The sequence below is a fragment of the Colius striatus genome, chromosome Z, assembly GCF_028858725.1.
Source record: "Colius striatus isolate bColStr4 chromosome Z, bColStr4.1.hap1, whole genome shotgun sequence".
NCBI lineage: Eukaryota > Metazoa > Chordata > Aves > Coliiformes > Coliidae > Colius > Colius striatus.
The window spans coordinates 2,957,729-3,091,322 of record NC_084790.1 but is presented as its reverse complement, the minus strand read 5'-3'; the positions used below and the strand labels follow the sequence as shown (position 1 = coordinate 3,091,322).

Below are 133,594 nucleotides of genomic sequence, written 5' to 3'. Positions count from 1 at the left end.
ACCCCTCCCTGTCCCAGGATACCAGATCCAGCCCCCCCTGCTCACCCCCTTGCCCTAGGCAGAAGGGAACATGGACCCCAACCCTCTGCGTGGCCCCAGAGCACAACACCGTGTCATGCAGAGCTGGGGGGGACACAGGGCCATGTAGCCCGAGGGCTCCCCTCCACCCCCCTCCTTTACCTGCCCCCTCCCCAAGACACACGTGAAACGCAGAGCTTTTGTGTTACAAAAATATTCCGTGCTTTATTTACTCTGTGGTAGAAAAATAACACGGCCAGGACCCCAGAGCTTCCCTGGCCAGGGCGAGGGAAGGGGCAGAGGGCTCCACTCCCTCCAGACCAACCCAATGCCCCACGGCCCTCGCTGGTTCCCCCATCCCCACCCGGTCTCCACCCTGCACCGGCTCCAGTGGGGAACACAGAGGCCAGGAACCTCCTCCCTGGGGGGCTGTGGAGTGAAACCCCAGCTGACACGTGTGTCCCATCCCCCCCACCCCCCATCCCCATGCCCAGACCCCGGTGTGACCCCCCCCAACCCCTCCCTCCCCTATCCCCCGGGGACAGAGCCACAGGGCAGAACAAGAAGGCGACACACGTACATTCTTAGTGACCACTGCGAAAGCGAAACCTGAGGCTGAAGCCCCGGCCCCGAGCAGCCCCGAGGGGGCAGGGGGGAGCAAGGGGGAGGGGGGGGAGGCTGCGGGGCTGGTGCTCGCAGAAGCGGAAAAGCCGAAGCTGGGCCTCTTAAAAGGAACATACAGCAAAAAACCATGCGACGAATCCGCTGCTGTTTATACAAGGGGCATAAACACCAAGAGCCGGACGCCAGCCTGCGTTTCGGGGCAGCACAGAGCAAAAACCTCCAGGGCAGCGCCCTTCCCACCACCACCCCCCCCCCTCCCCCCCCAGTACAGAGACACGAACACAGCACAGTCCCCACAGGGCTGGGGGGAAGGGGGGGTCAGGCGCCCACCCTCCCATCACGACTGGGCGTGGGGGATCCACTGACTGTCCATGGGACGGCGCAGCAGCTCCTCCACGTGTCTCGCCACATCGATGGTGTCGTCCAGGTCGAAGTCACCCTCGGGGTCCAGCACGGTGTCAGGGCTGTGGGAAGCGAGGGGTGAGAGGCTGGGGAGGGAGGGGTGGCCACACGGCAGGATGGGGATGGGGGAGGTGACACCTACTTCTGGGTGTACACGTTGTAATGGGGCTGGGAGCAGACAGCGGGCGAGGGAGCCTGGTCCATGTAGGTGGCCCCTCCGGGGGCTGAATCGCCTGATGCGTTGACAAACCTGGGGGGGCAAGAGGGACTCTTGAGTGCTGGCACGGCACAGGATGGGGTCCCCAGGGGTGAAGTCACCTTGCAGGAATTCCCACCACCTCCAAATGGCATCTCCAAAGGCTCGCAGAGGACTCAACCCCCTCACCCAGAGACAGTGAGTCCCCACGCTGAAGGGGGCATCCACGTTCCCAGGGAATGCACAGCCCTGCCCCAGCTCCTTGGCCAGCTCAGCACCCACAGGGTGATGCCACAGCCTGAGAGCAGAAGTGTCCTGGGCTGCTCCCCAGGGATGACCCCACCAAGAGTCTGCCTTTGGGGTCAGACTTACTCTGGTACCACTTGCTTGATCTGTGGCTTCACGTATCCATCCACGGCTTTAGCTAGAGGAAAGAAGGCAGCGCTGAGGCCCCGAGCTGCTGGTGTGTGTCACGAGCCTGCCTCGGGGCTGGGAGCTCATGCAGGGCCAACTGCAGAGGCCCCGTGGAGCTGGATGTGGCCCCGGGGAGCGGGGGATGCCGAGAGCCCCAGCTCCAAGCCCGGGGGCGTGCAGGGAGGAGAGAGGCGTGTGTGGGGTGAAGGGTCAGAGCTACCTGGCGTGGACTCACAGAGAACCGGCGTGTAGTACTTGGAGAAAACCTCGTCCTTGGGCCGGTCAGGGAACACGTAGATGAGGTAACTGAGGTCCCCGAGGCGGTCGGCCAAGGAGCGGATGGAAAAGTCCCTGGTAGTGAAAGGCATCAGGTTCCAGAACATCCTCTCAGCTGGAAGAGAAGAGCGAGGAGCGTGGTGATGCCCAGAGCTGCTGGCAGCTCCCAGCCCCGCGCCAGACACGGGCTGTGGGATCACAGCCAACGTCAGGTGGGAGTTCTTGCTAAGGACAAAACACAGGTCACCAGCAAACAGGATTAGGCAGGAGGCACAGCCAGCTCGAGGCAGCTCTGGACCCCTCCCCACCGGCTGTGGGGGGCTCCTCAGCCTCACAACCCTCCAGACGATGCTCTCACAAGGGACAGGCGCAAACAGGGAAGCACCACGGAGTCACTGCCTTTCCTACAGCCCCACTACAGGCCCCACCAGGTGGGCTGGATGACTTAGCCCAGTCCCTCCTCCCTGCCAAGGCCAAGGCTTGGGCTGGATGCGGCCACAGCTGCGGCTCCCCGGAGGGCAGCCACGGCATCCTGGCACACTCTCCCGTTGCTCTCTGGAAGGCTCCCACGTGCCCAGCCACAGCAGCACCAGTGCTCAGACAAGACAGGAGGTACCAGAGCAGCAGCACCATCCTCATGGACACAAAACAGCCAAGCCCCAGGCTGGGGCCAGGGACAGTGGGGCTGGGGGGAGATGGCAGCTCCTGGCCGCAAACTCACAGGAGTCAAACTTCCAGGCGATGGTGATGCCGCCGATCTCCGAGTCGCTGAAGCGCAGGAGGAAGGTCCCATCGGGCTTGTTGATGAGCAGGTCGTGTGCCTGCTGCTTGTTGACGAAGCCCAGGATGGCCCTAGGCAGAGCATGGTGTCAGGGCCAGGGAGCTCAGGCCAGGAAGCGAGGGGGCAGGGCAGCTCTTACCCGTCATTCCAGTGCGGCTTCAGATGCTTCTTCAGCACTTCCATGACCCCATCAAACCACTGCCAGAAGGTGTAATTCCTCCCAGGCAGGTTTTCCTGTTGAAATCCCCACAAAATGAGCCCTCCTGGTTCCACTGTTGCTAAAACTGCACAAGCATTTGGCACAGCAGCAGAGACTTGGGGGCCTGGACTGGGGGATGGCTGCCAGCACTGCCAAACCAGGTGTGGGGCAGAGCCAACAGAGCCTCCTCAAGGCTGTACACCACATGTGTGGGCCGTACGGCACCCCATGTCCCTCCAAACGAGGAAGATGACTCTGGCCACCCCGCTGCAGCTGACAGCCCTCTTGTTTATTTGCATCACAGGGCTCTGCAGAACTCGCAGCCCGCTCACCCTGTTGAACTGGGACCAGGACACCGTGGTGCTGCTGTAGTCCTCCAGATGGGAGCTGGTGCTGTTGAAGAGCTTCTGCGCCAGGAACACCAAGTTCTCCTTGGTCAGCCCGCGGCTGCTCTGAACCTCTGCCTTGAACTTCATGTTGAGCGCCTCGCAGAGCTGCGGCCACTGCACCTTGTCAGGCACGGCGAAGGGCACACGGCCCTGATGGGGGGAAACACACAGCAAGGTCGAACTCTGCCTGATGCCTCCAGGCACAGCCTCCCTAGGAGACTGAGCCCAGTTCCTGCAGCTCCCAGGGTCAGATGGGGCCTGTCCTGCTCCCCATGGCACTCACAGGCTCGGCAAAGGCGTTGTCCCAGAGCACAGTGGCCGTGGCGTTGTTGTCCTGACTCCCGTGCACGATTACCACCACAGGCAGGGACAGCGTCTGCAGGGAGGAAGGAGACCAGGATGGGCTGTGAGGAACCACGGGAGCATCACCCATGGGCACCCTGTGGCCCCAGCCCAGCCCCGGACCTGCAGGCACGGTGCTGGCCCAGACCCTGCAGAGGGAACGTGGCTGGTGGGTTTACCTTCACTTGGAAGACCAGCTCGTTGCCACCAACGCTGAACTGTGACTCGAAGAGGATGGTGAACTTCTCCTCTGTCACCGACTCGGCCCCACGGCGGTCTGAGCGCTTGATGCGCTTCAGGGACTGCAGGGACGGGAGAAGTGAGCATGAGGGGACGGATGGGGACACGAGGGGACACAGGGGTGTGTGTCCCAACACAGGAGGGAAGTAACACAGATGGGGACATGGAGGGGTGAAAACAGAGGGGACACATGGGGACAGGAGTGGGGCTGGGGGGGGACACAGAGGGGAACACAGGAGGGATGTGCCACAGATGAGGACACGGAGGTGAATGCAGGAGGGATGTAACACAGATGCAGGCACAGGAGAGGGGACACAGGAGGACATAAGGTGTGAAAACAACAGGGGGACACAAAGGGACTGATGGGGGTATGAGGGGAACACAGGAGGGATGCAGCACAGATGAGGACATGGGGATACACGGAGGTGACTGCAGGAGGGATGCAACACAGATGTGGATACAGGGGGCAAACGCAGGAAGATGTGAGGGGATGAACACAGGGGGGCTGCGAGGGGTCAACACGGGGGGCACACAGGAGGGTGGGTGCGAGCGGCACCCACCATGTTGCGGAAGTGAGCGCTGAGCGTGCCCGTGGCCTGGTGATACTCCATCACACAGCAGTTGTTGAGGATCTCCCCGCTGCTCTCGCTGTCACAGGAACGCACAGGGTCAGGGGGACCACGGGGGCCGTGTAAGGTGTGTGTGTGTGTCCCCCCCGTGCCCCCAGCTCCATGTCCTGCCCCTCTCCCCCCACAGCACAGTCCCTCCACGTCCCTCCCGGCATTACTTGCGGGTGCTCTCATTCTTCAGCAGGGCCTTGGCTTGCTGCTCGCTGATGATGGTGGCCTTCACCTGGGGGGGGTTCATGTGCACGTTCAGCTTCCCCCCAACCAGGAGCCTCACGGTGGCTGCGAACTTGGTCTGTGTCTTCAGCACCTGCGGGGGCTGCTTCTCGATGATGAAGGTGCTGGGGAGAGGGGGGGCACGGGGATCAGGGGCAGGAAGGCACAGCAGCTCCAACCTGGCCTCTCCTACCCCGCTGGGTGCCTCAGCTGAGCTGGGCCCCCACCCCTACCTGGTGACCAGGGCAGAGATGATGTCGGTGATGGTGCCGTTCAGCTCCGACAGCATTTCCTCCACGGGCCCAGGGATCGGCAGCTGTTGGCACAAGTGCTCGGCCCGGCGGATCTGCTGCCGGTTCTGCCAGATGATCTCCGCCAGCTTCTCGCACCTGTGGGGGAACAACGGGGCTCAGCACCTTGCCAGGGCTCAGCACCCCACCCCATCTCACCGGGCACAGCCGGTGCGGGCTCCCACCAGGTCTGCAGCACATCCAAGGTGCCCTCGGCAGGGCCCCCGTTCCCTGCCAGCTGCTGACGACGCTTCCACTGGATCAGCTCGTCATCCAGGATGGTCGTTTGCTGCTTACGCAGCACTTGCAGCGTCTTCTGGTGCTTCTCAGCCAGGTCCTGGGAGGCAGGAGGGTGTTACGGGGCACGGGGATGGCGGTGCAGCCATCGCGGGGCCGGGACGGCAGCACTCACCACGCGGTACTGCTGTAGTGTCTGGGCCTCCCGGTGCAGCCAGGCCTCCAGCGATGCCTTCTTCTGCTGCAGCGTCGTCTCCCGTGACAGGCGCTCCTGAGGGCCCAGCTGGGAGAGCTGGGAGAACTGGGCTGGGGGATGGAGCACGAGGTTAGAGCCGGCACCATCAGCACCCCGGCTCCATCCACCCCCGTTCCCCCACTCACCTTGGAGACGCATGTTCTCCTGGTACTGGATGATGAAGTATTCCTGCGTCTGCTGCAGCTTCTTGAGCTCGTTCTCCGAGTCCTGTGTGATGAGCCGCAGCTCCTCGAAGGTCTGGTTGATCTGCAGGTGCTTCTGGGACATGGCATCCACCAAGGAGCCAGCCGGCGAGGGGCTCTGCATAGGCAGCATGACAAGAGACCTTCCCCATCAGCCCCGGTGCTGGGGGCAGCAGGGACCCAGAACACTGCCCACCTCAGGGCTGCTCCCACCATGCCTGTGCTGGAGCCCCTGAGCAACCCTCCAGCACTGCAGGGTCCTTTCTCTCACAGAATCACACTGAATCACAGGATCCCAAGGGTTGGAAGGGACCTGGAAAGCTCATCCAGTGCAACCCCCCTGCCAGAGCAGCACCACCCAGAGGGGGTCACACAAGAACTCATCCAGATGGGTTTGGGATGGCTCCAGAGAAGGAGACTCCACAGCCCATCTGGGCAGCCCCTGCCAGTGCTCCCTCAGCTCAACAGGGAACAAATTCTGCCTTGTGTTGCTTTGGAACCTCTTCTGTTGCAGCTTGTCCCCATTGCCCCTTGTCCTGTCACTGGCCATCCCTGAGCACAGCCTGGCTCCAGCCTCCTGACACCCTGCCCCAGGGCACAGACCCCCACTGTGGCCCCCACTCACATTGTTGGCCTCCCGCACCAGTCGCTGCTCGTGGTAGAGGATGTGCCGGATGCAGCGCACCAGCTCCATGGGGCACCGGTCGTACGTGTTCTGCGGGGAGAGCGCAGCCTGAGCCAGGCACAGGGCAAGGACACCCCCTCACAACCCCCAAGCCCACGGCCCCCCACTCACCTGCAGCTGCGTGGCGTAGTGCCCCAGCTTGATCTTCAGCAGGAAGCCATCTTCACCCACTTGGTGATCTGCCTTCTTCTGCAGCTCCTGGATCAGCCCCTCCAGCAGCTGCGTCGCCTTCACGTTCTCCTGGGGGTTGTCGAGGTCGATGGAGTCCCTGCGTGCATGGAGCAGTGACAGCATCAGGGCAGCCCAAGGCCCTGCATGGTGGGGGTGCTCCTCGACGCCCACTGGCACCATGGGGTGGGTGCTGCCCAACCCAACGCCCCCCGCTGACCTACCATGCCTGGCTCTCGATCCACTGCGACAGGTAGTGCCGCACCTCGATGGGAAAGTGCTGCCCGTAGAGAGCCTGCATCTGCCGCAGGGCTTCGCCCTGGAGCTGCTGCGCCTGGATCCACACCGCCATGGCTCACCACCTGCCACGGAGACGGGCTCATCAGGGCCTTGGCCACCGCTAACAGCCCTTGGCAGGAGCCTCCAAGTGCCTGAAGCCCCTTTTGCAGCAGCCACCGGTGCCGCCAGAGCCGCCTCTGGCTGCTGAAGGAAGGGGTAGGCGCAGGCAGAGGACCCCAGCTCTGAGTCACCCCGGCTATGTGGGGGCAGAAGACCCCAGCTCTGAGGAAAAGCCCTGGGAGGGGTGGGTCTGGGGCCATGAAGGTGCCTCTGAGTTGCCTCTCCACATGGCAATCGTTTCCCTCCACTGCACGGTGGCATCACGGCCACCGCTGACCATGCAGATGAGGAAATGGGGCCAAGGGGACAGCTGGCGAGAAACCTGGGGTGACACAGAGCAGAAGACCCTCCTGCGCTCACCTGAGCCCCTGCCCACACCCTGGCAGCCATGGGGAGACGCTGAATGGAGCATAAACCTTCCCAAAGCAAGTTCTGGGGCAGCTCTGGCTCTGCACCCACCACACAGCTGCAGTGCCCCAGCTCACACGGGGCAGCCATAGCAGGGGAAAAGGACAGCTGAGGATGGCACCTACAGAAAGCCAGAGTGTTCCCCATCCACAGCATGGTGGGGCCTGGAAAAACAACCTGGCAGTTGTGTCTTTGAGGCGAGTGATGAGGGAGGGCCTGAGGGGCTCATGGGTGCAGCAATAAATAACATTTACATACACTTGCACCCAAACCACCTGGGATTCGGCTGTGCAGAGGTGCCAGGCAGTGGCACGAGGCCTTGGGCTGCATGCCAAAGCCAGGGTGAGTGGGATGGGATCCACTTACTGCCTTGCCTGGTGACAAACAGAGGGAGCCAAGATGGAACTGGTGGGGGCTTCACCTCCCTCCCTCTCTCCCCAAAGGGCTCCAGAAGCAGCCAGTGCCATCCTGCAGGCAGAGGCTCACGCCAGGGGATGGCAGCAGTGTGTCCAAGCAGAGGCATCATGGCTGGAGCCCCCAAGCCCTGCACACTCACCCCCTAACACAGGAAGGGGAACAATAACTGAGAGTTGGCTAAAAATGCCTTTTCCCCCCCTCCTACAAAAGTGACGAGGAACGTTTCCACGTTCACAGAAATCACGGAGCTGGAAATTCTGCTGGTAAGGAGGGGCCTGGGGAGGCAGAGAAACGCAGGCAAAGGAGGGGAAGGGAAGGAGGGATGGCCGACAGCAGGACGTGTGCTGGCGGTTGGAAATTGTGGCTGCTCGATAAGGGGCATCGGCGAGAGCAGAGGAGAGAGGCCACAACGCCACAGACACCCCGAGTGCCTGGGGGAGCAGGGGACGTCCTCATGGGCACAGAGCAAACAAACACTGCCCTGCCTCTTGAGAAAATGGTGATCTCTTCCCATCTCGTGGCGACAAAACACTTCCTATTCCACTCCAGAGTGTTGTTAAGCAACGGATCTCGGGCTGGTGCTGCGGTGAGCCGGCAGACACCGCGCTCAAGGCGGTGCCAGGCTGCCTGGGGAAAGCTGAACCAGCCTCACATCAGCCTTCACACGGGGACTGTGGCAGCGTGGCCCAGCCAGGGCCATGCCCAAGGCCCCACTGCCTCAGTGGGAGGATAAACAGGCCTCAAAACTCCCACTCTTGCCAGGCTCAGACGTGACCTCCATGGGTGTCAGCAGTGTCACAGTGGATGGTCTCTCCAAGCGCCTCGTTTCTGTGTCCTGCATCTCACCCATGGACTGACAGACTGTGCCCAGCACCACGCTCCTCAGTGCACCAGCAGCTGCCCTGGGTGAGAGCTCACAGAGACTCCCTTGGAGCTTTCAATCAGAGAGTCATTTTGGTTGGAAAAGACCTTGAAGATCATGGACTCTCACCCTGCCCAGCTCACCGCTCACCCACAGCCCTCAGCAGCTCAGCTCCACGGCTTTGGGATCCCTCCAGGGCTGGGCACTGCCCCAGCTCCCCGGGCAGCCTGGCACAGGGGTGACACCCCTCTCAGGGAAACAGTTCTGCCTCAGCTCCAACCTCAACCTGCCCTGGGGCAACTTGAGGCTGTTTCCTCATGCCCTGTCACTCATTACTTGCTATAAGAGATGGACCCCCAGCTCACTGCAGTCTCCTGTCAGAGAGTTGCAGAGAGTGCTCCTGTCTCCCCTCAGCCTCCTCTTCTCCAGGCTCAACACCCCCATTCCCTCAGCTGCTCCCCGTCAGACTTGTGCTCCAGCCCCTTCCCCAGCTTCATTGCCCATTTGGCACAGCTTCACTCCATGAAAAGAGACCAGCTTCCCCCTCACACTCCCCCACCCATCTCAGAAAGCCTCTTCCTCCCTGACTCAGGGTGCACAGGCATCCCCAGCCCCCCAGCCATGGCCCTCACTGCAGCACCCATGCCCTGGCAGGGCTGGGGACGTCGGCACGGGCCAGCCAGGCTGCAGCCACCGGCCACACACGCACGCAAACAACTGTAAGAGACAGATAATTGCAGTGGTTTAAGCTACTTTGCATTTACTTGCTGGCAGCGAGCTATAACCCAGCCATTACTGCAGCTTGGTTAACCAGCAGCACTCAACAAGCCACAGCAACGCGCTCACCGGTGACTTCTCGCCTGCAGCACCTTCCCTGGGGCAGGACAAATGCCATGGGGAGGGATCTCAGCCCTGCAAGGGAGGTGGTCATTGCTTCTGCACCCAACAGCCCCGATGCAATGAGGAGGCACCATCGAAACGGATGCAAAGCGGGGGAAACCCGCCCAAAAAGGGGCTCTCAGAGGGTCAGAGGCAGCGGTGGGGGTGGGCAAGGGGAGGCTGGCAGCATGGCTGGGGCTGGGGGTGGGCAGGGGGCCCGATGTGAGGCCACTGGGCAACGGCAGCAGGCTGGCAGCAGCGCTGGGTCACGAGCTGCTGAAAGCCAGAGCGTGTCTGTAGCAGACAAAAGGAGGGAAATGCCTCACAGGGCGAGGCCGGCAGTGCCAGCTCCCCACGGCAGTGCCAGCTCCCCACGTGCTGCAGGCACAGCAGAGCACAGTCACTGCTGTGGGATGCTCAGAGCACGCAGCCACCCTGGGGACACCCCTGCCCTGGCGCCGGCACAGCCCCTGACTGCAGCCCCTTGCACGCCTGTGCTCGTAGGGACGGGCAATGGCCATGAGGCAAAGCCCTGGGGGGCCACGGCGAAGGGGTCTGGCTGTAAACACCCCCTGCTCCTGCACTGCCCTTTGCCTGGGGGTCTCCAGAGCAGGCTCCTCCCCGGGACAGGGGCTGAGTGGTTGCCCCAGCGCTGGGCTCAGGGAAGCAGCAGCCCTGTGCCCGCCGCGCTGCCTCCTCCCGCCGCAGTAAACACTCGACACGTGGTTTCTCGGCAGCTCTGGGAGCCCACGATCGCTTCCAGGTCAGAGCTGCCCTCGCTCGTGGCTGCAGGGCTCGACCCTGCACACTCTATGCCTGCTGATGCTGGGAAGGGGTCTGGTTGTGGCCCACACAGTGCTGCTCCTGCCCCTCAGCAGCTCCTGTAGGAAGGTATCCTGTGCCCCCCCCCAAGAAAAGCAGCACCAAGTTGGCTCCCTCCAGGCAGGATCCGGCCCCCAGCCAGGCCCTGGGAATGGTGGTGCTGGTAGCCCAGAGCAGCTGCTTGGCACAGAGGACGACTCCAATGCTCCTGACACAGACAACCCCCTTGCCCACACCAGCTTACCCCAGGGAACCCACTGGAGCCCCTGGGCAGCCCAGCGACCCCGCTCAGACAGACCCCCACCGCAGGCTCCGTCCTCTCAGCCCCTCTCACGCGTGGGCTTGCGTGCTCCCGGCAGCAAGCACTGCTGAGCATCACATCCTGCCCCACAGCTAAGGGGGGCACAGAGGGCTCCGCACCCACCCAACGAGCCCCCCAGCCAGCGGGTACCCCACGCATGGGCTTGGCATGGGCCAGCAGAGCCCCAGGGCTCAGCACAGTTCCCATCTCCTCAGGGCACAGAAACCACAGCCCCAGCTCCCTGTGGGGTGCCCCATCCCACCGTCACACTCACCTGGGGCGCAGCCCCGCTCTGCCCCACGCACGGCTCCGGCTCCGGCGTCGCGGCCCCGGGGCAGCCCGGCAGCAGCTCCAGGCAGGCAGTGCCAGCACAGCCCAGCTCCCGGGGCGGCCGTTTCGCAGGCTGCCTGCTACAGGAAGGAGCAGAGAACAGCTATTTCCTTCCAAAATGTCAGCTGCCCGCACAGGGCTGCCAGCCCCCGGGGCTGCCGGCTGCTTCCTCTGCCGCTGCTGCAGCGGCGCTGCCTGTCGAGGGAGCGGGGCTGCCAACCCCTCCACGCTCCTGCCTGGTGACAGAGCCAGGCACAGCCTCTGCCCACGGCGTGTCGGTGGGGCCGAGTCCCCCCTAAGCCCCCGTGGGCGGGTGGCAGCCAGGGGTGGGACCCCAGGGACGGGCGCAGGGGTCCAGCATGAGGAGAGACTGGACAGATTCACCCGCAGCCCCCCTGGCTCTGCTCACACCCTCCTCCCCACAACACACGGCACTGGGGCGCCAGGGTGACAAGTGAGCGGCCCCCAGACCCCCTTGTCCCTGCTCAGAGGGGCTGGTGGGCACCGGGGCACGGTGGAGCCCGTTTTACACCCGGCTGTGGTTTGCAGCTCTCGGGCTGGGAGGCAGCAGTGCCTGAAGGTGAGCTCCTTCTAGAAGCTCGGTGCTTTGATGGGTTTTGTTTGTCTCCTGCAGAAGAGCAGAAGCAGCCGATGGCTTTGCATCAGGGAGGAGGAAACCGACCTCCCCGGCCCACGCTGGAAACCACCAGCGAGTGGGGCTGGGAGCCGTAGGGCTCACACAAGAGGTAGGGCTGGCTCTGGAAACGTGATGTGCCCCGGCTGAGGGGGGGAGGTGACGGGCCCTGCAGCCAGCGGGCAGAGCCAGGATTGGCAGTTCCGGGACTGGTCGGGTGTCCTGGCAACTTCGGGAGCCAAAAATGGAGAACTCGCAGGGTGACAGGAACAAGGAGAGCCCACGCACTGCCTGGGGAGAAACCAGCCCCACACACAGCTGGAGACGCCCCAGACACGGCACTGCTGCTGCCTGGGTGCCCAGCAGGGTGGCAGGGGCTGAGGGGCAGCTTGGCTCACGCCACGGGCCCGGGGCTGTACCTGCCCACTGGCATCTGTCGCCCCTGGGAACGGGTTTTTTTTCTCCCCTCTTCAGATTTTCCCTTCCAACCACAGAGGCTCAGAAACCTGCATCAAACCAAAACCACCAAAATACCCAACGAAATCCCAGCAAAATACCTTGAATCCAAGGGCTGGAACCTTGAGACAAAAACCACCCCGGGGCTGGAACCTTGAGACAAAAAACACCCTGGGGTGGTCATGGCCAGATACAGGCGCTGCCCCAGCACCTCAGGGATTCCCTCAAACGCTGAGAACGTAGTGGGACTTGCCCTGGCAGGACCCAGGTTCCCTGCAGCAAAGCAAGGAGGCCACAGGCACATTGCCACGCTGCTGGCCAAGTTGCCAAGCTTGCCACAGTGCAGGCAGGAGGGCCAGCCCAGTCCTTTGGGGTTGCCCCAGCAAGGTGAGCATGCTCCATCACCCGAGGCACCGCGTGCCCAGGACCACCCAGCCGGCCCCAGCACAAGGAGCCGGCTGTGCCAGCCCCCACGCAGGCTGTGCCGGAGGCTGCGGCTGCACGGGAACAACGAGGGCCTGTCTGTCTCCTCAGCTGGGGGCTGAGGAGAGCGGTGCAGGCAGCCAGTCCACCCTGGGGGAGGCAGGCAGGGAGTGCCGCAGCAGGAGCCAGCGTCAGCACAGCCAAGAGCCCACCTGGCCCCCACAGGCAAGAGTCCAGCGTGGATGCTGCGAGGACACCCGCTGCAGGGAGCCCAGTCCCCAGCAGCACTGGTGCTGCCCCTGTTTGTAAGCCCACAGATGGGATTGCTTTAATTACTCCTGGCTCCCTGGGGCTGAGCAGATGAACTAAGCAGCCATGGGGCTGGTGTGGCAGGGAGCTGCAGGCTCACACACTTTGGGGTCCCAAGGCTTCCCAGCACAGAGCCACTGCCTGCCTGTGGCATCCCAGCTCCAGGCAGGCACCAGCCTTTGCCCAGGAGGGAATGTGCAGCCACCGTGTGCCCAGGCACTGTGTGATGGTATTTCTCCTCCACAATAACAACAACCCAGCAGAGACAGGAGAGAAGCCCTTGCACACTCACTGCCCAGCTCATCCTCGTCCCTTGCAACAAACCAGCCAGGCAGAACTGCCACCTCCTGGGGACCCTGCAGACCCCATGGCACAGCCCTGGGCTCACTGCTAATCCCTGCACAGACCAGCACCAGCCCAGGAGGGCTGGGCTGGTTGGAAGGACCTGAGGATTAAGCTCATTTTAGCATCGACTTAGTCCTGATTGGGGTCTGGAGACACAATTTCATTTTATCTGGCACGCTCCAGCGAGCTCATACAATCACACTAATCCAGTCTCTGGACAGGCTGGATTTGCTGGACCCAGGTGGGCTCAGAGAGACATGGAGAGCACAGACACCAGTGACATCTATCCCCTTCCAGCTGACACCATGCTCGTGCTCTCCACGGGGCAGGGGAGATGGTGCAGGAGCCTCCCCCAGTGCTGGCATCAGCCTGCATGTCACACAGCATGGGTACCTGGGGGGCTGAGCCAGGACACGGAGAGGCAGAGAGACCCTGAGGGTATCCGCTGCCCTGCCTGACCACCTTGCCCAGGGAACAGGCACTGGCCATGCTGCAAGGTAGCACAGGACCCTCACACCCTCGTCCTTGGGAGAGAACACCAAGTGTGGGCTGTGAGTGCTGAGCTGCACAGGAGGGTGCTGGGGTGATGGGGGACGTTGAGTGCTGCTCTGCCACTACCAGCAGCCAGCACGGAGCCCGGGAAAGCCCTCGCAGGTACCCCAACCCAGGAGCACCCTGTCACCCCTGCCCGAGGGCAGGCTCAGACCAGTCAGATGGGAGCAGAAAAACAACACAACAATAGTTTCTGCAACCCAGTTCTCAGTCAGAGCTGGTGCAACTCCAGCCCGGCCAGGGGTTAAACCCAGTGTTCATCCCCAACACACACAAACAGGGACAGGTAGGAGAGCTGGGCTGCAGCTTTCCTCACCCCAGGACACGCAGCCCCAGGAGCAGCAGCAGCTGCCAGGACAGAGCAGAGCCCTGACCCCCTCACTGCACAGCCAGCACCCCCACTCCCAAAAGGCTGAGGTGACTAATGGGGTTACAAAGGGAGCGTGCTGCGCCGGGGCAGCTGTGCCAGCCAGAGCTGCAGCCCGAAAAGCGCCACAGCCACGTGTTAACGCCACCAAATGGGACAGAGATCATTTTACAGCTGTTTCAAGCCAGCGAGAGGGGCTTGGCTGCGCTGCCAGCGCGAGCTGCCTCTTTCCCTGCTAAAAGCTTTGCAGACAGCCGTCCAGCGAGGGGGATAAAAAGCCAGACAGAGCGTGCACGCAGCACTCAGCCGCTCGCCCGTGCCGATGCCGCCGTGCCGGCTCTTCGAGCTCTGGCCCGGCACCAGCCTTTTCCCCTCCACAATTCCCTCCCTGGCAGAGCTGCCCAATAAATCGGCATTGACATCTCCTCACAACAGGAAGACGTGAAATTGCACGAAAATGGGAGATTGCAAAACTGACCAGTAACTGTTTTAACGGGGTGGTGGGGGGACAGAGCCGCGACCACGTTACGCTCGGGCTACACCGAGAGGGGCTGCCCTGCAGCACATCGCTCCCCTGCCTGGCACAAAGCAGGAGTCGGCACGAAGGGTAACAAATTAAGGGAAAGCAAATGCCTGCCTGAGAGGAGCCAGAGCTCCCTGCCCCTCTGGTGCAGCTAGATGGGTGGATTCTGCTTTATCAGCAAGTCAGCTCAGCCCTATCGTCCAGGAAGCCGTGTTCACATGTGTGCCTCCCCCCCTAGACGTTTCCCAACGCGGCAGGAGAAGCGGCTGGGCTTGCAGCAGGCCACCTTTTTATCAGCCAGCAGATGTTGCTAGAACTGTTGCTGCATGCAGGATCCAGGCATGCCCAGCACCCGCTTGGATCCCTGCGCTGGCCACGCAGTGCCAGGGTAAACACCCCCACCCTCCCCCCGCCTCCCCCCTTCCTCCCGGGATCAAAACACTTGGGGGTTGCAAAATAGACACCCCATGAAAGGAAAGGCACGCCACAGAAACATTACAGCTGTCGAGGCTACTTCTCTCAGAGCATGCTGGAAGCCCCAGAGCCAGCACAGCCTCCCAAGGCTGGAGCTGCCTGCCTGACCGCAGAGCTGAGCCCCAATCCGACCTGCTGAGGTGGGGACTGGTGAGGTGCTGCATTCAGCCCCTCAGCTCAGGCAGAGGCTGCTCTGAGGCCAAGCACTCACACTGCACGGTGGGAAAGGCAGCAGGCACCCAGGGGATGCGGATGGAAAGGAGGGAGGGAGGTGCTGCTGCTGTGCCCAGGCTCCTGACGGCTCCCCGAGGCTACCCTCAAGCACAGCCCAGTTTACAGTAATTCCTTGCAAACCAGAAAGTCATTTCCCAGCTGACGGGGCTGCTTTACAGTACTCAGCACAGCCCAGTCACCACTTGCCGCCCACACTGTGGAGGAGTAGGAGCAGGGATTTTTCGCAAGCAGAGTATCTGGGTTTTGCTATCACTTGAGAGAGAGCTGGGAAACCCCACGGCAAAGACTTGAGAGCCGCCCTGGAGTCAGCACTTCCCCTGCAGAGAGAGGGGAAGGTCCCTCCCCAGGCTTCACGCGACCCTGCGCTGAGCATTCCCCTCCTGCAGCTTCCCAGCTCCAGCATCCCTCATCCTGCTCCAAAGCACTGGCCTGGGGACAAGAGAGACACAACAAAGCCAGTGACATGGCTCTAGTGACAACTGACGTGGGGCACACGCTCCTCAAGGGGTGTCCAAGTCAAAGCGGTGTGAAAGGCAGAGTGGGTGACAGCTGCCTGTCACACCCCGTTCCCAGCCTGAGCACCTCTCGACCTGCATCACAGCTCCTCCTCCTCACGGCTGCACATTCGGCATGGCACAGCCCTCCCCAGCCTCGGGGATGGTTATAAAACCCAGGGAGATGGTCTCCATCCTCACACTCAGCATTTTGGGCACCCAGGAGCCACGTCAGTTCAGGAGCACCAGGGCTTGTGACCCCAACACTCCCAACGCCTCCCCTCTTCCCCAGAGCCAGGCGGACACGGCAAAGCCAAGCTTGGGTGCTGGGCCCCAAAGCAAACCTCCCTCCAGCACGGGATCACTGCACCCAAGCAAACGTGTTGAAGCACGATGGCAAACCTTGGCTCAAAATCGCCACCGACAGAGCACTGCAGCGGCAGCCAGCCCTCCCATGCCAGCGCAGGGCCGTGCTCCCCGTGACGGGCGCTGAGCCTTTCTCTCAAAGACAGGGTGGCGGAAGGAAGAGGAGCAAAGCTCCCACAGCACACAGCTGGGACCACACAGACCACCACGCAGACCACCATGCACCAACGACCTCTGCAGACACCGGCTGCAGCCCTGACTATGCCTGGGGAACGCAGGGCAGGCTGCAGGCAGCCAGCGGGGTGAGTCAGTCCAGGACCGAGAACGTCCCTCTGCGACAAAGTGGCCCGTGGTGTGGTGACTTCGTGTGTCACGTCCCTGCCACGGTGAGACACGTGGTCCTGCACCACGCCACGATCCTCCCATGGCGGTGCCAAGGCCTTGCACCGCTCAGCAACGAGCCCCAGCAACCACCAACAGCCCGCTTGTTGTCCCTGCCCGTCCCTCGCCCTCTGCCATGGGGCTCCTCTAATCGCAGTGGCGTGTGCTGGCTCCTGCCAAGCCTCACCACGAGTTCACACCAGCCGACAGCCCCGGCTTTGCGGCTGACGGCGAAGACCTCGCCGCTGTCAGCGGTTCAGGTGGAGGCAGAGCTTGGGAGCCCGCAGCAGTGCCAGCACCCTCACCCCAGTGCCGACGTGAGCCACGCAGCCCCTTGGCACCGCGGTAAGGAGCTGCCGGGAGCCCGGCCTGGCGTGAGCGCGGCGGCTGCCCGGGCGCAGAGCCCTGACAGCTCCCGTATCCTGCCGGACAGGTGGCCGCTGCTCACAGGGCTCACACTCACTCGGTGTCACCCGGCCGGCGCCTGAGCTGGGCGAAAGGCCACCGGGCACTGCAGCACCCCCGGGGTGTCACCGCTCCCGCTTCGCACGGGCGGGGGAGCATTCTCCCATCCGCCTGCCGGGCGGCGTGGAGCCGTGTGTCCCACCGCCGCTGGTGACCCAGCTCCTAACGCGCGGCCCGCTGCGGTGTCGGTGGCGAGTCCCCCGCCTGCCCGGGCGCGGGGCTCGGGGTCAGCCGGCCCTGACCCCCGCGCGGCTTCGGGACGCGCCGAGCCGCCTTCCCCGGGGCCCGGCCCGGCCCGGCGCGGGGCGGCAGCGGCGGGAACCGGCCCCGCTCCGCCGCGCCACGAGCGCCCCCGCCCCGGGATGCGCCGCGGCCCCGGGACGGCCACGGGACGGCCCCGGGACGGCCCCGGCCCGCGCAGAGTCCCCACCCGCCCTCCCCCTACACCGACCCCGCTCCGGGGAGCGCCGCGCCGGGGGCGGCTCCGCTCGGCGCCCGCGGCCCTGCCCGCACCTGCGCGGCCCCTCCGCCCGCAGCCAGGCCGCGGGCCCGGCCGGCCCCGCCGCAGCGCCCCGCGCCCGGCCCCGAGTTACGAAACACCCCAAACACCGACGGGACGGCGGAGAGGCCCCGAGCCCCGGCCGCCCCCCGCCGCAGGTGCCCCCAAACCACCACCCCCCCGCCCGGTTGCCACCGCGGAAAGCGAAAGCGGCCCCGTCCCGGTTCCGGTCCCAGCCCCGGCGGCGATGGCGGCCCCGCGCTCGCCTCTACCTGCGGCCGCGGCGGCGGCTGCGGCTCCGCTGCTCCGGCGGCTCTCGGCGCTCGGCTCCGCCGCCGCTCTGCCCCCTCCGGCCGCCGCCGCCGCCGCCTGCGCCGCCCCCCGCCGCCGCCCGGCCCGGCCCGGCCCGCTCGGCACCGCCCCCCGGCACCGCCCCCGCCCGCCGCCGCCGCCACCGGGCCGAGCACCGAGCTGCTGCCGGCTTCGGCAGTACCGGAGCCTGGGCACCGCGTTGCAGGGAGGCGCAGAACAGCACCGAGCGTTGGTGCTGGGCACTGGGATGCCCGAACCGGTACCGGGCATCGGTAGGAACATGCACCGGGGATCCCGCTCCAACAGCAGCACTGGCACCGGGGTAGCCCACCGCGGCACCGGGCGCTGGCACCAGGTCCTCAGCACCAGCCGTGACCTAGACCGCCTCCACCCAGCACTGGGACCCCCGTCTGCACCTCTCCTTTCGCCCACATCCTCTCCGGTCCCTGGGTCTGTGGCTATTTCTCCCTTGCCACCATCCCTGACTACGACCACCCACCCAGCCGTGTGCCCGTCAGCCCTCCCACGGCACATCCCCGTTGGCGAAGGTGCCAACGCTGCCTGTTGCATCTATTCCTATTTCTTAATGGTTCCTTTGTGCTGTGCTGCCTGCAGGCCTTGGCTGCAGCCCGCTGGCCCTGGACCTCTCCAGGCAGAGGCTGAGTGGGCCCCCTGCACTGGGGAGGAGGAGTTTCCTGCAGGAGACATGTGGGCTCTGCTGGGGTTTTCGAGTGAGTACGAGGAGAAGAAAGGGACACGGTGTCTGGGCTGGTGGGGAAAGGTTTCCACGCTGCGGGGCCACACCTGGGAGGGAGCTCTTGGGGCCAGGAGTCATCCAAAAGGCAAGACCGGCGAGGACAAGCAGAAGCCACGAGCCACCTCCCATGTCAGAATGCCATCCATGCCTTAGTCCCTGCACGTGCTGCTCCGGCACCGCGGCCGCTCCGGCAGGCACAACCGCAGCAGGGTGCAGCAGGTTTGGGCAGAGCCGCAGCTGAGCCCAGGGGATGTCACAGGACCAGCACACCAGCCCAGCCTCATGGGCTCCGTGGGGTTCACCAGGTCATGCCAAGAACTTGCTGTGCCACATCTGGGGTCCCCACACTCTCCTGGTCAGGATTCCCCAGACCCTAGCGTCCTGTTCCCCGAGGCTGTGAGGCTGCCTGGGGCCAGCGACTGAGCCAGGCCCTCTGTGTGAAACGTGCTTGGCTTCCCTGTTTGGATCTGGATGCTTCCTCTTGCTGCAGACCACGGGTCCCCAGCGCCACTGCAGCCTGCTGCACCAACGGCATCCAAGGCAGAGGGATGGGCACCACTGCATCTCCCTCTCCCGAGCTGCCACATCCCCCAGCAGCTGTGAGGACCCTCAAGGCGCTACCTACCCCTCTGACATCCTCTAGAGAGGGAGAGGCGAGTCCTGCACAGCTGCCCACCCTCACCAAACCCCTCCTGGGCAGCACCGGCACCACGGGCGATGGGACACGGGGCACGCCGGGCAGCGCCGCGCGGCACGGGGAGAGGCGGCGGGCAGGAAGCAATACTGGGTGTGCTCGTTTCTGCCTGAGCGCTCTCGCCAGCCGCATGGGATCTCCTGGGCTTTCACTTTCGTTACCAGTTAATTTTCTGAGGCCTGAAAAAAAAAAACCCTCTGGAGGGAAGTTCAGCTGCTGCAGGGTACAATCCTGCCACGGCCTGGGAGCAGCAACCCCTGCCCAGGGCCCGCAGTGCCAGCCCTGAGGAGCTGGCAGAGATGGGTTTGGCTCTCTTTGCTCGAGTGCCAGTGCTGGGACAGGATTGTTCTTGGGACAGTTGTGGCACTGGCAATTGCAGACCGCTCAGCAATGATGTAGAAGGAGTGTTGAGTGCTCAGCTCTCCGTTTTCTTAACCTGTTGCTCTTGTATTCAAGTCCTCTTCTCTTGGAGAGCTGGCTGGTGGAGAAGCAAGCCCCAGGGACAGCGCTGGGACCCCCAAAAGCCAGGGTCACAGAATGAACACATCAGGTTGCCCAAGGACCCTTGTCTGGGTGGTAAAGCCACAGACTGCCCGGCTGTACCACAGCCCTCGGTGCTCTGCTGCCCGGACTGACGCCTCCCAACAGCCCTTCTGCAGCTCCAGCTCCTCGCCGCCCAGCCTGGCTCCACGTGTCCAAGAGATAAATATCTGTGGGCTGAGCAGGCACCACCCCAGCACCTGCTCCCATGCAAATGCCAGCCACAAACCGCTGCTTTTGGCTCACCTCCTCCCCACCGGCACTTGCTAAGTGCCCAGGGCAGCACAGGACAGCCCAGGGAGGGGGAAAAACTGACTCCAGCCTGAGCAGCTCCCACCAAACGTTTTGTATGTACTTGTATGTTTGGGAGACATCTCACGCACACGGGGCTGACACATTGCTTTTGAGCCGCTGCCAGCAGAGTCCTGGCTGCTGTTCCCAGCGCTCCCACAGTGCTCCAGACCTCACGGGGAGGTGAGTCGGGACCCTGGAGAGCTGGGTGCTCAGCGTGGCTCCAGCATCTCCCCTGCCATCTTTTTTCCTACCACTAAGACAAAGGAAAAGGGAAATCAGCTCTGAGGACTGCACTGCCTGCCCTCCCTGCCTTGGCTGGGGACACTCACGCTCCAGCGAGTTGCATCACATTAACAAAGGGCTTTCACAATTCCCCGGCCAGCATAACCCACCAGCACAGTCATCCAGGCGCTGGCTGCTCCAGCTGAGAAAATCAAGGTCACATGCAATGTCTGTGGCTGCCGGCCCCGGCTCGGGAACGGTGGGGCTGGGCAGATCCGGAGGGTGCTGGGGACGTGGTCAGACAACCCCACGGCCACAGGTGCTTGGGAGGGCTGGATGACACACACAAAATGTTTCCCCCTGGCCACCCCACACCATTCCCTCTCCTTGCCCTCCATTCTCCCTCCCGTTTTTAGGAGGAAGAGGGAAAATAAAAGGGGGAAGAAGTGAGTGGTGGCAGGGAAAATGGAGAGTGCTCCATTGCAAATGGAACTGAATCAAATCAGAGTTCTGTTTCAAACAGATGCCAAGGAAAAGTCTGGGGTGGCCACTGTGCTCCCTTTCTGCAGTAAGGAAGGGAATGGGACAATGGCAGCTGCAGCAGGACCTGATGGAGAGGCTGCCCCAGCTCTGCCCCAGCCACGCTCCAGCGGTGTCCCAGCCATGCTCCAGCAGTGTCCCAGCCATGCCCTGGCACTGTCCCAGCTCTGCCCTGGCTGCAGTGGCTGTGCTGGTCATGGCTCCTGGGGACAAAAAGGCCACATCAGACCCTCTCAGCAAGAGGCAGTCCCAAGGTCTGTCCTGGCTGGACTGATTCTGCAAACACCAGTAGAGATTCCTGGGCATGGACAGCATTCCCTGCTCTGCCATGTCAGCTGGCCCTGCTTTGTTCAGACCTTGGCACTGGGAGAGCAGGCACTGGGGCAGTGTGTTGGCATCCAGGGGATCTAATGAGCAGCACCAGTACCTCCAGGCAGAGCAGGAAAGCGGGATTTTCCAGCTGACCAAGTATGGCAAAGCCCCTGAGCCTGTTCACAACCCCGTCAAGCACTGCTGGGTTCCTGTCCTCATCAGGACCTCACTTATATTGGTCCTCAGGAAGTCTCAAAAAGCCTCTGGGAAGGTAAACAGTGTCCAGGCTGAGCTGTGGCCAAACACATTGTCATCTCAGATGAGCTCAACAGGATGCCGAGTGACGCTGAGCATTCAGGGGAGAGAGGGAGCACGGGGCTTCGTAATTGATTTCCTAGAAAATTGCCTCTGTGTTTGGAGCAGGAGCGTGAGGTACACAGGCAGAGCAGCCTTCTTCTCTAAGTGGCATCTCGAGGGTCTTAATTATTTCTCAGGACTAGAAGCATTTGTTTAGGCAGTCTCTGGAGAAGTCCTAAGGCTTTCCACAGCACTCCCCCCCCACCACCTCCCCCGGCACAGCTCTCATGCATGAGGCTCCTCTGCCTCCCTCTCTACACCCCCTGGGATGTGCAGGGCACAGGGCTAAGACAAAAGCATAGACATGATGACCACGTCACCCCCAGGCAAGGTGCAGCCTCTGCTCCATCCCCTCAGTGGGGCAAGAGGTCTGGCCGAAGACCCCGACTTCAAACCCTCCCTGCTCTGGGTCCCACGTAGTCCCAGATCCGTGCTGAGGCCAGCAAACCCCAATGTGCTAATCCTGCCCAGATAATGAAAAGCAGATGAATCCCCAAATTAGTCATAGCTTCATGTTTTCCCACTCTGTTTCAAATGCAGTGAGGGAAGCTTTGGCAGGGCTGTGCTGGCGCTGTGGCCACTGGCACGGCAGCTCTGAGCCCCTTCTGGCCCTTCTGGCACCGGGGCCAGTCCTGGGTCTCTGGCCAGTGACATCCGTGGCTCCTCAGCCCTGTCGGTGTGTTGTCCCCTGAACACTCTGCAGAGTGGAGCAGCCAGGAGTGCTTGGGCAGCAACAAAGAGCTGAGGCTGTTGCCTTGGCGTCCCGCTTCCCAGGACAGCCACGGGTCTGTCCCCGAGCCGTCTGCCCCAGGGGAAGGTGCTGTCCTGGTACCCAGGCAACATCACATCCCAGTTCCCCTGACAGGGGCCATACATGCTCCTCTGAGGAGAGAGGGCTGGACTCAGGGGCTGCCAAGGCTAGGGTGGCTCCTGGGCACAGGGAAGAGCCTGCCCATGCCACGATGGCCGCACAGTCCCTCGGGACGCTGGCGTGATGCAGAGGGGTCAGCCTGGAGCCGGATGGGCTATTTCTGCTGCAGCCGAGGGATGGGAAGGGAAATCCCACCGCAGGGACATCGCAGATGGGCCCTGTGGGGCCCTCATCCTTCCTGGAGGGGATAAAACCCCGGGGATGGCAGAGGATGGTCCCACAGGCTGCTGGCAGAGAGTGGGGCCAGCAGCCGGCCAGGGGACAGGACTGGCAGCACAGACACTGGCAGAGCCCAGCCAGCCCGTGGGCAGCACGTGGCTCTGAGGCGACAGGGAGGGGAAAGCAGAGGCATCCAGGGAGCTCGTCATCACCGGTGCAGGCACAGCCCTGTGGTGTCTCGTGCCAGTGCGAGGGGAGGATCCAAGCCAAAAAACCTGGGAAATGGCATTTTGTCCGAGGGGGAATTTCCACAGGAAACCTCTGCTTCCAGCCGCTCGGATACGGCTGGGAACAACCCCAGAGAGCGCTCGCTCTCAGCAGCCAGCGAGCATTATTGCCTGGGCAAAAAGCTCTTTGTTCCCTCACGTCATTCATCCAGCTCAGAGGGAACATCCAGGCTTCTGGAAAACACAGGGTGGTAACAGCCAGTCTGGGCTTGCGATGGGAGCTGGAGCCCCCCCAGTAGTGCAGGGGGGCACGGGGGGCACAGCCAGCACCCACAGCACAGCTGGGACCGGGGGCACAAGCATGCCATGCACAGCCCAGGCTCAGGTCTGGCTGGGGAACAGCGGGGCAGCGCTTGGTCTCCCACCCCACACCAGTTCATCCCCGTGTTTGCCGAAGCGCTCCTCTCAGCACAGCCTGGGTTGCCACAGTAACCACTGGGTCCCAGGCAGCTCCTGCCATAAACACGCTGCCATGGCCAGCCTGGTTCAGTGATGGCTGTGCCAGGGGAGGACTGCATGGTGCAGTGGCCACCCCGACAGGACTGAGGCACCACAGCACTGCTGCGGTCCCTGTGCTACGGTGCAGGATGCGGGCATGGTGCTGCACGGAGAGCTGAGCCTGGGCTGGGGCTGGGCCAGGCGGCAGGAACGGGGCTGAGGAGGAACCATGAGGGGAGCAGAAGCAGGAACCTGAAAGTGAGAGCAGCCCAGACATCCCCAGGACTGGGCACTGTTCCCAGGGCAGCTGGAGCTGGAAGGGATGGTGACTGGGTGGGTGGGAGGGGAGAGCAGTCTGCTCCATCCTGGTTGGAGCAGGGTGAGGCAGGGACTGGGGGGCTGCTGTGGGACTCTGCACAGAAGGTCTGGCTCCTGTGATCTCAGCACACACTCAGCTCTAGGGACAGTGTGGGGGAGCACGCCCTCACCATGCTGGTGGGTTTCCAGCAGAGCTGATGTGCCTGGATGAAGGCAGAGGGATGCTGAGGGCTCCTGGGGATGCAGAAGGCCTCCAACGCTGCTAACAGCAGCATGGTGCTAATTCTCAGGCCTTGTGCTGACAGGCATTGAGGAAACTGCTCTGCTGAGGCCTCATCTGGAGTCCCGTGTCCAGTTGTGGGCTCCCCAGCTGCAGAAGGACAGGGAAGTGCTGGAGAGAGGCCAGCACAGGGCCAGCAAGATGATCAGGGGACTGCAGCATCACCCTGCTGAGGAAAGGCTGTGGGATCTGGGGCTGTTTAGTCTGGAGAAGGCTGGGGGGGCTCTCATTAATATTTACAAGTATCTAAAGGGTGGGTGTCAGGAGGACGGCACGACACCTTTTTCTGTAGTGTCCAGTGAAAGGACTGGGGATAATGGACATAAACTGGAGCACAAAAAAGTTCCACTTAAACACAAGGGAAAGCTGGTTTGGTGCTGAGCTGAGGGAGCCCAGGCCCAGGCTGCCCAGGGAGGGTGTGGAGGCTCCTTCTCAGGAGGTTTCCAAACCCACCTGGACACGTTCCTGTGCCCCCTGAGCGAGAGGAACCTGCTTTAGCAGGGGGCTGGGCTGGATGAGCTCTGCAGGGCCCTTCCAACTCCCACCATGTTGTGATTCCATGATGCTAAGCTGCACCTCTGGAAAGAAAATCAAGGAAAACACCCACTTGAGGAGCTCCCTGCAGTGGGCTGGCTGCTCAGGGCACACAGGGCTCAGAAACTGGTTTTGGTGAGAGCCCACCAGCCTCTTGAACAGCTGGAAATGATGTTCATCCATGGGGATGGCCAGGAGCTGCAGTGACTCCAGCCTAGGGCTCTTTACCCACATTGGGTGAGCCCTTGGCTCCAGCGCTGGCACAGCCAAATGCCAGGCTGGGATGCACACAGAAAACCAGGCAGGCAGTGACCCTCTGGCATGGCAGCCACCAGCAGTGCTGGCAGATGGTGGCATTTGGAGAGTGTATGTTGTGCTGGAGCTCAGGGTCTGACCTCTCCCACACCTGGCAGCAGACGCTGCCACTGAGACCTTGCTTGGCTCAGCTCTGCTGCATATTAAAGTTTGAGCGTGATGCAATATTTGACTGTTGTTGTACCAGCGTTGGGAGGCAAGGATGGTGTTTGGCTTGGGCAGCGATGGCTCGTGCTCTGCAGCTCAGCTCCAAGCCGCCCTCGACGATGGCATGAGGAGGAGGAGGAGGCTTAGATGGGTGTTTGGAGCAGGGCGTCCCACCACTTGTTTCCCGTTCCACCTCGGTAGCAGCAGGAAGGACAAGGAGGAGGTCGCAGCACAGGTCTTTCCCTGGCACACTGGCAGGTACAGCGCAGGGAGCTGGCACAGGGGGATGGCAGGAGCTGGGGACAGAGCTGGGCACCGGCTCCCTGCACTGCCCAGGGCCTTTGTGCCACCCATGCACTCACCATGGCCTGGCCCCAGCCACCCAGTGGGGCTGTGGGCAAACGTTCCTGCTTGCACACAGCCCTTGGGCGGGTGGGGGCTGACCTGGCTGTGTCCCTGGCTGTCGAGGAGGTGTTGGTGCCTGTGCAATCTGAACCTGTGATGGTTTGGCAATGCCAACAGCAGCTGTAAGGGGCTGCGTGGGAGCAGCCGCACTCGGAGCCTGCACAACCCCCACACAGGGCGTGGGGAGAGGGGAGCTGGGGCCTGCCAGGGCTGGGTGATGCTGTTTCCCTGCCTCGTGGGAGCTGCTGGGGTCATTGCAACAGCAGTCAGGGAGAGGGGTGCTTGGCACAGAGTTGCTTCCCCCGCTCTGTGCCTCGACCCACGAACAGGAGCTGGGTGACCCTTGGCATTGCCGAGACCCACCGACGGACACTGCTGTGGGTCACAGACTGCACTGTGAGGCCCATACTGGCTCCCTGCAGTGCCATGGGGAGCTCAGAGCCGTGTCCCTGCAGGGAGACCCTGCACAGGGCCTGGCAGGATGGAGGAGGAGAGCCTCTGGCAGGTCCTCGGGCCAGAAGCAGCCAAGACCCAGGGGGTCTCTGCCTCCCACCTCCACTTGCAGCACTGCTACTTACAGAATCATAGAGTCACAGAATGGTGGGGGTTGGAAGGGACCTTTAGAGCTCATCCAGTCCAACCCCACTGCACAAGCAGCTCCCACCTAGATCAGGTCACACAGGAACGTGTCCAGGTGAGTCTTGAAGCCCTCCAAGGAAGGAGCCTCCACACCCTCCCTGGGCAGCCTGGGCCAGGGCTCCCTCACTGAAACACTGAGATAGTTTTGCTTTATGTTTAAATGGAACTGTTTGTGTTTCAGCTTCATCCCATCACCCCGTGTCCTGTTGCTGGATACCACAGAAAAGGAGGGATGCCCCAGCTTCCTGACTACTTCAGTCGCTTGGCCCTGGGGCTGTATTTGCAGCCGTTCCGCGGCCTCTCTTATCCCAGTCTGTGGGTTTAACCCCAAGGAACTGTCAACATTGCACAGTCTGGACCTGCCTGAGGCCGGCGGGAGGCTGGGGCTCGGCAGACAGCAGCTGGGGCCCCCTCATGAGCTGCCAGGTCACCCGTGCTGACAGCTCTGGGCTCCCTGTGCCCCCTGGCAGGTGGCTGCCCGGCCCCACAGGGCCAACCTGTCCCCGTCACGCAAGCATCTGCGTCCCAAGCAGCTTATCTGCATTTGGAAACCCCTAATCCCTTTGCACGTTTGGCTCAGACTCTGTCCCCCGCTCCCTCCCTCGAGGGGGTGGCGGCAGCAAGGAGCTAAAGCTGCACCCGTGACCTCCTTTTGGAGCCACAAACAACCCTGTTCCCACGGGGCCCGGCCCTGCCGCTGCATCCAGCAAGGGAAGAAAGCAGGTAGCTCAGCCCTGCACAAACTGCAGCCCCCCAGGGATGGCTGGGGCAGGGGGAAGGGGGACAGGGTGGTGGCAAGTGGCCCTTGGTCCACTTGCCCCTTGCTTTGGGTGCCACGGGGGTCTGGCTGTCCCGGCCCAGCACAGGGACTATCCCCAGCTGCTTTCTCCTGGTTCCAATCAGGCCTCGGCACTTGCCAACAACATCCCCCAAGATGAGATCAGTAGTAACCTAACCCCACTACTCAGGGCCAGGGCCCCCCTGGCTGAACGTGAGGAGTGGGGCAGGTTTGGACAGGGATGCAGAGGGCGGGCGTGTGGGTGCAGGGAGATAACAAATCCCTTATCTGCAGGAGCACGGGATGGGACACTGTGTTCCTGACAGCAAACAGTTGTGGCAACTATTGGTAAGAATATTCCTTGTTCTGGGGTTTTCTACCCCATCCTGCAGCTGGCAGAGGGGAGCTGGGAACCTCTGGGTGAGGAGAGGTGGGGATGTCCTGGAGGCTGGGCTGCGTTCTCAGGTGAGCACCCTGTGCAGGGACGGGGTGTAGGACCCCATGGAGCTGCCCCAGGTACAGGAATGAGTTTTGCAGCTCTGTGCAGAGCGCTGGTTGGGTTTGGCAGGGAATTGGAGGGTCGTGGTGGCGCTGGAACCAGCCTCAGCCATAGCTCGGGAGGCTCCAGGGCTTGGGGAAGGTACAGAAGGTTTCAGGGCCACCTCCAGCACCTTGCAGCAGCCCAGCTCTGAGGGGCTCGGGGGGATTTACTGAACATGACCTGCATGAAAAATCCCCCTGCTAATCCTGCTCTGACAAAGCAATAATCTCTCCCTCTTGGTCTCATCAGAGCTCAAACCCTACAAGGATCCTGAGGCTCTGGGGCTTTGCAGAGAGGCCACAGGTGACAAGCGCTAGAGGTGCAGACCCTGGAGGGCAGATGAGGGAGCTCCATGGCGGTGGAAGCCCAATCCCCTACCCCACAAAGCCTGGGTCTCACCCTCCTCAGCCTCAGGCAGCAGGGAGAGCCAAGCCTGGGGCACGGGGCTGTCCCCACAAGAGGGCAGGACAGGCTCATGCTGCAGCCCTGGGCCCGCGGCCAGGGCACCTCACAGCAGCCACCCAACTCACACAGCACAGGACAGGGCTGGCAGGAGGAAAGTGGTGGGGAAAACAACACCCCCCAGACACTCCTGAGCCCACGGGGCAAAGGCACAGGGGGTCACACAGGCTCAGAGGTGCTGTGGGGCAGGGAGCAGCACAGCCAAGTCCTCCCACACTGTCCCCAGAGTTCCCTTTCAGAGAATCCCAGAGTGGTGGGGGTTAGAAGGGCCCTGCAGAGCTCCTCCAGCCCAAGCCCCTGCTAAGGCAGGTTCCCCTTGATCAGGAGGCACAGGAACGTGTCCAGGTGGGTTTGGAAACCCACCTCCACACCCTCCCTGGGCAGCCTGGGCCAGGGCTCCCTCACCTCAGCACCAAAGAAGCTTTTCCAAACAGGATAAACACAGGAGCAGAGGAAAGCCAGGGCAGACAGAAACCAGGCAGTGCTGCAGCACAGTGATAATCCCCGAGCAGCCCCCCAGGACCATGCTCTGCCACGCTGCCATGAGGCAAGGGGGCCCAGGGCAGGTGGCCACGGCAGTGGGAGGTTGGTTTGCATGGAGCAAACTGCAGCCCAGACCTCAGGGCTGGTGTGGGCTGAGGGAGGCCGGGGTTCTGGAGCAGGCAGAGGGCTCAGGGCACAGCCCCACGACACGTCGCTTCAGAGCCTTTATTTTGGAGAAAGTTCAAGCCTGTAGATACAGCAATAAAATATACAAAACAAAAAGGATTTGTACAGTATTGAATGCTGCCCAGGGCTACACGGACTGCAGCTGGAGGCAGCTACACATGGGAGCCCTCATCCCCTCTCAGCAGCACCCACCAGCGTGTGTTGCATCAGGGCCAGCCATCACACAATCAACAGAATGGTAGGGGCTGGAAGGGACCTTCAGAGATCATCCAGCCCAACCCCCCCTGCTCAAGCAGGTCCCATTTAGATCAGGTCACACAGGAACGTGTCCAGGCGGGTCCTGCAAACCTCCAGAGATGGAGATTCCACACTGTTCCTGGGAAGTCTGTTCCAGTGCTCAACCATGGCCACCCCTCTTGCCCACACACAGCTAAGGGGGCTGCCCTGGACTCCACTGCCCTCTCCCCCTTGCCCTTAGGTCCTCTCCCCTGCCTCTCTGTCCCTGATGCCATGGGGACACCCCACAGCTTTCACTCCAGAAATGACAGAGCCACATGCCTAGTCTACCCAGTGCCACAGCAGCATCACTGGTACAGACAATGGTTTCTCTCCACTCAGGGCCAAATCAAGACACATCAGAGATCCAGGGCTGGTGCCCAGTGAGATGTTTCTCTGCTGATGTTACCCACAGCCCTGCCCTGAATCACAGGGCTGGGCCAAGCACAGCCCCCTGTGCCACCTCCCCGTGGGTGGCCACAGCCGCCTAACACAGGCTTGCAGGTGCTGAGGAGGGCCAGTAGCTCTCCCACTGCCTTGCTTGTTGGGTATCTGCATGCCCACTGCACACGAAAGGCCAGCACAGCTTCACCTTTCCTTGACCCTCCAGCAAGGAAACAACACCCACATCTCTCTTGAGCCATGGCTAGACATTCCTCTCCCTACCTACACTCTGATTCCTTCAGCTCTTGCCACCTCCTACCTTAGGAACAGGCAACCTCCAATAAAAATGCCTCGTGAAGCCCCTGAAGAAGCTGCAAACCCACTGCCTGGGACATCACAAGCCCTGTTTGAGGCAGAAGGGCTGGGCCAGGCCAGCCCTGCTGGTCATGGCAGATCCAGCAGCCTCCCATCCTTCTCACGGGGTCTGACTGTGCAACAGCAGCCTCCCATCCTCCCCATGATCTGACTGTGCAGCGAGAGAAGCACAGTCATGCTTCTGGCAGGAGCCTGGCCACGGGGCAAGCCACAGCTGGGCAGCCTCCTGGGTTATGCCCAGGTCCCAAAACAGACCCAAGATGCCAACACTGCATGATCACAAACATGCACTGGCGCTGGGACACGTCCCTGCAGTGCCCCAGGGCAGCCTCTGCACTTCAGGGACACCAGTTGTCCCAGCACGAGCTCTGGTGCTGCTGGAGCCAGCCAGACCTTGGTGCACACAGCAGGAAGTTGGGTTGCAAACACAGTCAGCCTCAAACTCCCTGCTCCCAGCAAAGCCCAGCCCTTGCAGGGCTCCTGGGCCCATCCACCTCACAGCTCTGAGCCATGTGTAGGTCCTTCTGGCTAAAAGGTGCAGGGGAGAGTCCTCTGTGAGCTCTGGGAGGGCTCTGGGGCAGCAGCAGTGCATTGGGTAACCCGTGTGGAGGCCAGAACCGGCCCATCCCCTTTTCTCAAGCACCCAGAGGGGAATCTGGGCTTGTAAAATCTTGAGAGGCCTTTTTTGGAGTCTGGCAGTCAGGAAAGCAGCTTTCAACAGCAGGAAGCAGGGCCAGGGCTGCAGAAGCATGTGTGAAAACTGAGGCTGCGACCGGAGGCTAAATAGGCACTTGAATGAGCGAAACAATAATACAAAACTGTCATGGAAGGAAATAGAAAAAGGTTCATCCCCCCACCCACTCCCCTTTCCCCCCCGCCACCCCCCAAAAGCGACGAATGGCACCGCCCTGGCGAGGGGGGAACGTGTTTGGGTCGAACAAGGAATCGCTGACGAGGCCCTGGGGGTGCTGCTGCTCCCCAGGAGAGGCCTGGAAGAGCTGTGGCTGAGCAGGGCAGGAGCAGCAGCTCAGTGGGGGTGGGAGCCCCGGGTCCTGGGAGGGCCCCATGAGCGAGTGAGCGCCAGCCCAGCACCTCACATGGGCGAGGAGGCACATTCCGGGGTCAGCTCCATGTCGAAGGTCAGCGACTCTGCGGAGAGACACAGGTAATGGGGAGGCCTGTCTGTGGCTCCAGGAGGGGGTCTCGTGGTTGCCAAGGCCCAGAGCACTCACCAAACTGCCCTCCTGCGTTGGCCTCTGCGCCCTCGCTGTTGTTGCCAAACTGCATGAGCGAGTCCAGGGTGCGGGGGGACATGGGCAGGTCGATGGTGTTGCTGAAGGAGGTGCTGGGTGAGGGAGGAAGGGGAGAAAGCAGAAGAAACCTGCAGGTCAGGGCCTGGCCAAAGCTCTCTCACACCCCCTGTTCCCCTGAGGGGCCTCAGGGCACGGCCCAGCCTGTCCCAGGAGCTCTCCAGAGGAAAGGGGCCCCAGGAGGGGAACAACAGGCCTGCGGTCAGGGCAGAGAGCTGGAGCCTGGCTCAGCCCCCACAGCCTCCCCCTGCCCAGGCTGGGGGCCTCATGGCACCCAGGCAGAGGTGAGAAGGAACTCATTCCACCTCTCAAACCAAGACTGAGTACACAACATGCTCATAGACACCCCCAGGGACACTCACGGGGTGACGCAGATGAACTTGGTCTTCAGATAGGGAGCAGCACCTGCAGAGAAGTGAATCATAGAATCATTCTGTTGGAAAAGATCTCCCAGCTCCTGCAGTCCCAGCCCTGCCCCCACCCTGCCCAGCCCACCGCTAACCCCTGGCCCCCAGCACCTCAGCTCCACGGCTTTGGGATCCCTCCAGGGCTGGGCACTGCCCCAGCTCCCTGGGCAGCCTGGCACAGGGGCTGACACCCCTCTCAGGGGAACAGTTCTGCCTCAGCTCCAATCTCAACCTCCCCTGGGGCAACTTGAGGATGTTTCCTCTTGTTCTGCCACTTGGGAGCAGACACTGACCCCACCTCCCCTCAGCCTCCTGTCAGGGGGTTGCAGGGAGTGCTCCTGTCTCCCCTCAGGCTCCTCTTCTCCAGGCTCAACACCCCCATTGCCTCAGCCCCTCCCCAGCACCCTTGTGCTCCAGCCCCTTCCCCAGCTCCGGATATGCTCTGGATATGCTCCAAAAGCATGAGCAGCCCCATCACCATCTGCCCCAGGAGGAACACCCCCTCCCCACTGAGACAGCACTCATCCTCCCACCTCCACACAGCCCTCACTCCACTGGGAACCCCACCACTGTGGGGACCAGCACAGGATCCTGGCTGGTGACAGCTCTCTCACTGAAGCCTCCTTGTGACACAGGAGCACAGAAAGTCAACAACTACCTGAGTCAGTAGCTTCGGAGTGCTCCTGGCTCTCAGAGCGGCAGTACTTCCCAAAGGCCTCCTCCTTGGGGATGTCAGGGTACAGGTACACCAGTGGGGACACCAGGATGTTGGTGGCATCCATGATTTTGTAGCCCATGATGATCTCAGCAAATGACATGTTGTTCAGCTGCTGCTTGGTGTATGGCTCCACAGACTGGATCTGGGTCTTCCCTGTGTGAGGAGATTTTAGGCATAGGGCAGGACACTCACGTTCCTCAGGTAAAGGCAGGACCTTCCTCAAGGTCCTCAGCAGGCACCCAGCCTCAGCCCACAGGGCAGGATGGGGACCTGACAGGCATTCCAGTGCCATAGAGAGCTGCACTACATGGGCAGCGAAACCCAGCAGGCAGAGACCAAGCAAAGGGCACACAAAGGCTCAAAGAGTAAAGTCTGGCAGAAGCTTTGTGAGGTTAAAGAACAAGGGTCTTATGGGGTTCCAAGCCCTCCTGTGACAGCCACATACCACTGATGTCCTTCTCCACCCATGTGAAGGTGATGCCTCCCTCCTTGCTGCTCTCACTGAAGCGTAGCAGGAAGGTGCCTGGGGGCTTGGTGCTCAGGATGGCTCTCTCCCTCTCCTTGCTGATGAACCCCATGATGTACCTGGGCAGCAGGAAGCAGACACAAAGTCAGGAATGCCAGGGCAGCTATTCCAGGATGTGAACCCTGATAGCTCTCTGAGCAGCAGCAGCCAGCGGCAGGACCTGGCCCGTCTGCAGGCAGAGCCACTAACGTTTTGAGGATTCACAGACAGGTTTCACCCTGAACCAGGTAATAATAGGGCCTGAGCAGAAAAAGCATCCCAGGAGAGCACGCCTGCACCCGGACAAGGCATCCCACTCCACCAGGCATCAGGGCAGGACTTGTAGTCCCAACTTCCAAGGCCCAGCCCCAACCAAAAAGCATCAGGACCAAGGCTCACCCTTCATTCCACAGCGCCAGGATGTACTTTTTCACCAAGTCAATGATGTTGTCCAGCCAGACCCAGAAAGAGAAGCCTTTGCCAGCCATGTTCTCCTGAGGAAAAGGGCACAGAAGCTGTGAGCACAGTTTGGAGGAGGGGAACAGCCAAGGGATGGTGCTTGGGGGAAGAGAGGGAGTTTTACCTTGCAGAACTTGGCCCAGGTGATCTGACAGCCGGAGTAATTCACACCTGGCCCTGGTAGGGAACAGAAGCATCAACATCTACAGCTGTTCCTCCAAAGACACCATTTCCAGGGAGCGACCCCAGGTTTGTGGTGTATGGGAGAAAAAGCCAAGCAACTGGAAATCGTAGCTCCTCTCTCAAACACCACAGTCTCGCCCCTGCCAGCCCAGGGATGCATCACAAGGGACAGGAGGGCCGGGCAGCACTCTCATGCTGGGTTACCTAGGAGTTTCTCTGCCAGTGTGGTCAGCTGCTCGATGCTAAGGCCACGTTTTGTGGTGGAGGAGAACTGCCAGCTCAGCACCTCTGCCACCTGGTCCCAGGTCCCAATGGGGGGCTTGGTGAAGAAGTTGACGTTCTGCACAAGGGGGAAAATGAAAACCCCACAGCCCTGAGCAGGATGTGGAACAGAAGCAGGGCCAGGTCCTGCCCCAGACCTGCTCCCGTGCCACAGCTTCCCCCTCCCTGCCTGCAGCTCTGCCAGCTTCCTCCACAGCTCCAGGCCCTACCTTGGGGTTGTTGGTCAGCATGTTGTACCACAGGATGGACGCCCAGGCATTGGGCATCTGGCAGATGTTGGAGATGACCACCACAGGCAGCGAGTGGGTCTGCAAAGATAGGATGTGACCCCAGGCTTGGACCTCTCCCAGGGCTCCTGTGCAGCCAGGCCCATGGCAGCAACAGGCAGTAACCCACAGCTCACCTCCAGGTCAATCTTCAGCCCCTGGTGATACACTTCTGTCTCAAAGGTGATGAGGTGCAGCTCCTCAGTGACTATCAGTGAGGCCTAGGGTGGAAGAGGACATGATGAGCACGGAGGAGACACCTGCCCTTGGCCTGACACACAGCCATCAGGCACCACTGCTCCTGGGTGCAGAGGGCTGGTGTGGCAAAGCTCTAGAGGCTGCCCGTGGACACTTGGTCTCAAGGCAGGGCTCCTGCTGCCCCTCAGGGCTTGGGTGCTGGACAGGGAGCAGAGCTGCTGCCAAAGGACTCTCCTACCCACAGCTTCCCCCCGGCACTCACATCACAGTTGGCTCTGCCTCCGTTACCACAGCGCTGCTCCCGCAGGGTCTGGGGAGAGAAGGAACAGGCTGAAGCAACACCCTGATGGCACACAGCCTTAACAGGAGCAGCCCCAGGGCTCGTGGTACCTACCAGGTGCTTGAACTCTGCTGAGAGGCTGCCATTGTTCGACTCCTCCATGTTCATGACCTTGGTGTTTGTCCCCAGGATGTTAAACTTCCGGGACCTCGAAAAAGAACAGGCAGAGTGTGGCTGACAGGGTCCTCTCACAGCAAATGTGTGGTAGGATGTTTGCCAGGATTAAAAGCAGAAGCAAATAAAAACAAGCCAAGTAAAACAACACAACCAAAACCAATGCACTTACCCCCTAAGTGCTGCAACATCCCCAGAGTCCCTAGGAAAGGGGAGAGAGACACCCGGTCACGGCCATGGCCTTCCCACCCTGATGCAGATGAGCTGGTGTGTGGGGCTGGGAACAAACCCTTGGGACCCAGCACCACCCTGCACTCTTCCCCTTATACTGGGGCTCACGTCAGACCCTGTGCAGCGATGGAGTCTGACTCAGCAGCAGCAGGAGCAGGTCCCACCCCGGTAACCCCACCCCACACTCCCAGGATCAGAGAACACAACTCACTTGTCGATGCAGACTTTGATTTTCAGCTGATAGTTCAGCTCTGGGAACTTAACCAACAACCTGCAGAGAGCCAGCAGATGCAGAGCTTGAGCATGCTGTACAGGTTAACAACTCCAGCACAACATCTGGCACAGACTGCAGAACAGCTGGATGAAGAACAGTGCTGTGTGCATCTCCCAGCAGGCAGCACCACGGTTCACACCACAAAGCCCACAGGGACATGGCATTATCCAGCTCCTCAGGCATCCCTGAGCCCATCTGCAAGCAGGCCTGTGACACATCAGCCCCAGTGCCTGTCCCCAGAAACAAGGAGGTGCTGATGCTCCTTGGGCACCCTGAGCTGGGCTCATTTTGGCTGCTGACTGTTCTGAAGACTCCCCACTGCTCTGGAGGCAGATGTTGCCACATGAAAAGGAAGCAATGAGAGCACACAGCTGGGAGTTGGTGAAGGAGCTCCAGGCAGAGGTTGGTGTCTGAGCAGCAGCTCTCTGTAGAGGCTCTCAGGGAGAGCCAACTGGCCAAGGACATGCTGACGTTTCCTGCTGCTCACCCCTGCAGTGGGATTTACCAGAACCCTGGCTGCCTCCAGGAAGGCAACAAAGCTCCAGCCAGCAGCCACCATCCCTACTCTGAGTCACACAGGCGGCTCTCCAGCGGGGCCCAGCCTGCTGGGATTCATCCCTCTCCCCACACCAGCACTCCCCAGGCAAGCTGGAGGCTCTCTTTGGGGAGATTCTCCTCTGCTTTCCCCCCCCTGCACGACTGCCTGCCGTCGCCTGCAGCACAAGGGAGGGTGTGGAATCTCCTTCTCTGGAGGTGTCTGAAACCTGCCTGGACACGTTCCCGTACCCCCTGGTCTAGATAGACCTGCTTTAGCAGGGGGGTTGGGCTAGATGATCTCTAGAGGTCCCTCCCAACCCCCCATTCTGTGGTTTTGTGACCCACCTGACTTTGGTGGTGAACTGCACGCCGGTCTTGATGACCAGGGGCCGGTCAGGGTGCATGGGCATGCAGGGCTGCCTCTCCACGACAAAAGCACTGTGGTAAAAAGGCACAAGAACCAGATTCAAAGCCCAGCAACGCTCACTGCTCACCCTTCCACCCACTCCTGGGACCAGAGGACTGCCCACAGCTCCCTTCCAGCCCTTGGCACCTTTTCATCAGGTTCCTGAAGAGCTCCACAATCCGCTCCTCCAGCATGGGCCGGTGTTGGACGATTGGGTCACCCTTGTAGGACACTTTCTGCTGCAGCTCTTCCAGCTTCTTGATCTGTTGCCGGGTCTGTAGCTGTGATTCGGCAAGAGAGGTTATCCTAGGGGAGCAGGAGGAAGCAGTGTTAGCTCTGGCTGATGAGCCCTGCACGGCCCCAGCCTGCAGATCCCTCCTCTTCCCTTGCTCACGTGAGAGAGGATGCTCTTTGTACTACACCAGCAAACAACAGAACACATCTACAGCTTCCAGCCTGGAGTATTTTTCTAGGTTGTGCATTACAAGGGAAATCTGCATGTGCACAAGTTTTGTACAGACACACCAGGAACAGGAAGCCTCAACATCCCACAGGCCTGGGGCTAACCACTCCATCCCCGCTGCCCACTGTTGAGGATCAGTCCCACTACTGGATTACATTGAAGCTCAGAAGCCATTTTACAAGGATGCTTCCAATGGCAAAGAGCTCATTTGCACTGCATGTGTTTGAAGGCCACTTCTCCAGCCACTGACCCAAACCCCAGGCAGCTCCTACCAGTTCTCAAGCCGGTCTAGGCAGATATTGGGTGGGCCACCGATGCAGGCGATCTGCTGTCGCCTCTTCCAGTCTGCCAGTTCCTCATCTGCCAGCATCTTCTGCACATACTCCATGGCTGACAACAGCCCAGCCAGCTCACTCACAATACCCTGCCAAGAAAAAGAAAGCAGAACCTTCAACACCCTCTGACTCCCTCCGACACCTGCGAGTTTCACACTCACAGACAAGAAAGAAGCCGCCCAGGGTTGTACTTCCAGTGTTGCTTTTGGTTCTCACAGTGCAGGAACATCAAACTCAGACCCCAGAGAAAGGGCACACTGCTCCCCAGGGGGATGTGGAAGGTTCAGCTGCACCCCAGGGGGATGTGGAGGGTCAGCTGCATGACGCACCCTTCGCATTTGGTCCAGCGCCGTGAGCATCTGTTCCAGCTGCTGCATTTTCTGACGGGTCACAGATTGGTTGTTTCCATTCAGATCCTGCATGTCTGTACAGAGAAGTGAGAAACTTTAGCACACTGACTCCTGCTTACCCTCCCAAGCATCACACAAACAATAGCCTGCCACTGCAAAGGAGCAGGCCCCCTAGGGAGCAATCAACAGTTAAGCTGTGGTCTCCTGCAGTGCTGTCACCTCCATATGCCACTTCTCTGCTCACAGGAAGAACTCTGGTTTATCTCCCCTTGGGGCAGTCAAAAACAAAAGAGGAGGCTTCTCCAATTGCCATGCAAATATTCTAAGCCACTCCTTTTTGCTTGGAGGTGAGGCACCAGGAGGGCTGGAAGGTGCCCTCCAGCAAGTCTCCTTGCAGGAACACAGTTTGGCTTGCCAGATGCTAATGAGCTTTCATTACCTCCTTGGCTTTTCAAAGTCTTGTAGTTAAAATCAAAGTCATCCTGGAGATTCTCCACCACTTTCATCTTCTGCTCTAGATCCTTGAAGGCAAGAGATGTGGATTTATTTAAAGGTCTAAAGCAGGGCAGCAGGGAAAGGAGAAGGTGCCTCAGCAGCACACATACCTGCACCCTCTTCCTCACATCCTGCAGATGCTGCTCCAGCATCTGCTGCTTTTCTGTCACCACAGCTGCTGTCGAATGTGTTGCCTGTCCCCCTTGCTGCAGAGGGGACAAAAGGGGTATGAGAAGAGGGCCATGACCTAGGGATGCCACCCTCGGGCCTCAAAAGGTTTGACAAGAAGGGTCTTCACCCTACTCCCTAACACAACTCAGTGTGGCTGGCTGCTGGCTTGCAGTGTTAGCTCCAGAGCTGCACTGCAAGCAGTACAGTGAAGGCACACCCCATGCCAGAGGCAAGAGGAGAGATGGGGACACAAAGCTAACAGCCACCCCAGGCAGAGAGCAGCCAGGCTGCGTCCTGGAGAGCAGAAGCTACCAGCCCCTACAGCTGGGCCCTCCCTCAGCACAAGGCAGCTGTGGTTACTGAAGGGAGCCAGTGAGCTTCAGACTGCGGAGCTGAGGAGTGGCTGAGGGAGCTGGGCTTGTGTAGCCTGGAGGAGGCTGAGGGGAGACAGGAGCACTCTCTGCAACCCCCTGACAGGAGGCTGCAGTGAGCTGGGGGTTGGTTTCTTCTCCAGAGTAATGAATAAGAGGAAAAGGGCTCAAGTTGCCCCAGGGGAGGCTGAGATTGGAGCTGAGGCAGAACTGTTTCCCTGAGAAGGGTGTCAGCCCCTGTGCCAGGCTGCCCAGGGAGCTGGGGGAGTGCCCAGCCCTGGAGGGATCCCAAAGCCGTGGAGCTGAGGTGCTGAGGGCCGTGGGTTAGTGGTGGGCTGGGCAGGGGGAGGGCAGGGCTGGGACTGCAGCAGCTGAAAAGGTTTTTCCAACCAAAACGATCCAGTGATGCCCTATAGCACTGAGGAGGCTGCAGGGTGGGCAGCAGGACAGGGGCCCCAGGACGCTCGAGGCACTGACCTGGGCTGCAGTGGCAGCTGTCTGGAGCAGCCGGGACTCTTCCCACAGGCAGCGAGCCACGATGCGAGCTATTTCCATCGGCTTCTCCAGGTATCTGCTCTGTAAGAGGTTCACCCCCCCCACCAGGGTCAGCAGGCACAATGCAACATCCTCTAGGGCTACAAATCATGAGCTGTGCAGGGAAAGCCACTGGACTCCCACTGGCTTCTCCCCACAGCTTTCCCAAGCCAGCGCTTTCCACCTCACCTGCAGGAACTGCTTGATGCGCCGCAGGTTGTGCTGGTACAAGACGTTGGACTCCTGCAGGAACCGGCTGTACTGCTGGTCGATCTCTCCCAGCAGGTTGTGGAACACCAGCGTGGCGTGGGACTCCTTGCTGGCAGCGTATGCCCTGCGTGAGGGAGGGCATGGCCCTGGGTGCCCGGCACGAGGGGAGGGACGAGAGGCAGCGCTGCAGGCAGGGCAGCTCAGCTCAAACCCACCAGCCCCCTGTGCAACATAACACCTCTGACACCTTCCCAACCTGCACCAGAGCAAGGGCCACGCTGGCTTGTTAAACTGAGCCCTCAGGCTGTGCCCGTGAGGGCAGGACATACAAGAGAGGTTTTAGACCTGAGCTTAAAAGTCTGGCCTTAAGCCAGGCAGACAGCACACGTGAGGGCCTCACCAGTCCTGTGTGCCCTCTGGATGGGATCCAGGAACCACTGCTGTGTGTCAGCCTTGTTTACAACAGAGGTCAACGTTAAGTCAGCCCTGGATGGCAACACCCCAGCTTTGGAGCTCCCCTTCCCCCTGGGCCAGGGTCTGACAATGTGCACAGAGTCCCACTCCCCTTCATGACACATGAATCTCAGGGAGGAAGAGCAGTCCTGCCACGTCAAGAGCCCAGGGAAGCAGGCAGAGCTCCTCCAGATGGGCCTCAGGACCCACCCAAGAGTGGGTGTCCGGGGCAAAGTCCCCACCCTGGCGTTTTACAAGGCCTTACCAGTCCTGGCTCTCAATCCACGGGGCCAGGAACTGCCGGAGCTCCATGGGAAAGCTGTCGCTGTAGAGCTGGTGGAGCTGCTCCAGGTACCGCGTGTCGAGCTGCTGCAGCTGGTTCCACTGCGCCATCCTGGCCAGCTCCGGAGACCTGACGGGACCAACGCCGTGGCTGCTCAGAGCTGGCACCCAGGAGGCCTCCCAACAGCTGTTTGGGGCAGGGTGGTGGGGCCAGAGGCAGATGTGGGCATGGTGAGCCCAGGGCACGTGGCTCTGGAGCGTGGAGGTGTGTGGGAAGGGCCAGGCAGTGCCCATCTCTCCAAGGGCATCTGTGGGCCCAAAACACTGCAGAGCTCTAAAGTGCTCTGAGGGACAAGCCCAGGCCTCGTGTCCCTGCAGAGCCTCTCACACACCCAGGCGCTGGTTCCCCTTCAGCAAAACCTTCCTTGTGCTGGCAGCTGTGGGACTGTTCAAGGAGCCCTGGGACTGGCACAGGTTGGTGCCTGTGGCAAGGCAAGAGTGGTCTCCAGCTCCAGCTGGCAGGGCAGGTGTTGCTGCCATCACCCACAGGCCAGTCTGGGTCAAGGGAAGGCAGAACCGCAGGAAGGAAGCGTCCTGGTGCGAGGGGAAAAGCTCTTTCACATCCACCAACATCCGTGCCCTGGCACTCAGCACCAGAGCTCCCAGCAGCACAAGGCAGCCTCACCTGCCTGTAGGACATGGGGCAAAGCAGCCAGAGGGACAAAAAGCGAGGGCCCAGCTGCCTCCCTTCATCCCAGGAGGGGAATCCAGCCCAAGGCGAGCGTGGAAGGCAGCCTGGGCCAGAGAGGTGGCAGAGAGGTTGTGCTCCAGACACCCTAGCTGTGAAGCTGAATAAAGTCTGGATTCTGACTCATTCTCTCTTCACACCACATGTCGTGAAATTAATCTGAACCATCTGAGACGAGAAGAGCAGAGCTGGAGCTGGTGCTAGGCAGACAGGGGCCATTTGCACCAGATCACAGGAGCACAGCGGGCAGGGCCCGGCTGCCCAGCTGAGCCTCATCCTCTCCCAGCCCTGACGAGCATCTCACAGCCCACAAACCCCCAAAAGCTCAGGGAGGCACAAGCTCACAGGGCTGGGCACAGCCCCAAGCAGGTTGAGCCAGGCATAGCTGCTCTTACAAACCCAGACAGGTATGAAGCCTCACTTGATTCTGGCTCCTCACACTGCAGGGTCAGGTCAGAGTTAAAAGTGATGTTTGCAGGCAGCTCCCAACACCATCAAACCCCTCAGACCCACACAGGAGCTCCTCAAGCCCAGGGGATGCAGCTCTGGGCTCCACTTCAGGAGCTGAGCTTCCTCCTGTCCAGCTTCAGGCTGGTGCACACAGAGCTTCCCAAAAACGAGAGCACACTTCCCAAGCTCCTGCCTTCAGCAAAGCTTTCTCCTGGAGAGGCACCATTTCCCAAAGCTTTCCTACCTTCTTGCCACAGGTGGGAAAGGGGCGGGGGGGGGGGGGGGGGGGGGTCTTGGGAATGTAGGTCATTAGCAACAGGTACAGGGCTTTAATCTGGTGCCAATGTCTTCCAGGCACCCTCTAGTCAGACAGTACACATGCCTCCTGCTGCTGCTCAGGGAGGCAGGGAAGGAGCTGCAGAGCTTACAGTAAGCACAGAAGGCGGAGACTGCCAGGAAACAACTGAAACAAGGAAGGAGCAATTTTCACGTTAGCAAGTTGTGTATTGATGGAAATCAAAGGAAGCCTAAGGAGGGGACTGCAAGCTGTGCTCAGGGAGGGAGGGAGGGAGGGAGGGCACGGAGCTCTGCCCAGCACCAGCAGAAAGTCCCTTCCCTGCAGGAAGCTGTTTGCTTTTCCCAAAGGTCGCTGCAGCGAGTGACACGTCAGCTGGGGTTTGGAGGTGGCTGGGCAGAGGGTGCTGCAGGAGCAGGTGAGGGGGCTGGCACCAGCCACACATCCCAGGCTGGGCCTGGGCTCAGATCACGACACCGTGCTCCACCCCAGAGCCCACCGCAGCTTCTGTGGGAGCCAACCATCACAGTGGGGCAGCCCCAAGGAGCCAGGGTAAAGGACATCACAGCAGACATGGCAGGAGGTCCAAAGGTCTGGGAAGTGGCCAGCAGGCACAGAGCAGCACCCAGCAAGCAGAGCTTTGCTGAGTGAGGAGGCAGATGGGAGGAAGGCCACGCCATCCCTCGAGGTGGGATTTATTCCCCTCCAGCAAACCAGGCTGCTCTGCCCTGTGCCCCTGGATGGGCTGGAAGCAGGGGAAGACAAAACAACCAGAGCCAGGCCCACAGCAGCTCCAGGCAAGAATCAGGCAGGATTTCATTAGGCAGGACAGAAATTTAAGAAGCTGTAACAGGATGTAAGACTTCCCTGAGCACACAGCAGCAGCAGGCAGGAGTTTTGAACCTTGCCTGAAGCACAGAGCTGGGTGATTGTGCAGATTTCCAGCAGCACAAGAAAGGTCTGTGGGCACCTTGCCCCAGCTCCCATGTCCTGAGTCCCTGCTCGCCCAGGAGCAGCTCCACAGCACAGGGAGCTGGGTTTCACCGGCTGCTTCTCCAGGACAGGCCCTTGTATCACATCCCTTGCACCTGATGCTCTCAGCACCACTGTATGTTGTGCACTTCTGCAGTTTGCTCCACGTGACTCTTTCCCTGTTTTTCAGGGTGTTTTTTGTGAGAGGAGAGGAAGGGAGAGCATCCTGTTGTGGGCTGAGACATAGGGAGAAGACAGACACTGGCACCTGATGCGGAGTTAAAGAGCTTTGGAGAGTTTCACAGTACTGAGTAGCCCCAAAGACAGGAGCAACATCCACAGGACGTTAACCTTGAACAACAACCTGCTGGTGCAACCCTCAGGGAAGACCACGTGAACCAAGACTGTTCTCAGTGGAGCAATAAGTCAAAGACAGGAAGGAGGGAGAGAGATACTGGCCCCTGCAAGAGTGTGTGATCAACAGACACTCCTCCAGCCTCCCAGCACGACCTGCTTGATGTGACAGGGCCTTTGTAACCCCAGAGCTTTTGCTCTCTTCAAGTGTAGGCCAAGAAAGGCCATGCTGTTAGCCACAGCTCAGAGCTGTGTACAAAGCCCCCGTTTTGCAGTGTGGGCAGCTCTTTGCTGGCCATTTGTCCAGCTGCAGCAGCATGAGAAGCACTCCCTCCACATATGCAGCTCTAGTGTGCTCACAGCCCTTTTAGCTTGGTCCTGGAGGCTGCTACTACAGTACAGTGCTGCTTCTGTAGGGGAAAAACCCAACAGATGCGTGAGCCAGGCAAGATATAAAGACCATCAAACCACCAGTCTCCGGCCTTGGTGGTGAGGTCAGCCACCTCATTTCCAATTGCACCACTGCCACTATGTCCCTGTGCACGGGGGAGGGGGCTTCATCAGCCCTTCCAGAAGCAGCAGCTGCTGCCCCAGCCCATCCCCTGCCAGAGGGGCATTGCCAGCCCTGCCCTATGGAAGATGGGTGCTGCTGCAGTACTGCCATTGCACAGGAGCTGGCTTCCCAAGCAGCCTCAGGTGCTCCTGGGTGGACTATCCCCTATCAGACTGCAGCAGCCACTTCGCTGGCTCCTTGATCCAAGCAGATCTTCCATGAGAAAGCCACAGCCTGAGTATTTCAGGGCAGTACTGGAGCCCCTATCAGCAGAGCACAGAAAGGCCAAAAGCAAAGCCCCCAGGTCACAGCACTTGGATGCTAATCAGCCACTTCTCCCTGCCACAAATAGCTGCAGGACAAGCCACTGGCTGCAGCCTGGGCTCCATCTCAAGGGTGAGATCCTCCCCCCTGCCTCAGCGCATGCCCTGAGGCCACAGGAAGCCGGCACCCTGCCAGGGCCCCAGCTCCATGTCCTCCCCATCCCTCAGAAACAGAACTGGCACACAGCAAATCACAGACTGCTCTCCTTCTTCCCACCGCAGCACCTCCCCATCAAGGAAGTCACTGCAGAGCACGCACACAAGCATGGAAAAGCCCCAGGCCCAGCTGGTGCAGGAGGTAGCTGTGTCTGCAGCCAGCCCAGGGCAGGACATGGTCTCTGCTCACCATCCCCAGGGGCTTTGCAGCACCCAGTTCTCACCTCGGAGGATCACTCGAGCAGAAGCAGCGGGGCACACTGAATTTTTGCTCAACCAGAGCCTGCCCTGGCAAATCCTCCCCACGCCACTGAGGCTCAAGACGTGCTTTGGTAGGACACAGGCTCATGCCAACAGAGACAACAGGTGATAAGAGGTCATTCAGCCCCGGGGAGGGGGCCTTGGCCAGCCCACCATCCAGGCAGGGGGAGGATGCAGGAAGGCAGGGCTGGCTGGGAGCAGGAAATGGTCAGGAAACTGCCAAAAGCTTTCTCTTCCTCCAGAAGGGCTGAGAGGAGACGTTTCCTCCTTGGGCACAGCACTGAGCTCTGGCTCCTCCAGCACTGACAGCCTGGAGCACCGACCATCCCAGAGAAAGGCTTTCTGTGACACTCCTTACTGTCACAGCCACTAGTGTAAGAGACACTCTGGTCTCATCAGCCTCAAAACCCCGCAGAGGAGCCTCTCCCCAGCCAGCCCTGCTGCCGGGAAGCCTCCCCTGACTGGGTTTAAAGACCTGAGGGTTGAACCTTTCCAACCCTGCCAGGCTTGCCTGTCTCTGTGGTTTGCCTCCAGTGTCTGGAGCAGGGCCAGGGAGCAATCGATGCAGCCAAGGCCAAGCACTGCATGATGCAAGCCCAGGGGTAAACAGGCTGTCCAGAGCTCAGAGCAAAGCTGCTAAAAGTAGCTTGAGAGCTCAGGTTCATCTTTCTATAGCTCCCCTGCAAGTGTGGAGCATGAGAGCCAGGCCTGAGATGTGCAGTGTCACAGGCAGCTAAGCAGAGCTCTGGGCACTCCAATAACCTCAGTCAAAATGGGGCTGCTGCCCCGGAAGCAATCCCACAACTGCCTGCCATCTGCCTTCTCATTTCTGGGATGCACCCAAGAAGAGCCCCCACCTGCTCCCCACCACAAGCAGCAACAACCCCTGGGGCAACATGTACGGAAGAGACACTGCAAAGGCCCTTGAAAGGGCTGTGGCACTCCTCATCCCCCGCAGGAGGAAGCTCAGTTACTGACAGCGTGGCATGGGTTATATTAACAGAGTTATCACCAGCTGGGGAGTCACAGACTCATGACAGATGCCATCAACAATGCTGCTGGGGAGCCCCATCATTCTCTCACTTGTGCCTCATTGCTGTTGCCTCCACCCACCATCAACAGGCTGATGAAAAACTGTTTGAAAACAAAACAGCTAATTGCTCCAGGCAAACACCAGAGCAAGTTTTGAAAAGGGCTATTGGGAAAGCTTGGCTCAGCTCCTCTGGAGCTTTTTCAAACCCAGCCCTGGAGGTGGATAAACAAAGCAGTGATGCAGGATTGGGGAAGGAGGAGAGGGTGACAGCACAGGGTAGAGGAAGGTTCTGGGAGACCTCCCAGCCTCAGGGCTGAGTTTCTCCCTCAGCTCACACTAGAGCTAGCTGTTCCTCGTTGTGGCTCAGCAGCTCTCCAGGATGTATCCCAACACATAACCCTGCTGCAGGGGCTGCAGGTAACCCTGTCATCCTCACAGGGCAGAGGATGCCGAGCCACACACCCCTCCCGTCCTTTGCCACTCTCTCTTCGGCATAAGATGTTGGATGGGGGTCAGCTTCAGGATGGAAACAGGGTCAGCTGCCCTGACACACAGACAGGGGCATGGTCAGCATCCTGCAGATGCAGAAGGGACCTTCTCTGGAGCGGGTGCAGGGCAACCCACCCTCTCCCCCATGGACACCTCCCTGGCTCCCCCTGGGCAACCCTCCAACAGGCACACACGGCCTGGGGAACAAGATTCACAGAGGTCTTGGTACAGCACTGTGCTGAGAGGCAGGAGGCTGAGAGGCAGATCAGAGGTCAGCAGCAGAGCTGTCAGCTCCCACAGAGCACTTGGGCAGCTCAGGCACACAACTCAAACATTCCCCCAAGATGTATGACCTGACAGCTCTGCTCCATACCCGCTCCTCAGCCGCTCTGCACCCATCCTACCATCAGCAAGGGTAGCTCTCAAACCAAAGCCTGGTCCAGGCAGAAGGCCCCAAGGAAGACATGGCCAAGTGGCTCCTACTCAAAGGCATGGGTAAAGCTGCAGCCCTGAGCTCACAGCTCGACTAGAGATGTCAGTCAGGTCTTCAACCTTGCTCTGTCCAGCTGTAGGACCCTCGGTCAAACCTTCAGTCTTGGTTACAGGTCATGTCATCAGCTTCACCACCAGGACAGGCTGCAGCAACATCTGGCCCAAATCCCAAATCTGACCCCTTGCTCAGACAACCTCGAATTTGTGGTCTAAGGGCCATCCTGCCTCAGTTAAACCCCACAAAGCACAAGGGCCACACGAGAGCTCCACAGAAACCTCCAGCCTCACCAGCCCAGATGCTTTTCCCCTCTCTGAGAAGCCCATTTAGGCTCCGAACCCTCTGTTGAGGTTTGTGGGGTGTAAGCACCCCTCAGCATCAGACTCAGCCCTGCGCCGGGGCCTAGGGAGCAGAGACCCCAACACAGCACATGACAGCGCCAGTGTCGTCAGAGTCCCATCGACTCCTGGGAGCTGCCCATGCCCAGCGCGGGCTCGCTCTGTGCCTGCTGGGAAACGTGGTAAGGGACGAAATCCCGTTCGCTGCAAGACCAGAGGATTAGGTTAATTAACGCCTCCCTCATTACGACTCCCGCAGAGCACGGGGTGCTGCCCTCACCCGCTGCTGAGCGCCCGCGCACGGCGGCACCAGGCTCAGCAAAAGTGAAACCAACGCCCGGGAAGGCTCCCAGAGCCCCGGCAGCGCCTGCACGCTGCGGCCCCTCCGGCCCTGGGCAGGCCGAGGCGCGGCGGGAGCGGCCCTCCCCGGGGCAGCCCGCCCCAGGCCTGCGCGCCCGCGGCCCTGACACCCGGCTCGCCGCTGCCAACCAACCCCGAGGCCCAGCGCCGACTGGGGGCGACCCCGCCCGAGCCCCTGTGCCCCGCTGCGCAGGGCAAGGCCCGTCCCCCCTCCGCGCTCTCACCGGCGGTCCCGGGCGGGGCGGCGGCTCCCGGTGCCGGCGACGATCGCGGCCGGACCCTGTGCGACTGACGAGAAACCTGCTGCCCCCCCGGCCCCGCCCCGCGGCGCTCGTCACTCGCGGCTCAGCCAATGGCAGCGCGCCGCTGCCACCGCCCCGCGAGGGACGGGCCCCGACGGGCCAATCAGCGGCCGCGGCCGAGGGCGGGAGGGGGAAGGAGATTGGGGGGGGAGGGGGGGGCTGCCCCACGCTGGCTGTTCCCGGACGGCGCCGCCTCCCGCCGCGGGGCGGCGCTGGGGAGGGGGCTGCGCGGGGCGGCGCGGCGGGGGGGGCGGTGGCTGCCGGGAACGGCCGTGCGGGAAACCCAGCTGAGTTCCGGGCAGCGCCCTGACGTCATCGCGCGGCCCGCGGCTGCCGCCACCGCCTCTTAAAGGGGCCGCGTCCCCCGCCCCGCGCTCACGGCCTCTGCACCCCGTCCCGTCCCCGTCCCCGGCCCCGGCCCCGGCCCCGGCCCCGGCCCCGGCCCCGGCCCCGGCCCCGGCCCCGGCCCCGCCGCCCCGCGCTCCCCGCCACGAACGGGCCTCACGCTGGTGGTTTAGAAAAGAGACTTTATTAATGGCGCTGCTCCCCGGGACGCAGCCGCGCCCGGCCCCGCGCCGCGCCCCCGACGCGCTGCTCGCCGGGGAGCCGCCGCCGCTGGGCCCGCAGGAGGCTCGGGCAGCCCCGCGGCCGCGTCCCCGGGCGCCGGGCGGGGGCTCCGGGCTGTGCGTGCGCTAGGCGAGGAGGTGGGAAATCCTTCTTAGCGGGAAAGCAAGCGTATATGTTGGGTTACGTTAGCGGGAGCGGCCCTGCCTGCGGGGAAACGGGCTCTCGGGGAAGGGCTGAGCGCAGCAGGCAGACGGCGGGGAGCAGGAACGGGTGCTTCCCTTTGCCTGGCCACCGGGTTCAGCTTCCCCGGGCGCGGCCGCAGCTCCCCCTCGTGCCGGGCTGCATGCGAGGCCGGGCTGTGCTGCGGTGGTGGCGGCCCCGCGCTGAGCTGGGGCTGTGTTCTGCGGTGGGTTAGCTATCCTAACGCTGCTTTGCTGGAGGGAACGGGGGGTGGGCAAAGCTGCACAAAGCGGGAAACACAGGATGTGGGCACAAGCTTGAGCCATGCTGAGACCCCTGGAGAAAGCATGTGCTTGGAAATACTCAAAGTCCAGTGCTGGTGTCAAGGCTGCTCTCAGACAGTCAAGAGTCTCACATGGCAGGAGCACAACCCATATCCCATCTGGAAACAAGTTGCAGCTGGTGGCAGTTGCTCTGGCACTGAGGCCTACACATCCCCTCTCCCCTGGGCAGGGAGCACATACCTCACTGCCTGCTGCCACCACCTCTGTGGGTGTGGAGGGACCAGATCCAGCACCCCAACTTCACGGTGCTCCGTGCCCCAGCAAGGATTTGCCCGTGGCTATGGGGCCTCTGGCAGCCACATCTGTAACTGGGGCAGGGGAGCATGTGGCTCGTGCTGCTCCTGCTGCAGCCCCAGGGTTATCTCTGCGACAGCCCTGGGACAGCAGGAAGGAGCAGCAGCATCCCCTGGGGCACCTGTGGCAGTCCCAGGAGCAGGATGGCTTTGTGGCAAAGCCAGTCCTGGCACTGCCGCGATACCCAGTCCTTGGGAGGGCAGAGAGGAGCACTCGTGGGCCTGCCATGTGACCAGCTCAGCTTCACCCATATTCTGCCCATCAACAGGACTTGCTTGGCTTTTCTCTCACGCATGCTGGGTGCATCCCATTTCCTCCGCTCCCCTGAAGAGGTGGCGTGCTGGGAGGCTTCCTGCATGCGGGGCTGGCCGTGCAGGTTGGCAGAGGGAGCCAGGGTGGTGTGGGCCAGTGGGCTGCTTGGCAGGAAGCTGTCTTGACACCAGGTCTTTGCTTATGGAGGACATTTGAGCTTTCCAGGTGTACAGCAGTTATCTTGGTTTTAGCACTCTCCAGCTTGGGTCAGATCCCCATCACTCAAAACCCGTCTTCAGGTCGGGTGCTTGAAGGCTCTCTGGCAGCCTGCAGCAGGAATGGTCTCTGAGGGTGATTTATTTAACAGTGTAAGAAAAGAAAACAAACAACAAAAGTCCTGTGTTCCTAATGTTTCTGTGTGCTAAAACTAAAATATAAAATACACCTCGTCCAAGCAGGCAGGGGGTCGGCGTCGGCTCTGCAGGGTAGTAAAGATGCTTGGTGTAACTTCCCCTGGGGCTCCAGGGCAGAGAGAGAGAGCTTGAAATGTGAATGATTCCGTGATCCGCCGTCGTCCTCAACCCTTCCGCGCCGCGGCCTCTCCTACTCGCTGTCGCTCTTGTCCACCAGCACCGCGTCGGACTCCTCCGTGATCTCCAGCAGCGTGTGCATCTCAGGGCTCTCCCCACGCAGCAGATCCGAGTTCTCTCCCTCCTCTCCACCGACCTCCACCAGCTCCGTGGCTTTCACTTCCACCTCTCCCTCTCTGATCTTCTTGACGTGGAAAGTGAAGGGTGGCACTTTGTAGACGGCTGTCTTGGACCGGGCGTATATGGTGTGGTCAGGGGTGAAAGACTTCCTCAGCTTGTCCCGAGAGGTCTTCATCTTCTCTCTCCTTTCGTTAGTCACAATCTTCGTGCCCAGTTTGTTCATCCTCTTCTCCAGGTTGTGGCGGGTCTTCTCCAAGTTGTGGCGGGTCTTCTCCAGGTTTTCCTTGGTCTTTAGCTTAGTCTTCTCCATCTTCTCCTTGGAAAATGCCTTCTTGAAGTCATCCACTCTTTTCATGCCGCTCCTTTTGATGCGCTCTGCTCTTGACTCTTCAATAATCTCTTCAATCTCCACCTCTTCATCTGAGGAGAGCTGGATGTGGTCCTCCTCTGCATGGTCCTCACCTGCGGGCACCTCCTCACCCTCGCCTTCCTTCTCCAGCTTTTCACCTTCCTTTAGAGACTTGCTGATGCTCAGTTTAGACGGGAGCTTCACTTCATCCTGCAAGACACAGAGCGGAGCCCGTGAGACACACACACACACACGCGCACACACATAATGACACACACACACACACAGCTCCAGCGCTCCAGCCGCCGGAGCCGATCCCCCGCCCACCGGCAGCGCCTCGGAGCAGCAGCACAGCTCCCACTCATGGCCACACAGAGCCAGGCGACGTCGGTGCTGGGCTCATCCTCCCTCAGTGCACCTGATAAATTACTGTAAGGAGAATCTGCTTTACCCGCAGCAGCTTAGGGCTGTGCTATATTTAAGCTTAGATATACCAGCTCTGCTCGCTCTAGGCTGTGTAAGTGCAGGAAGATGTAGGCCAGCACTGAAACTGGAGACTTCTCCCTTTCTCCCATGTTACAGTCCCATCTCCTCCAGTTTCATCTTCATTCTAGGACCTGGCCATTGCAAACCCCCTGCTCCTGGTCCCAGGAAAGCCCTATCCTGTGTCCTGCCATTCGGGGGGGGAACAAACCCACAGGAGGCATGCAGGGATCCTTTGCTCTCCAGCGCCTGCCCAGAGCCCTTCCCGTCCCCCCAGGTCATGGTGTGCCAGCTTCCTTCTCATGGGTGGTCTTCTCTTGGTGAGACCACAGGCCACCTGCAGGTCTCCAGCCTGGCCAGGGTCAGGCCAGTGGTCGCTGCAGGCCTGGGACAGTGCTGCTGGGCTGCAGCACACTTGCACATGCTGGCCTGGCTGACCCTGGTCTGCCTTCAGACTTTCCCAAGGACTGCAAGGTCCAGATGTGGGGCTGGGACATCTCTTGGGATGCAGCAGGCTGTTCTGTTTTTCCCATTTCTCAACTGAGGAATAAGTTAGGGAATTTGTCTTGACCCATATCTGAAGATGTCAGAGGCAGCAGCCCTGACTCACACAGCGAGGTCTGCAAAGTTCCGCCCCCTCTACTCGGGACAGGGTGAATTCATTCAGCTTCTCCACTCTCCCAGGTCAGCCAAGTTTCTGATCCCAGCGACAGAGGACAAGCATGTGCCCAGAAGAGGGGCACAGGTCTGGAGCAGGATTGGTTTTCATCTGAGCAGCACATAGCGTGCGTCCCCGCTGCAATGAATCGCCTCTGTGTTCCCAGGACAGGCTGGAAATAGCCCATCACTGTACGAAGCATCACAGCTGCGGGGCTGCAGCCCACGGCTCGGGAATTTATTGCCTGAGTGGTTTTAATCTACGGAGCTGGGCAGGAGAGGCATGGAGCTGCTCAAAGCAGTGCTGTCAGAAAGCCAGCAGCAGCCAAAAGGCAGTGGAATGGGCACACAGAGAGGGGAGCTGCTGGGCTGAGGTTTGGAGTTGAGCCTGGGCAGCAGGACAGCCAGGTGCCATTCCCTGCCCCACAGGACCTGAATGGAGCAAGGACAAGGGATCCCAGCCTGACACTGGCAGAATCGTGGCCCACTGAAAACAAAGGTCAGACCCAGGGGTACCTCAAGTGCTCAAAGTGCATGGCAAACGCTCACAACCTTCGCCTGGCTTGAGGATACCAGGAGCAGAGCTGCCCTGTGCCCTGGGAGGGTGAACTTTCCATGGCACCTCCTGTGCAAGGCTGCATGCTCCACATGTCAACAAGGGCAAGTGCTGGATTGTGCAGTTGGGCTCAAACAACCCCAGGCAACGTTACAGGCTTTGAGATGTATGGCTGGAAAGCTGTCCCACTGAAAGCACCTGGAGATGTTAATGGACAGCCATCTGAACAGGAGGCAGCAGCATGCCCAGGTGGGCAGGAAGGCCAGTGGCATCCTGGCTTGGATCAGCACTGGGGTGGCAGCAGCAGGGCAGGGATTGTTCCCCTGTGCTGGGCCCTGGGGAGGCTGCAGCTCCAGGGCTGTGTTCAGTGCTGGGCCCCTCATTCACTGCCACAGGGACACTGAGGGGCTGCAGCGTGGCCAGAGCCGGGCAGCGGAGCTGGGGAAGGGGCTGGAGCACAAGGGTGCTGGGGAGGGGCTGAGGGAATGGGGGTGTTGAGCCTGGAGAAGAGGAGGCTGAGGGGAGACAGGAGCACTCTGCAATTCCTTGACAAGAGGTTATAGTGAGGTGGTCTTCTCTCCGATAACGAGATAAGGCAAGAGGAAACGGTCTCAAGTTGTGCCAGGGGAGGTTTAGGTTGTACCTGAGGAAGAACTTTTTCACCAAGAGGGTTCTTAAGCACCGTCCCTGGCTGCCCAGGGAAGGTGGTAGAGTCCCCATCCCTGGTAAGATTTAAAAGGCACATAGATGAGGTGCTGAGAGACACGGTTTTGTTTGGTGATGAGCTTGGCAGTGTGACATTAGTGATTGGGCTCGATGATCTTAAGGGTCCTTTCCAGCTGTTGTGATTCTACATGTCACACTTTCCCTGCATTACCCACTGCACCAATGCAGCCACGAGCTAATGAGCTACATAGATGTCAAGAGCCAGGACACTTCTGATGGTCAAAGTGCCAAAACAGCCCTGAGGCCCAGCCCCAAAGAGCTGCACCGACGCCAGCCCTGCTTCTGCGCGGGTTTCTCTGGCGCTTCTGTGGCAGAGGACACCCCGATCCCTGGCGCAGAGCTGGAAGGGACGGTGTGTTTGCACACCCACACCCTGAGCACTCCCCCACACTGCGCAGACACGCTGCTGCTCCAGCAGCCCAAGGTCATGGACATGCTGCTGCTCCAGCCTGGGGTGGTTGGAGGCAGGACAAAACAGTCCCTCTGCAGACACAGCTTGGCCACCACTGCTGCTTCCCTCACACCACTTGAGAAGTAACAGAAGCTTATTGAATATGTGACCCCAGCACAACTTCGCTTGGGGGAAATTCAGATGCTTTTAGCTGTGTTCTCACTTTTCCTCAAGCACAGGACACTGATATTCCTTGGACAAGCTGTTGTTCTGGGAACATGAGGGCATCTGGGGTAACTTTATGAACAGGGAGAAGGCAGCTCTACAGAGCACTGGGCTCAGTGAAGGCAACACGAACTGCTGCATCCATGCTCAAAACACAGAGCCAGCCAGCACAGGGCTTTAATTCTGGGTTTTATTCAGAGCAGAGAGTGGTACTGGGCAAAGCTCTTCACCCACCATATCCCAGCTTAGGTCTCAAGTACTTTCTGGAGATTAAGGTGAAGTGACTAACATATGTTTTCTTCATTTAATTAGCCACTTGAGGAGAAAACAATACATGTGCTCTCCAGAGGGTCAGGTCAGTCCAGAACAAATCCACATCACGGGGAAGGCAGGGATCCTGTTGTCCACAACAACACCTGCTGGAGCAATCCCAGAGACTCCCGTGGACCCTGCCCCACCAGCAAGAACATCAGGAACTCCGGCTGTTTCCTTCCCTCTGAGTCAACACAATGAGCCAGAACAAAGGCATCCCCCTCTCGCCTGGCACGACTGTCACTGGAAACAGGCCATATCCTGCGAACTCAGATCCTTATCAGCCCCTTGTTAGCTCCAGAACATGTGTCTGCAGAGAGAAACACCACCTCAAAACCTCAGTGTCTTAGGCACAAATAACCACCTTTCCTTGTGTTACACCAGCAAATCCATCTTCTGACTGAATTTTCTGATATGTCTGAATGTGCTGCACCAGCAACACACCCATCCAACCTCGGCAGCATGCTGTAACTCTTTTCTTACAATTGTGAAAATGTGGCCAGCAGCAGCTCCTGGTACATGGGACGGCTGGGGCAACCCCTGTCAGAGTGACGCTGAAGCTTTCTCTAATCCCTGGGAACAGAAGGAGCCTGGCTGATTGAGCCTGACTCCCACAGGCTGTACTTATCTACAGACCCACACTTATGCTATCCCACGTCTACAGACCCTCACTTCTGCTGCCCCAAGTCTACAGACCCACACTTCTGTGGTCTCACATCTACAGACCCAAACTTCCTCGTGCTCCATCCCTGCAGGCAGCTGCCCGAGCCCCAAGCCCAGCATGGAATTGAGACTGCTCATGCCTCTTTCAGGAGGCACCCTCATTGTTCAAGCACAGAGGCAAAGAAGGAACACAGCTATTCCCATAAGCAAGGATGCTTCCAATCCCAACCTCTCCCCTGGAGACTGTTTCCAAGAGCTTTTCTCCAGCTGTGCTTGGGAAACTGTTTGCAACCTTCACCCGGCCCCTGTGGTGCAGGGCAGAGTGACAGGGCAGCGTGCCCACAGCAGGGCTGTCTGTCAGGCTGGCCAACGGGCCTCAGATAGTGCATCTCTCTTCCCTATGGCTGGTATACTTCCTGCATTTTTTCCCCCTGACTCTTCTTCAATGTGATTGCTTATGTGAGCTGCAGATAGGCAGCTGGAGGACAGCTGGCGGATTTTCAGTGCTGTGTGCCTGGGGTCACTGTCCTGCCTCTGAGCCCACCTGCACCCAGGGAGCATTCCTGCCAGCATAAGCCAGGCTCTGGCTTATGCACTGGACAGCTGGTGTGAGAAAACCAACAGCACTGACATGTCTTAATTGAGATGAGTACATTGCTGCTGAGCATCCCTCACCTGTAGCACCCCACCTACAGCCAGGCGCTACCCAAACACCATCAAGGGGCTCTTCCTCCTCCTCTTCCCTGCTTGAGAGCTGTTTCTCTGGTGGGGAAGGGGAACTGCCTGGTGTGAGCAGAATGTGCCTGCAGACACAGCCATGTCTGCCTGCAGTGAGGACAATGGGACCTCAATCCAGAACGATCAAGAACCATCCTGGGTTCATGTGTCACTGCTACACAAATCCCCGCTCCAGGCAAGGCACTGTGGTCTGTGCAATTTCACTCATGACTCATCCAAATGAGCCACATTTTTAACACCAGGCATTCCAACTACTCTATTTTTTACTGGGAAAACACTGACCCTTGAGGTGGGTGTGTCCAAAGTCCTGGGCCTTGGCATCCTATCCTGTGTTCAAACCCTGGCTCCCAATCAGCAGAAGCAAACCCGTTCTCATCTCTAGAACAACTTGACTACAGCTGGCACAAAGACAGCGAGTAAACAAGATTCCTCACAAGGTTTTTATACCAGAAAAATGTTGCCCTGCTCTATGCACAAAGCAGAGCTGCACCCAGCAGAAGGATGGGACAGACAGTGGGGCTGTGTGCTGGGACTGAGCTCACTGCTATCTGACATGTGTCACATAAAGGTTCGGCTCTGATTCAAGTCCCACTTTTCTTTTACCTGTTTACAGTGTGCCACCTCCCAGACCATTTCACAGTCAGGTACCAAGACCTGTGCTGTCCCTTTCGGGGGAAATGGTTTAGGTGTGGAAGCTCCCTCCTGGCAGAGTCGATGGGACTGGCAGCCTGGCAGCCTGACAGCCCACAGACCTTGTGGGCACCCGGATGGGCCTCGGCACCCATACTCTGCATCAAAGGCAGCTGGTCACCAGCTGACAGGGTGCTGGGCTGCTCTGCACTCCTCCAATTTCAAACCACTTTGAGCTGTCAGATCAGCCGGGCAGCCCGGCCTCTGCCTCGCTCCACTAATTGAGCTTTTTATCTGCCGTTGTTTTCAAGCCCAAGTTCCCTTGCAGTGAGTCACCAGCAGCCCCATATGGGCATGTACACATTGCCTGGTTGCTACAACACATGTAAACACTTCCCCTGTCATATAAAAGGCCAATGAGACACAAAGCTGAGTTGCATTCCCAGCCTAGCAGAGCTCTTGGAGCATTGCAGAACCACCAGCAAACCTGGGGAAAATCCCCAAAATGTGACAAAGGCTCTCGAGTTGCTCTTGAAGAGATTCTTACTGTCAGTGTGTAAAAAACACAGTCCCAAAACTCCCAGCCACTCCAGTCTCCAGTTTGAAGGTTTAATGGAGGGTTTTTCGCAAGCACACACTCATCACATCTGCAGTTCATTTAGTTTGGTTATTTTTACACGATTGCAACAGCACAAACAGTTGAGTTTGGTTGACATGCAGCTATAACATGCAGAACATGACCAGCTCACATCCCCAGGCCCTGCTGTGACCAAAAAGTGCTGGTCCTGGCTGCTGCTGGTTGAGCAGGAGCTTGCTACTCCTCCTGCACCACACCAGCCCCTCCTCTTCTCAGTCAGGGCAGATCAGACCATCTCTGGTCCAGGGTGGAGGCTGAAGGAGGATTAAAAGCATCTGGGCAGAAGACAGCCTTCCAGGTCAGATCGAGCCCTGCCTGAGAAGAAAATGTTCTGCACTGCCATTGTCAGAACTCTTGTTCTGATAGCCCTTAGAGGATGCTTTTCTGTGCTGATCTTCCATCGGTGTCACGGAAGGAGCATTCAGTTCTTTGTGAGGAACAGCAACACACCTGATAAGCATCCACAGCCTAGCAGAGCTCAGGGATACAAAGATCCCCTGTTTCCTTCTCTGTTGCCTTGTGGAACAGACTTCTATGGAGATTGTAACTGCTATCAGACTCTCTTGCTTTCTTAAAATATGTCTTTTTTAAAAATCTTGTTGTTCTCCTTCAGAAGGAGAAGTTTTCCCTGACAGCCACCCCAGAGACCCCGACTCCCAGGCTGAGTTCACCTTTGCCTGGCTCCTGGGGGCCTCCTGTGCCCAAAAGGCAGGCAGCTAGAGCTTAGGGAGTTTTTCCAGTAGCTACACAATAAGAGGAAGGCTGAAAGAGCACTCTGTTGTTACCACAGGCCCTTGTGGTATGAGATACATGTTGGGTAAACAGCAGTTAAAGTCATTACTGGCACCAGCCTATGCACAGGAGCTCAGCTTCAAGTGAACAGCACCGGCGGATGCCACTGAACAGAATAGGATGCTGCAGGGCCAACCTGAAAGCAATGGCAGTTTTATGTCACACACTTTGTGCACTCTGCCTGCCTGTTATATACTTAAAACAAGGAATTCAAACCATTTCACAAACACTTACAAACTAAACCTTACAAGAAGCCTGAGGAGGTAAATAGAATCATAGAATCATTTTGTTTGTAGAAGACTTGAGATCCTCAAGTCCATGCTGTCAAGTCTCTATTTCAGAGAGAGAAACTGAGGCTCAGAAAACAGGCAGGATTCACCCAGTCACAGCAGATGCCAGCAGAGCCCACTGCTCCTGGCTGCTACCCCTTCATGCAAGCCATAAAGCAACTCCTTCCTCCCAGGCCCAGGGCCACGGCAAATCTCGTAATGCTTGAGAGAAAATCCCAGCTCCTCACCACTCCTTGTAAGTAGGGCAGCAGCATGCAGCAAGCAGCAAGCAGATCAGCCAACACGCAGAGGCATCGCTGCCAGCTGAAAAATCAGCCTTGCAGCAGCCACAAGCAGGAAGAGAGGCAAAGGCTCTGGAATCAGCAGCTTTCAGAGTTTCAGAAGAGGTTCAAAGCAATCTTCGGGGGGTACTCCTGCTGAGGCCCTAAACTGCTGCCTCCTTGCATGTCTTCTGCTTGATTTGGGCCATGGCAGCGTCTGCAGCGCGGGCAGGGGGAACCGTTCCTGGAGACAGCTCAGAGGGCAGTGCCTGGCGAAGACTCAAAGCTCACATTCTGGATCTTCTCAGGCTAAGATGAGGAAAACTGTGTTTCAATGGCCAGAGGAAAGGAAGCACAACGGAAAAACTTACCTGTCCCAGCTGGGAATGGGAGCAGGAACGTCGCCAACAAAGTTATCTGGATTAGCATGAGAACAGGCAGAGAGAGAAGGCACAGGAGGCTGATTTAGCAGAGGGAGAAGCCAGGTAGGAAAATGTGACAGAAAGGACAGTCAGCAAAGATTGTTTAAGAGGGAAGAGTGTCCCTCTAATTTACAGTAGGTCCTAAGAGATGCAGAATCCTTTTCTAAGGTTTTAGACACTTTTATGCTGAACAGTGCCATAGGGCCAGATTTGGCTCACTTTCACACTATTGTTCACAGAGTGATTTGATGTCAGCTGTCCTGGAGGTATCTCCCATGTCTGTGGTGGTGCTGAAAGCAGAGCTGACTTGTACAGGTAAGACTAAGAAAAGATGGTTATTTTTAAAACCTATGTTTATTGGTTCCAACACACGAGACAGAGATGGAAACAGCTGGGTGTGATTCCAAACCCACATCCCCTGGTTCTGTCAGTGTACTGGCCATACCCTGAAACAATGCCGAATGCCACCCAACAGTTTACAGATGTCCATATCCAGCAAGGCTGGAAAAATGCTCACTGACAAATCAAAACCTCTCTCTTCTGCTAAACACACCCTGAGGACGGAGGGTGGCTACTCAGCACCCCAGGCAGCAGCTGGCACATAATGTTAACCCCTCCATATGTCCAATGTGTTCCAAAGGTTGGACAGATTTTATCTTCAGTAGTGCCAAGAGGCTATAAAAAGAGAAGCCTCAAGTCCTTGAAGAGAAGGCTACTGAACCCTGGACTGAGAAGTCACCAAAGAACACTGCTGAGACAAAGGAAAAGACCTAAAATACGAGGGGAGAAAGCAAAATAGGTTGGGATTAGGTAAATGTTAAAGGGATAAATTAGTTCCTGCCCAAGTAGTGCTTCCCTGACCAGTAGAAGTCCTTCCATACTCTGTAATTCTGTGTATTGTGCAACCTTCTTGGCACTTTTACCTATCAGGCGCATCTAGTTGCTCTGTGCCCTGGAAGCTATGTCCTAAAAGTCTGGATCTTCTTCATTAGCTGGTGAGAGAGAGCGCGGTATTGTACAGGCACTGGAGCTCGTTCAAACCTGGTGGTGAAAAGCATGGAGGGGAACGGTACAGGGAGAGGAGAAGGCTGTGTTTGGAAAAATGCTTGTTCCTAACAGTGAGTCAGAAGAAAGGCAGGGCTGTAGGAAACAAAGAAGTAAATAGATTGCAGAGAGAAAAGGCACTTTCCTCCCCCTCCCCCCACCCCCAACTTTGACAGCAGAAAATAAGTTTTGATTGTATTATCAGTCTGTTTGTACAACTGGTTTTACTCTCAGAACTGCTCCTCCCGGATAAACCTGTCCAACTGATTAATAACTCTGGAGCTGTTTCTGAACAGCAATCTAGTGAAGATGTAGTTTGCATTGCAGATGATTTGCAGACAGATCGTGCTGATGCTGACATTTGCATCCTCACATAAAGCTATAGACTAAACATCCTGAGGCTTTTTATTCTAAATATTTGATTTTCTCTCACTGACACTGAGCATCTTTGTTTCTGGCCTTTGTATTATCTTGCAGCTGGACAGTGGACCCATAATTCTGCAGGTATTTCATAACTTGTGCAGGATCCTGCAGAAATGAGAGGATAACATTTTCCCAAACAGGATAAAAGAGGGCTAAGGGTGTTGCCAAGAAGCTTCTGAGTCATTGCCATTCTTTACATGGGTGACAGATGCATCCCAGTACATCAGAGAGTGGAGACTGACCAGTTCTTTACTCATTACTCAGACAGAGAGAGCACATTGAACTTCTGGGTTGTGCTGCAAGAATCATAGAATTACAGGAAGATGGTGGTTGGAAGGGCCCTGCAGAGCTCACCCAGCCCAACCCCCTGCTAAAGCAGGTTCCCCTTGATCAGGGGGGCACGGGAATGTGTCCAGGTGCATTTGGAAACCTCCCAAGGAGGAGCCTCCACACTCTCCCTGGGCAGCCTGGGCCAGGGCTCCCTCACCTCAGCACCAAACAAGTTTCTCCTTGTGTTCCAGTGGAACTGTTTGTATTCCAGTTTTTGTCCATTATCCCTTGTCTTGTCACTTGAGACAACAGAAAAAAAAGTGTCTTCCCATCCTCCTGACTTCCACCTTTTAAATATTTGTAGGTGCTAATGGGACCCCTTTCAGCCTTCTCTTCTCCAAGCTTGAAAAAGCATCTTCAGCAAAGCTGCAGGAACAGCCCTAGGTTTCACCATTTCTGTGCCTAGGTCAAGCAGTCATTCTTTGGGGGAAAAAATGGCTGTGTTAAGCCTGAAGGTGGTTGCTGTCTCCTCCTGGAGCTGGGACAGGTGACAGCACATGGTGAGTCACCCACAGCAGGCTAAGCACCAGCCTCGTGAGCCACACTGAAGGACACCAAGGGCCACACGCCAAGCACGGAGCATTTGCCTTCAAACACAAGCAGGCGAGCAAACCATACAGGAGAACTGAAGACAACATGCAGGAGTACCACTTAGAATCACAGAATCCCAGAATGGTGAGGGTTGGAAGGGCCCTCCAGAGCTCATCCAGCCCAGCCTCCTCAACCAGAGGGCACAGAAATGCCCAAACCAGGTGGGTTTGGAAGCTTCCCTCCTGAGAAGGAGCCTCCACATCCTCCCTGGAGAGCCTGGGCCAGTAAAGAAGTTTTTCCTTGTGTTTAGGTGGAAATGTTTATGTGTTGCAGCTCATGCCCATTATCCCTTGTCCTGTCGCTGAAGGCAACAGAAAAAAAGGGTCACCCCATCCTCTTGACACCCACCCTTTAGGTACTTTAAGCGTTAATGAGGTCTTCTCCAGACTCCTCTCAGTCTTCTCCAGACTAAACAGCCCCAGGTCTTTTAGCCTTTCCTTACAGGAGAGGAGCATCTCCCACGATGCACACACCCTTCTGCAGTGCCCACAACACTCTGCAGCTTTTACCATCTACCAGGCAAATTCCCACACAGAGAATGCTGGAGAGTAACGGGGCTGTGTCTTTCCAGAGACACATGATCTGAGTGCTGCCTGGCTCCTTGAATGCTGTAGTTTATAATCCCAGACCAGCAAACTTGGTCACATGCTGCCTGGGATGGTTTTTCCTGCTGTATGTCCAGGATGGGTTAATTTGTTTTTGCTGAGGGCAGGTATCTAGCTTAGGAATGGGAAAATGAGTCACAATGTCACTGGAAACTAGAGAGTTCCCGGCACATTGCTGGGTGAGTATAGCTGACAAACACTGCACTTCATATAGTTCCATGTGCAGAGGCCTCAGTCATCAGACAGACATGACAATGACCTGCTTGGTTCTGTTGCTGGCAGATATAAAAGAAGCCTGAGAGAGAAATACGTGATCAAGAAGAATATCACCTTTGGGTTTACTTTCATGAGTCTTTAATCATGCAATCTAACCTTCTCCCAACTGTCTGAGCAGGCCCTGGCCTTTTGTTCTAATACAGTTTATTGCTGCATGGCTCAGTATGTAACTATAATGCTGAAAGGATTTCAGCAAAACACAGTCCTGGCACTGACTGCTTATAAATAATACCTGAGCAATGAGGTATTAATGCAGTGGATTCCAATTGCAACAGAGAAATCTGCCCTCCAGACCTGTATTTCAGTAGAAAGACTGACAATCTGCACTAAGTAAAATCCTGGAAGTGAGCACTATTAAGATCCTGAAATCTTTTAGAGGCTCAGTCTCCTGTGAACTATTATCTTGAGACTCTTATAACTCAATAACGTGCAGAGAATGTGGATTCTTGCACCTCAGATGTTAGTACAGTGCTCCTTACCATCAACTGAGAGTTCAGCACTGCAGCCTGAAGGAAACAAGTCAAACAATATTTTTCTCTTTCCCCTGGGATGGCAATTTTTCACCTCTAATTTTGCTCTTTCTTTGGCCAAAAGCAGAAGAACAGAAGGGAAGATACAACAGCTGTCTGGGTTGAGATCCCTCTGCTTCAGCAACAAAGAAGAAGGATGAGACACAAACAATATTAACTCTCAATGAATGAGCATCAGTTGGTAGATTCAGGGCTTTTTGTTTGTTTTTGGGTTTTTTTTTAATAAAGGCTTCATGATTCATTCTCTTTGGTATTTCTTTTACCAACAGTACAAAATAGAGCGAAAGCAAATCCAGCACCAAAGGAATATCCTCCCTCCATCAACCCCACCAGAACTGTCACGGGATGAGGTGTTTTCTTGGGATTTGGTAGGTTGCTGATGCACAGATCCACTAGCGAGAAGGTCACAGTAATTCTCTGCTGAACTTGGGATAAGAAATGTTGTGGCTACAAAGGGAGCTGCTTTTGAGTGGATTCACAGCAAATAAAAACCAGGTTTTTTGTTTTAAGTATTGTCAGAAAACACACACAAGACCCACTGGCTGCTGCACTGCAAATCCCCGCAGTGAATCACTGGGAAAAACTGATGCTACTGATCCAGAGACTCCACTTAAGCTCAGAGTGCTTCTAAGCACATGGAGACAATTGATCTTGCAGGAAAAGCGTGATTTGTGTGCCTAGAGCCTATGCCTATAACCATCCCCAGTACTGACATTCAAATTTTATCAGAAACTTCTATTTATTTTTCAACATGTGTAGCTGGGCAAGCTCCACTGAAGTGAAGGCATGTAACCCACACGGGTTGTTCCTTGGGCCTGCAGATCACGCCAGCTGTCTGGAACACACTGCTGTCACGCAGCTCACAAGGTTTTTGTTTCTGAATGATTAATTTGAAACAAAATCATACCTCAGGGCAGCTGATGTGCTGTTCAGGAGGTGGAGAGAGGCTGCAGCTCAGGGGTGGTGGGTGCAGTGGCTCTGTATGGCCTGTGCTTCCTGCCTGGTGTGTCTCCTCATGCCCCTGAGCTCATCCTCTTTTCCACGCTCTCTTTTAAGGAGCACAAACCTAAAAATGAGGCAGTTCAGGTCTGGCCTCCGAATCTGTCGTGTTAACGTGTGGGTTTGAAATCCATCCCTCCTCCCCACGACCGACAATGTTGCTGCTCTCATCCGTATAAGGCCCACTCAAGGCACAAAAGCCGAGCTGTGCTATTTATATTTCCTCATCCAGCCCTACCTACCCTACACATTGTACAGCTGTGATTCACCTTCTACCCTGCTCTCACAACCACTTGTCCCCTCCCAGAGGTATTCCGTGTCTTGTGAGGCTCTGAGCAGTCAGCAAAGAGCAGAGGAGCCCCGTGGGAGCCCTCAGATCTGACAGTGTGGGGAGCAGCCTGTCCACACGTTATGAACAAAGGCCACTCTCTTTGCAACAAAACAATGCCACACATCACGAGTCAGACTTCCCCCGAGCTGGGTGCCCACATGAGCCTCAAAATAAAGGATCAGCACACTTTAGAAGTTCAATACTCAATATATGTGCTGAGAGCTGCAAGCATTTGCCTGGCTGTAGGAAAAACAGGCCTTTGACGTTTTCAGGAATAAGTTTAACTGTTGAAAAATAGTTGGAGGAAAAACACTTTGCTTAAGTAAGTGCTGACACGTGCTGCTCTTCAGAGGAATGTGGCATGCTGGCTGCAGTAGCTTTTTGCATGGGACATCCATTATTTAATCACAGACTGTAGTAGCCAGCCCCAGATTCTTGTATCCTAAAACCAGGAGATTTGGGATGAAGTCACTGTAGTTTGTTTTGATTAGCAAGCACTCTACCAAATTTGTTGGTGTCCTAATTTCTCTGAAAGACGGGAGCCCAGGCCAGGCAGCACAAAGGAAGCACTGAGGAGCTCTGTTCTCATGGGCTGCTGGTACGTGCACACAGACATTTGACATCAGACTTTTTAGGAAGGCAAGGCCTGTTTATGGTAAGAGGAACGAAGTACTGTTTGCACAGCAGCTTGTTAAAAGTCTGTCGCTTTTGCTTGTCATAGGCAAGCTTTCAAAACAAAAAGGTGTGGTTATTTGAGAGGGTTTGGGGTTTCCTTCAAATCTTATTCTGAAGAATCAGTCTAATTCCCTATGTTAAGCTGATACAAAAACTCTCACCTTGGTAGGAATCAGACCAGCTTCTGCTAAAATAAGGAAGAAATGCGTTTGAGAGAGTGAGCAAGTGGCAAAGTGCACACACCTATCTATGCGACTGCAAGTAACGGGTCTGTAAACTTCTGCCTAATGCCTCGCCCTCACCCAGTGAAAGCGGTTTGCAGCTCTGCCCTTTCTCCCCCCAAAGTCTGAAACTACGCTGGCAGACACTCTCTAGCCTTGTCACGACAGCTCAGGCTTTCCCTGAACACAATTTAATTTTCATTTCCTCCTCATCTAACAGCCAGCAAAACACAACTCTCTCGTCTAGTTCGACCCCTTCTCTCAAGGTGCCACAAGGTCTTATTCGCACTCCTGAAATAGTCCCTCCGCAACGGCTGGAGACTCGGCATGCAACGCTGAGAGAATAATCAAGCACCTATAACCAGTGAAGAGCTGATTTATCTTTACCTCCTTTATCTCTTCATACCACAGAACCATGCAATATTAAATCCCTGCAGAGCATGACTATTCTTTCACTCAGCTATCTTGCTTGAAAGTAGCCATCGCTGGGTTTATGTAACACTTCACGTCTTTTACGATGAGTTTACCTCTTGTTCTCCAAACAGAACAGCCTAATACATCTTTGTATTCTTAGCCATAACAACCGAAAATGCAGCTGCACAGGGAAGTTAATCATAGCTTTCCAAAGGCAGCTCTTTTTCTGAGTTAGAAAGCAGTAATACTGTTGCTCCCCATCACAGAATTAATTATAGGATCAGGGAAGTATCTAACACAAACTTTGCTAAGTGGTGGGTCTTGAGAACTGAAACACTGAATTAGAAAAGAGTTAGTTTGTAATTAGGAGCACATCGTGAATTTTCCTCATTTAAACTCCCAGGGTGGAGCCCATCATGAAGTTTTGATTTCACAGACTTGATACATTTTTTTAAACTCTTGTGATTATTGACACTGAAACACTCAAGGACGTAAGTAAAAGTGTAATCCAGCAAGAATCAATAAGGTATCAGCAAAGCAGATGAAGGTCATCCTCAATTTGACGAATGCACACAGAAACATCACTTCCTTCCACATAGAGTTTTGTGATTTAAGTGTGTTAGCGTTATCTGTTCTGCATAATCCCAGAGGAAGTACCACTCTCGTCACTGTCGTGCTGAGAATTACGGCAATAAAACATTCATATGAATAAATCAGGACACAAAATAAATCAGGACTCTGATGTCTTTGCAAATCTGAAGTTCAGTCCCCACTGCCAGCTGCCTTAGGAATCGCTGAAGGATGACAAGTCAACGATCACAGTAAGACACAAACCCTAAAAATCTTATTCCTTCCAGTAAAAAAACTAAAGCAGAATAAAAACCCCAAAGCAAAACTTTTGAGAACCCCCAAAATTTTTCACTTCTTCAGAATGAAATCTCTCCATGAATAAGAGAGGCTCCTGTATCTGCCATTATTTTTCCTTACAACAAGCCATACGATGCAGGTTTCTAAACTGTACATTGACAACTACAGGATGACATTTTTTATGGAGCACAATCTACAGAATAATGCCACTACTAAGCAACACTGTTTTCTATTTGAGAAATGATAGAGTAGCTCTGAGACTGTAGGTTGATATCATTTAGAAACATTCTGTAGTGACCAAACAAATACGTTCCCAACGTTTGGAGGAAGCAGTGGCATTGCAGAGAACTGCAAAAATATACCCCATTTTTCCAGGGGATTCCCTGTGGTCCATGTCTGGCCATCAAATTCTTGTTGCAGGGGTCTGTGTTTACCACAGCCTTGCAGCACAATACTACTGTCGAGAAAAGTCTCCGTTACTCAGAAACATCAGTATTATTATTGTCTGTTTCTTTCTAGCATTCAAATGTCAAAGCTCGTCATGGGTTTGTTTTTTCGGGTGAAGCACCAAATTAAGAGACAGTTAAAAGTTTCTCCTCCAAGAGACCTCCATTTGCCTCAGCAGTGCCTGCTGCCACACCGCCAGTCTCCTCAGCACTGGATCCATGCCCGTCATTGAGCACTCTCTGTGCTCTGTCATCTCATATTCAGCTCACAACAAATTCCATTCTGATTTACAAATTATTCTCTTTTTTTTCCCCCTAATATCTTCATGATTCACAAAATTCCTGCCTTATTTCTCCTCAACTGATTCGCTCAGAGGCTGCTCTGTCCTCGTTACATCAGCAAGGGTATTGCCCCTGCCTTCCTTTAGAAGCAGAATTGCTTTTTCATCCTCAAAGAGGAACTCTACTCGGTAGTCCTAAGCAACAGCAAACTGAAACAAGCAGCTCACAGAATGACAACCTGTAAATGTTCGGGATGCTGCCAGAGGACCAAGCAGCTTGTCAGCTCCCTACCTATTTCCGTAACCCATGAAGGCTTGGGTATTTCAGCCTTTCAGGCATGACAAAACTACAAATGCTTGAGCTCTGAATCAGAGAGTTGCACAGGCCCCTGAACTTGTGAGATTCCTGAGCCTATTATGCTCAGCTGCCCCTTCAAAGCCTGTTGTAAGAAGCATTTTCTTTTTTCTCGGTTTTCCTTCTCTCTCTTCCTGTGATCAGTACTAGATGCTTTCTCTATTTGTCCCTGGTGCTGTCTATTATTAACCCACAGGCTTCTAACTGAATCATTAACTATTTCACTCACTTTTCTTCTGTGGCCCAATACAATAGTTTGTCCTGGTAAGGAAGACTAACTACAGACAGGAAAACTGATAGAAATATCCCTCTCTTTCTTCTTGTTTAATGTGAAAGCAAAAATCCAAGGCTTAGCACAGGGGTTGAACATCAAGTAAACCAAAGCTGTTATTGAAACCAGACAACCAGAAGATTCAGGCCTCGCAAAGGAAACATGGAAATAAAAAAGAACATGGAAATCTGTATGAGCACAACAGCAAAGGCACAGTCGAGTACTAAGGGGCTCGAGGAGCTGTTCTGTATTTTCTCTGTCTCTGCCCTGGACAGTGAGACTAACCCCAATGCTGAGGTTACAGTCTCTTGTTGTTATCAGATGCATGTCACAAATCTGAAATATCATCGCTCTCCACGTAGCAATACACATGTTGCCACTCAGTAGAAAAGACGTTGGCAGACAGATTTACAATACCCTCTTCCACAACCCAGTACATTCTTGTTCTTTTTTTAGCTAAGCAGTAAAATCAGGTTATTTTTGACACTTCTGGCCCATTGCAGTGAGCACTTAGGGCTGTTCTTACTACTTTCATTAAAACTCCTGTAAAATGCAGCAACTCTATCAAACCTTGTCTTAAAACATGTTAGACAATGTCAAATGAAGAATGAGAGCGCTCCTTCAGACCTGCCTCATTTTGGGCTGCTACAGAGTCGGGCGAGTTTGTGAGACTAACGGACCACAAACCACGCAGTGTGACAGAACCTTCAGCAAAGAAAACCCTCTGCCAACAGGATGTAAAACAAATCATGACACAGCTCCTTACCTGATAGATCATAACTTTGAAGTTCCTGCGCTTCAGGAGCTCCGCTTCGTTGGCCTCCAGCTTCTTTATCTGCCCAGCTTGCTTCTCCAGGTTCTGACGGACGGTCTTCACGTTGACGCTCACCTTGCGCACCTTTTCCAGCATCTTGTTCACGGTGTTGCTGGTGGTGGTGTGTGCCTTGGTCAGCTTGGTTAACTCTCCCTGGATGCTGGTCACTGCGCTATCCATCTCTTGCTGTCTCTCCTCCAGCTGTGTTTGGGTCAGCTGGATCTGATCCACTGCTCCAATGATCTTGTCCAGAAGGGTCAGCACCATCACGCCATTGATCTGGTCTGATTTGATGGGTTCTTCGGGCACTTGCTCCTCTGAGGCCTCAGAAGCAGTTGGTGGTTCGATTATTTGCAAAGTAGTATCCTCCATGATCGCCTGGGAGTCCTGTCCTGGCTAGCAGAGCCCAGAGAAGCTGTCACTGCAGGGAGAGAGAGGAGGGAAAACTAAACCCTCAGCTAAACTCTGCGCTGGGAGACACGCCAGAAATGGAGAGCGCAGTGTGTGGATGTCTGTGCTGAAATTCAAATGGCACGGCTTCTGCAAAGCCGTCCAGTGAAACTGCCCTGCAAAATTTTCCAGGCTTGCAGGTCATTGGCTGACTCCACCTCGGCTATAGAAAAGGAGCCTGCTGCCAAATGCCTGATGACCCACCCTTTCTGAAATGATTAAAATAGTTGGAGGGGAGGCGATGGCTCTGCATGCAAACACAGGCACAGCTCAGCAAGGAATGCAGAGCTCTGAAACTACAGCTGCCACTTCTTTACCATAAGTCTAAAGGCACTATGAGTAATGAGAGGAAAAAACAAAAAACCTTGAATACACGTCTCGGGAAGCTGCTGGAAAGAAAGCAAACCCCATCTGGGTACAGCTGTATACACTGAAGGAAGGCTGCTTTAAACAACTGCACACAGGAGAGTTCAGAGGGAAAATTCAGATCTTTTGCCAATATTCAGGTTTTGGGGGTTGATTTTTTTTTTTCCTTCCAGCCTGATTTCCAATACCTTAAAAAAAAATGCTACAGTTTGGATTCAGCAGTTATGGGACAAAACTTCTGGATCACAAAAGAGCAGGTTGCCCTGTGTGCAGATGTACACAATAGGTGTACACATGATACACGTGGTGCACACCACGAGTCTGCACAGGTTTAACACAGAAAGAATAAATGTAACTCGCTCCTGAAGTGAAGCAGCTGGCCACTCCCACCCAAAAACAGCTCCCTCAGCTCTGCCACCATCTAGCCATAGACAAATCTAGTCATTAAGCTTTTAAACGTGGGACAGGCTTCGGCATATGCCATGCAAATCTGTACTTGTAAGCAAGGCCCAAATACATTGTGTAACGTAAGGCTTTATTGGTAAAGAAAAACTGTTGTTTCAGCACTTCTAGAGTCTGTACTGGGGAAGAAATTGTCCTTATTTTGCCAACTGTTAACCTCAGTATTGACACAAAGCACCTTGTGGAGCTATCAGCAGCTGACTGACTGCCTTCAAAGACACTGAGAAGGTGCTCCCAAAGGCCATCTACAACAACCCAGCATGGACAAGGAAGGTTCAGATCTAGAGTGACCCAGGATGAAACCCTCTTTGCTAGCATTGGTGTTGACTCAGCCAAGGGAAATCAAACTCCCAGGGATGGGACTGCTGAAAGTCCTTCCAGGCTCAGCTGAAGGGCTGTGGCCAGATAGGGAAGGTTGCAGTTTCCACTCTCATCCTGTAGCCTTGACAACAAGCAACTCATGCTCAGCACATCCTGCCTCCCACCGGGGTCAAGCCCACCCTTGCAATTTATCATGGGCTGGCAAATAAAATAAATGCTCTACAACACCCCATTTTTCCAGGCTCTCAGCCTGCCTCGAGACAGTGCTGGAAGCAATGCTTAATGCTGAACATACGAGATGGGAAACCCAGGACACACAAACAGACATACAAGAACATTGTTTAATGATGAACGCTCACGACAGTCAGCACTTTCCGTGCCCCTGTGCCTTTCTACCATGTGACAGCTCACTTTTTACTGCTGCTGGACCCACATTGCACCATTGATCTAGATTTGGCTTCACTGTGCATCAGTGTATTGTGCTGTGTGGCTTCCACAATAGGTATTATGTCATGTATTAAAAATAGGTTGCTTTTCTATACCCTGTTTTTTCCTGGAGGGACCTTTTTTTTTTTCCCTGAGGATTTATTTCCAGTGTTTGCTGATGATGAGTCAGTTCCATGAAAAAAAACATCTCACTCTGGACAGATAGCATTGAGGATCTCACAGGGGTTGTCTGCTTCAGAGAGGACTTGCACAGAGAGAAGCTGTGACGCTTCACATCCAGGACGTGAGGCAAGCAGAGTAGTGCTCTTTTTCTAGATCTACCATCTCTTCCATGTGTGTCTTCCACACAATCTCTGTGCCTTTGTTTCCCCATCTGGGTATAATTAAAATCAGAATGAGGACGTCGATCTGCAAGGACTCAGATAAAGCATCAGAAGGGGAATTTATATTTGCTCTTGACACTCAGTAGAAGAGATGAAGTGCCACACTATACATGCAGTGAGCACACCCCAAGCTAAAATGCAGTGAGTAATTTCCTATGTTAGGACTAACTGCATTGCAGCCATTTTCTGCCCTGGAGACATACCCAGGAAAGTCAATTGGTGGCAAACTGCAGCCTCCCCTGTGGAGTCCTCACATAGCTCAGGCACATAGGATAGTGAAATATGATTAAAATTTCTTCTAGTGCAAACAGTGTCTTGCTGCTCCTGTTGCACAGAATCACAGAATGGCAGGCATTGGAAGGGCCCTGTAGAGCTAAAGCAGGTTCCCCTCGATCAGGGGGCACAGGAATATGTCCAAGTGGGTTTGGAAACCTCCTGAGAAGGAGCCTCCACACCCTCTTTGGGCAGCCTGGGCCAGGGCTCCCTCACCTCAACACCAAATAAGTGGGACTTTTTGTGTTACAGCTATGTCCACTGCCCCTTGTCCTTTCACTGGAGACAATAGAAGAAAGTGTTGCCCCATCCTCCTGAAATCTATCCTTTGGTACTTCTAGGTGTTAATGAGGTCTCCCTTTTCTAGTCTTTAGTCTTTTCTAGGTTAAACAGCCCCAGGTCCTGCAGCCTTAGACACATGGTAGACAACAGTCTGATCTTTTGCTTTCCCACTCTTGCACTATGCCTTGGATCATTCCAGTAGCCCAACAATTCTATAGCACCACCATGTATTCCATTACATGGACATGAAGAAGACAATCTGAATAAAAACCAAATGTCTTTCAGCTTTAGAGAAAAACTTTTGCATGACAAAGGATGACAGTGTGCAGCACCTGCTTTCAGGTCACAGAATCACAACATGTTAAGGGCTGAAAGGGACCTTGAAAGACCATCCAGTCCAACTCCCCTGCCAGAGCAGCACCACCTAGAGTGGGTCACACAGGGACTCATCCAGCTGGGTTTGGGATGTCTCCAGAGAAGGAGACTCCACAGCCCATCTGGGCAGCCCCTGCCAGTGCTCCCTCAGCTCAACGGGGAACAAATTCTGCCCTGTGCTGCTTTGGAACCTCTTCTGTTGCAGCTTGTCCCCATTGCCCCTTGTCCTGTCATTGGCCATCACTGAGCACAGCCTGGCTCCAGCCTCCTCACACCCACCCTTGATGCACTGGAACGTGAATGAGGTGGTGGAAGGACCTGTGGGCAGTCCCTGTGGCTGCAGGGCTCAGCTCACTGACCTCACTGTGCCTCACGGAGATGAGGGCCGGGCCCTACCGGCGAGGACAGGCCGCGCCCTCGCGCCTGGGCCACAGCGACCGTGACACCACGGCCTGAGTCACGGCACCATCAGCGGCGGCGGATTGGAGGCGAGGGGAGGTGAGGAGACGAGGGGAGGATGTGGACCGGGCAGGTGACGCCATCGGCCCCGGTGCAACCGGCGTCTCGGCCGCCTCCTTCCCCCCCCGCCCCGTGGCGCGGCCTCGCCGTCGCTAGGAGACGCGCGCGCGTGACGCCGCCCCTCGCGCCCGGTGACGTCAGCGACGGCAGCCGCGGCGGATCAGCTGGAGGCGGCCGCAGCGCGTCCGGGCTTCGCGGGGGCTGCGGCAGGTAACGTGGCGGGGCCGGGCAGGGGTCGCGCTGGGCCGGCTGCGCTCCCGCCTCGCACCTGGCGCTGGGGCCGGGAGGGTGGAGCGGTGGCGGTGAAAGGAGGCCCCATCCTGCTCGGCCCCCAACCCTGTGCCCCGCTCCGTCCCGGTCCCGAGCCCGCCCGGGCTCCATTCTTACGGCGTCTCTCCTCAGAGGCCGCGGCGGGGACGGAGCCGTCATGGGGGAACTGTTCCGCAGCGAGGAGATGACCCTGGCCCAGCTCTTCCTTCAGTCCGAGGCCGCGTATTGCTGTGTCAGCGAGCTGGGCGAGCTTGGGAAGGTCCAGTTCCGCGACGTGAGTACCGGCCGCCCCTCGCCGGCAATGCCCCCGACGACGGCCGCAGCCCCCGGCCCCTCCGAGCCTGCGGGTGCCGCCCCGCGAGAGCCGCTCCTCGCTGCCGCAGTGGCTCGGGCGGGGATGTCGCTGAGGAAAGGCCTCTTTCTGTCTCTCCACAGCTGAACCCAGACGTGAACGTGTTCCAGCGCAAATTCGTTAATGAGGTCAGGAGATGCGAAGAAATGGACCGAAAGCTAAGTACGTTTCTTTCAGGGGTTTAATATCATAGAACCACGGTGTCATTTAGGTTGGAAAAGACTTCTAAGCACCTGGAGTTGAAGCCCTGCACTCACACTGCCCAGCCCACCACTAACCCCTGGCCCTAGGCACTTCAGCTCCATGGCTTTGGGATCCTTCCAGGGCTGGGCACTCCCCCACCTCCCTGGGCAGCCTGGCACAGGGGCTGACACCCCTCTCAGGGGGAAAAAAGCTCTTTCTCAGCAGCAATCTCAGCCTCCCTTGGTGCAACTTGAGGTCATTTCCTCTTTTCCTGTCATTAATTACTGGGGAGACTGACCCCCACCTTGCTACAATCTCTAGCTCTGAAATCTGCAAGGCAGTGTTAGGAAACACAGTGCTTACCAGAGCTGTGAAGGCCACCTTTCTGCTGTTTTATCAGCCAATTAGCCTGCCTCCAGGGATGCACTTCCTGCCCAAAAGATAACCTTAACAAATAAGACCACCTTAGAAGAGGAGGTGAAAGAACTCACAGCTGCTGGTCAGGCAAGGTGGAGGCTTCAGTGGTGATTTGACACTGAAACATCTGTTTAGTTAACATTCACATTGCTGTCTCTCCAGGGTTTGTCGAGAAGGAGATTAAAAAAGCAAACATTCCTATCATGGACACTGGTGAAAACCCAGAGGTGCCTTTTCCACGTGATATGATTGACTTGGAGGTAATGATGTGTGTTGAGACCCAAGTTGTGTTTGATTCTAGGTGGAAAGGGGGGAAATCAGCTCCACTGGAAGCTACCCAGTGAATTTAATGGCACAGGTGCATTTACCACAGTTCCCAGCTGCACTTGCAGTGCCACCACCTCACCTCAGGATGATTTTTGACTCACACGCATTGTTTTGTTTGTGTGTTGATGCAAACACAGAAGTGAAAGTACTTAGGAGGGATTTCACCCATTTAAAGGAGTCTAAAAACTGTTGGAAATGCAAGTTTCATGGTGGGTGTATGTTAACGTTTCAATGATTTGAAGAACAACATATAAACCCAGCCTGTAAAAGGCTGGCTGAGCATGAAAAGCTTCAGGTTGCCTGAAGAAAATGTCGTAAATCACAAATGTCACAGGCTGGAGGCTTAACTCTATGGGGATATAAAGCATTTTGCCCACTTCCTTGTTTAAATAGCCCTCACAGCACTTATGGAATTGCTTCAAGTCCCTTTTTTCCTTCCATCTCTCGTGTTTTGCAGGCGAACTTTGAGAAAATCGAAAACGAGCTTAAAGAAATCAACACAAACCAGGAGGCTCTGAAGAGAAACTTCTTGGAGCTGACGGAATTAAAGTTCATACTGCGTAAAACTCAGCAGTTTTTTGATGAGGTCAGAATACCGGGGGCGGGTTAACGCTTGGGGAGCTGGTTCTTCTCCCACAACTCACCATATTTATTCTGAAATACAGGTTCTTTTTAGCGCCTGTTTTGGACAGCAGGGTCATTTTTATGCTTTGTTTAAGAAAGCTTCTCAAGTTGTTTTCCTTTTTCCTCATGGTTTTTCCATTTTACCCATGGTTTGCCTCTTGTGGTGTTGAGTTTTGTTTAAGCAAGGGCTATTTATTCTGGAAGAAAATGGTGTGAAACAATTAAGATACGGGTAGTTTTTAAAGCACACCAACAGACCAAAAACTTGGTGCTCCCTTGAGCACTTTGTCCAGTGGATAAGAGTTTCCTTGGTACACAGGCAGATAACAGCCGTGTCTCACACAGAGAGATTGCAATAAAGGTTAACTTCTCCTCAGCCTTGGAAATGTTACGTGAAGATTACTTGTTAGGGTCAAAATACAAAGTCCACTGAAGCAATAGATTATTCATTCATTTATTTGAGCCTTTGATCAAACCCTAAAGCTTTCAGAGGTAAGTTCTGGAGCAAAGCTGCCATTGGGAATGTTCAATGCTTTGTCAGATATCAGTTAGGACAGAAACTGGCAGCTCTTCCACGGAACCTGAGAAGAGCTTCTCTGATGTCATTCATGAGGCAGACATAAAGCCTCCATGGGAGAAGACATAGTCATTTGTTGGAAGGCTTGGGTATCTCTGAGTCTAAGGAGTCTTCTCAAAGAGCTCCTGTGTGGTTCCTTTTAGAATGGTGAGGATGTGTTTTTGCTGAGTACACATCCTGTTTCCTCTAATCCAAGGATTTGATCAAAGAGTTCTTAACGGATATGGCTTCTGCTGTTACAAAGGCTGTGATCAAGTAGAGCTGGGCTCCTGCAAACTTTAGACCTTTTATGTGACGGTTTGGTGTTTGGGTTCTTGGCACAGAGATGCTGCCTGTTCGGGCATTAAGGTTGTCCCTGTGCCTGCACAAGTCTTAGTCACTGCTAACACACTGGTTGATTGGTGATGGGGTTGGTTTTGGTATCAAAAAAAGTCCTTGTCTTTCACTGTTGAACATTCACCTACAAGTATCTCCCTGGACAAAACATCATTAACCTTATAGTCCGTTACTTAGCTGCGTGAAGGTGCTACTGCCTGCCTATACTGAGTAGAACCAAGTACAGCTCCTGCTTCTTTATTAATTACTGACCTCTCTGGTGAGAGCTGCCGAGTGCCTTTCTTCAAGTACAGTATGCTCATGCTAAATTTAAAGGTCAAAATCCCTTTTCTAAACAGTCTTATGTCAGGTGACCCAGAGAAGGGAACTCATGTCAGACCTAAAGGAACTGGTGACTGAAAGTTTAGATAGGTTCTTGCTCCTCCTTGATAACTGTTTTCTGTAATAATAAAACAAAGAACAACAAATAACATGTACTGCTGTGTGTGAAAGCCAACTGAACAGCTGATATGTGAAATTCAGTAACACAGAAGTGTTGAAAACCTAAAACTGTTTCAGTTCTCACAATTAAACAGCAAACAGTGTGTAAGAGATCCTGACCAGTCCAGGATTTTTAAGCCTTGTGCAGTCTTAATTATTATCCCAAAGTGATGAACACCTCATTTCTTCATGCTGTCATTTGCACAGTACCTTCAACACTTGAAGACTTCAGTAACTTGTAATTAAAATTGTGCTATTCATAGTATGAAGTTGCACAAGAAATGGCATACTGTCCAGATTGCTTGGTACTTGGCATTTGCTCCACTCTCCGGAGTTTGTGCCTGGGGGAGGGAGGAAGGCAAAATTCTTTTCACTTATTCTTCACATGACCATTCTAGTCCAAGTAGCCATTTCTTGTTTCAACGTGTTGATGATTATGCTCCTTTTCTCAGTCTTCTTGTCTTTGCTTATGAAGAGCAGTATGAGCTGGAGAGATTTCTCTGACAGTTTTGCCTAGAGTGTGAGCGTAAAAGAAGACTGGAAAAGTAATGGTTAATGGCATGCAGTCCCCTGTCTCTCTTTCCTCTTAACTCTTCTCCCCATCTGCTCTCTTCTGTTTGTTTTGCATTCGTCATCTCTGTCTGGGCTCTGGGTTAACAAGTTAGATGGTGGAATGGATCTTTTTTAGTTCTTGTGAAAATTGATCCTTGTTCTGTTTGTGACCTGGAAGGGGCTTGAATTGTATGGCATTGTGTGATCACAATAATGATCAAGAGGAGGGAAAATGAACCTCTTTTAGGCCTTGAGATTAAAGGTGCTGATCTGGGTGAACAATAAGCAATTGAAGGTTGTTTAATAATGAATGGTCTGCATTCCAATTACTGACATGCAAGTGCTTGGGTTCTTCCAGTCCTGAAGGATGTAGTAGAAAGTACTTCACCATAACTGTAATATTTCACTTGCTGCTGCTGAAAATGCTTGGCCAAAGTAAATTTCCCAGAGCCTTGTTTTTTTCTGCGTAGCTCTTTCATTTTCAAATAGTCTCTCAATTTGTAATTTCCATTCAGTCTCATAAGGCTGCTTTGGTTATCCTTCCACAACCAGAACCAAGGCTGATGTGCTGTTTCCTTTCTAGAAAGGGAAAAGGGTGCAGTCATCAAATCAAAGGAGTTGAGGGGTGAATTTAAAGAATGTAGGGTTTTGTTATGCAAATGATCCTCGTGTAAGAAAGTTCCTGTTTAGTAAAACTGGTCTAACCCCTCTAAGCAAGGCTTATGTTTGCTTCATAGTGTCCTGAATAAAGGATGCATAGCTCCAAAGGGTCAGAGGTATTAGTAAAGGTAGATAATCTCTCAAGGGAGGCAGATCCAAAGTTGTCACGTGTGCTATCTGCCTTTTGTGTGTTCCATATGCTAAGATGTGATGCACCTCACAAAGATTATCACAGAGAGTATCTTGGTTGCTGATAAATACAATACAAGCCTCTTAAAATTGTAACTTAAATGTTTTTCAACATCCTGAAATCTAGATATCAAATACTCACTGGTATCTTTGGTCTGTATGTTTTGTTGTGGAGTACCAAACTTCCTTATTTTTACCGTGTCCTCTCTGAAACAAGTTTTTTCATTCAGTTTTTGGTGTTGCAACAAGTTACCTTAAGGTTGAAAGGATCAGAAATTCTTCTTGTTGGCTTTCTGGACTTAAATTAAAGGCTCCCTTTTGTAACATCCGTAAGCCAAAGCAAGTGTTTGTACGAGCAACTGGGTCGTGTTTGATGTCAGCCTTGCAAAAACTTGTATGTGGTAAATACTTTTAATGATGTGCAAATAAAATGTTGTGAAGGGGTTTTTTTCCCACTTAAATTATGATGCAACTGTTGCACAAATAAAGAACCTATGGCTGAGTCATTGAGCTAGCTATATACTTTTGCAAGGCTGCACTGTATGTGTGCATGTATTTTATGTGTTCTAGGGTCAAATTCTACCTTCAAGCTCATTTTGGCAAGTCCCCTTGATGGCTCTGTGGGGAAGACCTCCTGCCTACCACAGAGGGTGTAGAATTTGGCCCTTTGTTTGTCCCAAGGGACTGTAATTTTTGTCATTTCGTTATATAACCTGCAGAAGTAGAAATGACTGTGATGCGTGTTTGAACAAAGTACGAAGGATGGTGCACAAGAGGATGCGATTTGAACATCCTTTGTGACCTCAATTGCTGATACAAGCTATGTTCCTGAGAATTGTAGCCTGCAAAGTTGGTATACTGACAGATGGTGTGCAGAAAGGACAGTATAAACCAGCATCCTACTTTCATGCCTGGCTAGGAAGAGATGAGCAGTGTCCTCAGACTGCCCCAAGCAATGCATCTTATGGGTCTGGCAATCATACATAGAGTCAGTATGGATAAATATCTTGAAGAATGAAAAGATTGAATCAGTAGGCAGGCTTTTAGACTGGGAATACTGTGTGTTTCTCCTGGAGGGAGAACTTTGTAAAGTCACTAAAGAGAATTACCATCCAGTACTTGCAGGTTTTGTTACCGATTCCAACCCTGTGTCTATGCTAATGTGACAAGTGACATGGAATCAATCAAGCTGTTGGCATGTAATTCTGAAATAAATGAGGTTTTCAGTATTGCCTTTGCTTTGGAGTATGGCAGAAGTCTGGCACGTGCAGGATGTGCAGGTCGTGCATGACTGGTGGTGGGGCTACAGCCTTGGGAAGCTGCAAGCTGCCCTAAGGTCATTTGAACTGTCTGTGGAAGACTTACCTGAGCATCGTTCTTCCTCTGGCATAGAACAAGGTCCTAGACTGCTCTGCGTGCATGTGTAATTTCTCAGACACCTCTTAGAAATGCCTTTTATGTCTTTATTAGTCTGCAGAAAATGCACAAGTTGCGCAAGAGGGAGTCAGCATCTACCTTCACATTCTTCCCCATTTAAGATCTAGGGAAGGATGGGAGTAAAGGATGTCACTGTTTTGTGACATTGAAAAGCAGTTCTTGGGAACATGACTTGTATTTAAAAGTTGTTAATTTTTTTGTTTGAATTCTGCCTTTCTTCAGACTTGATCTATCCCACAGTCCTATTGTTCTGTTCCAGCAATCTTCAGGCCTTTTTTGTATGGAAGCTTTGCTGAGACATTCCACTTTTCCTCTCGTTTTTCTCCTCCCTTGTATGATTCTTGCTGTCTTTTCTGTCATCTAGTTCCTCTCTCTGCTGTCTTACGTTCGTTCTTCTTCTTTTCTTTTTTTGTCTCCCCAAACTATCTCCTGGTTCCTCGTTCCCTGCATGCCACTAACTAGTTTCATTAGATATTAATTGATTTGTGAATTCAGGCTGAATTGCATCATCAGCAGATGGCGGATCCAGACCTGTTGGAGGAATCCTCTTCGCTCCTGGAACCAAGTGAGATGGGAAGAGGCACCCCACTACGACTTGGGTAACAGCACTTTGTGCTCCCTTTTATCTGCCTTTAGGATCGTGAGATTATGTTCAGCCTGAGGAATCCACAGCAGCTGTGGAAACTTCCAGAGTGGCAGATCAAGCAGATTAAGGGTGATCTAGAACCCTCTGTTAGTCTCTGTTCTGTTTTGTACATTCATTTCCCAGTTTGTGCTACTCTGCACAAAGAAACAAATTATACTGGTTTGTTCCTGGTAAATCTGTTCTGGTTGCTTTTTCAGACATTCTGAGCTCTCAAAGCTTTGTTGAAGCTACTAACTACTCTGAGTCCACAATGCTCTGAAACAAACGTGTAGTTCTGTATCCTCTTTATTGGCTGCTTCCAGGCTGCCTTTGTACTGTGTAATTCTTCATCTGAATGTAGTGGTTTTGAACCAGTGAGTTCTTCCGAAGCACATCCCTAGAGCACAGTCAGTGGTAGCCATGACTACTATAAAATGTACCAGGAACTTACTGTGATTAAGACTATCAGGAAGAGAAACTGTATGTCTAAATGCATGTGTTTTTCCTTTAAATTATAACTGTCTTTAGTAGATGATCTCAATCTGTTAAAAGACACAGCTTGTGATACAGTGGTATCATTTTTGTTATGTTTTTATTTCTGTGTCTTCATAGAATCACAGAATGATAGGGATTGGAAGGGATCTTTAGATATCATCTAGTCCAATTCCCCTGCCAAAGCAGGTTCCCCTCGATCAGAGGGCACACAAGGGTTTGGAAACCTCCAGAGAAGGAGCCTCCCCACCCTCCCTGGGCAGCCTGGGCCAGGGCTCCCTCACCTCCACACCAAAGCGGTTTCTCCTTGTGTTCAAGTGGAACATTTTGATGTTCCAGCTTATGCCTGTCACCCCTTGTCGTGTCACTGGAGATGACAGAAAAAAGTGCCACCCCATCCTCTTGACAGACACCTTTTAAATACCTGTAAGTGTTACTGAGACCTTCAGAGGCCCTTCCATTTGGCATAGAAAGGCTGATTTTAAACCAGCATTTTTACCTCTTTCTGTCCGATGCGAAGCTCCAGTTGCCATCAGTGTTTTGTCTGTTAGGCTGTGGGTTCTCTTAGGTGCAGACCTGAAGGTGTGTGCTGTCCCCTTGACAGGTTTGTGGCTGGTGTGATCAACCGAGAGCGCATCCCCATGTTCGAGCGCATGCTGTGGCGAGTGTGCCGAGGGAACGTCTTCCTGCGGCAGGCGGAGATCGAAAACCCGCTGGAGGACCCCGTAACGGTAAAAGGAGCGGTTGCTTACAGCAGCAAAAGTCTCAGATGTCTAACAGGGTGTAAGATCTATAGATCTGAGCCTTTACCCATCAACAGGCTCCATGCAGGCAGATGTTTGTGTTGCATCCTTTCGCTTCCGTCCCTACTTGCAGCCTCTGGGGTTTTAGTGACACAAGCTTTCCTGTTTTATTAAAACAAAACCAGCAGGGTGATGGTGAATGCAGTTGAAAGGGAGGGTAAAACAACTCAAAATTTGTACTGCAGTGGGGCATAGTCCCTTCTCTGGCACAGTCTACAAGTGCAACTCCTGCATGCAGCTGTGAATAAGCAGTAATCCTCCATGAAAGAGGCTGTTTTGCCCGTCAGCAGTGTATAACATCTGTAGCTCCTTTACTCTGAACTTGGACCTTTCATTTTTCTTAATTTGATGATCAATACTCTAATCATCCACCTGAGAATTGTCAGCTTTATTTCAGATTTAACTAGTAAATGTTGAAATTGGGCCTATTTTTACATTCACTGTCCCCTTTGCTCAAGTCACTGGACAGTGCCCAGGCTTCTTTGGGAACCTCTTGCTCTTGACTGATAAAAGCTCTGTGTAAGCTGCACTGGAACAGAGGTAGAAGAGTTGGAACTCAGGAAACCGCCTCTCTATTTCTCATGTACGGCTGATTTGTTCCCTTGTCCCACCGACTGCTGGTAGTTGACCCGTTGAATTCTCTGTCTGCTAGGAGAGACTTTGTTCTTACTGTGCAGCACTTCCTTAAATTGAGGTTACACCTAGTGGAATTATTCTTGAAACACTATGTTAAAATTTCCTAAGTAAGGTAGAACAATAACTTGTCAACAAACGCAGGAAAAGGGACCTGGCTACCAGCATGAAAGCAGCTGTGCAAAGAATGTGCCGTTGGCCTCCCTGGAGAATCACAGTTGTTAAACTCTGCTTCATCTTATTTTCATTCACTCATTAGCTTTTTGCGTGATTCTGTAGGTGAACTGTCTGCACTAAGTGCTGGTAAGTATTTCATTATACCTCTGTTCTTTTGGGGATCTTGCCAGGTTTTCCTGTTTGTTGTATTACATAGAATAGATAATAGGTAATCTAGGATATTTTCCTTCAGCATAGGCAAGTACAATAGGTGTAATCTATACTGAGGCTAAGAAAATTACCTTCCTTGTGACCATTTCAGTGTTGCTAGGCTACATTCATGACACACCAGCCAGATACGAGCTCTGTATGTCCGAATTCAGAGGAAGGAAAAGCAGAACTCACTTGTAATATGCAATAGTGCTAGTTTCTGTGAATACCTGAGCTGTTACAGTGCACTCTGTCTTCTCTTCTAGGGAGACTATGTGCACAAGTCGGTGTTTATCATCTTCTTCCAAGGCGACCAGCTGAAGAACAGAGTCAAGAAGATATGTGAAGGGTATGAAAGCCTTACAGCTGGGCAGCTCTCTCAGATACTTGAAACAGACTGACATGACTTAACATCAATATTTTTCAACTGATTCCACAGTGACTGTAGGAATTGCATATTTTGACAGCAAATAAAATGGGTCATAAGTAGCTGAAGCATATTTTACACTCAAACTAGCCACTCCCCAAGCCTATAATGCTTTTCTAAAGAATGACTAAAAAGAAAGGAGTTCAAGTGTTGAACTCTTGGACAGACCTCTTGGTATGGCAGCAGGTGATATTTTCACAGGGAAGACCAACAATGGTCTAGAAGCAGCTGCTTTGGCAAGATAGCAGCACCCTGAACTAATGGGTGGCTAATCAGCTTTGTGACAGTGCCTTTGAGACATTGTCAGCATAAGGAGCAGAGGATTTTCTTCCAGTTCTATTTTCTTAAGCATTCAGCTTCTGTTTTGTCCTAAAGCAAACTTCTCTACCCACCTGATTTAAAGGCTGAAACTGCTTGGCAGTCTTTGCTGGTCAGAAACTTCTCTTGAGGTGCCGCTTGCTTTATTTCTGTGTTCAGGCTCAGCCATCTATTTCCCTGGCTGATTTCTAAGGTGGCTTGCATGTCTTTCAGATTCCGTGCCTCCCTCTACCCATGCCCAGAAACGCCACAGGAGCGGAAGGAAATGGCTTCTGGTGTCAATACCAGAATTGATGATCTTCAGATGGTAAAATAACTGGGGTCAATGCCCTATTTTTTCCTTAATAGTATAGTGGAAAATGTCCCTGAATCCTATTAAGAGATTTTTTGGCCCTATTAGATTACCATATTTCCAGCTCCAGGTAGCTCAGGACCAGCAGCAGCTCAGCAGTGCAAGAACGATGTTTGGAGACTGCTCGGTTGTTTTCTTTGCCAGGGTTTAGGATGGTGGGGTGGTTTGATCTTTCTGGAGGGCTGAGCAGTTAATTATATACATGTAAGTACAGCATTGACAGAGAACTGCATACCAAGGAGGAGAGAGGAATATGCATGTGTAAGGAGAGACGATGTTTTCCAGCTCTGAAGGCATGCCTGTGAAATCGCCTGCTTCATCTGTGAGAACTTTGAAAGTATTTAAACTTTTAGCTGAGATAACGATGCCAGCTTTAACTTAGCTATTCTTTATTTCCTGCCTATCTTCATATTTTCACCTTGCACTGTCCTGAAGAGCTTCTGCTTTACAACTAAAAACTCTTGTGCAGCAGCCTGAGTGTTGGTAAAAAAAAGTAGTCAGTAACCTAAACCTACTGTGTGCCAGCTCTGAAATATTTGATGCTCTCTTCAAGGAGGAAAAGCAGTATGTTGTAGTGCAGGAGAATTTAAAGGATTTGAGACAAAAAAGAAGAGCAAATGTTCAGAAACTAAAGGGAAGAATGGTGGATTTGTACTGCTTATTTGATAGAGAAACTCTCTGAAGCTGGGAGTTGCCTAGGACAGCTGTTTAGCAATGTTAAAGTAGATAAGAACTCAGAAGCAATTTAGCTAGTAGGAGTCAAAGCTGCATGTACCCCATGTCCTCACTTTCCCTCGAGTCTAAGACTTTCCAAGCTGGAAATCTGACTTGGCATGAGTTAGATATGTTCCAGTTGGAAAACACCCTCAGTAGAAAACACTTTCTCCTTTTCCCTTGGGTAAGAGAGCCTTTCTTTGCAATCTTTGTGTGTTTTCTTAAGGCAGTGTACACCTCTTGTGTAGAACTCTTCTCTGCTCTTTTAACCTGGGTGGAGGAAAAAAAAAATGTTCTCTGTGATCTCTGAACAGTTCATTGTTTGAAATAGCGACTGACCTGGGAGTTGGAGGAGGAAAGTAGTCAAAAAGTATCCCTGGAACGAAGCCCTGAAACCTTTTAGCAGAGATAATATGGTGGCTAAGGCACACATTGCAGGCATGTGGCAGACTGGTGTGTGGGACGGGGGAGAGGGCTCATCCATCCACCCTTCATGGGTAAAGTTTGTCTTGTTGGGCAGCCCAATTTCACAGTGCACTTCTGTAACCTTTAAGTTCTGTAAACTTGAGTTTTGGTTGATGACTTTTTTTCTTTTTGGCCTCATCTTCATTCTGTTTCACTGTGAAAGGTGCTGAACCAAACAGAGGATCATCGCCAAAGGGTTTTGCAGGCAGCTGCTAAAAATATCCGTGTCTGGTTCATCAAAGTACGCAAGATGAAGGCCATCTACCATACCCTGAACCTGTGCAACATCGATGTGACACAGAAGTGCTTGATTGCTGAAGTCTGGTGTCCCGTTGCTGACCTCGATTCCATCCAGTTTGCTCTCAGGAGAGGCACTGTGAGTAACTGCTGTCTGCCACAGACTATCAACTGTTGTCAAGCACAGCATGGATTAATTGATTTTTCCGAATTGACAGTCTCTGAAAATCATCCCTCTGGGCTGTTTGAGTCAGTCCTCACAGAGGACAGTTGAATTAATGTGCAGGAGTTGTGGTTTATAGATAAACTTAGCAGCAAATGTAAAGCTTTAAGTTCAGGAGAATGCTGTTAATGGTAAAACATTTTCCTGTGTTTGAGTCCTTTGGTGTATTTAGTTAACCTGGTCATGGTCTTTTGTCCTGCTGTTTGGATATCTAGTGGAATATACTGAAGGGAGCTATCCAGGACATTACCAAGCTCAGATAGACCAAGAGTTGGGTGTCTTGAATTCCTTTCATTTGCTGCTAAAAAAAAAAAAGAGGAACAAACTCTTGCATGAGTTTTTCTTGTCTGTCTTGATCAGACAATGCTCATCCTTACTACCAGCCCTTCTCCTCCCACTGTACAACGTGGAGAGCAGAAACTCAGCAACCTTTCTAGCTGCTCAAGTATATTTCTCATTGTGCAAGTGTACCTACAAAAATGGAAGCTTGTAGTTTTCCAAACTCTTAACAGGAAAGCAGTGTTTTAACTCTGTCTTCCAGACATTTACTCTGAGAGTGGGGTTTCTAATCATCCTTTTTTGTTTCTTTTACACAGGAGCACAGCGGATCTACTGTCCCATCTATTTTAAACAGGATGCAAACCAATCAGACCCCACCAACATACAATAAAACTAACAAGTTTACTTGTGGCTTCCAAAACATTGTTGATGCTTATGGCATTGGAACATACCGGGAAATAAATCCAGGTGAGTTCAGACTTTAGAAAGTCCCAAGACATCTGTCTCCCTTGTTTATCCTATGTGAAACCTTCTAGTAGAGCGCTTAAACCTTTCAGAAGCGAGGGGGGAAACTTGGGAATTATATTGCTGAAGTGCATAAGAGCATCATCTTTTGTTTTACAGCACCCTACACGATCATCACCTTCCCGTTTCTGTTTGCGGTGATGTTTGGAGATTTTGGCCATGGAATCTTGATGACTCTGATTGCTGTCTGGATGGTGCTCAGGGAAAGTCGTATTCTGTCACAGAAGAGTGACAATGAGGTAAAGTGGTGGGTTGTGCAGAGCTTTGCATCGAAAACAAAGAGTGGCAGCTTGGTTTACTCGCCTCTTCTCTTCCTTGCATTGACAATACCCATTAATTTCATAATAGTAGCAAGTTCCTTTGGTTTTTCCCTGCTGTGTTTAAAGGAAATATTCATTTCAGTTGTTGGAAGGAAGTTACCAGGTGTAGCAGACAAACTGTTAGAAACAAACCACCCAAAACTTAATCGGATCCTAAAGGGGTTCAGTGACTGCAGAACTCTTCATTTCTACATGTGTCAATTGTATCTCCAGGATTCTTCCTATTTGCTGATCTAGTGCTCAGGGCTTAGGTTGGCAGGGGGTGAACCAGAGCTAAGATCCATTGACAGAGCATACAAAAAGCCGAACAGGGTCTGTGCTGCCTAGTTCCAGACTAATGCTGCCAGCTGGGGGTTTTTACATCAGTGTGTGGAGTGCAGTTTATCCTCTTCAGCTAATCCCAGATACTCTGTAGACAGTCACGCTGCCTATTTATCCTCTGTACCCAGATTCTCCTCTGCAGTGCTACCTCTTGCAAACCCTTAATCCCTGCATATGGTCGTTGTGTCTTGTTCTCACGGACTTTCTTTGTTCTTTTGGGGGTGTTTTTTATCCTAGATGTTCAACATGGTTTTTAGTGGTCGATACATCATCCTGCTGATGGGACTGTTCTCCATTTACACGGGCCTCATCTACAACGACTGCTTCTCAAAGTCCCTTAATATGTTTGGTTCCTCATGGAGTGTCCGGCCGATGTTCTCAAAAGGAAATTGGTCGTGAGTAAATACTTGGTGCCTACATAAGGAGTGATGGGGATAAGCAGGTGATTCATCATTCCCCATTGTCCTCCCAGCTCACGAAAACCAAAACTTCTCAACTCAGTCTCAAGTAAAATTGGAAGAGGGCTGTAAAACCTACCAAGTTTCAAATGTAAAGATGCAGTTTAGCACCTTTCATGTCATAGGCATGGCGAGATTCCTATCCCCTGCATCTTCCCTTCTCGTGACACTCAGTAACAGGTCAAGAAGCAGGTTTGTTATTGATTCAGGAGAATCTCTAGGATCACACAGGAACCTTAAAGCTCTCTCAATTTGAGATGTTCCTCACACTCAGAGGGAATTTTTTGGTATTTTTTAGAGAAAGAGGACAGCATGCCTCATGTTAATATTTGTGTCATCTACTTCTACCCAAACAGAGATGCTGTGGTAGCAACTACTCCTCTGCTTCAGCTGAACCCTGCCATTCCAGGGGTGTTTGGTGGACCTTACCCCTTTGGCATTGACCCGGTAAGAGCTCTTCCTTCCATTTCAGTCCTTCAACAACATCCTCTGGGTCAAGAGAAGATGACAGATGTTGTCCAGTTCACTCTGAAAGATTTCCACAGCCCAACTATTCCCTCAGGAAACTCTCTGTCAATGTTGGAAACACTGTTGAATTATAAGATTCAGGATAGAGAGACTGGTTCAATGGACATAGAAGGTTTCTCTCCCACCCTTTCTAACCTGCAGTCAAATCTGCAATCAAATCTGGCTAGACTTGTGATTTCCTTCATGTAGTTACTTTTGTACCTTGGGGAATGTTCTCTCTTCAGTCAGTCTTGGAATTGTAAGTTTCCCAGTAATGCTGTCATTTTGCATCTGCCTACACCCATAGCACTGCTCTGAACACTGCTTGGAATATTTGGTGTAAAACTTGCATCTGCTCCACGTTAAAGAGGAAGTGCAGAAATGGAGAACTACGTGCTCACTGTTCATTTACATGGATTACTTCTTGTTCTTATGTTAGGGATACAGCCCCCTTTCTTCCTGCAACTCTTCCCTACCCTAAAAACAAACAAGGTTTAATTCCTACTCTGATGGTAGGATCAGTTGTGATTCTGACTTGATCTAGGTAATGTGCTATAGCAGGGGGATTGGGCTGGATGATCTCTAGAGTTCCCTTCCAACCTCCACCAGTTCATGATTCTATCATTTGCTGTAGGACAGTATTCCTAGCAGAAAAGGTTGTCTGCTCACTTGCTGAGAAAGAGATCTATGACAGACACTTCTTTAAAGAAACTGCTCTTAACAGCCTAGTACTTCCTAGGTGAACACTGTTCAGCTGCAAGTGAACATTTTCCTTCTCCTGTTTTTCTTGTACTTGGTGTTTGGCTGACCCTGTTGTCTTTCACAGATCTGGAATATTGCCAGCAATAAGCTGGCCTTCCTCAACTCATTTAAGATGAAGATGTCTGTGATTCTTGGCATTATTCACATGCTCTTTGGTGTTGCATTGAGTCTTCTCAACCATATGTAAGTGCCTTGCTCTTTGTTTTCTCATGGTAGGGAGGGAAATTTCTTAGTGCTGTGTGTGCATTAGTTCAAGATGCAGAAACCCATCAGACTTTAACCTTCTGACCAGAGGGTGCAATACAGCTGTTTCTCTCTGCACATGTAGAACCGTGCATGGCAGACAGTTACTTTGTCTTGACTCCCCAGCTCAAGAGAGACAGGGAAGAGAGGCCAGTACAGGGCTACCAAGATGATCAGGGGGCTGGAACACGTCTGTGAGGAGGAAAAGCTGCAGAACTTGGGGCTATTTAGGCTGGAGAAGAGAAGGCTGAGGGGTGGCTTTGTTAATGCTGAGAAATCCCTAAAGGGTGGATGCCAGAGGATGGGGCCAGTATTTTTTTGTAATGATCAGTGCCAGGACAAGGGGTAACGGACACAGGCTGGAACAGAGGAAATTACACTGGAACAGGAGGGAAAAATCTGTTTGGTGCTGAGGTGAGGGAGCCCTGGCCCAGGCTGCCCAGGGAGGGTGTGGAGGCTCCTTCTTGGGAGGTTTCCAAACCCACCTGGACACGTTCCTGTGCCCCCTGAGTGAGAGGAACCTGCTTTAGCAGTGAGTTGGGTTGGATGAGTTCTATAGGTCCCCCTCAAACCCCCTCCAGAATGGGATTCTGTGTTTAGGCCCAGCAATCAAAATGCTGAGCTCCTGCACTTTTGTTCCAAAGACGCTCTTAGACGTTCTCATAAGAAGTGTTTGCCCTACCTATGCTCAGTGCTAACCAAATACAATGTTAAACTCTGCTTTTTTCTTTCTTCTTGTAGCTATTTCAAGAAGCCACTGAACATATACCTCGGTTTTATTCCTGAAATGATTTTCATGTCCTCACTCTTTGGATACCTTGTCATTCTCATTTTCTACAAATGGACAGCCTACGACGCCCACACCTCAAAGGATGCACCAAGCCTTTTAATACATTTTATCAACATGTTTCTGTTCTCCTATAGTGATACCAGTAATAAGATGCTTTACAAAGGGCAGGTACGTGTTCTTGCTGGAATAAAATCAGAGATGTTTCATGAAATGAGAGTCTTCCAGTGACCTCAGAATAACTGTGAAACGTTTTTCCTCTGTGACAGAGGTAACATGGCATCACTTCCGAAGCCTGACACTATGTAATGTTGAAGAGTTCCCTGTAGCAGGAATTTGTATCAGTCTGAACATAAGTTATTTGACTCCAGAACACTAGTGGAAAATGATTAGGAGTATTATCCTGCATCTGCAATGTGGTGCCTCTAAGCTTAGCTAACACACTAAACACCTTTTCTGCCCGGCAGTATCAGACACCTGCCCAATTCTCATTCCCTGCAGACCCCTTTAGGGTTTTTTCCTAATCTAAACCAATATGAGCATTACATGCTGTGTACAGTCAGGTGAGGCAACTGCAAGCAGGCATTAAGTACAGCACATCTTGCTGTCCCTGGAAAAGTGAGTGATACTGAGGCATCCACACACTCCGAGGGTTCAGTCGCTCAGTGTTCACAGGACCCTTTGCTAGGTTTTGTGTGTTTGAAGATGGACTGCAACTAAATAATCTGAGACTCGTTTCTTTTCCAGAAAGGCCTCCAGTGTTTCCTTGTGGTGGTGGCATTGCTGTGTGTGCCGTGGATGCTGGTAGCTAAACCCCTGGTCCTTCGCCATCAATATTTAAGGAGAAAGCACTTGGTGGGTGACTAACTCTTACATTTCCAGTACAAAAACTAATGATGGTTGAAAAGCTATGTCCTCCATCTTGATCTTGGATACTTAGGTTCACACTGCATTGTGACATGTAAAACGTTTTTGCATGTTCTGAGGCAGAAAGGCAGATGGGTTGTATTGGAGAAAAAGTGTTGCCTGCCTGCCCCTCTGATCAGGATCCAGCATCATACCTGCTTTTAAAAACCCTTTATGCTGGTAATGATATGAAAGATGTGTCTGGCTTGGGCTTTGACAGATGGTTTGGGAACACTGTCTTGCTGGTTGCACTTCTGTGCCTTTGCTAGGCTGACAGTGTGAAAACAGAGATGTGAGCTTAATTGGCTGGCAGACTTATCAGCTGTCTTCGCTAAAGCAGTTTGGATGGCAAAAAATAGCAATTAAAAGGGAAAAAAATAGACATTTACACAGTCATTATGTGAGAGGTGGCCTTCTGTGATACTCTCTAGGTTTCCAACTATACTGTAAAGTATCTTTTATATAAATGCAGGAACCTGGCACACGTGCACTGAGGATACTTGAAAATTCTCCCTGCATGTATGGCAGACAGCTTTTAGGATGTTAAGCGAGTCAAAGATCAGCCCAGTTAAAGACACTCCCTCTCCCTTCTCTGACCATTTTTCATCCTCCCATGTCCCCTCCATTCGTCTCCCTTTCTCTTTTTGTTTTCCTCTTCATCCCTTTCTTTTCTTCCATTCACTATCAGGAAGGGCAGCCCGTGGAGGCCCAAGTCAGCACAGTCCCGAACGAGCAGGCACTAGAGGCAGCAGCGGCTGCAACAGTGAGTGGATTTAAAAATCACCTGATGGATTTAAAGATGGAAGTTGGCTTTCTATCTAATTATCAAGAGAGCATGGAATGTATCTTGAGTTTCATAAGTGAATGACAACTGCACCTTTAGGGTGAAAAAAAAAAACCCACTTTTCTCTTGGAAAGAGCAAAGTTTCAGCAAAAATGATACATTCTGGAAGAACTACCAGGCTGAAGGATAATAGTTATGTCTGCACAGGATGCAGAGACACTGCTTTGCAGGAGTGCTGCTGAAATCAAAACCTGCAGAGCAGCACAGGAATACCTTGCTACCACATCCCCCCAGGTTAAGTTCCCCCTTTTTCCTTTTCTTGCATTATTTGTTTAAGAATAGTTTAGGATTCTTCTCAGAGAAGCATTTCTGTTTGCATTATGTGTTCCCAAACGTCATGTCTACATGATGGCCTCCCCAACAGCTTCATAACAGGAGTTACTGGGTTTTTTGGCACCAAAGTAGACACTTTGACTTGAAACTACTGTGAAATGTGTGTGCACAAAGAAGCCTCTCACTAGCAGTTGTTTCTACTTAATTGTGTCTAAACCTATAGACAGCCCTTTACTGCCAAAGCTTTCTGGCAGAGTGAAGGTTGCGGCAGCTCCCAGAAAGTGGTCTCTCCCCCAGTACTGCTTATTTCCACTTGTTTTCAGTTGTGAATGCTGCCTAACTAGGAAGCATAAATACCACAAACGGTGTGAAGCATGTTTGGCACTCCGTGTCCTCAAAGGTACTTTTTAACTGTTGGACAGTGTTTCTGTCGTGACATTTGAAATACGCTCACAGAAACATGTAGAAATGAAAACAGGTCTTTTGTGCATAATGCATCTCGATACAAGGAGCTGTGTGGGAAGGCCTTTGTGTGAGATGTGGTTAGAAGTGATGATCAGAGCCTTTGGAGTTGTTTAGACTGGGTGGTTTACAGAGAACAAGTCGAGTGTGAAGGAAACGCTGCAGAAGTGCCAATTCACACCCGGCTACGAACACAGAAGCAGAAGACTGATCCTAGTCATCAGTAACTTGCAGTGCTTCAGAGATGCTGAAAACCCTAATAAAAGCCTTGTCCTGCTTTCCCCCCCTCCTCCCCCCCCATTCTATTTTCAGAGCATAAAGGTCTGAACGTTGTGTTTAGACACCTGACTGAATCTTTAATTTGCATATGGCATGTTATATAGCTCAGCCTAAAACAAAATAAGCTTGGAGGGCACAGTGGGATGATCCACAGGTTTGTGTATCCTGCCTTGGTTGGTGAGATAGTAGGGAGGAGGAAGCCTGCTGTAAATCAGCCGTGAACTCTGCAGTGGTTGCAGTTGTCAGCTGACAGCAACTCCTGACAGTGTTTCGACTCAGTCTGTGCATTATTCTTTTACTGTTTAGAGTGCAACAGAGTTACAGCTGAGGGTCAGATGTTCAGTGTCACAACAAATGTCTAAAAAAGGAACTGCTTGCACAATGTAGAACTTCCAAGTAAGGGAAAGTCTGATTTCCCATGTGTGGCATTAGTATGCCTGAGGAGCAAGGGTATGTGTGTGTATTTGTGTTGGTCCATTCTGCTTTGGGTTACCACTATGTGACTCCTTTCATTTACAACAGCAGCGGTGTTTAATTGCTTGTCCCAACAACTGCTGGGCAAAAACATGGGTCTGTTTCACATCAGCACCATCAAATTTCCTCTTGAGAGATGTGCCTTGTATTTTCCTGAGGGTTGCAGTGACTTCTCTACAATTCTACTTTGTAGAAATGTATCAAGTATTCATTCAGACAGACTTCTTTTCTTCCCCTAGCCCAAGCAGGAATCAGCATCTTTCCCATCCAAGCTGGGAAATAGAATTGCAGAGCTGGCTTAACCTGGGCCTTAATGTTTCGTTTTCTCCTGTGAGCTGCTGCTGCACGTGGAGTCATGAGAAACACGTGCTCTTGCAGTAAAACACAAACAACACTTTGCTCTTTCTTTTCCTGCATGTGTTAGGGAACGCACAACTTCGGTGGCATCCGGGTGGGCAACGGACCAACCGAGGAGGATGCTGAGATCATTCAGCATGACCAGCTCTCTACCCATTCTGAGGAAGGGGAAGAGGTAAGCAAGCACCTGATCATCCTCCTTTCAGGGCAGCACAGCTGAGAGCAGGATGTGCCAGTGTTTTGACTTTAGGTACTGATGTCCAAGCTGTTTCCATTGTAATTTGCATAGAAAGGGAAATGTAGCTCTGAGTTACAAAGAACCACCATTTGAGGGGCTACATGGTGGGGGTTACACAGTACTCCCAGAGGGTATATGCACCTTTCACTGTGGGTGAAGTGCAGCATGATGGTGCTACCTCCTTCTCCAGTGTTGGCCAAAACCCAGGGCTGTGTTTCTGCAGCAGTGAAGTCTTGCTTATAGATTAATTTTGGCTGCTGGGAGCAATATTAATTACCTTGCATTACTACTGCTAGGGAAGAAAAAGGAGTCGATCTCATGTAGTTTGGGAGTATTCTGATGCCTCTTAATTCTCCAGCAGTATCTCGCCTCTGTAGTGCATGTGGTGTGTTAGTGCTTTACTGTGTCATGTTTAGGAGGGAATGATTGAATATGTTCATGATTCATGTTGCGACTGAGACGACACACTAAATGTAAACTTATGTTTTCAAGCCTACAGAGGATGAGGTGGTAAGACTTAACAGCCAGTTCTGCCTTCATGTGTATCTGGACCATTTCCCATTGGCGTAAAACACATTCTGAGTTAAACATGTTACAACATCCAAAAGATCTAGCCATTTACACATCACAGGCCATTTTCAGTTCTTTATACATACATGCCCATTAACAGACCCTTAATTCCTTCATCTGTACGGCTTGTTTGTCTTATCCCCTGTTTGCAGATCTCTCTTAGTTTCCCTGGAAAGCTGGGAGTCTGAAACAGGAAAGTTGTTGCTTTTAAACTCTTTTAGAAGTCTCGTTTGGCTCCATGTTGTGTCTCTGGTAATTCTGCACTGCAACCAGCTGTGCAGTTTAAAGGTGTTTCTAAAGCCTAAATCCTAAAAGGACTTTTAAATCCCAAATCCTAACATCTCTTTGAAGATCTTTCACTTCCCGAGCTGTCTGCCATTTTAAGGATGATACTGGTTGTTGCTAAGTCAGCAAACACAGCAGAACCAGTCTAGTTTAATACAGTTCAACAACTTGACTAACCAGTGCCTTTCTGTATAAGAGGAACTACTCATTCACAAACACGACAAGTGTTAAAGGAATGGTTTCTTACTCTTCTGGTGCAGTACTGATTGTAGATTCTGGTGCAATCAGGTAACCAACTGTATTCAAAACCATACACAAATGCTATGAAATTAGAGTAACCTCACAACAGTGATGCTGGTGTAAATTGTGCTGAAAGTGCTTTTGCTTAGAGATCTGTGGTGCTTAGGCCCATCCAGCATGGAGGGGAGGGGTGTGGAAACAGACATGCCTCTTCATTCTGTCCGTCACCAACCCTGTGAAAAATGGGTGGAACTACAAATACCGTGCCATAACCCTGCTGATTCTTCCAGTTACCATGAAGTAACTCTCTGGCAGTTGCATGTGGCTGTAAATTGTCATTGTTCGAATCCTTAGCGCGTTCCATGCACTGCACACTGACTTGCCACGGGTGCTGGGAGGGGGTACTGTTCACTGGGGCAGGCTTTATTAAAGAGCTTTGCAGTGCTGTAGAGAAAGTATCAGGCTTTGGACAGATAATTCAACTTAATTGCTTGAAATCTTTATGCCCTGGATTATGCTAGGGGAGAAATAAGAATATAAATAGCTTTCTGTGCGTGCCTGGAGCATTAGTCACTTGATGGATTTAAAACATGTTCGGTTAAATACGAGGAGTTTCTGAAGCATGGATTAAATCCAAAATGTAAGGAATGCTTTCCCAAGCTGCACAGTAAGAATCTGTCCTACATGGCAGACTTCCTTTTAAGTTCTTCTTGTATTGTCTCAGAAAATTACCAAGACACAGAGACTTTACCGGTGAATGGCGCAGAGATGTGACTTTCTCAAGACTGCTTTGTGCATTAGTTCTGCTTGTAGAAAGGGCAGGTTCATACCTTGCAAAATGCTCCTGTTGGTACTGTAGCAGAGGTACCCATGGAGCGTGGACTTGGAATACTGTTCCCCCCCACACGATGTACCGGTGAACCCACGTGAATACCAGCTTGTTGCTGAACAGTCTTTTCCTGGCAAAGTCCACGGCTGAATTGGAAATACCTGACTTTCACGTGCTCCATGAGAGCTGCAGCAGTGAACTGTCATTCCACAAAACCTGGCAAGACAAAAGAATCCATATTTTCATTTAAGAAACTGGCGTGCTGAACCAGGAGAAGACAGTCTCAGTGTCTGAACTCCAAACACAGTGCCCCTGGTCATAGCACCACGTAGTGTGCTCGTTTTCCCCAGCCAGACGGCCCTTGCCTCTTGCAAGGCTCGCAGCTCTCTTCATTTTCTGTGTTCCCTTTGCAGTTTGACTTTGCTGATACTGTGGTGTACCAGGCTATCCACACCATCGAATATTGCCTGGGGTGCATTTCAAACACTGCATCCTACTTGAGGCTCTGGGCTCTCAGCTTAGCCCACGCACGTGAGTATTCCTCAGGGAGGTTTGGATCCTCCTTGTCTCTGATCACCCTGGGCAGGCAGTAGGTGAAAAAGGCAGGAACACAAGTAGCTTTTGGGGAGCTCAGCTGTCAAGCACTGCTGGAAAAGGGCAGAGCTGGGATTAATTAAGTCTAAACACCAGCATCTACTTGCAGTGCACTTTGGGAGGGAGGTGTGGAGTTGAAAGCACTGAATAAAGCAAATAGCTGCTGAGCAAGGAGACTGCCCTGCACTGTGTGTGACAGTTGGAGGCAATGTCCCGATATACATGCAGCTGCAAAAGCTGTTGTCCCTCCCAGTTCCCACCTCGTTGTAGTAGGAGTTTGCTTGACTTTAGTTTTTGCTTAGTAAATAAACTGCAATAACCTTCCACTCTTGCTGAATGCTCTGAAATGAGCCCTGTCCCCTCCTTCTCCTGGCAGAGCTCTCGGAGGTCCTCTGGACCATGGTGATCCACGTTGGGCTCAGTGTGAGGACCCTGGCTGGAGGTTTTGGCCTCTTCTTCATATTTGCTGCTTTTGCTACCCTGACAGTAGCAATCCTCCTGGTCATGGAGGGGCTGTCTGCTTTTCTCCATGCTCTCCGTTTGCACTGGTGAGTTACTGGAACACGCAGGAACTTCAGAGCTCCTCATAGTAAGGAAATTGTTGTCACATGAATGATGCAGAAATGCCATCTTCTAGAAAATTGTATGGATTCTTACACAGAGAAGTAAAATGGAGGTAGTGGGTGGTACTGAGACAATGTTCAGGAGGGCTGGAGTACCACGAATCTACCTTGACATCTAAATGTCCTGCAGCAGCTGTGCTCTGACAGCACAAAGTCCTTAAAGGGGTCAGAGATTTCAGTCTTGTTTCTAGTGATAGACCCACTCTTTCCTGATTTCATGCATAATTGTGGGGAGCAACTGATCTCTGCTTAAAAAAATAGACTAAAGCCTCATGAATAGTGGGCTGGGAAGGCTGTGCTAGCTGGATGAGCTTACTTGTGACTTGCAGTAGGAGCTTCTTGTTCTGTCATTTGGTCTTTTGCCTGGTTCCCATGTTTGTTTTGCTTAGTGTACAAGGTCTACTGGCTGCAGTTCTCTTCATGTGCTCTTGCTGGTCTCCCTAAGACCTTGCACGGAACACGGGCAGCTTTGCCTCTCTGCCCTTTGGGATGCTGTGGAATGGTAGCAGATTCCTGCTGGCCTTGCTTATTGGCAAGTGCTTTTGTAGCCCCCTTTCCCATGATTATTAAACTCCTGTGTGTGCAGACAGACAGAAAACAAGGAGCAATTACTCACCAGAGTGCTCATTGCTTTCTCTGCACTCAAGTATGGAAAGGATTCAAGAGCTTTCTCTCATCTGTATTTAAGAGCTCTCGTTGTTCCACTTCAGATTCTCTGGTTGGTGCACTGGTGGGATCAAAGGAGCAACGTGGGAATGGGTTTTGCTGCCCCAGGGTTCTCTTCAGCCTAAAGTGTAGGAGACTGTGTCTGTGCCTCTGCATCAGGTTGTTGCTGTCTCTTAAGGCAGCTTCTGTCCTGGTAGGTCAGAGGAACAAAGGGAAGTCCCGTGAAGCTCACAAGGAATGTTTTGTCTTGCTTAGATGGGAAGGAAAAGCTGTGGTGAGCCTGTTTGAAAAGTAGTTCTGCAAATGAGAAAAGAAGCCAGCCTGTGGAAAGAAAAGGGAAGCCAGTGCCTTTAAAGGAGGGGGGAAAAAAGAAGCAAATCAGGCTTTTTGCACTTTGCTGGTGCTTCTGGGGAAGGAACACTTCGTCCTTTTGCTCTCCTTGTTTAACAGTTTGCAGGGTTCAGGTTGGAGTGTGCTGCAGCACCAGGGTCTTTAGCTCAAGTAAATCGAGCTTCACCCAGGGATTCAGAGGTGTAGCCATCTTGTGCTGAGGGAGCCCAGGGGGCTGAAAATGGCTGCTGGATGGTGCTTCTGTTTTTCCTGGCATCCAGCCTAGAAATCTTCATACCAGTCACTTGAGAACTTCTTGCTGACTGGCTGGTGTTTCCTCATCCTGCTGTCACTGTGCAGCACCATTGCATCAGTGTGAAAGAAGGAGCTCTGCAGACCCTGCCTGGTGTTACTGCTAGCAGCCTGAGAGCAGCAGGGAGGGAGCAGCACTCTGCACGTGGTGGTTTTGATCTGCAATTACCTGTGAATTGGTGGATTTGCAAAGTCTTTTTCTTTCTCTGGACTTGCAGTGCTGCATGGCACACTTCTGAGCAACAACAGATACAGTTCTGAATGCCTTGTCTTCTTGGCAGGCTGTGTTTTCCTTTTCACCCAAAGAAATTGGCTCAGATAAGAAAGCTGCTTTTTTTCTGTTGGGGTGTTTTTTTTCTGGAGGTACCTGTCTTGTGTTAATAACCATAAGCTGCATGTGCAGATACCACTCACAGAGTACCTGGAACAAGTGCAGACTGGAGGCTGCAGCTCAGCCAAGAGATGGCTTTTCACACTGCCCAGGCTATCTCTAAAGGGTGATTAAGAACAAAAAATGTTTGGAAGCACGTCAAGGGAAGATGTGTGTCACTGAAATGGCAAACAGAAACCCAGCTGAGCAACAGCAGTAAGCACACAGACTCCTGTTGCACTGCAAACCTGTGCAGGGCGCTTCCTGGGGAGCCGCAGAACTGAAGCCCTTCATCAAGTCACATTTTGCCCTACAAAATGGTTTCAGACTTGTAAAACTTTAATGTACCTTCTTTAAGGGGGAAAAAACCCCACCCCTATTGAAGCCCAGAGCTTGAAAAGCAAGTTTAAGGCAGTGTTTCAGCCCGCAGATCATCTGCTGGAAAGTATCTGGGGTTTGTTGGGTTTTTGTTATCACAGAGGAGAGGAAAGCACCTGCATTCGTTCAAAAGAACACACTGTTAACATTCCTCCTTGCTTCTGAACATGAAATCAGGATGTTTCCAATGGTAGGTGTTCCCTTTTTAGAAGGAAGGGGGGAGGGGTAGGTGTCAAATACAGCTGTCCTGGGAGGAGCAGATCAGATTTTCTGGCTGTGGGAGAAGAGTCACCTATCGGGAATTCTGAAGGTGTGGGTGGTTCAGCCTTCCTGGAAAAAAAAAGAGGAGGAATTTACCATGTGTCTTACTAGTGGGTTAAAAAGCACAGACTGTTCCATGTGCTCTGCCTGCCAGTCCCAAATGAGGAAGGTTTAGTTTGTGCTTTTTCCAGAGAGGATGCATTCTTTCAGCAGGTTGGGCTTTCTTTCTGGGGTGGAGGAAGCACTCTTGAGCGCTGCCAGGATCACAGGCACGTGCATCAGAGGTCTGCTGGAGCTCAGGAGCTGCCTGTTAACTCCTTTCCCTGTAACGTCACTGCCCTGAAATATTTTACCTCTCTGTTTAATTTTCAGTCATGCAATTTGATGTGAATGTTTAGGTTAGAGTAGCTTACCTCTGCTGTGGAAGGTCAGCTCTTCTAATGTGAGCAAACTGTGCCCAGAAGAAGAGGTTTTTGACTTGGATTCAAAGTCGGGTCCCAGCATCGTGGGTTGTTGCAGGAATAGGGTTCCAGTGGAGCTGTTTTCCTGTGTGAAGCAGTATTTTAGACTCTGCTTTAGGCCTGAACCAGAAGCTATTCTCCCTAGGATATGTGCCAAGCCTGGGTAGCACCAGGCATAATACAAAGCAAACCAGGTTAATTCAGAGCTGTGAAAGGCAGTGTTTATATTGCTCTGTAGGTTGGTGCAAAATGAGCATCCTGATGTAGGGGGTTTAGTTCCAGAGCTGGGAGCAGTCAAACCAGGTTGTTGAGGCTTGGCTCTGCTTCTTCAAGTACTCCCAAGTCTCTCACCCCTAGTCCACCTCAGTGTGGAGAACGTGGCCATGTGTGATGACAGGTTTGGTAAGCACAGAGAGCTGTGGTGGTCTGCTCTGGGAAAGGGTTACAGCCTGTTCTCTCCCTGTTCTCTGTCAGCAGCATCCTCAGCAGGCAGGTGCACTTCACAGAGTCATAGAATCCCACAGTGCTGGGGGTTGGAAGGGCCCTGCAGAGCTGCTCCAGCCCAGCCCCCTGCTAAAGCAGGTTCCCCTCACTCAGGGGGCACAGGAACGTGTCCATGTGGGTTTGGAAACCTCCTGTGAAGGAGCCTCCACACCCTCCGTGGGCAGCCTGGGCCATTAAAGGAGTTTTCCCTTGTGTGCAGCTGTTTGTGTTCCAGCTTTTATCCATCACCCCTTGTCCTGCCACTGGACACTACAGAAGAAAGTGTTGCCCCATCCTTCTGACACCCACCCTTTGAGTATTTCCAACTGTTGATGAGATCCTCCCTCAGCCTTCTCCAGGCTGAACAGCCCCAAATCCCACAGCCTTTCCTCATCAGGAAGATGCTCCAGTCCCCTGATCACCTTGGCAGCCCTTCATGGGCTTGAGAGTGTGGGGTCTTTGTCCTGGGTTGCCTGAGCTGTGTGTCACTGTCCCACAAACGTCCCTAGAAGGAGCTCAGCTGCACAGCAGCAGTGAGGTGGGTCAGCAGCAATGCTGTTAGGGGCAGCTGAAGGCAGGGAGCTCACACCATGTCAGGCTCTGAACAGACAAGTTGGAGAGCGCTGAGGGTCTGCATGGGGACACCGAAATAGATTCCAGCCACAACAGATGCGGTCAGTCCCCAACCTCCCCGGGGGCCGCGGAAAAAAGCAGCAGTTGTGAGGCACTTGGTGGGTGGCTGTTGTCAGCTGTAAGCTGAGAGTGGGCAGGCAGACCCTGCCCTGCCTGGGCAGAGCTCCTGGCCCGTGGCCACCCGAGGGGGAATGCTGTTTTCCCAGAGGCGTGGGCGTGCTGGACCCACTCCCCACCCGCCTGCCAGAGCTTTACTTTTGGAAAGGTCATGAGCCAGAGCTTGTCTTTAGTGCAGCCATAAGAGCACGCTGCTGCTGTAAAAGGCAGTCCCCTGACGACTCACACTGCTGTCCTTTTTGGGAAAGACCAGCTGCAACAATCTCTACACAAACACCCCGAATCACAGCCGACCCCAGTCGCCAGCACACGCTGTTCAGTACACAAACACTCAGGAGGCATTTGTGCTTCTGCTAAAGGAAAGGTAAAGTTCCTGCTCGTGGGACTGTCTCTACAGTTGTTTCACCAAGGACTGGGAGCTGCCTGGTTTTCCAGACAGTGTGGGTGCCCTGTGGCTCTGCTGGGTTGGAAAATCCACTACAGTCCAACAAACACTTCAGCTCAATTATTAACACAAAAAGCTTGAAGAGTTGGTTTTCTTTCATGCTGGCTGCCAGAAAGCTTTGTAGACTGTTTACTTAGAGTGCAGTGCTAACTGCCTGGTAAATTCTTGTGCAGAACTTGATCACTGATGGGTGATACAGCACAGAGTTTAGCAGCAGAGCTGATGCACGTGACAGCCAGTGATCCTGGAAAGAGCAGCACCTCGCAAAAGGAGAGTGGATTCAGGGTGTTCTTACAGATAGAAACACAGAACACTCAAGCCATGATCCTTTGGTTAAATCAGCCTTTTCACCAGTTCCTTAACTTTACAACAGCTCCTGCTTGAGCTTCAGGGATCCAGTTGTGGCCAGTTGTGACCGAGCGTGTCCAGAAGGAGCTTTCGGATGTCAGGGCCAGCTGGAACGGTTAATCATCGGGGTTAAAATTTCATTTACAGTGGGTTCTGTGTGAGTCAGATGCCCAGCCCTGTGCCTCTGATTTCCCTTTGCTTACAGAATAGTCACTTAGTCACAGGATACTTATGGAGATTATCAGGGTTCCTGAAAAACTGGAGCATGTTGGCAAGGAGCCCGTCCTCCCACATGGAAAATCCTGCTCGTCCCAGGGATTCCTCTGCAGGGGACCGTGTGTCTGCACAGGCAGGCAGCAGAGGACAGGAGCAGAAAGCTCTTTTCTGACCATCTCCTTCCTGAGCTCTGTTAGAATCACAGAACGGTGGGGGTTGGAAGGGACCTTTAGAGCTCATCCAGTGCAACCCCCCTGCAGAAGCAGCTCCCACCTAGATCAGGTCACACAGGAACGTGTCCAGGTGGGTCTTGAAGAGCTCCAAGGAAGGAGCCTCCCTGGGCAGCCTGGGCTCAGCACTGAAAGAGTTAGGAAACTGCTCCTTTTTTTCTGCCAGCTGAAATACCAGCAGCTCTGCAGTTCCTGGTGATTGCTTTTTGTGCTTCATAACATTGCATCTCCTCAGCCGCATTAAATCGCTTTAGAGCTTGCTGTCGCTTGTTTCCTACAGAGACCCGGGGGGGGGGGGGGGGGTTGTTTAGTGGATCAGGCAATGGAAAGTGTTCCTCATGAGGCTCCTGAAACACTGTGCTTGTTTGTACTGTGAATCATGGGATTATGTTTTTTTCCTTCCCTATTTGGCTGTTGCTGCCCATTGGTCAGTTCTCCAGAAGGATTCTTTTTTTAAACAGAGTTTATTAGGGGAAGCAGGCAAAACAAGGCTAAGCTAATGTTGTGCTGGAGACAACAAGGCACATCTCTAGCTCGGCAGAAGTAGTCACGTGGGGATAAACCAAACAGGCTTCGGTAAATAAACAGAAGCAGCTGATGGAGGAAGTTTGAGCACAGCATCACACCATGGAGGGTTGTTCTAACTCAGAGGAGAGCTCTTACAGGGCCTGGGGAGTTCATCCTAGTTTTGTTACCCTTTCATTGCCCTAGTAAAAGGGCAATAAAAAAGGGGGTGGGATGGAAGAGCCTGGGCAGTTCTGCTTTGTTCTGCCACAGGAACATCAAACAGAAATGTGGGGTTTGTGCCACAGAGATGCCACGTGACTGTAACATTTTTTTCCTCTTTAAAGCTTGGGGGTTTTTCCTAGTTCAATGATCACACTTTTAATGGAGCTGTTGCTGCTTGCTAACCGGTGTCTGAGAGCTGCCTTTTTAAGGAACTCTTCCCTCTTTTGCAGGATTGAATTCCAGAACAAGTTCTACACTGGCAGTGGATTCAAGTTTCTCCCTTTCTCCTTCGATACCATCCGCGAGGGGCGGTTTGATGATTAACCACCCCTCTGCTCCAGCTCTGCTCGATGTTGTGTGTTTATGGCTCACCCTCCCCCGTGTCTCTGAGTTGCATGTAACTCTCCCATAGTGAAAATAACTTATTGCAGCATCCCTCCAGTCTCACGAGTGACACTGGATCAGAAGCAACTTTTTGTTCCTGGCGTTTACCACTCAGATGTTAAGTGCACAGAGCATCTGAGTTTGGTGTGTAACAGCGTCCTTGTGGTGTTGTGAGTTCCCCTGTCAGGCTTATCTGGGCAGTGTGGGAAGTGCAGCTCTGGCTGCATTGGGTATACCAGCACAGGGAGGAAAGGCACAGCAGCTTCAGCATGCCCAAAGCTTGCAGCTTGGGAAGAGAGGGGTGTTTAAAGGAAAAAATAACTTTGATCCTCTGTGTCTTCACCTCTGATTAAACAAAGGATGAGCAGCAGGCAGTAGACAATCCAGGGCCTGCTTTTCCTGTCTCTGGAGCCTCCACATATGCCATGTCTTAATCTGATAAAACCAGTCTCTCGTCCCCTGGAGGGATTCAGCTCTTTGAACTCTAGCTGGGGCTTGAGGAGCTGAGACAAAGGGTTACATCTCATCCTCAGGGCATGGTGGCTGTTTGCTCTATTGGCTGGGAAACGCCTTGTCCTCAAAGGAAAGGCTCTTCCATTCCTCCCTGGAGATGACAAGCTCCTTTAACCTGCATATTTGCATCCCAGGCACAACCCTGTGTTGTTTCTGGAGGCAGTGGTGGGGCTGAGGCACATAGGCCTTGGCTGTGGGGCAAACAGTCATCTCAGGTACTGACTTCAGAGCTTCTCCTGTGAAAACAAAGCCCCGAGGCTGCAAAGCCCTAGAGACACATCCAGATAACACTCTGTAGACTTGGCATCGGCAGTGGAGGTACCAGTGATACATATGCTTGGGATCTGAGGGCCCTTGAGGGGGAACAGAAGCCAAGTCTTGACAACATAATCCCCTGGCAGTGGAGTCTCAGTGGTATTTCCCTGCAGCAGCTGTTGCTTTTTCTCCTGGGCAAGATGTAAATAATTTCTTGTCTTTTTCAACATGGTGTAGCTATAGGAGTTGTGGGGATGTGTGTGTGTGTAGTGCTGTGTGTAACTGTTGTGTTTCGCTCACAGTGGACCTGAAGTATTCCGTGTATGAACAGATTAGAACAATAACCTGGAGTTGAGGAGGAAACCCTGCGCTGTGCAGAGTTGGTTAAAATGAGCTGAGAAAGGTGCACTGCACACTGCAGGGGGAGTGTGTGGGCAGCTCCTGGGTCAGGGCTGTGTTTGCAGGTAGGCTGGGCTGTGTGTTCATGTGGGTGTTTGCAGAACAAAAGGTGAAATCAAAACACGGCCGCGGGTGAGGCAGCGGCACCAGTCCTGCTGTCCTGCTGCAACGTGCTGCTGACAGACATACGAATTAAACCAACTGCACAACTAGCAGCGTGGCCTCTTCTCTGCTTTCCCTATGCTCCATGCGGCTTCTCTTCCCCATCTGACACCAGAGCCCCAAAAGCTGCCTTGGGGGGGGAGCTGGGACCTTCAACTTTCCAGTCCTGGGCTCCTGTCACCTTGGCAGACAGTGCAGTGGGGTGGGCAGAGCTGTAAAATGAGCCTGGCTGAAATGTCTCTGTGCTTATCGAGCCCTGGCTGACATCCTGAATGAGGCTGAGCAGCGGCTGCTTCGTGCTGGAGCCTCCTGCCTGCCCCGATAAACCCCTTAACCGAGTGAAATGACCAGGGCTTGATTAAACCCGGGTGTTGTGGATGCCCTGGCACAAACACGCTCAGCTGGCTGAGGGCTGCTGCCCTGCTCCTGGCCCCTGAGCTGGGGAGTGGGGGCGAAAGCCCTTTCCCACTCGGGAGGGACCTGTTTATTCAGGCCTTTCCTGCAGGCCTGGAGCTGCTTGAGGGGTTTTTTTTCCACATGTGCAGGAAGGGAGGTTTCTGCAGGGGTTGGGTGATTGTGTTTCTGAGATTGTTGCAGCCCGCTGTGTTTCCTGGTGTGCCTGGGAGGGTGAGGAGCCAGTGGGTGCTGCCCCTTGCCCTCCTGCACCCCTCCAATGCGGCGCTGAACCCCTGCTGCTGCCGGTGCCAGCTGTGGCAAGGGGATGCTCTCCCCTTTCTCCCCCTTTTTCCCTGCTCTCTTGCACCAATCCTGTGCGCAATCACAGTATTTGTGCCCGTTTCCATGGCTCTCCTTGGCTCCCTTCAGGGCTCTGGGGCCACACGGGCAGCGCTGGCTGCTGGCAGCAGAACAGGACCAACGCACACACGCTTCATGGGCTTGCTGGGTGGGGAAAAACCCTGAGCTCGCCCTTCCTTTCTGCACTCGAGGAGGTGACAGGGCCCTGGAAGCCCCCCTGCAGCCAAGACACCCTGCACATCCCAGGCAAACCCCAGCTCCTTTGGAGTGGGGGCTCATGTTTGTGCCCCCCCAGCAGCTCCGTGCAGGGGGCCAGCCGTGCTGCGGGACCTCTGCCCTCTCCCAATTGCTGGGGCCTCCCTGCCCCGACCCCACCTGAGGGAGGAGGAGCCCGGGGCACGTCTGTAGGGGTCAGTGCTGCTGGATGGCGGCCGGGGAAGGGGGATGTGCAGCAGCAGCTTCTGCACCCACCCGTCTCCACCGGCTGCGAGGGCTCTGTCCCCGATGCACGGAGCATCCCCCGGGGCCGCGGCTGCCGGCAGCTCCTGGGTCGCTCCTCCAGCTCCTCCCGCCCCCGCCACGGCCCCGGCCCCGGTCTCGCGGCGCCTCCTGCAGGCCAGAGCGGCCCCGGCCCGGCGGCTGCGAGGAACCGGCGCTGCTGAGCCCGGGCCCGAGGGGTGCAGCTCCGGGAGGGGCCCCGCGACCCTGGAGCGGGTGTCGGTCGATCCCGGAGCCGAGCAGCTGGAGGATGCTCCGGGCCCGCCACAGTGCGGTTCGCCCCGTGGGTGCGGAGCCGTGGCGGGTGCAACCAGGGATACAGCCCGGAGTCACCGCTGCCAGTCCCGCTCAGGCAGCCCCGGCGGCTCCTGCCCCTCGCGGGGGAGTCTCACTGCCCCACGCAGGAGCCGCAGCCCCGGCCTCTCGCCGCCCCACGCGGGAGCTTCAGCCCCGGCCTCTCGCCGCCCCACGCAGGAGCCGCAGCCCCGGCCTCTCGCCGCCCCACGCGGGAGCTTCAGCCCCGGCCTCTCGCCGCCCCACGCAGGAGCCGCAGCCCCGGCCTCCCGCTGCCCCACGCGGGAGCCGCAGCCCCAGCCTCCCGCTGCCCCACGCAGGAGCCGCAGCCCCGGCCTCCTGCTGCCCCACGCAGGAGCCGCAGCCCCTACTCCCGCTGCCCCACGCAGGAGCCGCAGCCCCGGCCTCTCGCCGCCCCACGCAGGAGCCGCAGCCCCAGCCTCCCGCTGCCCCACGCAGGAGCCGCAGCCCCGGCCTCCTGCTGCCCCACGCAGGAGCCGCAGCCCCGGCCTCTCGCTGCTCCACGCAGGAGCCGCAGCCCCGGCCTCTCGCCGCCCCACGCAGGAGCCGCAGCCCCGGCCTCTCGCCGCCCCACGCAGGAGCCGCAGCCCCGGCCTCCGCTGCCCCTGTGCGTGCGGGGACGGGACCGCAGCGTCTCGGGGCACCGGTAGCGCCCAACCCCCTCCCTGCCCACACGGGCTGCCGGGACCAGCCTCGCCTGCTGCCGCCCTACCCGGGACACCCCTCCCGGCCGAGTCCCTTTATCCCCGCTCCGAGCGGCCGCCATCCCCGCGCGGGAGCGGCCCCGCCCCGGTCCCGCGCTCGGCCCCTCCCAGCGCCGGCCCCCGGTGCGGGGCGGAGCGGGGCTGGGTCCGGAAGCAGCGATGGCGGCGCGGGCCGGGCCGGGCCCGGGGCCGGTGCTGCTGCTGTCGCTGCTGTCGCTGCTGTCGCCGCTGTCGCGGGCGGGCGCGGGGGACGCGCGGCAGGCGGCGGCGGTGCGGGCGCTGGCGCGGCGGCTGCTGGGCCCGCGGGCCGCCGCCGTGACGCTGTCGGTGGAGTCGGCGCTGGCGCCGGGCGGCCCCGACACTTACCGGCTGGTCTCGCCGCCCGGAGCCTCCGTGGCCGTGGCCGTGACGGGCTCCAGCGGCGTGGCGGCGGCCGCCGGGCTGTACCGTTACCTGCGCGACTTCTGCGGCTGCCACATCTCGTGGTCCGGCGCGCAGCTCCGCCTGCCCGACCCGCTGCCGCGGCTGCGGGGTGAGATCCGCGTGTCCGCGCCCGGCAGGTAACCGGCGCCCCCGCCTGTCCCCGGGGCCGCCCCGTCCGGCGGGGCCGCGCTGGGCTGCGGGCGCGGCGCCGCTCACGCCTCGTTAGCGCGGGACAAGGAGCCTTTATGTAGCGGGAACGGGAACAGAGCAGGGGGAGCAGGTAGGGGCGGGTCCGCCCCGCATCCTCCCGCCCGTTCTCCCCGCAGGTACCGCTACTACCAGAACGCGTGCACCCAGAGCTACTCGTACGCCTGGTGGGACTGGGCGCGCTGGGAGCGGGAGATCGACTGGATGGCGCTGAGCGGCATCAACCTGGCGCCGGCGTTCGCGGGGCAGGAGGCGGCCTGGCAGCGGGTTGAGTATCGGGGCGGGCGGGAGCAGGCGGAGGGCAGCGGGGGGGCCGTGGCTGAGCCCCCCGCCCCGCGCAGGTGTATCGCTCCCTGGGGCTCAACCAGTCTGAGATCAACGCCTACTTCACCGGGCCGGCGTTCCTGGCGTGGAACAGGATGGGCAACCTCCACGGCTGGGCAGGGCCGCTGCCGCCGGCCTGGCACATCAAGCAGCTTTACCTGCAGGTACCGGGGGGCTCCGGGGGTGCCCACCCGCCGGGGGCAGACACGTGCCGCCCCCCCTGCGCTTGGTCCTCTGGGCTGAGGCCGTGCTCATGGAGGCTTGAGGGCTGTAAATCCCTTCCCCAAGCTCCAACGGCACCTGGGTACCTGTCACAGGGAGGTGGGAGCTCCTCTGCCTCTGCTTCCTCCCTCTCTCTCTCCTGCAGTACCGGATCGTGGAGAGGATGCGCTCGCTGGGGATGATCACGGTGCTGCCGGCCTTCGCGGGCCACGTGCCACAGGGGATTCTTCGGTAAGTGCAGACCCCACAGGGCGGATAAGCCCTGGCCGCAGCCCCCTCGTGGTGTTTCAGCCCTGAGCCCATCCCAGGGTCTCACTTCTGGCCTGTGCCAGCTGCGCTAGATGTTCCCGGGGCCAACACAGCCTCCAGGCCCTCCTGTGCCAGCTTCTGCAAGAGGCTGCCCTGTCCCCACAGGGGCATGGTGGCCCTGTCCTGCTCCTGATGCATAAAGGGTGGGTGTCAGGAGGCTGGGGCCGGGCCGTTCTCAGCGATGATAGGGCAAGGGGCAGTGGGGACAAGCTGGAACAGAAGAGGTTCCAAAGCAACACAAGGCAGAATTTGTTCCCTGTTGAGGTGAGGGAGCACTGGCAGGGGCTGCCCAGATGGGCTGTGGAGGCTCCTTGTCTGGAGCCATCCCAAACCCAGCTGGATGAGTTCCTGTGTGCCCTGCTCTAGGTGGTGCTGCTCTGGCAGGGGGGTTGCACTGGGTAATCACTCACAGTGCCTTCCAGCCCTTGAGATTCTGCCCTCTGCACCAGGGTCTTTCCGCATGTGAATGCCACTCGCCTTGGGGGCTGGAGCCACTTTGACTGCACCTACTCGTGTACCTACCTGTTGGATCCAGAGGACCCCATGTTCCAGGTGATCGGGACCCTCTTCCTGAAGGAGCTGATCAAGGAGTTTGGCACAGACCACATCTACAGTGCCGACACCTTCAACGAGATGACCCCTCTCTCCTCTGACCCTGCCTATCTCTCAAGGGTCAGCAACGCCGTCTTCAGATCGATGACGGGAGGTGGGTCAGTGTGCGGTGCCGGCCCCGTCGGGGGGCTCTGGGTGGGGAGAAGTGGCTGTGGGCCCCCTGAGCCTCCACTCAGCAGACCCTCTTGGTGCCCGACCCTCCAAGACCCCTCTAAGAGCGGCGGTTGGTGGCCCCAGGGGGGAACAGCCTCTGTCCCGGTGGGCAGTGCCTGGAGGGGACCTCACGCCCTGCCCCTCTGTCCCCAGCCGACCCCGAGGCGTTGTGGCTGATGCAGGGCTGGCTCTTCCAACACCAGCCCGACTTCTGGCAGCCGGCGCAGGTGCGGGCCCTGCTGCACGGCGTCCCCCTTGGCAGGATGATCGTCCTCGACCTCTTCGCCGAGTCCAAGCCCGTCTACCAGTGGACCGAGTCCTTCTACGGGCAGCCCTTCATCTGGTGCATGCTGCACAACTTCGGGGGCAACCACGGCCTCTTCGGCACCGTGGAGGCCATCAACCACGGCCCCTTCGCCGCCCGGCGCTTCCCCAACTCCACCATGGTGGGCACCGGGCTGGTGCCCGAGGGCATCGAGCAGAACGACATGGTGTATGAGCTGATGAACGAGCTGGGCTGGCGCCAGGAGCCCCTCGACCTCTCCGCCTGGGTGACCCGCTACGCCGAGCGCCGCTACGGCACCGCCAACGCGGCGGCCGCCTCCGCCTGGCGCCTGCTCCTCCGCAGCGCCTACAACTGCACCGGCGTCTGCGTCAACCACAACCGCAGCCCGCTGGTGCGCCGGCCCTCGCTGCGCATGGACACGGAGCTCTGGTACAACGCCAGCGACGTCTACGAGGCCTGGCGCCTGCTGCTGAGCGCCGGCGCGGCGCTGGGCGCCAGCCGCACCTTCCGCTACGACCTGGCGGACGTCACCCGGCAGGCGGCTCAGCAGCTGGTCGGCGATTACTACCTGAGCATCCGCCGCGCCTTCCAGAGCCACGCGCTGCCGGAGCTGCTGGCGGCCGGCGGGGTGCTGGTTTACGACCTGCTGCCGGAGCTGGACGCCCTCCTCTCCAGCCACGGCCTCTTCCTGCTGGGCCGCTGGCTGGAGAGCGCCCGCGCCGTGGCCACCAGCGACCGGGAGGCCGAGCAGTACGAGCTGAACGCCCGCAACCAGCTGACGCTCTGGGGACCCGGCGGGAACATCCTGGACTACGCCAACAAGCAGCTGGGGGGGCTGGTGCTGGATTACTACGGCGTGCGCTGGAGCCTCTTCGTCTCTGCCTTGGTGGAGAGCCTCAACTCGGGCGTCCCCTTCCACCAGGACCAGTTCAACCAGGCCGTCTTCCAGGTGGAGAGAGGCTTCGTGTACAACAAGAAGCGTTACCCAGCTGTGCCTGCTGGGGACACGCTGGAGATCTCCAGGAAGCTCTTCCTCAAGTACTACCCCAGTGCCCTGAGGCGCAGCCGGGCCGGCGTGACTGCCCCGCGAGGGAGGGCAGAGACTCTGCACCAAGGCTCCCCCAGCTCCCAGCCTAACGCTGTGCTGGAATGAAGGCACGAGAGCTGGCAGCTGGGTGGGGGGCAGACTGTGCCCTGGGGATCCATCCTGTGCTGTGCTCTGTGCTCAGCTCTGCCAGCCCATGCCCTGAGCCTGTCCCTGGGGATGTGCTTGAGGGGTGAGCCTGAAGGTGAGGGCTCTGCTGCCCCAAGGCTAGGAGCTCGTCAACAGAAGCTCGACAGGAGCCAAGAGACTGCAGAGGGACAGGGCACACTGGCAGGGACAGTGACGGCAGAGTAGCAGCCGGGGAGGTGGCACGGATGAGTGGGTGCAGCAGCCCCTGATCCAGGGCAAGCAGGGAACCAGCCTCAACCCTGCTGTAGTCCTGAGCCTCCTCCTGCCCCGTAGGACCCCAGCGCCTATGGGGACGTGCTGCCACACTTGGTGCCTTTTGTATCTGGAGACACTTTGCAGAGCTTTCTGCCATGTTGCTGGGGCTCCCTGTGACAGGACAGGACGGGGTTTTCTAGGCCTTTCCCAGCCACCTGCAGCTCAGGCAAAGTCTGGCTGCAGCACTGCCAGCCTGCAGAGCAATTAAAGGCCTGGCCCCTGCCTGTCCTTTTTTCCCTGGTGTGTGTGTGTTTGTGTGTCTCCTCTCCACAGCATGGGACTTGTGTGAAATGCAGGGTCAGAGGAGCAGTGCTGGGGCCTGAGGCTGCATAGCAGGGGAGATGTGCTGCCAGGGGTGTGCTGGCACCCAGGGCACTTGGCGTGGGGTGGCTGGTGCCAACCCCCCAGTGCTGCATCTCCCCTTGTGCCCCAGAACCTCCCTCCTCCCACAGTGAGGGTCCTGCCTCTGCAGGGTCTTTATTGCAGCACCTGCACAAGCGTCAAAGTGCAGGGAGGAGGTTGGAGGGGCCCTGAGATAAGGCATCAGACACAACACCAGTGGTGTGGGGCATGGGGGGGAACTCCCCCTTTACAACCTTCTTACGCTGTGCAGCTCCCCCAGCCAGCAATGCCTGCTCCTGGAGCAAACCAGGGTGCTGACCACAGGCTGCTCCTTGAGCATCAGCCTGGGGCTGGCCATGTGGTAAGGTAAAGGAGTGACACTGTGGCAGGGGGGTTCACACCCCCCGGGGGGAGGAGGCTGGGGTCCCACACTCTGCAGCATATCATACAATCACAGAATAAGTGGTGGGGGTTGGAAGGGACCTTTAGAGATCATCCAGTCCAACCCCCTTGCAGAAGCAGGTCCCACCTAGATCAGGTCACACAGGAACGTGTCCAGGTGGGTCTTGAAGAGCTCCAAGGAAGGAGCCTCCACACCCTCCCTGGGCAGCCTGGGCCAGGGCTCCCTCACCTCAGCACCAAAAGAGTTTCTCCTTGTATTTCACTGGAACGTGTTGTGTTCCAGCTTCTTCCCATCACTCCTTGTCCTGTCACTGGAGACAACAAAGTGCTGCCCCAACCTCCTGACACCCACCACTTAGATACTGGTAAATATTAACCAGATCCCCCCTCAGTCTCCTCCAGCCTGAGCAGCCCCAGGGCCCGCAGCCTTTCCTCAGCAGGAACATGCTCCAGTGCCCTGAGCATCTTGCTGGCCCTGTGCTGGCCTCTCTCCAGCACTTCCCTGTCCCTCTGCAGCTGGGGAGCCCAGCACTGGCCCCAGGACTCCAGATGAGGCCTCAGCACACGTGGCAGAGCAGAGCAAAGGGGAGCAGAAGCTCCCTGGCCCTGCTGCCCACACTCTGCTGGATGCCCCCAGGCTGCCATTGGCTTCTTGCCCACGAGGCCACGTTGCTGGCTCATGGTCAGTTTATTATCACCCAGCACTCCCAGGCCTCTCTCCTGAAGCTTCTCTCCAGCAGGTCACCCCCTAGTCCTTAACCAGGAGTGGCCCCAGCTCTGAACCTGGGGGACACTGCTCGTGACCAGCCACCAACTGCATTTAACTCCATTGACTGTGACTCTTTAGACCCAACCCCCAATCTGGGAGTCCCCACAAGGATTTTGGGGGCTCCCCAGGGTCACCAACCCTCCTCAGGACACTGGGAGCAGGTGCCTAGTCATGGGAAGTGCCAGCAATCCTGGTTCTGGGACAGGATGTGTTTGTCAGGGCAGGAGTGCAGGAGCTGGGTCTGGGAGTGCTGAGGGTTGCTGGCCCATCACGGGGGAAAAGTCTCCTCTTTCCTCTCTTCTGGCACCTCAGCAGTGCCCAGGAGCCTGAGAGGGGGTCTGTGATGCCTCACTCACCCCGCTGTGCCCAGCAGCCTGACACTGGTGGGTCCCCTGAGACCTGCTCCAACCAAGCCATGAACACCATCTTCAGCGTGAGCTTTGGGGTGGTGTGTGCCTCCAGACATCGCTGACTGCCCTGAGGCACCACAGAGCCGGGCAGATCATCATCACCAGCAGCATCTGGGGGCTGCAAGGTGGGGCCTGGCCCAGCTGCAGCGGGACACCCAGCACCCTGTGATGTGACCCTCAGCACTCTGTGGGGAAGGGAGCTGGTGCTCAGGGCGCTCCTCTGCCCCAGGGCTGCTCCTCAATCTGTGTACTGTGCCAGCACTTTTGTGGTGCAGGGGCTGTGTGGAAGCCTGGCCATTGTCCTGCAGCCCTGCAGCATGCAGAGGCTTTGCCTCTGCCCACCGGGCATGGGGATGGAGGGAGGCTGGGATGAGGGGCTACCGCGGTGGCTCACAGGCTCAGCTCAGAGCTGCCACCCCTCTGCCTCCCGCAGCCTGAGGCTGGTGGAGTGTGGACCTGCCAACACCAGCTCCTCGGCCAGCCTGCAGCATCTGGACCCCGAGGGCAGCTGAGACCAGGGGCCTCTGCTGCACAGCCAGAGCCTCTCCCACCACGCAGCCCAGGAGGTGGAGGAGATCCTGGCCAGTCAGCCAGCTTCTGTGCCAATGACTTCTGAAGCAGCTCGAGGTCCTTCATATGCTGCTAGCATTCCTTTTTCAGCTGGGGTGTAGTGGGCTTCTGATCCTCGATAGCCTCAGCTCCAAAACCCTCATGGTTGGCCTCAGCTTTCCCCAGATGTTTTCTGCCCAGGTGAGACCCTGCCCTCCAGCTGCAGGGTAGAGGATATTCTGCACATCTGGTCCTGTCTGGGTGGGCCCGAGGGCGACTGCACGAGCTATTTCCCATTTAACTTGCTGAAAAGCTTCTTGTTGCTCAAGACCCCGCTCAGAACACTTCTTTTGGGTTACTCTATAACGAGGGCTCACAAGCTGACTATAACCTGGGATATGCATCCTCCAGAGTCCCACAAGTCCGAGGGAAGCTTGTGCCTTTCCTGATGGCTGGTTGAGGCATTGTCACCATTTTGTTCACAACATCCATCGGCACACGACGACGTCCCCAGCCGCTGTGGGACGGCAGCGAGCGGCTCTGGCAGGGGCCGTGCCCGCGGGACCAGGCTGGGGACGGGTCTGGGACTTCTCAGTGGTGTTCGGTGTCCCTGGAAGCCACGGGTAGCCCCTGCCCTCCCCAGCTCCTTGCCAGCCGCGACGGCTCCGCGTCCATCCAGGCCACGCACGGCGTCGCGTTCGGCCCCGACGGCGGGGGGCGGCTCACGCTGGGCCACGGGCCCCCGGCCCCGCCACGTCCGTCCCAGCCGGGGGCGAGGGTCCGTCCCTCCGCGCCACTAACACTCGGGGCCGTCCCTCCCTCCCGCCGCGGGGCGAAGGGTGGCCGGGGCCGGGGGTCGCGCCCCGGGGCGGGCGGCGAGGGCACCCCGGGCTCTGCGCGGCTCCTCCCCCGGCGGGCGGAGCCGCGGGCCCCGGCGCTCGGCCTCAGCGGGGCCGCTCCGCCGCCGGGCGCCGGGCGAGAGGCGGCGGCGGTTTCCGGCGGGGCCATGCCGCCCTTCGGCTCGGGGCTGCTGGTGCTCACGGCTCCGTTGGCCGCGTTGCCGAGGCGGGCGGCGGCGGCGCTGGCGGCGGCCGCGGGGGTGGTGGCGGGGCCGCTGTACGTTCACCTGCAGCCGGGGCTGGTGCTGTCCGGCCCCGCGCCGCTGCCCGCCGCTCCGCCCGCCTGCCCCGCGCTGCTCCGGGCTCTGGCCGCGCTGTACGCGGCGGCGGCGGCGCAGCGGGGCCTGGAGCTGCGCGTCCTGCTGAGCCCCGGCCGCCGCCTGGCGCGGCCGCCGCGGGTGCTCATGGCCGACGCGCCGGGGCCGCCGGGGCCGGTGGAGCGAGGCCTGCGGCACCTGGCCGCCGCCGCTTACGGCTGCCCGCCCGGCCTGCCCGCCCTGCTGCTGCCCGGCGCCGAGGACGGCGGCGCGGGGGGTCCCGAGGACGACCCCGACCCCGAGGCGGCTCTGCCGGGCTTCTCGGACGTGGTGGTCGGCGGCACTTTCGACCGCCTCCACGGCGCCCATCGCCTCCTGCTCAGCGCCTGCTGCCTGCTGGCCCGGCAGCGGCTCCTGGCCGGGGTGGCCGACGGCGACCTGCTGCGCCGTGAGTCGCGGGGCTGCGGGGCCGGGGGGAGCCGGGGGCAGCCGGCCCCGCTGCCGCCGCGGGGCTCGGGGCTTTGACAGCCCGGTGCTGCGGTGCCCGAGGTGGACCCGATGTCCCCCGGCGAGCGAGGCACGCCGACGCGGAGCTGGGGGCGCAGCGGGGTCGGAAGGGAGACGGAGGTTGCAGCCTCTCAAAGTCACAAACGGGGTGGGGGGGGGGGGTTGCTTCCATCTTCCTTTATCACCCTCTGGTTGTTAAACAAACGCTGTCTTGCTTGTCCACCCCCCTGACGCCCGGCAGACAAGGTCCTGCCGGAGCTGATTGAGCCGTACGAGCTGCGAGCGGCGAGGCTGCGCGAGTTCCTGGAGGACACGAAGCCCTCTCTGCGCTACGACATCGTGCCTCTGACCGACCCCTACGGCCCCTCGGTCACAGACCCCGACCTGCAGTGCTTGGTGGTCAGCGAGGAGACCCGCAGGGGAGGCGAGGCCGTGAACAAGAAGAGACTTGAGAATGTAATGCCCCTTCCTTTCCTCTCTCCCCCTGCCTGTGGGGGTCTGGGTGAGCTGTTGGGTGACCCAGCGCAGGATGGAGGGCAGGGTGCCGGTGCATGGGTCTGCTGGGGTCCGTGGTGCTGAGCTGTGTGTGCCCTGAGCGGGGTCTGCGTGTGGCACAACCCTGGGCAGCTCCACCAGCCCCACACACGCAGAGGGCTGGGGTCAGAGGGCAGCTCGGTGGGCTCCCTTCCCCTCACAGGGATGGAGCAGCTCCGTGTGGGGGTGCTGAGGGTGGACACAGCCACACTGCTGCAGCTTCCTTCAGGCCTTGACCTCCCGCTGAGCCCCTTTCCCCCTGCGTCGTCCCCAGGGCTGCCGGGGCTGATGGCCCCCGGGGCTCTCTTCTCTCATCAGGGGCTCCCCGAGCTGTCTCTCTATGAGATCCTGTTGGTGAAGGATCCCGAGCACAGTCAGAACGAGGAAGAGAAGATCAGCTCCTCCAGCCTGCGGCAGAGGCTGCTGGGGACGCTGCTGCGGCCCCCACAGGTGAGGGGATGCTCGGGGGGCGCTGCGGTGTGACTGCGAGGAGGGGTGGCAGCCAAAGGGTCAGCACATCCCTCTGCTGAAGGGAGGCGAGTTTTGGGGGTCCTGCCCACCTGCTGCTGGCACTGGTGGTGGCAGGAGCGGGCTCCTGCTCTGCAGGGCCAGGACCTTCCATGCCCATCTCTAGCCTGTCCTCCTGTCTGCTGCCAACAGCTTTCCTTCTTCCCGCAGCACAACCCTGCCTTGCCCTCGCGCCCGTACGTCGTCGGCCTGACTGGAGGAACTGGGAGTGGGAAAACCTCCATTGCCAAGCTCCTGGGGCACCTGGGAGCGTTCCTCATCGACGCCGACAGGCTGGGCCACACCGCCTACATCCCCGGCGGCCCTGCCCACGAGCAGGTGGTGGCGGCTTTTGGGGCAGGTAGAGCCACCAAAGGCTGCGGGGAGGGCTGGGAGGAGGAAGAGGAGGGAGGGGTTGCCATCGTCCCAGTGTCTCATGGAGCTGTGGTGGCCTGCACTCCCCTCCCCTTGGGTTTTGGGCTCCACACCACCCAGATGAAGCTCGATAGCTCCACTACTTTCCCCAAGTCTTGCACGTCCCTTGTCAGAGCTGGTGTGGAAGGTTAAACCAGGCTGCTGCTGGTTTAGGGAAAGCTCTTCCCTGTCCTTCTCTGGAGTAAGGTGAAGAGCTGCCAGGTCAGGTGCTGCAGCTCCCTTCTGGAACCCTGTGCTGAAATCCCCTTGCCCTGGCCCACGCTTGGGGGTTGGATTAATTCCTCCCGAGCCTGTTCTGCTTCTGTCTTGCAGAAATCTTGAATGAAGATGGGACCATTAACAGGACAGTCCTCGGGGCCAAAGTGTTTGGAAACCAGGTAAGAGCAGCTCAGACACTGTCAATATTTAACCTCCCGAGCGGGGAGCTCTCCATCTGTGCTGAGGCTTTTTGTTTTCAGCCTTTGAGCTGATGACCCCTTCCTGACTGTACGTTGTGGCAGCGGCACACAGGCAGGACAGGAAGGTCCTGTCTCTGTAGATGAGTTGCCAGCCATGCTAGACACATTCACTCCAGCAGCCATTGCTGCTGCCTCCCTGTCCCCATCCTCTTCCCTTCTGTCCCAGGGGGAGCAACAGGCTGCTGCTCCAGCCCAAAGCCTGAAGGGAGCTTGAGGGGTCTCGTGTGGGTGCTGCTGCGAGGGGAACTCACCGTGCTATGGGGAGGTCTCTGCAAAGTACCTCTTGCAGCAGAGACTGAGGTCGTGTTGTGACTGACAGAGCAAGGGTAATAATGAGAGAGAGAGCCTCCACCTGTGACAAACTGCCCATGAGCAGCAACGTGCCCTCGTGGGCAAGAAGCCAATGGCAGCCTGGGGGCATCCAGCAGAGTGTGGGCAGCAGGGCCAGGGAGCTTCTGCTCCCCTTTGCTCTGCTCTGCCACATGTGCTGAGGCCTCATCTGGAGTCCTGGGGCCAGTTGTGGGCTCCCCAGCTGCAGAGGGACAGGGAAGTGCTGCAGAGAGGCCAGCACAGGGCCAGCAAGATGCTCAGGGCACTGGAGCATGTTCCTGCTGAGGAAAGGCTGTGGGCCCTGGGGCTGTTTAGTCTGGAGAAGAGGAGACTGAGGGGGAACTTAAACGATGGATGTTGGGAGGATGGGGAGACACTTTTTTTTCTGTAGTATCTAGTAACAGGACAAGGAGTAATGAGAAGATGCTAGAGCACAAAAAGTTCCATTTAAACACAAGGAGAAACTTTTGGTGCTGAGGTGAGGGAGCCCTGGCCCAGGCTGCCATGGGAGGGTGTGGAGGCTCCTTCTTGGGAGGTTTCCAAACCCACCTGGACATGTCCCTGTGCCTCCTGATTGAGGGGAACCTGCTTTAGCAGGGAGTTGGGCTGGAGGAGCTCTGCAGGGCCCTTCCAGCCCTCACCATTCTGTGATTCTATGATCTTACCCCATCAGCAGGCACAGGAGCCTCTGCCCAGCGTGGGAGTTTTCCTCCCTTGCGCTCAGTGGGCTCACAGTGGGCAGGGTCCATCCCCCATATGCTGGGAGATTCTTCCTGGGCCCCCTGTGCCTGCTGCTTCCACCAGCAGCCCCCTCATGGGCTGCCCAAGGATCCTGAGGGCAAATAACCAAAGCCCATTGTTGTCCTTTCCAGGAGAGGCTGAAGAGTCTGACAGACATTGTGTGGCCCGAGATCGCCCGGATGGTCAAGGAGCAGCTCGAGGAGGCCAGTGCTCAAGGTAAGTGGTGTGGCTCCTGTCACAGCATGAAGGTGGGAGTTGAGTGCATGGTCTGGTGCAGCACACCCGACCCAGGGCCCCTCAGGATGTGCTGGTTTGGGCAGCACTGAGTATTTACCTCCTCTTCTCTGCTGGGGATTTTCACCTGCCCATCTCAGCAAACCCCCTCCACTCAGCTGGGACAGGCTTACCTCAGGCTTCCTCCTCTGAAGGAGAGTGCAGGTCTCTCTCTCTCTCTCTCCCACGTGACTTGAAGTTTGGTTTTGGTGTAGTGCTGGTGTGTATTCCTTCTGGGATCAGGATTTTCCCAGCCCTCAGGGGATGCTGCTGGCAGCTCGATAGGCATTTGGCTGAGGCCATTGGCTTGCCATGCCTGGGTGATCTGCCACAACCCTCTGTGGCAAACACACCCTCTGCCTGCTGCTCTCTCTTCCACGTGAGGTTCTCTGGCTCTGCAGGAAAGCATCTGTGCTGGCTGGAGCCAGAGGCACAGTTGTGATTGCCAGGTAATGAGGAAGGGCCTCCTTTCCCAGGCAAAGCCGTTTGCGTGCTGGATGCAGCCGTGCTGCTGGAGGCTGGCTGGCAGGACATGGTCCATGAGGTGTGGACAGCCGTCATCCCCGAGGAGGAGGTGGGACACGTGCCCCTCGGCCCTTTTCCAGGGATGGGTTTTGGCTTCTGGGTGCCTGAGTTGTCCCCCTCTGCGTGCTGCCAGGCTGTGAAACGCATCGTGGCCAGGGACGGGCTGAACGAGGAGGCTGCTCGCAGCCGGGTGCAGAGCCAGATGAGCAACAGCCAGAGGGTGGAGAGGTCGCATGTGGTGCTGTGCACGCTCTGGGAGCCGGATGTCACCCGCAAGCAGGTGAGCCCAGGGCTGGCTCTGGGGAGGAAGGCAACTGCAGCAGCAACCAGAGGGCTTAGGGCTGTGCCTGGCGTGCCCAGGCTTGCCACTCACCCTCGAGGCACAGGCAGGAGAGACGAATTCAGGGGTGTAAACGCAGCAGGGAAGGGACAGGGAGGAAAGGCTGTGGGAACTGGGGCTGGTTAGTCATGAGAAGGCTGAGGGGGGGATCCCATTTTTATAAGGATGTAAATGGTGGATGCTGGGAGGTTTGGGCAGCACTTTTTTCGATGGAAGCTAGCAACAGGACAAGGGGTGATGGGATGAAGCTGGAACACAAACAGTTCCAGTTAAACACAACAAGAAACTCTTTCGATGTGAGGTGAGGGAGCCCTGGCACAGGCTGCCCAGGGAGGGTGTGGAGGCTCCTTCTCAGGAGGTCTTCAAACCCACCTGGACACGTTCCTGTGTGACCTGACCTAGGTGGGACCTGCTTCTGCAGGGGGGTTGGACTGGTCCCTTCCTTCTAAAGGTCCCTTCCAACCCCCACCATTCTGTGGTTCTATGATTCATGTGTGCTGCTCCTACTCGTGCCCTGGTGCCTCTTGCCTCGTCCTTGACTTGGCTGCAGGCTCTGAGGTGGGTTCTCTGGCAGGTGGAGAAGGCCTGGGGCCTCCTGCAGGAGCGCCTGAGCCAGGAACGCAGCCTGTGAGGGGTCATGCTGCTCGTCACCGGGACACCCCAGCCCTGCGGATCCGTGTCCTGGGGCAGCACCCACCATCAGTGAGCCGGCCCTGCTGAGCCCACCTACCACTGCAGCTCCAAGGAGGGGTCAGCCGTGTCTTGCTGTCACCCAGTGACAAGGAGGATCCTGCAACAGCTCCTCGGGCCAAAAGTGTCCAGACCTCCCCACCTGAGAGTAAAGAGGCTTCTCCCTCTGTACGTTTCCTTGTGCTGGTCCTGTCCGCTGTGCCCTCAGCCTGCCCTCGTGCCACCCCCCTCCTTCTGCTGTGTGAGTTGGAGGTGAGTCCTGTACCCCTCTCGCCTCTCCCTTCCCAGCTCTCGCTAACACAGCATCTCCAAGCTCTTCCTGAGCTCCCCAACAGGTCTAGGTAGGCATGGTGGAGGGTGTCTCACGGCGTGGGGGGTGTCTGAGGAATGCCCCAGCAGCTCTGTGAGGTGAGGAGACAGGGCCCTGAGGCAGACACAGGGGATCAATTTGATTGGAAGAGACCTTCGAGCCCGTCCAGTCCGGATGCACAAGGGTTTTGTAGTTAGAACTGGTATTAAGGTGGTGCTGATCATAGAATGGAGGGGTTGGAAGGGACCTTTAGAGCTCATCCAGTGCAACCCCCTGCAGAAGCAGCTCCCACCTAGATCAGCTCACACAGGAACGAGTCCAGATGGGGCTTGAAGACCTCCAGAGAAAGGAGCCTCCCTGGGCAGCCTGGGCCAGGGCTCCCTCAGCATCTGTGTTCCTTGTGAGTGAACTGGGAGGTCAACAAGCCTCCTGAATAGCACTGTGAGACGGGGATGGCAGTGTTTGGTCTGTGAAACGACAAGAGGCTGTTTCGGGGAGGCGATGGCCCAGCTGCAGGGTGTTTGGGGTGCACCCTGCATCCATAGAATCACAGAATGGTGGGGTTGGAAGGGACCTTTAGAGCTCATCCTGTGCAACCCCCTGCAGAAGCAGCTCCCACCTAGATCAGGTCGCACAGGAACGTGTCCAGGTGGGTCTTGAAGAGCTCCAAGGAAGGAGCCTCCACACCCTCCCTGGGCAGCCTGGGCCAGGGCTCCCTCACTGAAACACTGAAAGAGTTTGGCCTTGTGTTTAAATGGAACCGTTTGTGTTCCAGCTTCATCCCATCACCCCTTGTCCTGACACTGGATACAACAGAAAAAAAAAATTGCTGCCCCAACCTCCTGACACCCACCAGTGAGATATTTGTAACAATGAGCTCCTCCCTCAGTCTCCTCCACACTGAGCAGCCCCAGGGCCCACAGCCTTTCCTCAGCAGGAACATGCTCCAGTGCCCTGAGCATCTTGCTGGCCCTGTGCTGGCCTCTCTGCAGCACTTCCCTGTCCCTCTGCAGCTGGGGAGCCCACAACTGGCCCCAGGACTCCAGATGAGGCCTCAGCACATGTGGCAGAGCAGAGCAAAGGGGAGCAGAAGCTCCCTGGCCCTGCTGCTGGATCCACACTCTGCTGGATGCCCCCAGGCTGCCATTGGCTTCTTGCCCACGAGCCCACGTTGCTGCTCATGGGCAGTTGATTCTCCCCCAGCAGTGCCAGCTCTGTCTCCTGGAGCTGCTCTCCAGCAGCTCACCCCCAGCCTGTGCTGCTGCAGGGGCTTGTTCCTCCCCAGCTGCAGGACTCTGCCCTTGCCCTTGGTGACCCTCAGCAGGTTCCTCTGTGCCCAACTCTGCAGCTGGTTGAGATCTGGCTGCCTGGCAGCACAGCCTCTGGGCAATCAGCCAGTGCTCCCAGTAAACACCCTGCTGTGGGGAGCTGGGGGTCGGGCTCTGCTCCCAAGGACAGGACAAGAGGAAACAGCCTCAAGTTGCCCCAGGGGAGGTTGAGATTGGAGCTGAGGCAGAGCTGTGTCCCTGAGAGGGGTGTGAGCCCTGTGCCAGGCTGCCCAGGAGCTGGGGCAGTGCCCAGCCCTGGAGGGGTCCCAGAGCCGTGGGCTGAGGCGCTGAGGCCGTGGGGCTGCGCTGGGCTGGTGACGTCACGGCCGTGATGCCGAGCTGGTGACGCCGTGCGTCGGGTGATGACGTCACGGCGTCGGTTCCCGCCTTGCCCCGGCGAGGGCGCCCTCTGGCGGCCCGCGCGCCGCCTCCCGCCGTTCCTCGCGGCGGGGGTCACATGACCGGGGCGGGCGGAAGATGGCGGAGCCGCCGGGCAGCGCGGCCGAGGACGCGTGGGGGAAGGTGGCTGCGGGGCCGGGGCCGGGGCGGGCCGGGGCGGGGCGGCAGCGGCGGCGGCGGCGGCGGCGGGAGCCGGGGGAGGGCAGCGGGGTCGGGCGGCGCGCACGGGGCAGGAGCGGGGCTGAAGGTGAAGGGCAGAGGCCGAAAGTCGCGGCGCTCGGGGCTGGAGGGGACAGGGCCTGGGGCGGCCCGAGGGACGCGGGGCTGCAGGGACGGGGCCTGGGGCGGCCCGAGGGACGCGGGGCTGCAGGGACGGGGCCTGGGGCGGCCCGAGGGACGCGGGGCTGCAGGGACGGGGCCTGGGGCGGCCTGGGGACTGCGGGGCTGGAGGGGACAGGGCCTGGGGCGGCCCGAGGGACGCGGGGCTGCAGGGACGGGGCCTGGGGCGGCCCGAGGGACGCGGGGCTGCAGGGACGGGGCCTGGGGCGGCCCGAGGGACGCGGGGCTGCAGGGACGGGGCCTGGGGCGGCCCGGGGGGACGCGGGGATGGAGGGACGGGGCCTGGGGACTGCGGGGCCGGAGGGGACAGGGCTCGGATTCGCCGCCCCAGCCCGGCCTGACGTGTCTCCTCCCACCCGGCGCGTCTCCATGCCGCAGCAGGTGGACACAGCCTACAGCGACAATGGCCTGGACTCGGGTAGGTGCCCGGGCGGCCCCACCGGCGCTGCCACAGCAGCCGTTTGTCGGCACCGTGGCAGTGGCAGCAGCTGCCCGGTGACCCCCTCGGCTCCTGGTCACCCTCCCCGGGCTGGTCCTTACGCTGTCAATCGTGTCCTTGCAGCGCTCTTCATGGAGAGCACCAGGAAAAGCAGCATAGTGTCGCGAGCCAACAGCATCGGCTCCACCAGCGCCTCCTCGGTCCCCAACACGGGTAAGGGACAGAGCCCCAGCCCGTGGGGTTTGTCCCCTGTGGCTCTGGGTATTTCTGCTCACAGGGCTCCAGCTCTCAGCCCTGGGAGGCAGCGTGGCAGTGGTTTGGTTTACAGCAGCGTTTGGGGTAGGCCATGGGGTGGGTTTTGATGCTTTCCCAAGGGAGCTGCAGCCATCATCCTGCCCAGCCTCACAAGGAAGGGGAGAGGCTTGGCAGAGCCCCGTTGGAGCCCGTGTCCTTGGAGCTGGCTGCTGCTGTGAGGCACAGGGCTGGCACATCGGGCTGTCACTCACTCCGTGTGCCTCTGCCTGACGTGTTTTGTGAGCTCCCCACTAGGGCTGCTCCACACTCAGGCCTGAGTTCTCTCCACACAGATGATGAGGACAGTGATTATCACCAGGAGCCCTACAAGGAGTCGTACAAGGACCGGCGCAGGCGGGCACACACGCAGGCAGAGCAGAAGAGGCGGGATGCCATCAAGGTAACGGGGCACCCAGCACCCCCAGACAGGCACCTTCCCCTGCCTGGTGCTGCTGGATCTGCCCTCCCCAGGCACAGGTGTGCTGGGAGCCAGCTGGGCTCTGGATGGCTGCCTGCTGGGAGGTGAGATTTGACTCATTTGAGATGACAAGTGTCACTCAGCTGAGCTCCAGCTACGTGCTCCGTGGCTCTGCTTCCCCACAGAAAGGCTACGATGACCTGCAGGCCATTGTTCCCACCTGTGAGCAGCAGGATTTCTCCATAGGCTCCCAGAAGCTGAGCAAGGCCATTGTCCTCCAAAAAAGTGAGTCCTGAGGGTGGGAAGGAGGGAAGGGCTATGCTGTCAACTCCCCCTCCCGAACCAAAATGCCTGGCTGGAGTCACATGGAGGGGAGGTTCAGCATTTTGGGACCTTTTGGTGTGAGGAGGCTCTGGGGGAGCTCAGTTGTGGGCTGCTTCCCTCTGAGGAGACTCAGGGCAGCCAGGAGCTGCTCCTGCCCAAGCTCAGGCACCTTTGGTGAGGATCTTGGAGGTCTTCAAGCCCCACCTGGACATGTTCCTGTGTGACCTGATCTAGGTGGGACCTGCTTCAGCAGTGGGGTTTGACTGGATGAGCTCTAAAGGTCCCTTCCAACCCCACCATTCTGTGATTCTGTGACCTCAGGGACTTGTGTGTGTGCTCTCAAATCCTCACTCTGCTTTTTCCTGTTCAGCCATTGACTACATCCAATTCCTGCACAAGGAAAAGAAGAAGCAAGAGGAGGAAGTTTCCACCCTCAGGAAAGATGTGATGGCCTTGAAGATCATGAAAGTGTAAGGGAAGAGCTGTCGGGGTGCTGCCCTCTTCTTCCTGCTGTTCCCCATCCCGTCCTTGCTCAGTGCTCTGAGGGCACCCAGGGGACAAACCTGCCCCTGCCTGCTGTCCTCACTTCTCCTGCAGCAGCTCAGCAGTGGGGATCTGTCTGGAGTCAGTTGGGGGAGTTTTGTATGAAGGTGCATCAGGGTCAGAAAAAGGACCTGCCCCCAGTGTCAGGAGCAGCTGCAGCTTCTTGGTATTTATTTACTGGTGGGATCTTGTGCAAACTCTTGATCTTCCCCATCCCTGCCGTGGCTCTGCAGAGTCCTGCAGCTGTGGAGGAACAAGCCCCTGCAGCAGCACAGGCTGGGGGTGAGCTGCTGGAGAGCAGCTCCAGGAGACAGAGCTGGCACTGCTGGGGGAGAATCAACTGCCCATGAGCAGCAACGTGGCCTCGTGGGCAAGAAGCCAGTGGCAGCCTGGGGGCATCCAGCAGAGTGTGGATGCAGCAGCAGGGCCAGGGAGCTTCTGCTCCCCTTTGCTCTGCTCTGCCACATGTGCTGAGGCCTCATCTGGAGTCCTGGGGCCAGTTGTGGGCTCCCCAGCTGCAGAAGGACAGGGAAGTACTGGAGAGAGGCCAGCACAGGGCCAGCAAGATGCTCAGGGCACTGGAGCATGTTGCTGCTGAGGAAAGGCTGTGGGCCCTGAGGCTGTTTAGTCTGGAGGAGAAAAGGCTGAGGGAGACCTTACCAATGCTGATAAATCCTTAAAGGGTGGATGTCAGGAGGATGGGGCCAGTGTTTGTTCTGTGGTGGCCAGTGACAGGACAAGGGGCAAAAGCTGGAACACAGGAACAGGAGGAGAAACTCCTTTGGTGCTGAGGTGAAGGAGCCCTGGCCCAGGCTGCCCAGGGAGGGTGTGGAGGCTCCTTCTCAGGAGGTTCCCAAACCCACCTGGACACGTTCCTGTGCCCCCTGAGCCAGGGGAACCTGCTTTAGCAGGGGGTTGGGCTGGGTGAGCTCTGCAGGGCCCTTCCCACCATTTGGGGATTGTGTGGGTGGGCAGTGCCAGGCTGGGGGCTGTGTCTGCAGCAGGGCAGGGGCTGGGTGTGGGAGGCATCACTGCTGCTGGACACCAGCTCTTGCTTTGTCTCAGGAACTATGAGCAGATTGTGAAGGCTCATCAGGACAACCCAAACGAGGGGAAGGACCAGGTGTCTGACGAGGTGAAGTTCAACGTGTTCCAGGGCATCATGGATTCCCTCTTCCAGTCCTTCAACGCCTCCATCTCGGTAACGAGCTTTCAGGAGCTCTCAGCTTGTGTCTTCAGCTGGATTGAGGAGCACTGCAAGCCTCAGGTGAGCATGAGAGTCTCGGGTGGGCTCTTGTGACAGCAGAGGGAAACAGGGCAGAGACATCTGCACCCCCTGGGGGCGGCCTGTCCCCCCTCCTGGGGCTGCCCAAAGGGGCTGGGCCCAAGGTGGCTCCAGCCTTTTCCTGCTCTAGCTGCTGCATTGGTTTGGTACTGGAGGGCGAAGCAGTTCATGGGGGGTCCTGCTTGTTGCCCATCACTCCCCCATGACACCTGAAGGTTCTCTGGGCAGGCTCAGAGCAGGGCAGGCGCTGAGCCCGAGACCCCACAGCCCAGGGGCAGAGGTGGGAGCAGTTCCTGTAGAGGTGCTGGGCACCACGTGTGCCACACTGGTTGCCCCTGGCACTTGCCCCAGGCTCAGTGGGGATGGGCCATTCCTCCCCTGGAAGGACTGACGCTGTGCCCTCTGTCCTCAGACGCTGCGGGACATCGTGATCGGGGTCCTGCATCAGCTGAAGAGCCAGCTCTACTGACTGTGGGGTGCCTCCTGCCAGGAAGGGCTGAGCCATCTCCCCTGAGGCTGGTCTTTGAAGCTTCTCTGAATTATTTATTGCATTTAACTACAAAACCAAAAGGAGGCTGTGCAGAAGTCCCCTCTCTGCCACAGCCAACGTCACCAAATAGTTGTAGGGACTCCTCAAAGGGTGAGGAGGGGGAGGTGAAGGTGCAGATTGAATCGAGACCTTTTAAGGTGCCAGGGAGTCTTTAGCTCACACAGGCAGCTGCTTGCCTGGGCTGTGGACTCTCTGCTGCAAAGCAGATCTACTGTAACCTCAGGCCTCTGACCTGCCCCCTTCTGATCCCCAAGGAGGGGGAGTGAAACGAGGATGGATGCTAAAAGCAGTTGCTTTCTGTTGAAAATGTCTAGGAATAGGCTTCTCCCCCAGCTGTGGGTTTTCTCACACCTTCCTCAGAAGCAGCTCTTCCAGGGACTTTCAGTAGTGCAGATGCTTTGGGGAAGGTGGCAGGAGGACAAGATCAGCACTGCCAGGGAGACTCAGCACAGCTGTGCCCTCCCTGGACTTGCCAAAACCTCTCTTGCTGGAGCTGTAGTTCCCCTGGCGAGGAAAGGGGAGAGAGCTTCCTGTGCAGGCTTTTCCTGAGCAAGAGCTGAGCTATGTCTGGCTTCATCCATGTTTGGTTTCCCAGGTGTATCTATTGCACAGCACTGCCACAAGCACTCACTGCTCCTCCTTGGAGCTTCTCTGTCCACCCAGCCTGGGTTGGGTTTGATTGTTGGGGATTACTATCGATCACTGACATCATCCTGAAGTGTTTTTGGCATCAGCTTTGCAGAAAGATGCCCCCCCCAGCACACTTCTCCACCCCTCAGGGTGCTGCTGCTGGTGGTGTGGGTGATGTCTGGGAGGGGGCAGAGCTGAGGCTCCTCCTGCATGGCAGCACCAGCAGCAGGGTTTGTCCTCTGTCATCACCTTCCTGCTGCCACCCCAGGGCCCTGGATAGTGATTTCACAGCCTTTTTCTGTCTCTGAGGTAGCTCCATGTTACATGGTTTGAATGCTGCAGTGTGAGAATGATGAAGCTCTTGCTTCTGCCCCCAAATCCCGCAGCACAAAACCCAAGTGTGAGGGGGGAAGTTGAATTTATTCTTCTTCAGGCCCAGGTCTGGGTGCTCTTCCCCATGCAGTGGAAGCCCCAGGCATGCACAGCACCAGTAAAGCACACACAGGGGCAGCTGTGTCTCGCCTGGAAGGTGTTTCTTTGTGATAGAAAAGGCAAACCCTCCTTCATGGCTGAGCAGGTTTGGGCTCTGCAGCTGATCAGAGGCACAGAGAACCCTTGGGGATGCTCTGCCAGAAGCAGCCTCTTGCCTTGGGAGGAGTTTTACAGACCTCACATGTGAAAGCAACGTATTTTTCTATTGTGAAAAGTGATTAAATCAATTTTGCCAAGTGCTTTAATGATTTCTTGTTCTGCTTTCATTTCTGTTGCTGAGTGACTCCCTGGAGCCTTGCCCCAGGTTGTTTCTGGAAGTCCAGAACACCCGTTGTGGTTCAGGTTCCCCTCTCCTGGCGCTTAGAATCAGAATGGTGGGGGTTGGAAGGGACCTTTAGAGCTCATCCAGCGCAACCCCCCTGCAGAAGCAGCTCCCACCTAGATCAGGTCACACAGGAACGTGTCCAGGTGGGTCTTGAAGAGCTCCAAGGAAGGAGCCTCCACACCCTCCCTGGGCAGCCTGGGCCAGGGCTCCCTCACTGAAACACTGAAAGAGTTTGGCCTTGTGTTTAAATGGAACTGTTTGTGTTCCAGCTTTTGCCCATCACCCCTTGTCCTGGCACTGGATACAACAGAAAAAAAAAATTGCTGCCCCAACCTCCTGACACCCACCAGTGAGATATTTGTAACAATGAGCTCCTCCCTCAGTCTCCTCCACACTGAGCAGCCCCAGGGCCCACAGCCTTTCCTCAGCAGGAACATGCTCCAGTGCCCTGAGCATCTTGCTGGCCCTGTGCTGGCCTCTCTGCAGCACTTCCCTGTCCCTCTGCAGCTGGGGAGCCCACAACTGGCCCCAGGACTCCAGATGAGGCCTCAGGACATGTGGCAGAGCAGAGCAAAGGGGAGCAGAAGCTCCCTGGCCCTGCTGCTGGATCCACACTCTGCTGGATGCCCCCAGGCTGCCACTGGCTTCTTGCCCACCAGGCCACGTTGCTGCTCATGGGCACTTGATTCTCCCCCAGCAGTGCCAGGTCTGTCTCCTGGAGCTGCTCTCTAGCAGGTCACCCCCAGCCTGTGCTGCTGCAGGGGCTTGTTCCTCCCCAGCTGCAGGACTCTGCCCTTGCCCTTGGTGACCCTCAGCAGGTTCCTCTGTGCCCAGCTCTGCAGCTGGTTGAGATCTGGCTGCCTGGCAGCACAGCCTCTGGGCAATCAGCCAGTGCTCCCAGTTTGGTGCCAGCAGGGCACTTGCTGAGGGTCCCTCTGTGCCCTCACCCAGGTGGTTGATGAAGATGTTGAGCAAGACTGGCCCCAGAACCCATCCCTGTGCAACTCCACTGGCCACAGGCCTCCAGCTCCATCCTGTGCCATTGATCACCCCCCTCTGGGCTCTGTCATTCAGCAGCTCTGCATCCACCTCACCTCCACTCATCCCAGCCACACTGCCTGAGCTTTCTGATGAGGGTGTTGTGGGAGAGAGTGTCCAAAGCCTTGCTGGAGTCAAGCTGGATGCCACCCGCTGCTCTCCCCTCATCCAGCCAGCCGGTTATGCACTCATAGGCCATCACCTTCCCCATCCCTCCCTCAGGGCTGCTGCAGCTCAGAGAACAAGCCCTGCCCTTCAAGCTGAGAGGAACAACAGCAAAGCACAGCTGAAGCAAAAGCCTGAGTTTTAATGGGTTGGATCCTCACACACCTCTGGGTGACACACAGAGCTATGCAGTCACTCCTTCACTCGCCTCCCCACAGCACTGCCTTCCTTTGTTTAGTGAACACCAGGGACTCTACAACAGTGGAGTCCATGTTCCCCTGCCCAGTCCTGGGAGGACACCCAGCCCCTCCAGGTCACTGCACTGAAGGGCAGGAAGAAATAACATTCCCTCCACAGAGGAGAGACAGTGAGAGGCCCCAGGGCTGAGTCCTTCACTCCAACCACCCTTCCAGCTGCAAAGCATTTTAAAACAAACGCATATAAACACACCAGACCAGACCAAACCCTGCAGGAAAAAAAACAGGAGGAAAGAAAAACCCAACTCCAACAGCTGAATTTCAGCATCAGCTCCTCCTCAGTGGGGCAAAGGCTCCCTCGGTGTCTCACACAGCTGCTGGCAGCGTGACATGATGGTCCTCGTCTGTCTCTATCCCCACCTCCTCCTGCACAGGCAGAAGGTCTCAGCAGCGCTGTTGGCTCAGAACCACAGGGCCCTGAGCCTCCCTTGGTACTTACAAAGAACTGCTTCTTGCTTTTGGGGTACCCCTCCAGGATGGCATCCAGCAGCTCGGTTGCCTGGTGAGACAGGGGCAGCGTGAGGGCTGGGGGTGGCTGCTCTGAGGGTCTGTCCCCTGGGGAGGGGCATCACGAGCCTGGAGAGGCTGCTTCACGTCCCAAAGAGGGCTCGTGTATCAGAGCATGGCAGCACATGGCCTTGTCCAAGGGAATGGGTTTAGCAGCCCCATCTTCTCCCTAAACAAACCCCCGTGGTGCTGGGGGCAGCCCTGAGCATGGCCTTTCTCTGCCCTGAGCTCCCCTGTTAGCAGCAGGATGGTGGTCGGCTGGAGCAGGGGCTGCTCCCCAGCAGACCCCACGTCCCTGTCAGGGCTGCAGTGTCACCACAGGACTGTCGCCACCCCCTCCCTGCCCACCTCAGTGGCACAACCCTCACCATTCGCTTCCTCCTCCTCCACTCCTTGCAGTACTGCTTCTGCTCGCTGCAGACCTGCCAACAGCACCACAAAGTGAGCACCAAACCACGCTGTAGCTGCCCCACAAAGCTCCCATAAGCCTGAGGCTGGGAAGTGCCCTGTGCTAAGGACCCACCAGTCACAGCCCATCCACAGCCAGGGGTTTATTTAAAGGCCCAAATGGCTCACAAAGCCCCTGTGGGGACAGGAAACTCTCTGTACAGTGGATCAGGTGAGATGATTGCCCAAAGGGCTGTAAGGCAGAGGCAGCTCAGGCTGTTTGCTAAAGGTGCCCTGAGAGTCAGCAGCTGCACACACAGCCGAGGCTCAGGCAGAGGCTCTGCACAGTGGCCTGGGTCCCCCACAGCCCCCTGCCTCCACTGCACCGGTGTCAGTGGGACTGGGCTACCCCGTGGAGGGCTTGGTGTGACTGGCCCAGGCTCTGTGGCATCACAGTGCCCAGACCCTCAGGCCCTGACAGCCCCTCACCTTCTCCTTTTCTTCCGGAGTCACATGGTTGGTGGCAGACTTCATCCTCTCCAGCTTCTCTTCGTAACCGGCACAGTCCCTCTTCAGCTCCTCGATCTCTCCGGCCATCTCAGGGGTTGTCATGGAGCCGTTCAGGTCCTTCAGCTCTGGGAAGGAAGCCCCGGTGAGTGGCGGGACCGGCGGCGGGGCGGGGAGGGGGCGGCCGGGCCGGCGGGGCGCGCTCACCTCCCTCCATCTGCCGGCAGCTCTGCTGCAGCGCCTGCAGCTTGGCGGAGAGGGCAGCGATGTCCCCGTCCAGGCCACGGAGCTCCGCGTCGCTGGCAGCCGGGAGCTGCTCCTGCGGCGGGGCCGGGGGTGAGCGGGGCCGGGCCGGCGGCTCCGCGGGGGCCGCAACACGGCGCCGGGACTCACCTGGTCGGCGAAATAGATCTTCTGCTTCCCGTAGGTCTTCTCCCGGACGCGGCCCTGCTGAGCCAGCTGCTCCAGCGCCTTCACCACGGCCTGCGGGACCCGCGGCGTCAACCGGCAGCAGCCCCGGCACAGCCCCGGCACAGCCCCGGCAGCAGCCCCACGCCGCCCGGCCCGGCCCGGCCCCGCTCACCGCCTTGCCCAGCCCGTGCTCCCGCTGCAGGTTCCCGAAGGCGTCCTGGGCGCTGTACGGCCGGTTCTGCTCCCGCAGGTACTGCAGCAGGACGGCGGCGGCTCCTGACGGGCAGCGCGGGGGTCAGCGCGGACACCCGACGGCAGCGGCGGCCCCGGCACTCACAGGCCGCCCGCCCCACACGTCCCGCCCCGTCCCGTCCCGCTGACCGGCCGCCGCGGGGCCGTCGCGGCCTTTGCTCATCCTCCTCCTCCTCCTCCTCCTCGCTCCGCTCGCGGCCGCTGAGGCGCTTCCGGCGCGACGCCCGTTCCCCGCCACTCGGCCGAGGCGGATCCCGATTGGTGGATGCGTATAGCCACGCCCCCAATGGGCGTGGTCATTGTTAGCCACGCCCCCTCCCGGTACCCGCGGGAGCCCCGGGCGCGGCGAGGCCAGTCCCGGCCCCTCCGCCGTGGGGGAAGCACCGGAGAGCTCCGGCTGACCGGACGCACAAACCACCCCCTCCGGGGCGCACAGCGCTGAGGCTGAGCCCCGCAGCGCTGAGCCGCTCCCGACTGTACCGCTCACACGTTGTTTATGCGCTCACACCATCCCGGTACCCCTCCCCGCCCCCGGGGCAGTGGACACACACCTTCCCCCCACCCACAACCCCGGGCATGGCCCGGCCACCGCGTTCTCCCGAGTAAAGACAAAACGGAGGAGGCCAAGGCACGTCCCTGAAGAAGAGGTTCGTCCTTTACTGCACAAACGAGAGAGGAATTGGGTTCTATGGCTTAGAAAAAGCAATGGGGGAGCTCAGCTGGGCCAGGGGCCCGAGGGCTGGGGTCACACAGCCAACACAAAACATCACCCGCAGCTGCTGGTTCGGTCACGCAGCTGCAACGGGCACAAACTCTTGGGTCAGCAGTTGCTTGGGCCAGCAGCCCCCTGCTCGCTCCCAGGCTCTGAACTGCGGGAGCCTGGGAAGCTGCAGGCTGGCCCCTGGCCAGACCACAACCAGCTGGGACAGAGCAGCTTCGCCTGTTTCCTCCTCAGAAAAACACATCCCCATCAGCTGAGGAGAAGCACAGCGTTGCCACCGCCCACGCTGAGGGGGAGGACACGGGGTGGGGGGCGGGTTCAGCCGAGGGTTAGTCTGTCGTTTTAGAAAAAGCCATCCAAGAGCAGCTGCCAGATGTAGATGTTCTTTGCAGGACCCTGTAGTCATCACAGTAGATGTCTTATTGCCATTAGGTCTTTTACAAAACAGCATCAGCAGAGGGCTGGAACCCGAGAGGGGTTGGGCATGGCAAGTACAAACACGGTGGCCATTGTGTCCACGCGACAGGAGGAGCAAGGGGTTTGCTTCTACCCGGTACTGGATATTGCTGGGAGAGAAGACTTGGATCCTGTGCACATCTCAGGTGAGGGGAAACAGTTTATCTTAAAAGACGGAAGAGCATCAAACGGCAGAAACTAAAAGGAGAGGAAACCATTCACCTGGTTACGCATCAACCCTGGAAGGTCGGCTTCAAAGATTGTCCTCGGTGATGCCGAGTCAGTCTGAGCTGTGGCCTCTAGAGCCGCAGACACCAGCTTCATTGTCTTCGGTGAGGAGGTTTGGAGGAAGCAGCATCCTGGCAGACAGCGCAGGGCAGTGCATGGGTGATTGTGGAGCTCACATCGTCTGCTCCCTGTGAATTACCAGGGTGGCTTATTTTCAAATCCAAGCGAGGCTACAGAGTCACGAGTCACAGTGGTGTTCCCAGCCAGGGCTGGCTGTCACATCACTCACACAGGAGACGACCTAGGTAAGGGTGCAAGGCTTTTCCTTCCAGGATTCCCCTCCATGATGCGTAACAAAACCAGAGGGCAGTGATGGGATTGCTGCTTACTGGCCCCAGGAGCCATCAGGATCCAGTTCATTCAGCTCAGACTGAGCCAGCACTTCAAAGTCATCCCCTTCTGCATCAGTGTCCAAGTCTGAGCTGGCTGTTCTGAGGTAAGTGTTTGCAGCTCTCTGGAGGTTGCAGGTGCGCGAGGAGCCCGGCTGTGAGGCTCCTGACAGGACGAGCTGGGTGATCATCTCTCTGGTGATGGTGCCAGCCATGTAGTTAGTGAAGCACTGTACAGGTGGCTGTGCACCAGATTCCTCCTGCCTGTAAGGGAGGTGCAGATCTTCCGTCACTTGCGAGCGCAGAGCCAGGCTGGGGATGCCAATGCTGGTGTCATCTTCGTCATCTATGCCAGTTACTTCCGGGTTGATGGATGGGAAGTCAGGGAGATCCCTGGCAAAAGATTCTTCTGGGTCACTGTGGCCATCCAGGTCTAGGAGAGAAGAAAGAGGCTTGGTTGATAACAAACTGACCATGAGGCAGCAACATGGCCTCGTGGGCAAGAAGCCAATGGCAGCCTGGGGGCATCCAGCAGAGTGTGGGCAGCAGGGCCAGGGAGCTTCTACTCCCCTTTGCTCTGCTCTGCCACATGTGCTGAGGCCTCATCTGGAGTCCTGGGGCCAGTTGTGGGCTCCCCAGCTGCAGAGGGACAGGGAAGTGCTGAAGAGAGGCCAGCACAGGGCCAGCAAGATGCTCAGGGCTATGGAACATCTTTCATACAAGGAAAGGCTGCGGGACCTGGGGCTGTTCAATCTGGAGGAGACTGAGGGGGGAGCTCATTCATAGTGACCAAGATCTCACTGGTGGGTGTCAGAAGTTGGGGCAGCACTTTTTTTCTGTTGTATCCAGTGACAGGACAAGGGGTGCTGGGATGAAGCTGGAACACAAACAGCTCCATTTAAACACAAGGCCAAACTCTTTCAGTGTTTCAGTGAGAAAGCCCTGGCACAGGCTGCCCAGGGAGGGTGTGGAGGCTCCTTCCTTGGAGGTCTTCAAAACCCACCTGGACACGTTCCTGTGCTCCCTGATCTAGGTGGGAGCTGCTTGTGCAGGGGGGTTGGACTGGGTGAGCTCTAAAGGCTCCTTCCAACCCCACCATTCTGTGATTGTATGATATGCAGGGTGCACCCCAAACACCCTGCAGCTGGGCCATCACCTCCCCAAAACAGCCTCTTGTCGTTTCACAGACTAAACACTCTGCCATCCCCATCTCACAGCGCTATTCAGGAGGCTTGTTGACCTCCCAGTTCACTCACAAGGAACACAGATGCTGAAGCAGACACCTGCTGCCAGAGAAAGGCACCCCCACCCAGAGTCTGGGCTGCCACCTGTATCCCTACAGTCAGGGACTGGCAGAGCAGGATCTGCCTTTGAAGAGCAGCTGCCATTGCTCTGCTAAAGCACTGCAGGAATTAAGAAGGAAGCTCAGCTGAGGAAAAAGAAACACAGGTAGCTGCAGCTCATCTCAGCCAGCAACACAGACATCAGACAGCTAGACTTCAAGGACAGTAAGCAATGCAGCCTCCCCCTCCAAGCTGTCAGCCCCAACGCCTGCTCAGCATTCCACACCTCCCAGGAGCTGCCTGTTTGCTCTCACCTTCAGATCCCTCTGTGAGGGGAGTCTGGCCCCTCGAAAGGTTAAACATCCCATTTTCAGTGTAGGAAACCTCAGCATCTGAATGCTCCGAGTCAGTGATTGCCAGTTCCTTGGCAAACGTAGAGTCATCCAGCTTTGGTGTGCAAAATAAAATGGAAAACATCAAACACTGGAAAGCTTATTCCCGTGCCTCAAGACAAAACACATGACCCAATGGCCACCAGTTAAACCCAGCCCTCGTGGGAGCTTTGTGTATCAGGCTCGTTTCACAATTTACTGCTCAGCCTAGGAGACTGTAGCTGGCACAAGCAGCTCTGGACACACCTGAGTGAGACAGAAGAGGAAAAACCTCTCTAAAAGTGAATATCCCCATCTGATCTTCATCACAATGCAGCTACAACATGCTGGATGTGTGACCACAGGCTGCACATCCACGCAGCATGGCGAGTTTCTTCTCTTCAGCTGAGCTCTTCTACCTAAGAGATTTCATTACCTTGGGACAGAAAGCAGCAAGCTCCTCTTCACTGTCACTCCCATCATCCGCAGCCTCCTGACCCAAGGATCGGCCACGCACTGCCACAAACCAAGAACCAAAGCTTAACTCCTGCTGCTAGGACAGGGGTCTGCACAGGAGCAGCTTTATGTTGAGCAGGAAACCCCCGAGCTGGCAAGCTTGGAGGTAACACACAAGACAGCATGCTTTGTCCCAGAGCACAGCAATGTGATCGTTTCTGACTCCGGCTGCACCTGAACACATTTAGCAGCCGCCTTGCACAGAGTCCTTCCTCTTCTGTTTTTTCAGTGCAACCACAAGAACACACAGTTCTGGCAGCTGAGACACGAAGCAGCTCTGCACCACCAAGAGCTTCACGCCAACTGCTCGCCAGGAGCTGTCTGTGGAGGCAGAGCCACCGCCTCCCTCCCTTCCTTCCCAAAGCAGCTGCAAGGATTTGGGCGAGGGCGCTGGGAGCGTGCAAGACATGCAGCCCCCATCCCACCCCACGACCAGGGGCAGGGTCAGAGACAGGGCACAGAGAACTTACGTTGCTTCTCCCTCTGCTTTGATGTCATGTAGCCTCGAACGCTGAAATCCAGCCGCTGCAGAGCTGGCTCCAGCTTCATGTACATGCGCTGCCCCACTCTGTGGTACACAGCAAGGGGCCACAGCAGGATGAAGAGCACTGAGGTAAGTGGGAAGGCTTGATTAGAAGTTCTGTCAGAGGGGGATGCTGCTTGGCAAAACATCTTGCCCATTTGTGTGATGCAGTATCACACAGAGTATGCACAAGCTGAGTACCAAAGGCTGCAGGGGCTTGTTGGAACTGGTGCAAGCACCTCTGCCAAGTTAACAAAATGGAGAGGCCAACCTCTTAGTGCTCAGATCTGTGGTTACTAAGCACTCAAGCTTGTTCTCTCTGGACCAGAGACCTTAGAGGCCTGGTCAAGAACCACCACATTCCAGGCTAACGGGATCATTTTCAACTTTTAAAGCCATTCACACAAGCTTTCCTTTTGAGCAGAAGAGCTTCATCCCTCAGGCATTCAGATCCCACTCATCTCTACCCTTTTTCATTCTGAAGTCTGTATTGGCACAGAGATCTACTTACACAGCAAGTATGAGAGCAATAGCCCAGGGATATAACGGCCCAGGACAGCCAGGAAAGTAAAGACTCCACACACTAGAAGGCAAAACTGAAGACATGGGAGACAGTGAGTTTCCAAGGTGGATTCACTCAGTTCTTGACCATCTTGTTCCCTGCAAGTTCTAAGTCAAGTCAGGATTCTAAGGACAGCAAAGCCCTCTGAGGCTCCAGGACTAGCACATATACAGGAGGCACCTGCCTGCAGAGCAATGGGCAGCACAGCAAGGCCTCTTTCCTCAGAACATGAGGAGCTTCCCAGACCAGGTAAGCTAAAAGCAGGAAGAGGCTAAAGCCAGAACTCTTCAAGGCAAAAAGGAAGAGGATAGCACCACTGTGTTACATGTTCCTCTTTGCATAAGCCCCCCCAGAAAAGAAAAAGGGGGAAAAAAAAAGCGCCCTGACACACTTTCTGTAACTGTTAAAAATCCATCGAGGGAGTTTGACAGACACTTAAAAAGCCTACAGAAGGAGCAGCCTGGTTTTCACTTCCCCAGCACAGCCAACATGCTGACACTCGTTTTTCTCCCCTCTCCTCCACATCCTGATTATTCTGCCTGTGCTTTCCATTCCTATGCACCACCACCTCCCGTGGTGACCCCCCACCAGGTCTGGAGGCGTTCGGCAGAGAGGACACAGTTGCTCAGCAGAAGCTCCACACCGCACAGCTTACCTGCTTGAGGAGTCTCTGCATCCTTACCTTGCCAGGGTTTTGTCTCTTGAAAATGAAGAGATTGCTGAAGAAGTTGGTCCCAGACACCCATGCTTCAGCCAAATGGTGGCAGAGCTCTGGCACTCCCAGCAGCCGAGGGTGAATGTATCCCCAGCTGCAGCAACGGGAAGAAGTTGGGAACAGTTATCACTGCACCAGTAGTC

The 133,594-nt window shown here is 55.9% G+C and overlaps 10 protein-coding genes across 16 annotated transcripts in view; 5 read left to right on the top strand and 5 right to left on the bottom strand.

Annotated features, from left to right (window-relative positions):
• Positions 1-548: 548 nt before the first annotated feature.
• On the bottom strand, positions 549-17,841 carry LOC104560387 (signal transducer and activator of transcription 5B). Of its 3 annotated transcripts, none has more exons than XM_062017335.1 (19): positions 17,754-17,841; positions 6,766-6,903; positions 6,485-6,641; positions 6,314-6,403; positions 5,632-5,806; positions 5,426-5,556; positions 5,199-5,350; positions 4,957-5,112; positions 4,669-4,848; positions 4,442-4,529; positions 3,821-3,943; positions 3,583-3,675; positions 3,243-3,449; positions 2,851-2,945; positions 2,652-2,782; positions 1,875-2,045; positions 1,613-1,664; positions 1,187-1,294; positions 549-1,106 (listed from the first exon to the last, which is right to left on the bottom strand). In XM_062017335.1, the coding sequence occupies exons 2-19, from the start codon at positions 6,891-6,893 to the stop codon at positions 980-982; spliced, it is 2,364 nt and encodes a 787-aa protein (XP_061873319.1). In that variant the 5' UTR covers positions 6,894-6,903; positions 17,754-17,841; the 3' UTR covers positions 549-979. The 3 variants fall into 3 exon arrangements, with proteins under 3 accessions (XP_061873319.1, XP_061873321.1, XP_061873320.1); XM_062017337.1 differs by having other exon boundaries at positions 1,890-2,045; XM_062017336.1 differs by lacking the exon at positions 17,754-17,841 and adding an exon at positions 10,904-11,031.
• Positions 17,842-28,437: 10,596 nt separating this feature from the next.
• On the bottom strand, positions 28,438-46,474 carry STAT3 (signal transducer and activator of transcription 3). Of its 2 annotated transcripts, none has more exons than XM_062019463.1 (24): positions 46,388-46,474; positions 39,325-39,471; positions 38,586-38,730; positions 38,340-38,438; positions 37,431-37,526; positions 37,265-37,346; positions 36,805-36,899; positions 36,413-36,564; positions 35,825-35,983; positions 35,617-35,709; positions 34,672-34,731; positions 34,402-34,431; positions 34,170-34,263; positions 34,038-34,085; positions 33,715-33,798; positions 33,521-33,619; positions 33,234-33,369; positions 32,971-33,023; positions 32,787-32,881; positions 32,328-32,467; positions 31,820-32,035; positions 31,120-31,162; positions 30,680-30,792; positions 28,438-30,596 (listed from the first exon to the last, which is right to left on the bottom strand). In XM_062019463.1, exons 2-24 carry the CDS (start codon positions 39,450-39,452, stop codon positions 30,541-30,543), a joined length of 2,316 nt encoding a protein of 771 aa, XP_061875447.1. In that variant the 5' UTR covers positions 39,453-39,471; positions 46,388-46,474; the 3' UTR covers positions 28,438-30,540. The 2 variants fall into 2 exon arrangements, with proteins under 2 accessions (XP_061875447.1, XP_061875448.1); XM_062019464.1 differs by having other exon boundaries at positions 31,823-32,035.
• Positions 46,475-47,043: 569 nt separating this feature from the next.
• Positions 47,044-66,996, bottom strand: CAVIN1 (caveolae associated protein 1). The gene is made up of 2 exons (XM_010204384.2): positions 66,369-66,996; positions 47,044-49,371 (listed from the first exon to the last, which is right to left on the bottom strand). Exons 1-2 carry the CDS (start codon positions 66,786-66,788, stop codon positions 48,706-48,708), a joined length of 1,086 nt encoding a protein of 361 aa, XP_010202686.1. The 5' UTR covers positions 66,789-66,996; the 3' UTR covers positions 47,044-48,705.
• A 3,430-nt stretch (positions 66,997-70,426) lies between these two features.
• Positions 70,427-101,271, top strand: ATP6V0A1 (ATPase H+ transporting V0 subunit a1). Of its 2 annotated transcripts, none has more exons than XM_062019377.1 (21): positions 70,427-70,504; positions 70,697-70,838; positions 71,000-71,078; positions 71,679-71,776; positions 72,301-72,429; positions 77,215-77,297; positions 78,420-78,546; positions 79,884-79,966; positions 80,576-80,669; positions 82,057-82,269; positions 82,950-83,100; positions 83,257-83,396; positions 84,036-84,193; positions 84,613-84,703; positions 85,590-85,708; positions 86,510-86,726; positions 87,303-87,410; positions 90,218-90,325; positions 92,726-92,843; positions 93,283-93,454; positions 99,739-101,271. In XM_062019377.1, exons 2-21 carry the CDS (start codon positions 70,722-70,724, stop codon positions 99,830-99,832), a joined length of 2,499 nt encoding a protein of 832 aa, XP_061875361.1. In that variant the 5' UTR covers positions 70,427-70,504; positions 70,697-70,721; the 3' UTR covers positions 99,833-101,271. The 2 variants fall into 2 exon arrangements, with proteins under 2 accessions (XP_061875361.1, XP_061875359.1); XM_062019375.1 differs by having other exon boundaries at positions 77,194-77,297.
• A 1,210-nt stretch (positions 101,272-102,481) lies between these two features.
• LOC133628741 (proline-rich protein 2-like) lies at positions 102,482-103,440 on the top strand. Its single transcript, XM_062017555.1, has 2 exons — positions 102,482-102,744; positions 102,828-103,440. Exons 1-2 carry the CDS (start codon positions 102,482-102,484, stop codon positions 103,438-103,440), a joined length of 876 nt encoding a protein of 291 aa, XP_061873539.1.
• A 198-nt stretch (positions 103,441-103,638) lies between these two features.
• NAGLU (N-acetyl-alpha-glucosaminidase) lies at positions 103,639-107,756 on the top strand. The gene is made up of 6 exons (XM_062018173.1): positions 103,639-104,054; positions 104,244-104,391; positions 104,466-104,612; positions 104,816-104,901; positions 105,429-105,685; positions 105,898-107,756. The coding sequence occupies exons 1-6, from the start codon at positions 103,654-103,656 to the stop codon at positions 107,181-107,183; spliced, it is 2,325 nt and encodes a 774-aa protein (XP_061874157.1). The 5' UTR covers positions 103,639-103,653; the 3' UTR covers positions 107,184-107,756.
• Positions 107,757-110,929: 3,173 nt separating this feature from the next.
• Positions 110,930-116,658, top strand: COASY (Coenzyme A synthase). Its single transcript, XM_062017554.1, has 9 exons — positions 110,930-111,595; positions 111,896-112,110; positions 112,507-112,638; positions 112,867-113,056; positions 113,443-113,507; positions 114,791-114,875; positions 115,409-115,506; positions 115,591-115,737; positions 116,372-116,658. Exons 1-9 carry the CDS (start codon positions 110,998-111,000, stop codon positions 116,426-116,428), a joined length of 1,587 nt encoding a protein of 528 aa, XP_061873538.1. The 5' UTR covers positions 110,930-110,997; the 3' UTR covers positions 116,429-116,658.
• A 1,891-nt stretch (positions 116,659-118,549) lies between these two features.
• On the top strand, positions 118,550-124,086 carry MLX (MAX dimerization protein MLX). 3 transcript variants are annotated; one of them, XM_062018459.1, is made up of 8 exons: positions 118,550-118,647; positions 119,242-119,281; positions 119,426-119,515; positions 119,890-119,996; positions 120,200-120,299; positions 120,709-120,808; positions 121,947-122,148; positions 122,579-124,086. In XM_062018459.1, the coding sequence occupies exons 1-8, from the start codon at positions 118,603-118,605 to the stop codon at positions 122,633-122,635; spliced, it is 741 nt and encodes a 246-aa protein (XP_061874443.1). In that variant the 5' UTR covers positions 118,550-118,602; the 3' UTR covers positions 122,636-124,086. The 3 variants fall into 3 exon arrangements, with proteins under 3 accessions (XP_061874443.1, XP_061874444.1, XP_061874445.1); XM_062018460.1 differs by having other exon boundaries at positions 118,587-118,647; positions 119,245-119,281; XM_062018461.1 differs by lacking the exon at positions 119,242-119,281 and having other exon boundaries at positions 118,614-118,647.
• Positions 124,087-125,488: 1,402 nt separating this feature from the next.
• Positions 125,489-127,896, bottom strand: PSMC3IP (PSMC3 interacting protein). The gene is made up of 8 exons (XM_062018564.1): positions 127,817-127,896; positions 127,608-127,711; positions 127,418-127,507; positions 127,232-127,343; positions 127,007-127,152; positions 126,499-126,552; positions 126,063-126,122; positions 125,489-125,989 (listed from the first exon to the last, which is right to left on the bottom strand). The coding sequence occupies exons 1-8, from the start codon at positions 127,848-127,850 to the stop codon at positions 125,930-125,932; spliced, it is 660 nt and encodes a 219-aa protein (XP_061874548.1). The 5' UTR covers positions 127,851-127,896; the 3' UTR covers positions 125,489-125,929.
• Positions 127,897-128,324: 428 nt separating this feature from the next.
• Positions 128,325-133,594, bottom strand: part of RETREG3 (reticulophagy regulator family member 3) — a 9,142-nt gene continuing 3,872 nt past the window's right edge. Inside the window, exons 4-9 of the mRNA XM_062018960.1 lie at positions 133,419-133,545; positions 132,686-132,770; positions 132,122-132,259; positions 131,572-131,651; positions 131,079-131,211; positions 128,325-129,914 (exon numbers count right to left, since the gene is read on the bottom strand). Of these exons, the coding sequence (XP_061874944.1) occupies positions 129,478-129,914; positions 131,079-131,211; positions 131,572-131,651; positions 132,122-132,259; positions 132,686-132,770; positions 133,419-133,545 (1,000 nt within the window). The 3' untranslated portion in view covers positions 128,325-129,477. The remainder of the gene's footprint in view (positions 129,915-131,078; positions 131,212-131,571; positions 131,652-132,121; positions 132,260-132,685; positions 132,771-133,418; positions 133,546-133,594) is intronic.

Bases quoted from the DNA above. Each gene is read 5' to 3' on its own strand.
- LOC104560387 (XM_062017335.1), bottom strand. From the start codon at position 6,893: ATGGCGGTGTGGATCCAGGCGCAGCAGCTCCAGGGCGAAGCCCTGCGG. The intron at 5,113-5,198 runs GTGGGAGCCCGC...GTTCCCCCACAG, and splicing joins TTGGATGTGCTGCAGACCTG to GTGCGAGAAGCTGGCGGAGA. The intron at 4,849-4,956 runs GTAGGGGTGGGG...CCCTCTCCCCAG, and splicing joins ATCTCTGCCCTGGTCACCAG to CACCTTCATCATCGAGAAGC.
- STAT3 (XM_062019463.1), bottom strand. From the start codon at position 39,452: ATGGCGCAGTGGAACCAGCTGCAGCAGCTCGACACGCGGTACCTGGAG. The intron at 36,565-36,804 runs GTGCGTCATGCA...TTTTCTTGGCAG, and splicing joins CGCTGGACCAAATGCGAAGG to GGTATTGTGAGTGAGCTGGC. The intron at 34,432-34,671 runs GTGAGTTGTGTT...CCCCTTTCCTAG, and splicing joins ATCAAAGTCTGCATCGACAA to GGACTCTGGGGATGTTGCAG.
- CAVIN1 (XM_010204384.2), bottom strand. From the start codon at position 66,788: ATGGAGGATACTACTTTGCAAATAATCGAACCACCAACTGCTTCTGAG. The intron at 49,372-66,368 runs GTAAGGAGCTGT...TGTGTCTTGCAG, and splicing joins TCAAAGTTATGATCTATCAG to GATGAAGTGAAGCTCCCGTC.
- ATP6V0A1 (XM_062019375.1), top strand. From the start codon at position 70,722: ATGGGGGAACTGTTCCGCAGCGAGGAGATGACCCTGGCCCAGCTCTTC. The intron at 70,839-70,999 runs GTGAGTACCGGC...GTCTCTCCACAG, and splicing joins GGAAGGTCCAGTTCCGCGAC to CTGAACCCAGACGTGAACGT. The intron at 86,727-87,302 runs GTACGTGTTCTT...TTTCTTTTCCAG, and splicing joins AGATGCTTTACAAAGGGCAG to AAAGGCCTCCAGTGTTTCCT.
- LOC133628741 (XM_062017555.1), top strand. From the start codon at position 102,482: ATGCACGGAGCATCCCCCGGGGCCGCGGCTGCCGGCAGCTCCTGGGTC. The intron at 102,745-102,827 runs GTGCGGTTCGCC...AGTCCCGCTCAG, and splicing joins GATGCTCCGGGCCCGCCACA to GCAGCCCCGGCGGCTCCTGC.
- NAGLU (XM_062018173.1), top strand. From the start codon at position 103,654: ATGGCGGCGCGGGCCGGGCCGGGCCCGGGGCCGGTGCTGCTGCTGTCG. The intron at 104,055-104,243 runs GTAACCGGCGCC...TTCTCCCCGCAG, and splicing joins CGCGTGTCCGCGCCCGGCAG to GTACCGCTACTACCAGAACG. The intron at 104,613-104,815 runs GTACCGGGGGGC...TCTCTCCTGCAG, and splicing joins TCAAGCAGCTTTACCTGCAG to TACCGGATCGTGGAGAGGAT.
- COASY (XM_062017554.1), top strand. From the start codon at position 110,998: ATGCCGCCCTTCGGCTCGGGGCTGCTGGTGCTCACGGCTCCGTTGGCC. The intron at 112,639-112,866 runs GTGAGGGGATGC...TTCTTCCCGCAG, and splicing joins CGCTGCTGCGGCCCCCACAG to CACAACCCTGCCTTGCCCTC. The intron at 115,507-115,590 runs GTGGGACACGTG...GCGTGCTGCCAG, and splicing joins CCGTCATCCCCGAGGAGGAG to GCTGTGAAACGCATCGTGGC.
- MLX (XM_062018459.1), top strand. From the start codon at position 118,603: ATGGCGGAGCCGCCGGGCAGCGCGGCCGAGGACGCGTGGGGGAAG. The intron at 118,648-119,241 runs GTGGCTGCGGGG...TCCATGCCGCAG, and splicing joins CCGAGGACGCGTGGGGGAAG to CAGGTGGACACAGCCTACAG. The intron at 119,282-119,425 runs GTAGGTGCCCGG...GTGTCCTTGCAG, and splicing joins CGACAATGGCCTGGACTCGG to CGCTCTTCATGGAGAGCACC.
- PSMC3IP (XM_062018564.1), bottom strand. From the start codon at position 127,850: ATGAGCAAAGGCCGCGACGGCCCCGCGGCGGCCG. The intron at 127,153-127,231 runs GTGAGCGCGCCC...CTTCCTTCCCAG, and splicing joins CTGCCGGCAGATGGAGGGAG to AGCTGAAGGACCTGAACGGC. The intron at 126,123-126,498 runs GTGAGGGTTGTG...CTGTCTCACCAG, and splicing joins GGAGGAGGAGGAAGCGAATG to GCAACCGAGCTGCTGGATGC.